General features: G+C 48.7%; 2 protein-coding genes and 1 long non-coding RNA gene across 9 annotated transcripts; 1 reads left to right on the forward strand and 2 right to left on the reverse strand.

Annotated features, from left to right (window-relative positions):
- Nucleotides 1-15,113: 15,113 nt before the first annotated feature.
- FAM107A (family with sequence similarity 107 member A) lies at nt 15,114-65,301 on the reverse strand. Of its 3 annotated transcripts, XM_032290311.1 has the most exons (5): nt 64,587-65,301; nt 34,569-34,632; nt 18,116-18,290; nt 15,980-16,136; nt 15,114-15,456 (listed from the first exon to the last, which is right to left on the reverse strand). In XM_032290311.1, exons 1-5 carry the CDS (start codon nt 64,608-64,610, stop codon nt 15,349-15,351), a joined length of 528 nt encoding a protein of 175 aa, XP_032146202.1. In that variant the 5' UTR covers nt 64,611-65,301; the 3' UTR covers nt 15,114-15,348. The 3 variants fall into 3 exon arrangements, with proteins under 3 accessions (XP_032146202.1, XP_032146200.1, XP_032146203.1); XM_032290309.1 differs by lacking the exons at nt 34,569-34,632; nt 64,587-65,301 and adding an exon at nt 32,401-32,620; XM_032290312.1 differs by lacking the exons at nt 34,569-34,632; nt 64,587-65,301 and adding an exon at nt 25,714-26,164.
- Nucleotides 65,302-71,796: 6,495 nt separating this feature from the next.
- On the reverse strand, nt 71,797-104,076 carry FAM3D (FAM3 metabolism regulating signaling molecule D). 5 transcript variants are annotated; one of them, XM_032290314.1, is made up of 10 exons: nt 103,739-104,073; nt 93,480-93,530; nt 91,608-91,715; nt 87,979-87,999; nt 84,169-84,286; nt 82,335-82,393; nt 78,820-78,870; nt 74,949-75,033; nt 74,110-74,236; nt 71,797-72,218 (listed from the first exon to the last, which is right to left on the reverse strand). In XM_032290314.1, exons 2-10 carry the CDS (start codon nt 93,490-93,492, stop codon nt 72,129-72,131), a joined length of 672 nt encoding a protein of 223 aa, XP_032146205.1. In that variant the 5' UTR covers nt 93,493-93,530; nt 103,739-104,073; the 3' UTR covers nt 71,797-72,128. The 5 variants fall into 5 exon arrangements, with proteins under 5 accessions (XP_032146205.1, XP_032146204.1, XP_032146206.1 ...); XM_032290313.1 differs by having other exon boundaries at nt 103,777-104,072; XM_032290315.1 differs by lacking the exon at nt 103,739-104,073 and adding an exon at nt 94,915-95,168.
- Nucleotides 79,498-84,144, forward strand: LOC116559459. Its single transcript, XR_004272462.1, has 2 exons — nt 79,498-79,695; nt 82,383-84,144. It is a non-coding gene; the product is annotated as an uncharacterized LOC116559459 (long non-coding RNA).
- Nucleotides 104,077-142,058: the final 37,982 nt, after the last annotated feature.

Here is a 142,058-nt window from a genome sequence, read left to right on the forward strand (position 1 = left end):
CACTTTGTTAATTCTTTGCTAGCAGAATTTCACAAAGTCCTTGACTCCAGGACCGCGTGCAGCCCCCTGGAAGAACGCCCTGAAGATGATAAGCAGCACCAGTTCTCAGATCTCGGAATCACTGCATTTTTAGAAAAATAAGATCAGTGATTGCGGGCCTTGCCTTTTCCTGTACATATGATAATGTCTGATGGAATTAATAATTATGCTTCTGTAATCTATAACCAGATACACCCTCACACTTAAACTTTGATGAGACTTTGCTCTGATGTTCTGAGCATGTTTGCTGTACTTTCTGAGCACATGCAAAATCTCCACCGCTTGGCTGCTTTGGAGCAGTCTAGCAGAAACTCTCTGAAAGACTCTCCCCGGTTGTAATCCCCAGTAAGACTCTGAAAAAAACAAGCTTTAACTCTTTTTTTTTTTTTTTTTTGAGACGGAGTTTCGCTCTTGTTACCCAGGCTGGAGTGCAATGGCGCAATCTCGGCTCACCGCAACCTCCGCCTCCTGGGTTCAGGCAATTCTCCTGCCTCAGCCTCCTGAGTAGCTGGGATTACAGGCACGCGCCACCATGCCCAGCTGAATTTTTGTATTTGTAGTAGAGACGGGGTTTCACCATGTTGACCAGGATGGTCTCGATCTCTTGATCTCGTGATCCACTTGCCTCGGCCTCCCAAAGTGCTGGGATTACAGGCTTGAGCCACCGCGCCCGGCCGCTTTAACTCTTAAATAAATAGATGATTCTCTTTGTCAAGTTTCTCTGATGAATTTCTTAATTGCTCTTCTGTATCATCTTGAACTTTGTTCTGTCTCCTTAGAATTGTTATTTTGAATTCTTGATTAAGAACGTACACACTGTGGTCTTGTTAGGTCAGTCACTGGCTTCTTGCTTTGTCCATTGTGGAGGTTATGTTTCTGTTTTTCCTGTTGTTTCTTGTAATCATGTATCTGTGGTTTCACATTGAAGGAGTAGTCATTTATTCCGGTCTTCTCTGTCTGGCTTATTTTGGTCTTTCTAGAATATATTTGCTTAAAGGTTCTTTGCAGTTACCATGAGTCCCCTTAATCCTAGATCATTGCTTTTTTTTTTTTTTTTTTTGCAGTAGACGGTGCCTCAAGCTAAGGTTTGTCCTGACTCTTGCAAATGTTCACAGCACTACCCATCCTAAATGGGGGCTTCTCAAAAGCAATATCTCAGCTGCTGGGGAAGGCTGGCTAGGGGTTCATGCCCAGAAGACCTATTGTGTGTACCCCCTACAGCATGGTGCTGATGAACAGCCACTCTGACTCACTGTCTCCTTTGGCTGAGATGAAGAGCAGTTTCATGGACTAGAATTTTTAGTCTTACATCTCCTTTTTGTTACTAGCTTCCTTTAGGGGTTTTTCTTCTTATAGGCACTTGGGATGCTGCTTGAAGCAGGAATGATTTTTCTCCAAGGGAACCCAAGATGGTGGGGAAGCTGGCTGTCTGCCTCAATCTTACTTTTTCCATTGTAGAAACTGTGAGTCAGGGAGAAAGTGTCATGGATAAAGAAGTTTGTTTCTCTCACTGTCTCCTCAGAGTTTTTCACTTTTCTGTGGCCCCAGGGGTTGTCTCAGCCTCTGATTTGAGTTCTGGGGTGGTGTTGATGACATTTTTGTTGGAAATCTGTTTTGGTTTTCAGTGGAGGAGGGTGAAATGCGTCTACTTTACCATTTTGGTGAAGTTGCTCCATTTTATGTTTTTGATGTCATTATTTGCATCTTTTAATATTATGTATCTCTGTATTAGTCCATTTTCACACTGCTATAGAGAACTACCTGAGACTGGGTAATTCATTAAGAAAAGAGGTTTAACTGACTCACAGTTCTGCATGGCTGGGGAGGCAACTTACAATCATGGTGGAAGGCAAAGGAGACGCAAGGCACATCTTACATGGTGGCAGGAGAGAGAGAGAGAGAGAGAGAGAGAGAGAGATAGAGAGAGATGAGGGAGAGAGGGGAGGGAGAGAGTGAAGGGGAAGTGCCATACTTTTAAACCATTACATCTGGTGAGAACTCACTCACTGTCATGAGAACAGCATGAGGGAATTCGCTTCCATGATCCAATTACTTCCCACCAGGTCCCTCCCCTGACACATGGGGATTACAATTTGACATGAGATTTGGGTGGGGACACAGAGTCAAACCATATCATTCCACCCCTTGCCCCTCCCAAATCTCTTGTCCTTCTCACATTTCAAAACTAGTCATGCTTTCCCAACAATTCCCCAAAGTCTTAAGTCATTCCAGCATTAATTCAAAATTTCAAGTCCAAAGTCTCATCTGAGACAAGTCAAGTCCCTTCTGCCTATGATACTGTAAAATCAAAAACAAGTTAGTTCCTTCCAAGATACAATGTTAGTACAGGCATTGGGTAAATGCTCCCATTCCAAATGGGAGAAATTGGCTAAAACAAAGGGGCTACAGGCCTTATGCAAATCCAAAACCCAGCAGGGCAGTCATTAAATCTTAAAGCTTCAAAATGATCTCCTTTGACTCCTTGTCTCACATCCAGGCCACACTGATGCAAAGGGTGGGCCTCCAAGGCCTTGGGCAGTTCTGCCCCTGTGGCTTTGCGGGGTATAGTTCCTGAGGGTGTTTTCGTGGGCTGGCATTGAGTGTCTGTGGCTTTTCCTGGTGGATGGTGCAAGCTGTTGGTGGATCTACCATTCTGGGGCATGGAGTATGGTGGCTCTCCTTTCACAGCTTCACTAGGCGATGATCCAGTGGGGACCCTGTGTGGGGGCTCCAGCCCCACATTTTCTCTCAGTACTGCCCTAGCAGAGATTCCATGAGAGCTCTGCTCCTGCAGCAGACTTCTGTGTGGACATCCATTTATTTCCATACATTCTCTGAAATCTAGGTGGATGTTCCCAAAGCTCAATTCTCACCTTCTGCACACCCACAGGCCTAACATCATGTGGAAGGTGCCAAGGCTTGGGGCTTGCATCCTCTGAAGTCATGGCCCAAGCTGTACCTTCGTCCCTTTTAGCTGTGGCTGGAGTTGGAGCAGCTGGGACATTATATCCTGAGGCTGTACAGGCAGCAGGGATCTGGCCATGATCCATGAAACCAATTTTCCCTCCTAGGCTTCTGGGCCTGTGATGGGAGGGGTTGCCATGATGGTCTCTGACGTGCCCAGAAGACAGTTTCTTCATTGTCTTGGCTATTAACATTCAGCTTCTCTCTTATTTATTTATTTAGAGATGAAGTCTTGCTCTCTTGCCCAGGCTGGAGTGCAGTGGAATGATTTTGATTGACTGCAACCTCAGTCCCCTGGGTTCAAGCAATTCTCCCGCCTCCCAAGTAGCAGAGGTTACAGGTGCCCACCACTACACCCAGCTAATTTTTGAATTTTTAATAGAGATGGGGTTTCACCATGTTGACCAGGCTGGTCTCGAACTCCTGACCTCAGGCAATTCACCTACTTTGGCCTCCCAAAGTTCTGGGATTACAGGTGTGAGCCACTGTGCCTGGTCTTAGCTTCTCTTTACTTATGCAAGTTTCTGCATCTGGCTTTAATTTCTCCCCAGAAAATGGGTTTTTCTTTTCTACCACATGGTCAGTCTGCAACTTTTTCAAACTTTGATGCTCTGCTTCCTTTTTAAACATAATTTTCAATTTCAGACCATCTCTTTGTGAACACATATGACTTTATGCTGTTAGAAACAGCCAGGTTAAATCTTAAATGCTTTGCTACTTAGATTTTTTTTTTCCACCAGATACCCTAAATCATCTCTCTCGAGTTCAAAGTTTCATAGATTTCTAAGGCAGGGGCAAAATGCTGCCAGTCTCTTTGCTAAAGCATAGCAAAAGAGTGACCTTTACTCCACTTCCCAATAAGTCCCTCATCTCCACCTGAGACCACCTCAGCCTGTACTTCATTGTCCATATCATTATCAGGATTTTTGCCAAAACCATTCAACAAGTCTCTAGGAGGTTCCAAATTTTCCCACATCCTCCTGTCTTCTTCTGAGCCCTCTAAACTGTTATGACCTCTGCCCATAATCCAGTTCCAAAGTCACTTCCACATTTTCAGGTGTCTTTGTAGCAATGCCCCACTCTCCTGGTACAAATTTTCTGAGTGGGAAAGCTGGCTATATGACTCAATCTTATTTTTTCTAGTGTAGAAACTGTGAATCAGGGAGAAATTTCTGTGCACAGTGCTTGGCAGATTGGGGGAAGGGTGTCATGGTCAGAGAAATTTGTTTCTCTTACTATCAGTTCAGAGTTTCTAACTTCTCTTGGCCCCAGGGATTATCTCAGCCTCAGATTTGAGTTCTGAAATGTTGATGACACTGGTGTTGGATATTTATTTTCTGAACACCCACCCCCAAATTGCTCCTAGGGCAATTTGGGACAGACAGTTGTGCTTGCTCAGTTGGAGGATGGGTTAGGCACTACCAGTGTTACTTCAATAGGCAGAATGAGCTAGACTGTGCTGCACCCATACTGCACTCCCAGATCGGAGTGGCTAAGCACAAGTTTATTCCTCCCTCATGCCAAGCCCACTGCTGGCATAAGCATCAGGACAGCTATCCTCTGTGTGGTGAGCTAGCGAGCCAGGCTGCGGGACTCTGTGCGCCTCCATCTTAAGGCTAAGCCTCTGCACTTGCCACCCAGGGGAAGAGGGAGACTTGAGGATGCCCTGGGGCTTCTCACTGCCTCAGCCCAGAAATGACCCTCATCACACTCCTGCTCCTATTTCATGGACTAGAACGAGTCACAGGACACAGGGCTTAGAGGCAGAGTCTTCTCTAGAGAGGAGAACCAGATAGAGGAAGCCATGCCATATCCATGCCCTTGGCTTTTTTGGGTTTGAGGTTAGCAGATTCAAGCAGAAGAGAAATTCTCAGAAGTTGTTTTAAAATAGCAGTGAAAGGATTAGATAATATGGGGGCACTCGGAGCTGGTGTCAGAAGGTGTGGGGTGATAACTCCCCCCAAAAAATAATGACTGGGAGAAGGGCAGGGGGTCTTAAGGTGGGCCAGCCATTGGGGAGGGATGGATGCCAGACAAGTTTAGGGACTGAGAAGAATAAGTAAGTGGATGTAGGACCTGGAAGGGTCTGGTCAGCACGAGACATGAAGGAGTGAAACTACCAGGGACAGGAAGGTGATGATAATGAACTTTTCCTGAGTGCTGGCCCTGTGCCTGGTGCTTGCCAAGTATTTTATGCTTTTAACTAAGTCCTCTAACAATCTTTGAGGCTGATACTCTTGGAAATCCCATGTGACAGACGAGGAACTCAGAGATGTTAAGTCACTTGTCCAGTGGCACTAGCTGGGGGAGTGGCAGCCTGGATCCCCTACCTTTCCCAAGAATCTAAAGTTTGTGTGAATTTGTAGCCTGAGCTGTTAATAATTGTGCTGTGCCACTTTGTCAAGATATCCTTAAAAGAGAGAGAGAGAGGTAGGGGAAGGAAGTGCCATCCCTTGAAATGTGTCTGGCTCTGCACTAGGCACTTGGTGTTTATGTCCCGGAAACTACTGGACATGTAACAATCCTCAATACATGTCTCTCTCCTTCCCCAGCCTCCTGCGCTAAGGGCAGAAATGTGGACCCTGCATCCCATTTGGCCACTGTCTTGTCTTTTCTTTTTCTTTCTTTCTTTACTTTTCTTTTCTTTTCTTTTCTATTCTTTTCTTTTCTTCTCTTTTCTTTTCTTTTCTTTTCTTTTCTTTTCTTTTCTTTTCTTTTTCAGATAGAGTCTCACTCTGTTGCCCAGGCTGGAGTGCAGTGGCGCAATCTCAGCTCACCGCAACCTCCGCCTCCTGGGTTCAGGTGATTCTCCTGCCTTAGCCTCCTGAGTAACTAGGATTACGGGCACCTGCCACCACGCCCAGCTAATTTTTGTATTTTCAGTAGAGACGGGGTTTCACCATGTTGGGCAGGCTGATCTCAGGTGATCCACCTGCCTTGGCCTCCCAAGTGCTGGGATTATAGGTGTGAGCCACCACACCTGGCCAGCCACTGTCTTTTCTAAAAGTCATGAGTGAGACAGGGCTGGGTTCTTCTCCTAGAGGCCTATTCTGCCAGATTGGTAAAGGCGGGCGGCCTGCTGGCAGGGAAGGAGGAAGGGGGAAGGCTGTTTGGCCTCAGCATGCTTGCAGAATATTTCTGGTGACAGATGGGAATGCTTGAGTGTGGGTGCTTTGCAAAACATCCTCCTGCAGCCTCCACCAGCAAGTGCTGCCAGGATAACAAAGCCAGGCAGATGTGGCTTCAGATAAAATGGGGGTAATGACAGTCTTGGGGGATTAAATGAGAGAATTCATATGAAGTGCAGAGCGCAGTTCCTGGTACAGGCACTTGATGTTCAATGATTGCAGCTCTCATTACCCTTGTCACAGATGTTTAAAATGGAAAATGAGGTTCAGCAAGTTGCCCAGGCTTGTGACAAATAAGTGGCAGAGCTGGGGCTTGAATCCAGGTCTGGGGCATAGAATTAGCTCTTTTCCCTCCACCCCGCTACCCCAGCAGGACCAGAGCTGAGCCGCTTACCTGGGATGTCAGCAATATAGAATCCCATGAAGAATGTTCCTGCCTTTCCCATAAAAATGCTGTTTTGAAAACAGAACATTATGTAATTTATGTTCTTTCTCGGGCAGATTTGAGCTCTGATTCCTCTTGGCATTTTATGTTAAAAAGAAGTTTTTCTTTTTTGGCAAGCCTGCATGATTGCTAATAACAGTGTAGCAAAATAATTTTTGCTACAATGAGGAAAAGAATTTGTCCTCAATCATCATGAGTTCTTAGTTGGGATGGACCCCTGTAACAAAAGATGGATTGACGAGAAAAATTTAGCAAGTGTGCGATGCATATCACATGGGAGCAACTTCAATGAAAAGTAATTCAGAGCAGTGGCTTAGAACTCTGGCTTATGTAACAACCTCAGCAAAGAACAATACATTTGTGGAGAAATGACAGGACAAAGGTAAGCAGTTTTAGGTACCCAAAGGCTGGAAACTCGGGAAGGTGACTATATGGGAGGCAACCGCTGGAGTGAGGTTTCCTTACAGAATCCTCTGGTGCCATCTCTGAGCTGGTAAGAGTCTGGAGTTGTTGGCCGGTTGTGGTGGCTCATGCCTGTAATCCCAGCACTTTGAGACGCTGAGGCGGGTGGATCACAAGGTCAGGAGTTCCAGACCAGCTTGGCCAACATATTGAAACCTTATCTACTAAAAATACAAAAATAATTTGCCGGGCATGGTGGCAGGTAGCTGTAATCTCAGCTACTCGGGAGGCTGAGGCAGGAGAATGGCTTGAACCCAGGAGGTGGAGGTTGCAGTGAGCCGAGATCGCGCCACTGCACTCTAGGCTGGGTGACAGAGTGAGACTCCATCTCAATTAAAAAAAAAAAGAGTCTAGAGTTGTCTCCAGTAAAGGTGAATTTATATCCTGTCTTTAGGCAGATAAGGGGGAGGGTGGAGAGAGCTTTTCCTGTGTTTGCTGCTTCTTAATTGCCTTCAACTGAAAAATAATTCGATGTCCAAGAGGATGCTTTGGGGGAACATATCTTTGACAGCCACTGTAGGTTGAGTTCTTACTATATTCCAGGCCGAGTGCTCATTGCTTTACAAACAAAGTCTCATTTAATTCGGAAAGCCCTGTAGAGTAAGTGCTTTGACACCTATTTTACAGTTTAGGAAACCGAAGGACGGTTTTTCCTAAAATTATAGCTAGTAGGTGGTGGAGATGGGATTTGAAGCCAGGTTTTGGAATTTTTCCGGGTTTTGTATTTTTTGGCCATGGGATCTGTGTTTAAATGGAAATACGTTTATCTAAAAACAGATAAACGTCGAGCTGCTCTAATTAAAGTTGAGAAAGTGGTGATGAGGGCAAGGAGATTATAAATGGCTTGGTGTCACCCCTCACTTCCCCCATGAAGCAAATTTGAAAATCACTGAATTGTTCTGCTTTCTATGACTCTTTCTATGTTTCTAGATAAAGATTGGATTTCCTTTTCTGCCTTGCCTTCTGGGAAGCTCAGGCCTTCTTTGTTATACTCAGTCATACTAACTCTCTTCAAATTGGGGTTGTGGGCGAGGCGAGGTGGCTTTCACCTGTGACCCCAGCACTTTGGGAGGCCAAGGTGGGCGGATCACTTAAGGTCACGACTTCAAGACCAGCCTGGCCAAAAGGTGAAACCCTGTCTGTTCTAAAAATACAAAAATTAGCTGGGCATGGTGGCACATGCCTGTAATCCCAGCTACTCAGCAGGCTGAGGCATGAGAATTGCTTGACCTTGGGAGGTGGAGGTTGCAGCTGCATTCCAGACTGGGCAACAGAGTGAGACTCTGTCTCAAAAAAAAACAAAAAAAACACCAAATTGGTGTCCTGGAATAATTTTCTCTTTCCCATCTCCCCATTACAGAGCCCATCTTTCACTCTGTGGTCACCCTTCAGTCAGGAACACCGGGCTGGCACAGTGGCTCATGCCTGTAATCCTAGCACTTTGGGAGGCTGAGGTGGGAGGATCGCTTGAGCCTAGGAGTTCGAGACCAGCCTGGGCAACATCACATGTCTCTCCTGTCTCCACAAAAAAAAAAAAAAAAAAAAAAAAAGAAAAAAAATTAGCTGGGGGTGGTGGTGTGCACCTGTAGTTCCAGCTACTTGGGAGGCTGAGGCAGTGGATTGCTTGAGCCCAGGAGTTGGAGGTTACAGTAAGCCATGATCATTCCACTGCTCTCCAGCCTGGGCAACAAAGTGAGAACTTGTTTAAAAAAAAAAAAGTCAAGAACCCTGAACCAACACTCATAATTTACAGTTGCCCCAGGCTGTGGTTTAGTGATTGAGACTAACACAAGCAACTCACTTGGAGGCAGAGGGCTGGCAGGTGTTTGTGGCGGGGGGAGTCCTTTCAGCGTCCCTGGATATGCCAGGCCTGTGCCCCCACAGCTATCTCCCTCTACGGGGCATGCCTGAGGCTGGCTTTGCAGGAGAGGAGTGAGCATTTTCGGTTGGACAATAAGGTTGAGCTTAGGTGCCCTGATCCCATGGAAGCCCTTCCTTCGAGGAGGGAGCCCTGGCTCACGTAGCTGTTGCCAGGCAACCTGGGAACACTACTGGGGTTCCTCATTGGGTAGTCCTGCCCATCTCTCTATAAGGTCCTTTCTAGGAAGTAGATGAGTACATTTAATGAAAGGGTTAGCTTTGGAAAACAAGCCCAGCCCCATGGCCTCCTCTCTGGATGAGTGCCAGCCAAAAAATCAACTCAAAAAGTCCCTTTGCTGTGGACTGAAGATTTGTTTCCCCTAATTCATATGTTGAACCCTCATCCCCAATGGCATGGTATTTGGAGATGGGGCCTTTGGAGGTAATCAGGGTCAGATGAGGTCATGAGGATGGGGTCTTTATGATGGGATTAGTGTCCTTATAAGACAGACACAAGAGAGCTTGCTGTCTCTTCTGCCTCTCCCCCAGTGTGAGGACGCAGTGAGAAGGTGACCATCTGCAAGCCAGAAAGACAGCTGTCATCAGAAGCCAACCATGAGGGCACCTTGATCTTAGACTTCTAAGCCTCCAGAACTGTGAGAAAATACATTTCTAGCCGGGCGCGGTGGCTCACGCCTGTAATCCTAGCACCTGGGGAGGCCCAAGCAGGTGGATCACCTGAGGTCAGGAGTTTGACACCAACCTGGGCAACATGGAGAAGCCCTGTCTCTACTCAAAATACAAAAATGAGCTGGGCATGGTGACGGGCGCCTGTAATCCTAGCTACTTGGGAGACTGAGGGAGGAGAATGACTTGAACCTGGGAAGCGGAGGTTGTGGTGAGCTGAGATCTTGCTACTGCACTCCAGCCTGGGCAATAGAGCGAGACTTCAAAAAAGAAAAAAGAAAATAGGTTTCTGTTGTTTAAGCCACCTAGTGTATGGGATTCTGTTAAGGCAGCCTGAGCTGACCAGGACATACAGACAGGAGGAGATTAAGGCAATTAGTTCTGTTCTTGTGAGTCCAGCAGGAGGGGGCACTGTAAGGCAAGAATCTAGCAGGGGTGAGGTGGTTGCTTGTTGGTGGGTCTTTGGGGCACTGAAAAATCGCATCGTTAAGTTACTTCTCAGTGATAGGTCCAGGCCTGCAAGGAATGCAAGGAATCCCACCACAGTGGTAGGGCCTGACCTCTTCCTTTTTTGAGGAATCTCACTCTGTCACAGGCTGGAATGCAGTAATGTGCTTTCTGCAAACTCTACCTCCCAGGGTCAAGTAATTGTCCTGTCTCAGCCACCGAGTAGCTGGGACTACAGGTATGTGCCACCACGCCCAACTAATTTTTGTGATTTTAGTAAAGACAGGGTTTCTCCATGTTGGCCGGGCTGGTCTTGAACTCCTGGCCTCAATGATCCGCCCACCTCGGCCTCCCAAAATACTGGGATTACAGGTGTGAGCCACCACGTCTGGCCAATCCTGACCTATTCATTGGCCCCAGAGACTGGCTGAATGTGTGGGTGGAGGCATCTGGGGCATCTGGAGATGTGGTCATAGAAGCAAGTGGACATTCCTCACCCCAGAATGCGGGTAGGTCTGCATTGACCTGAGTCTGTTTTTATAGGCAGAAGCTAAATATTTCAAGCTCAGACAGACAAATGGAAGATAAAGCAGGTCTCTGGATCCCATGGTGCGTGGTCAGGCTGGTGTAGGGTCCTCCCAGGAGCACTTTCCAGGAGCAAGGCCTGGCTGCAGTGGAAAGAATGAAGACTCTGCAGGCAGGTCGCTCTCGGTGCAAATCGCATCTCTCCTGGGGCATTGCCTAATGTCTTCCAGCAAGGCCCTTCACTTACCTGAGCCCAGGTGTCTTCATCTGCAGAGTCGGAGGAAGACACCTGGTTGTCCTGGGTGCTGACATTGCTGGCCCTCTATAAATGCCGTGATCATTACTCACATCCATTCACAGCTTTCTGGGACACCTAACTATTTTCGGGGCACTGGAAAAAGGTGAGCAGAATCAGAGTCCCTCCCTCATAGGATTTGGAGTCAGTGTAACCTCAGGTGTGGTAAGGCTGCCTGCCAAAGCTTCTGCACTCTGAGGACTCCGGTGACACACAGGCTACAGGATCAGGGATGGAGTGTCCCTTCACGGCCTAAGGTCAGCCCTCTATCCTGGGTTTTGTGTTTAGTGCTGGTTTGCCATTGACAGGGGCATTCTGCAAACCCAAACCAGGACCCGTGGTCTGGTGTGTGTGAGAGAGCATGGCGCTGGCAAGAACAGGGGCTGTTGTCCTGGCTCTCTGTTCAGGGGAGGGTCTGTGGTCAAAGCTACTGCAGCAGCCTTTTGCTTCTCCACGGTCTCCAGGCTTGGGTGACGGCTTCATCATCAGCCTTCGGGGAAGAGCTGACTGTCTAGACACCCCTGTGGTGTACAGGAGCCACGCAGCTCTGATGTGGGTCCTCCTGGCACCATGCCAGTGAGGCCAGGCCCAGGTGTATTGATGAACGCCCAAGAGGGTAGAGGAGGGTTTCCAACCAAATAAACACCTGTAGGTCAGGGTGGAGACTGTGGAGGAAGGAGGCAGGTGGGGCCTTTTCTGGTTGTTATGGGCTGGGCCTGGGAAGAGGCTAGGTATATTGCAGAGGGAGAAGGGGCTTCTCATTCATTCATTCAACAAATACTTTGTGAGCACGTTCTCTGGGCCCTGTGCACTAGGGATTCAGCAGTAAACGAGAGAAACAAGAATCTCCGCCCTCATGGAGCTGACATTATCATTAGGAGGGACACATGAGACAAATTAGTAAAATATAGGTTATGTTCAATGGTGATAAATGCTAAGGAGGAAAAAGAAGGCAAGACAGACAGAGGAAGGCTGGAGAAGTTGAGATTTTAGATGGGGTGGCTAAAAGGGACCTCATTTAGAAGGAGCATGATGAAAGTCCTGAAGAAAGTGAGAGGGTGGGCCGGGCGGTTCTTGGAGGGAAGGATACTCCCGGCTGGGGAAGAGCAGGTGGGAAGGCATGGAGATGGGGCGTGCCTGGAGAGGGCAGGAGGCCAGGCTGACTGGGGCTGTGTGAGCGAGGGGGAGAGCGCAGGAAGGAGGTCAGAGGCTAAGAGGGAACTGGACTCGCAGGCCCACCTGGAAGGCAGGAGACTCCACTGGGAGCCAGGGAGGGCTCCATGCAGAGTCAAGTTCTGCCTTAGTCTGGAACAGGATGATTTTGGCTCCTCTGTTGAGATCAGGCTGTAGGGACAAGGCCAGTAGGGGAGACCAGCTGGGAGAGGCCACTGCAGTCATCAGGATGAGGGGTAGGCCCTGCATCTTTGTTCTCCACTGTGCCCCAGCCCGTGGCATTCTTCCTGGCACAGAGCAGGCACTCGACAAATATTTGTTGAATGATGTGTGCATTAGTGATGTTCGAGTACCAGTTTTCAGACTCAGGCCAGGCAGGCTCTATGGGGAAGGTGGAGAAAAACAGATCCCATGCACTGCAATTGGGGATCCTGATCCAATAGGCTTCTGATAGGAAAGTTGAATCTGGAGTTTTAGCCCAGCCTGCAGGTAATTTTGGACAGGCAGGGACTGGCCTTCTGTGTCAGTTAGGGATAATTTTGGTTGCAAGTAACAGAGACTGACCGACAATGGTTTAAACAAAGAGGGATTTATTTTATTTACAAGATGAGAAGGATGGCTGCTGGCATTGGCTTGGTAAAATAGTGATAGGGTCAATGACTGTGATTCTCTTGGCGTTTTTCTCATGGTAGCAAGGTGGCTGCTGTGGCTCCAGGCATTACACCCTCAATCAAGGCAGGAAGAAGAGGGCCAGGGAGGTATTAGCCATGCCTATGTCTTTTATTAGAAAAGCATAAGCTTTCCCAGAAGACCCTTCCTCTTCCATTTCATTGACCATAGCTGATCACAGTCATCCTAAGCTGCAATGGAGACTGGAACAGTGAGAATCTGGATTTACAGCCTCCACAGCTGGAGCGGCTGGAGAGATGGAGTTGGGAATCGAGGGTGTCTGCACGGCTGCCCTGGAGGGCGTGTCGCTTGAGGTCCCATCTACTTCTGGGGCTTCATGGAATGATTTGTTGCCTCCAAGGAGCACTTCTGGAGACCACTGGGTGAAGCCCCAGGCATTCCCTTGGAGAGCCCTCGTCCATCTGGGAACCTCTGTCTTGCTTCTTTTCACATGTCTGAACAACACATGGACCCGGAAGCTGCTTCTTTGGGGAAGTGGTGATCTTCATTTTAGGGATTGTGCATTTTCAGCGTAACCCTCACCTGGCAGGCGTTAAACAGCGTAACCACATTCTCAGCACGCCAGTCACGTTCAGGAGCCTCTCGGAGCTTGACTGGTACACACATACAGGCGGAATCTCTGCGTGTACAGCCCTGTGCTGGCAGCACACACGGGAAAAGCCTGACTTTGGTCCCCTTCAAATCGCCCAGCTATGGGTAAGACCAGGACAATCCCTTTCCTCCTGACAGTCCCACGTTTGCCTCCAGGAATCGAAGCGCATGCCTGTGGCTGCTCTTTGTGGCAGTTTTTGGGGAGTGAAAGGAGATGCTCTCCCAGCACTGCTCTGTCACCTCAGATGAGGGGTTTACGAAGCCAGAGGCAGGGATTTCAGGGGAAAAGAAACAGGCCTGGCTCATTCCCTAAATCTTCAAAAATGGGATAACAGCAAAAGGTTAAAATATGTGGGTATCCACAGGAAAGGCCTTCTGAAGAAGAAAAATGGATGATTCCATTGGAGTTGGCTCAGGTAGGGGTTGGGAGACTCAAAGGGGCCAGCCCATAAAGGTAGCAGTGCGGTCTTTAAACCACTGTTTCTATTCCAGAAGCCTATTGGAAATTATTGTATATTTGCTTTCCATAAGACTGTAGGAAAATGTTTTAAAAAAATCTTTTTCTTTTTTTTTTTTTTTTTTTTTGGCTAGAATTGCATCATAACAGTGTGGTCACACTGGTAAGAAATGCAGATTGGCAATCACGTACATCTCTGATTAAAACAACACTTGCATAACCAACACAATTTGCTAGGCCAAAGTCTTCATGGGGAATCCCTGGGGTGGGAGTCTGGGTGGGGTGGATAATGAAGAATCCCTGGGTTACAGAGGTGAGGTGGGGCCAGGTGTGTTTGAGAGGTGGGAATTCCTGGGGCATCAGTCCACGGGAGGTGTGGGGCAGCGATGGCTTCAGGGGTGATGTTTATTTATTTGTATTTTTTATGATTTTGAGACAGAGTCTCCCTCTGTCGTTCAGGCTGGAGTGCAGTGGCACACTCTCGGCTCACGGCAACCTCCATCTCCCAGGTTCAAGCGATTCTCCTGCGTCAGCCTCCAGAGTAGCTGGGATTACAGGCGCCCACCACCACACCCAGCTAATTTCTGCATTTTTATTAGAGATGAGGTTTCACCATCTTGGCCAGGCTGGTCTCAAACTCCTGACCTCAGGTGATCTGCCCACCTCGGCCTCCCAAAGTGCTGGGATTACAGGCATGAGCCACCATGCCTGGCCGATATTTCTAATATACACCAGCCCTGGGCACTCTGGCCTTGCTGCTCACAGCAGGGTCCTCACACCAGCAGCCTCCACCTCACCTGGGAGCTTGTTAGAAATGCAGGATCTCAGCCCTCACCCCAGATCTACTGAATTAGAAGCTGTATTTTAAGAAGACCCCCAGTGATTTTGTGCACTATCAAATTTGTGAAGCAGACCTCTAGGTGCAGGAAGGCGGCCACCCTGGCTGGGTGTGGTTAGAAGGGCTGGACTGGGCACTGTGCGGAGGGGATGATGAATGTATGGGTGAGGGAAGACCCTAAACAGCCGTCTGTGTTCGCCCCCTCCCACGTGGCCGGGATGCCTGCAACAAGGCCACCTGCCGTCTGCCCTGCCCTTCCTCCCCTCAGTGGCTTTGGGGTGCCTTGAAGCTAAGCTCTGCTGGCTGCAGGTAAAACTACAGGTGGGGGAGTTCTCTGAGACCTAGGAGCTGGGGTGCACGGAGAAGCGGGGCCCCAGGGAGCCTCAGAGATTCCCGGTGGGAAGGCCTGGGCAGAAGAGAAGTCTTGCCAAGCCAGAGGGCTGCCTCTTCCTCCTCAATTCTGCCAGAAAAGCCTCCCGTGTAGGGCTCCGAATCCCCTGCAGGGAGGGGCGCAGGTTTCCCTCTTGGAGCAGGAGGGCTTGGGTGCTTGGAAGGAAAAGCCTGGGAGCTTAGGGCCCCCGGCCTCCCAGGGAAAGCCAGGTCCTCTGGGGCGACACATTTCTACAGAAGCAGGTGGAAACATCACAGACGTCCCAAGGCCTGGGGCCCAGGGCTGCCAGGTGCAGAAGGGCTGGAGGAGGGTGTCCAGGCTGGGGTGCGTGGTGGCCCGAGCCCTAGCAGCCGGCCCTACAGCGCCCTCTCTTCGCTGGTCAGCGTGGCGATTCTCCGCAGGTTCTCCCTGACTTTAATAAACTCCGGGGCGTGATCTTCTTCCTTCTCCGGTGGTTTTTCCAGCTGAAGGAGGGAGAAGCAGAGGAGTGAGGTGGGTGGGGCTACGGGGATTCCTACTCTGAAAACCCACGGAGTTGGGACCGAGGGCCCACACAGTGGGGGAACAGAACCAGCCTGGGGATGGGCTTTGCTGCCAGCCTGGTAGCTGGGGCACAGAGCATCAGACTGCGTTCTCCTTGTGAAGTCGGGTTCTATCACTCACCTCCTCTGGGCCTCAGGTTCCCCATCTCTAAAGTGGGAATGACACCTGGCTCACCAGACAGTTATGAGAATGAAATCAGAATCAGCATGCAGGACACTGGGCCACTGAGGAAGCTGAGGTTCAGAGAGGGGAAGCCACTTGCCCTAAGGGCCGAGCAAAGCAAATGGCAGAGGGAGGACTCAGGCCGGGGGTGGACTCATAGTCCAGTGCTCTGTCTGCTGACCCTCTTCCCTCTCACTGGCTGTGGCCACAGCAGAGCTCCTCCCTGGGCCAGGGGATCGCCCTGGAGGATGCGTGGTCCGCTGCTGGGTGCCCGTCACCCACCTGGTTCAGCCTCTGCTGCCGTCTCAGCAACTCCTGCTCAAGGGGACACTGCAGTCGCTTGGCCTCCAGCTCCTCCTTCTTCTTCTTGAGGAGCTGGTTCCGCCGTCGGTGCTCCAGGACGCGCTGCAGCTCTGGCTTGCTGTCCACGCCGAGGCCCCTGGAGTGGGGAGGGAGGAGCCGTCAGGAGACCATCACCTTCCTGCCTCCCCCAGCCTCAGGGCTTCATCCTGCCGTGACACCACCCTCCACTATTACCTTGTGCAATCCTCCCTGTAGCCTTGGAGGTGGACCCATTACTGTCCCATTTTACAGAGACGAAAACTGAGACCTCTAGAGCTGAAGATACCAGTCCAAGTCACAGCTACAGATGGGCCAAATGAGGATTTGAACCCTGGCCTGTCTGACTGCAGGGACCAGGTTTTATGTTATTTCTGGTTATTTTTCTCAGGATATGTTTCTAAAGGTAGAATTGCTGGGCCAGGCTCCTTTAAAAGATTTTAGGTACACAGATCTCCCTGTGCCTGAGAAACGTTATCCAGTGTATCCTCCTGTGAACGGTGGACGGGAGCATCTGTTTCTCCCCACCGTCACCAGCCAATCTTTTTATATTCGAGAATCTGGTAGGCATGGAATAATACCTGGTTTTCATTTGTTTCTTTATTAGTCACATGGGACAACATTTGATATGTTTACCAGCCATTTGCATTTCTTCTTTTGTGAATAAACTGTATTATTATTATTATTTTTACAGACAAGCACTCGCTCTGTTGCCCAGACTGGAGTGCAGTGGCACAATCATAGCTCACTGCAGCCTTGAACTCCTGGGATCAAGTGATCCTCCTGCCTCGGCCTCCCAAAGTGTGGGGATCACAGGTGTGAGCCACCACGTCTCACTGTACCGTATTACTTTTGATTCGTCTTTCTTTGTGGGTTTTAAGAGATCTGAATATATTCATTTTTTTTTCTGTATATGCAAATACTTTCTCTGGTTTATCTTTAAACTTTTATTTTTGATTGTGGTGATGTTTTTTGATATTAAAGGGATGAGCCTAAAAGCTATTCAGAGAGAATGCTTATATTATAATACTAATTGAAAACAAAAACAAAAGCCCCTCAGTGTACAAAGTAACTGCGAGGATGTCGGTCGCAGCTGAAAACAGGAATGGCAATCACAACCGGCTCTAATACCAGAGACAGCCAGCAGAGGGAGCTCTGAAAGCACTGCTGGGTTCAGGCTGTTACTGGTGAGCCGGAGTATTTCCCGGTCCTCCGGAGGTGAGGGGCTCAGCCTTCCTCTCCTCCAAGTCACGTCCCATCAATTGCCCCATCCCAGCCCTGCCACCTCCCAGATGCCCCTCTGGCCTGTCTCTGTCAATGCTCACCACAGACTGCCCCGGAAGAGCCAGCCACCATCCTGGGCCTCGGCAATATTCCTGCCCGCTTCGGTACTGTGAGCTCCCCCATCCCTACACCTCACCAGGAGGGCCCTTCTGAAGCGCGATCAGACCTGTGCCCCCGCTGTAGACCCTTCCTCAGTCCATCCTCTGCCCTGGCCGGTACCGCACAATCAATGCCCGAGGCACAGTGAGCAGTTCCTGTTTCCTGCTCATTTGCATATGCAGTTCCCTCTGCCACACAACACCTACCTCTTGGCCTGGCTGACTCCAATCCCCCTTCAGGTCATAGCTGAAGCAGCACCGCTCCTGTGAAGTCATTTTAGACCCCTCTCGGGTTCCTCCTCTGGGGTCTCAGGCCAATGTACCCATCCTAATGCCTGGCTGTGCACCTGTCCCCGTCTGTTAGGACAGGAACTGGGTCCCATTCATTCTTGCACCCCCAGGTCTAGACTCAGCGCCCAACACATAGTATGTACTCAGTAAATGTATCTGGAGTGTGGGCGTGAAACGGGTGGCTGGGCAAGAGAACAGGGCTTTTTGGGTCCCTCTGGTTCCCAAGGGCCCGCTGGGGATGGGGCCGTTGCAGGTTTTGCTGGTGATCATGTAGGGCACACCCAGCTCTCCTCAGTCTCCAGAAGCCCCAGGATGAGAGCCAGCCCTACTTTCCTCCAGGGGCATCTCCCTAAGTCCCACAGGACCAGGTGCTTGCCTCTCCGGGGCCATAGGGCCTCATCCCCACCTTCTGTGATTCATGAGCAGCTCCCGGTGCAGCTCCTGGTGGCTCCGAGAGGCCTTCACGGGGTTCAGCAGCTTCTTGGGCTTGATGAGCTCTGGGTTCCACTCTCTGTATTCCGGCCGGGCCATCAGTCCCCCGATGTCTGCCCGCTCCCTCTGGATCTCCGAGTACATGGAGGCTGTAGAGATGGACAGAGGAGTTGCTCGGAGCTGAGCCTCTCATCCCACCCTGCCCTGTGGGGCACAGTTGAAGGGCAAGGTTTTCATGTCAGATGGATCTTCGCCACCTGCTACTGCGCACACCTGGGCAAGCTACCTGACCTTCTGAGCCTTAGTTTCTTCACTTATAAAAATGGAAACCATGACTGAATGCAATGCCCAGCGCTGTCAGAGTTGGAGTGCTTGATGTGTCTGGAGTATGGAAGTCAAGTGATAATGGGCCTCAAGGTACGGGCTGACACACGCAAACTTTTGGCCTGACTTTGCAAACCACAGTTTTTACCCACTATACATGGAATTATGTTTGAGTTTCTGTTTTTCAATGAACTTTAACAGAAAAGGAGAAATATATTTAAAAAGACTCATGTATTTGTAAAAACAATTTGGATGAATTCAGTGATAAAAAGAAAGCATTACCCTTTATTGTCTGACTCTCTAGCACAGTTCCAAATTCTCTTGCGGAACTGTTCAGCTTTTCATTCTTCACATCAAAGAGGAGAGGATGAAATTCAGAGAATGCTGTTCCTAATAGCAAAGGCATAGTTGTCAAACGTCTGGCCACTCAATGGCCCCACTTCCACCACAGCAGTTTCAAATCTGTCAGTTTACTTAAAATTCAGACACAACGGCTCCCTCTTCTGCAAACTGGCTCCTTATCCTTGAAATGCCCAAGACCAGGTAGAGAGAGAGAGAGAGAGAGAGAGAGACACAGACACACACACACACACACACACACACACACACACACACACACACACACAGAGAGAAAGAGACTGATTTAAAAAAAAAAAAAAGGCCTCAAAGGTATAGACACTGCCTGGCCATGAGCTGCTTATAGTGATTTTAGTGAAAATGTGGACATTAGCTCTGCCCTCTTCATGAGTCTGGCTTTGCAGAGGTTGAGCCCCTATCATATGCCAGTTCCTGACAGCTGGCAGTGTCTGGTCTGGAATGCAGTAGGTGATCAATACACATTTGTTGGTAACTTTCTTCACACAACTTTCACACAATTTTCTTCAATACAACTTTCGAAGTGTTCTTTGGTCTTGGGAAACCAGTGCCCTGCGGCATGTGGTTTTCATGTGACCACTGGGAATGTGTGTCCCCACTTGGAACACCAGGCATCGGCCCCCTCTCGAGGGCCACCATGTTACCTGTGGACAGACATTTCCGCCCCCACACTAGGAAGGGGGTGAGAACCATTCCCTACCCGAATGCAGTTTTGAGGATGAACGGGGATGTGTGAAAACCTGGAAGCAGCAAACAGCTTGTTGGGGTCGGGAAATACAAAGGAGGGGTTTGGTGGGGTGCACATTGCAAGGTGACAGGTTGGGAATGTAGGCGTCAAATGGGAGATTGTACTTTGCAATGGTGGCCACCAGATCCATGTTTGGCTTTTCTATGATGACCCCTGGCAGGCTGCTGTTAGGAGGAGCAAGTAAGACCACATATGTAAAGGTGCTGTGTAACCTGGAGAAAGAGGTGGTTATTATAAGGTATTTTGGATGTAGCCAGATGAAGTGTCAGAGCACAGACATGTCAATTCACATTCTCAGGACCGTTTCTAAAATGAGAATTCTAATTAACTTTTTTCTCATCTTTTTCATGTGGCTGTTTGCTTTCAGGTTATATCCTTCCTAATTTTTTGGTCCTTAAAAGGTGATCAGTATTTATAGTTACTTTAAAATGAGCACTTGATATTTTCTTGTCCGTGGGATCAAGCTCTCTGGGTGCCAGTGTATTAGGACGCCTGGATTCAGATTGGAGCTTTGGGATCTTCCCTCTTTTGCTGCCTACTCCTGTTGTCAAGTGTCGCCCATCCTTTGACTGAGTAATTCTCAGCTGTGCTCCTTCCTTCCCGTGACCTCGGCTCTCCTATTCAGCTCACGCCGCACTTTGATAACTACCTTGGCTCCCTGGCTGTTCACCTGCTCTTAGTCCCTCTGTGCCCCCTAAATCTTCCAGAGCTGCTCGCTTTTCATCAGCCACTCATTCTTAAAAGAACTCACTGTCTGTCGCCAAAGCGATAAGGCAGGAAATAGAATAAGTTGGATAACTTTAGAAAAGGAGAAGGCAGCCTTAATATTTGCATGGATATAGCGATATACCCAGAATTCCCAAAAGGATGAACAGAAAAGCATTTGGAATTGAGCACGCTCGACGATTGTGGCCAGATACAAATTAAGTACACAACATCAAGAGCTCCTGCGTAATGGGAATGACCACTGAGAAAGTGCATAATTTAATAAAAATAGTCATGCATTCCACAAGTGTTCATGTTCCTGTGATTTTCCTGGCACTGTGGTAGACACTGGACACATAGAGGAGAACTGAACAAGTGAGGTCCCGGCGCTCACAGAACCCACACTCTGCTAGGGAGGCCCACAGTCAGCGCACACACAAGCCAATGAAAACAGAAGACCACAAACGGCTCCAGGCTCCCGTGGGGACTAAGGAGGGGCCCGCTGTCAGCCAGGTGCGGGGAGGGCCTCTCTGAGGAGGTGACTTGACGATCTGACAGTTAAGATGAGGAGGGAGGCCGTTTGGGGCCTAGGGAACAGCATGTGTGACTCATGTACCTTGAACAAGCTGGGTCTGTTTGGGGAACAAAAAGACACAGTGTGCTGGAGTGGTGTGAGCTGAGTGACGGGGAGGCGTCTGGAGTGAGGGTGGACGAGTGGGTTCAAGTCGGGGAAAGGTGTGCCTGATTCACTTTTAAAAAGGTCATTCTGGCTGCCTGTGTGGGGAAACTGTCAGAGGCCTTGGGATGTTTTATGACTTTGGTTTCCTTCACTTCCAGTGGGTGGTCTCTCTCTCCTGTTAAATTCCAGGGAAAAAATCTCTGATTGGCCTGGCTGAGCCCTTCACCCCATACCTCAGTTGCCAGCCAGCCAGTGGGTTGGCTGCCCCAGGGCCACGCAGTGGGGCTCTGTCACATAGGGTCGTCCTTGAAAGAGGGGCCCTGTTTGGTTTGACCTGTTGTCACTGTCTTGAAATTCCAAATGCAATCTGAACAAGTGACCCTCCTTTTTTATCTTGCACTGGGCCCTGTCAATTATGAAGCCAGCTCTGGCTCAATGGTTTGCTCCAGGCCTTTTTTTTAAAAAAAAATTAATTAAATTAGCAGTGAGCTGTGGATGACAGTGTTTCCCTGAGGCCAGGCTGGTGTGGTGGGTGAGGCGTGAACCCTGAAGGATGTGGCTGGTGCCTTAGCTCAGAGCTGCAGGAGAAAAACCATTGCCTTTGCCACTCAGGGTGCTGAGCCCCAGCAAACAACCCCTGTGAGATCCATGTATGCACCTACGAGGGGTGGGGTGGGGAGGGCTTCTGGGGCCCCCCAGGACTTAGAAAGCTGAGCCAGCCTTCCTGTTAGTTTATTCAACCGAGGCCTCTGGGAGAAGAACCTCACACAGGTCTTGTTATAAAAGAGAGCACTCAACAAAGCACAGGTGTGAGGCCAAGAAAATCCAGGCTGTCTTGGGCGGTCAGCTGGGCCTCCTAAGGCAGAGGTCTGGGGTTGTTCCCAAGGCTGCTGGGCATCCCAAGAGATCCAAGACTCTGGGCTCCATCAGGGGAGTGGCCATGGAGGGCCAAGAGGGGAAGTGGGCATGAGACAGGTCCTCTCTGGAAAGAAAAAGGTGAACACCCAGGAAAAGAGCTGGCAGGGAGAGGGAGGAGCAGGCCAATCAGGAAGGAGAAAGGTAAGTGGCTCGTTCGTATTCTTCATGGCTGTTAAAGAAATGCAGGAGGAGGCAGATGGATAAGGAGGCTGGAGCCATTCAGACCTGGATTTGAATGTCAGCTCTGTCCCTGCCTCCCTACCCTCTGGAGCTGGAGCCTGGAAACTACAGCCTTTAGACCAAATCCCACAGCCCTGAGACACACCATGCCCACTTATTCTCTATCGGGGTTTCCCAGTGAACAGCAGAGTTGAGATGGGACAGCTGCTTTTGAGCTGGTGTTTCCTCCTCTGCAAAATGGGCATTACTGTAGAATCCTCCTCTATGAAGTTGTGGCATCATAAATGAGGTGATACTTGCAAGGTACTTGGCCAATGCCTAGGGCAGAGCTGAGCGCTTGGTGCTGGCTACTGGGGCTGCCACATACAGCAGGCCGGTTGTGCACATCACAACACCAAGTCCTCAGCTCCCACAGATTAAACTGGGAATGGTGCCCCTGGCATGGCAGTGTGACCACCCTGTCAGCTGCTATTAACAATCACTATTAACAAATCCCATTCCTAGTCCTAGAGGGAGCCTTTTCATCCTCAGAAACCGCACTGCTTAAATCAGTGGATCTCAGCTTGGCTGCCTATTAGCATCACCACAGGAAGTTTCAAAAATTCCAAGGCCTGAGTCCCACCACAGGGATTCTGATTTAACTGGCTTGGGGACACTGCTTGGCCTTGGGGATTTTTTAAAGCTCCCTAGGTGATTCCTAGAGTCAGCCAACTTTGTAAACCATGGAGTTAAAAAAAACAAACCCAAAACACAAACTTCTTTGCCTCAGCCTTGAGTGATCTCAGCTGACTGTAGCTGGCCTGGTTATTATGAGCAGATCTGATTAAGGTCATAGTTCTTAGCGGCTTTGTGACCTTGGGCAGGCCTTTAACCTCTGGGATGCTCCTCTGTGGAACTGTGATGCTGTGAAGATTGGATGAGCTCAAGTGCTGGGCATGGGGTGGAGGCCACCAGGAGGTGAGACCTAGATTGAGTGTCTTGCATGACTATAGGAGGGGCAAATAATTCTCACTTAATATGCAGACTATGAGCCTGACGTTGTTTTTCCTGGGGTGGGGATAATAGGAAGTCCGAGGAGAAATTGGGAGGCCCTTGCTTGGTTCCTCCCTGGTTTCTCTGTGACCCAAGAGGCCCCACAGCTCCTTGCCAGCAGCTCCACAGGATGTTGGCCCCATACCCAGCAAGGCTCAGCTGGGATCGCTGCTGCTCCCAGGGTGAGCTCTCCAGGCCACTGGGGCATGCATGGCTAATGCAGGGTGGCAGCTTCGAAACCGAACACTGGCGCCCCCATCCACAGGAGAGAGTAAGGGGAGACAGAATGGGAGCTGCACTGATGGAGTCTTGGGGCCCTGTTTATCTTAACAACAGCCGTGGGACCCCAGGCTGTCTAAGGCCTTAATGTCCCTTCCACTTGCCTCTCCCCTGTCCTGGTAGTTCTGTTTCTGTCTTTGATGGCATCAGTTGTAACAAATGACACAGGAACCAGTAAAGCAATGGTTAAAGCAGATGGTTTAGTGGAGACAGACTGCGTTTGATTCATGATGGCAATCTTTCCCAGCTGTGTTACCTTGGCCAAGTAGCTTAACCCCTCTGAGCCTCTATACAGCAAGGATAACAGCCTATTCATGGGCAGTTTGGAAGATCAAGTGATATAATGTGCACGATGGCTTAGCCCAGCGCCTGGCAGTGATGCCCACTGAAGACAAACCATGGTACTTCTGTCCTGAAGAAACCTTGTGGCCACCAGTCCAGATTTGATGTGGATCTCAAAATCACCCTCAGAGGCAGCCAGTGGTACCCCGTTTTGTAGATGAGAAAACCAAGGCTCAGAGAGGCCAAGTTACTTGTCTCAAGGCACACAGAGAGTAAGCAGCAAAGCCAGGACCTTTGGATTCCAAATTCAGTGCTCTTTCTGCCGCTCTACTGTCTTCAAGGTGCAAAATGTCTTTTAGTTGACAAAGCAGGGTTATGTCCTTTTCTCTCTCTGGATAGGGGAGAGAGAAACCCCAATGAAGAGGCTGTGTGAGCCCATTTTATAGATGAGAACATGGAGGCCTTCTAACTTGAGGACTCCTAGCCTATGCGAAATACAAACTCTCACTGGGGAACCCCAGCCTGGCCCTAGCAGCTTTGGGCTTAAGCTAGAATCCACAGGCCTATCTGGCCTCAGGCTGCTCTCTGTTTAGGAGAGGACCAGCTGGTGGCCTTCCGTCTTCTGCCCCCACTTCCTGCTTCCTCATTACTGTTCAAGCTGCTGGATTCAGAACACATTCAGAACCCTCTTGGTTCAGCATATAATGGGATGGCGGGGCAAAAAAGAAGAGAGGCTTTCAAAATAACGACTGGCAAAGAAAAAAGAGGCATTCAGTAAAAGTGACAAGCATGGTCACTGGATTTCCTGATCCTTCTGGCTTTTTTCCTCTCCATGGGGAAAGTGCCTATTTGTATCTCACTGGCCTGCAGTCAAACAACAGCATATCTGGGAGCCACCTCCAGATCCCCCAGCAGCCTCTGGTCGATGCCCAGAAGCCCCCAGCAAAGCTGCTTGTCCATTTGGAGGCAATGACTCAAGGCTGACTTCCTGAACATGCCTTGGGTCTGCTGTAATTTCCTACCTCGGGAGGAGAATGTTGGGTGGGCATTTAGGATTTTGAACCAATTAAATAGCAGAGTCCAGGGCTAGACCTGGAGGGTCCTTAGCAAGGTTAGCAGACAGCGTTGTTCAGTTGATCTGGAACAAGCCCCCGCAGACCTGGAATCCCTGCTGGCTCATTAGTGGCGTGATGCCAGCCACTTCACCTGGCAGATGCCTCTGCAGAGAAAATTCCAGCGGGTACTTACCACCAACAGAGCTAAGAAGACCACTCAGGATCTAAGCCACCCAGAGACACAGGCGTGGGGGCTGCCTCAAAGCCTGAAGCCACCCGGGTTTGGTAGCAGTTTCACAAAGTGGCATACCCAATCCTATAGCTCTTGATTTCTGGCCCAATCTCAGACTTGCCTTGTATTACAAAGCGCTAAAGCCAAATCCACCAGAAAGGCAGGCCCTTCACACGTTAACCTACACACACTGTGTGCCGTGCACGGTGCTAAGCACCTAGCAGCCAGATCTCATGAAATATGAAATTCAGACGACAGACTGAGAAGGTGGGTACTGTCATTACCCTCTTTTTACAGTTGAGGAAACTGAGGTTCCAGGAAGTCATCTGATTTCCCCAAATCACACAACCAGTGAATGAAAGAGCTTGAATCTGAGCCAAGCTCTGATGCTGAAACCTGTGTTCTGTTGGTTGTGCGGAGAATTAATCCCCCATACTGTGTGATAATTGACTTAGGTGAGGCTATATCATGCATTAATTCAGATTCATCTAAGTTTTCAGCAGAAAAAGATCAACAAGAATGCGGGGCTGTGTCTGAGGGCTCTCTTCTTTGTCTCCTACCCTTTTCCAAAACCCAGGGTGCCAGGAGGTATCTCCCGTATCATTTTACGGATGCAGGGACATAGCCCAGGTACCTAAACTCAAAGCACTCAGCTCCTCTGACAGCCCACTTCAGTGCACGGGGTCTGCCCTCCTTCCCTTCCACCTCCTCCCAAACAGCACCCCTCTCGACAGCAGGTGAAACAGAACAGAGATGGTCTTACTTCTCAGGCCGAGTCCTTGGGAAGGGAAGTCAGGAGCGTGTTGCTGGGCTCTTCACTCCACCGGGAAGTCCCGGACTAGCAAGGAGGGCTGCCTCTAGAGGGCGGTTCTTAAACTCCTGGGAACGGGAGGCAGCTGAAATGTGCCAACAAGTGAAACAGCCTTTGCATTCCTGTTTATTCTGGTATCAATAAAAGGAACTGTTACTATAGTAACGGATATTTCACTTGGTGCACGGCCACTTCCACGATGCGGAACATCATGTCCAAGCCACACGCTTGAGAGGCACAAATAAATACCTATTTTGTCAGATTGATGAGGAATAAGAAACATGCCAAGTTTTGTTCTGAGCAAGGCGGCTCACGTCAAGGAATTTCCCTTGTTTCTTATGGGAGGGTCGGGCAAGAGTGGATTCCAGCACTTCTCCATGGGCGGGGAAGCCAAGCTTCCTGCTGCAGTGATGTGGATTCTTTAGGCGAAAATGGCTCTGGTGGGGGAAAGGGTGGGGTGTAAAGGGAGGACAAATTGCTTAGCATTGTGTCGGTTCTTGATTATCCATGAATGGGTCAGAAACTCCATATACAGCGTTTTCCGGATACCCTGAACGTCATTGGAACTTCACAGAGGAGCCAACAGAACAGCGTGGGAGAGTGGAGGCATCGTGTCTGGGTCTCATCAGGCTCATGTGTCAGCCCTGGCTCCAGCACCAGCCCCTTCGGCAGCCACTCAGTGTCTCTGCATCTTGGTTTCTGTGTTTGTCAAATGTGGAGCATACCAGGGTGGTTGAGAGATGACACGGCTGAGGTGACATTAGTGAAGCACACAGTCAAAGCTCAACATATAGGACTTTTCTGCAAGAGAGACCTGGACTCTGTGTCTCTCTTGGCACATTTTGAGAGCCCAGCATGGCACATTTTGCCTGGCAGAATATGTGTTCCAGAAGTAGTGGCTTAATGAATGAACGTGTGAATGTAAAATATAAAAGTAGGCTGGCAGGCATGTCCAGGGAGCCTTGGCCAAGCTGGCCATTCTGGAACCACTTAAACTTACAGGGCCTCAAATTCTCAGGAATAAAACAATTTTCTGGAAACAACGCGTGGTCCGTTTTGTTTCTTCTTCCCCAATTCTGCATTTCTTGAGTTATTTTCAATGGTAGCCGCCTAAGCCTCCCATCCTGCTCTGCCTTAACTTTCCCAAACTCTGATGGTAGAAGAGGACAGCTAGACTCCTGTCAAGCCACTCTCTGCTGACCCTGCTTCTTTACACACATTGTCCTCCTCTGCAAAGAAGTATTTTGAGTATTTCCTAGGATCTATGGTGGCTCAGCTGAACCAATTCCAGTGCCTTCTTCTTCTACTTTTGTTTTTTTTTAAGAAAGACTTTTTTTTAAGTCTTGCTCTCTCATCCAGGCTGGAGTGCAGTGGTGCAATCTTGGCTCACTGCAACCTCCACTAGGATTACAGGCGCCCACCACTACACCTGGCTAATTTTTGTACTTTTAGTAGAGACAGGGTTTCAGCATGTTGGTCAGGCTGTTCTCAAACTCTTGACCTCAGGTGATTAGCCCACCTTGGCCTCTGAAAAGTGCTGGGATTATAGGTGTGAGCCACTGTACCCGGCCCCCAGTGCTTTCTAACAGCTGGGGAGTAAGAAGGATCTTGGAACGGAGGAGCTTCTGACAGTTCCTGCTCATCCCTGGAGAAGACAGAAGCCCGTCACCCAGTACACTCCAGAGGAACACGCGCCTGACAGCCAGCGAGAACTGGGCAGGCATCCCCGGATATTGGGCATCATTTTCCCTGGGGAAGTGGGGAGTCACTGTACTTCTCCCACAAAAACTCTTCTCACGCCCAACTTGTATACAAACCCATCAGACTGCGAGCCCCAGGGCAGAGACCTACCTATCTTCTCGTCCCAGTGCTGAAAGGCTTGATAACTATTGTTAACCTGAAGACGCCAAAAACCCTGATAGCGCTGAGCTTGTTACAGGACCGTCTTGCTGTGTGCCCACATGCAGGTGCAACTATACATGAGATCAGAAGTCAACAACCGCCCTTTCCCAGGCCACACTCCATCAGTAAGAGATGATGCCACACCCCAGGATGAGATGCAGCCAATAAACACGTCTATGGATCGACCTGAAAAAGGTCTCCTACATACTTAATGAGAAATCATATGTAGTAGAATCTCTTTTGTTTCTCAAGACAAAAAAGTTGGTATATACAAAAAGAACCAGTGTGGAGGCAAATACACTAATGTGTTAGCAGAGGTCAGTGCTAGATCAATGTACCTCAAATATTATTACTAGACATCATTTGAAATGAGTGCTAAAAATGGAATTACTGGGACATGCTCTTGCATAGCTCCTTAGAACCTGTGAGGGAGGAACCTAAAAATCTGGATTTTTTTGTTGTTGTTGTTATGGTTGTTTTTTTGAGACAGGGTGTTACCCTGTCACCTAGGCTAAGTGCAGTGGTGCCATCTCAGCTCACTGCAGCCTTGACCTCCTGGGATCAAGCAAGCCTCCTACCTCCATCTTCCAAGTAGCTGAGACTACAGGCATGTGCCACCATGCCCAGCTAATTTTTTATTTTCTGTAGAAATGAGACCTCACTACATTTCCCATGCTGGTCTTGAACTCCTGGCCTCAAGTGTTCTTCCTGCTTCAGCCTCCCAAAATGCTAGGATCACAGGCAGGAGCTGCCGTGGAATTTGGATTTTAACATACTCCTCTGCAGGTTCATTTATATTAAAGAGTTTGAGGATCATTCTTCTATAGCATACAGGCCGTTGTTACTATATTTCTGTAATGTTTGTAGCTTAAAAAAAAAAGGCCCAAGTATCTATTGCTTTTGTTATCAGAAAAAGACTCTAAGAATTAAAAATGTGAGAAAGAGCAACCTTTCCCAACCAACTGTAGTTAGGAATCACATCTGGCTCGGTTGCATCCGTTTGAGTATGGGAAAACAGAGGCCTTCTCAACAAATCAGCCTTTGAGGCGTTTACTCCAGGTAACTGCAGAATTCAAGCCCCAGTCGCTGCCTCCTACCTCCTTGTGTGTGGCTTTCCCTGGAGGTCTTCCAATTCTTCTAAAAGGAAGGACTCTGGGAGGCCAGGGGCCTGGGGATCTGCATACTTGCTCAGCCCCCTGGTGAGTTGGGGCATTGAAGGGGAAGCACAGAGGCCGGGCACACCCCTCCCTGTCTTCCCTCTGTCCCTTTTTAACTCTGATTTCTTGGGAAACAGAGGAACGCAAAGGAAGGGGACAGGGAAGACCAGGGGAGGCAGTCCTGACAGGGAGCTGGAGAGTTCTCCTGCATCTGTAGTGGGCTGGGCTGCAGGGTGCAGAAATAACCTCCCCAAACAGCTTTCCATTCATTTTTGCCCCCTTTCTCCAAGATGGGCACCTCGAACAGCTTATCTGGCCTGAAAACATGAAACAAGAAGTTTCCATGGCAACTCAAAACTTCCTCCTCAGCCCTGTATTCAGTCTAAATCACCAAGGCCCCTTTTCAAGGCCTCAGTGGGGTTTCTGAGCAGCCACCCACAAAACAGCCCTAGGATCAAACTGTGCCCCCCTGCCCCTCAAACATGCTTGGCTGAAAGGACTCGAAGGGAGAAGAAGCTGTACTGGCAGAAAGAATCTGTCATGAGATCTGTGGAGAGATTATAAAAGGAATGAGAGTCGCCTTTACAAGTTTGAACCGGGAAGAATTTACCCAGTCGAGGGATTTCAAGCATGAAAACAGGAAAGTGTGAGGGGGTGGGGAAGAACTTAGAGTCTTCTTTCAAAAGCTGGCTCTCCACCCAGCTGCAATTAGGCATGGTTAATTTGGTCTCTTAGCTGCAGAAGGACCCTGGGGTGCCCCCACCCCCAGTATGTTTTAATTCCCTTGTAGTCAGACAAGAAGCACAGTGAACCTACAGATGGGGAGAGGATGTGAGAGAGAGCGTGTGTGCTTCTGTGCCTGTGTGTGTTTGTGTGTGCGCGTGTGCACAGGAGAACCTGCGCAGACCATAGCTATCGAATCAAGCACATTCATGATTCCCTGAAGCATAGTTGCTAGATGTACGAAATACAAATGCTACACATCTAAGTTACATTTTCATTTCTAATGAGTGCCAAGTAACTTTTTAGTACATTTCATGAAATATTTGGAACATGCTTACACTAAAATGTGGTTTGTTGTTTCTCTGAGATTCAGATGGAACTGAGTGCCCTGTATTTTATCTGGCGGCCCTACCTGGCAGAGGCAGGGATGGAGGCTGCATCTTCCCCTCTGGCTGCAGAGGAGTATAGTTGCTGATGCCCACAGGTACCTGGGGAGGTGTCCTTTTGTCCACAGGGCAGAGAGAGATGCTTTCCTCCCTTCCAGGAACATGACCTGAGCTCCAGCTAGGATGCAGGTAATGGCCCTCAGGTGGACTTGAACTACAGGACTGTATTGCCTTCCAGGCATGGCCCAACAGGAGTTATTTCACAGGGGTGACCCTTCCAGCGCTGGGATTAAGAGCATGGACTCTGGCGCCAAACCAGACCCCAATTCTGGCTCCATTACTGGACAATTAGGTGACCTTCAACTCTCTGTATCCTCTTCCCTAAAATGGGACAGGTGAGTTTTTGAGGAACAAAGAAGATACCATATGGAAAGCCCTTCACGTAGTGCACATAGTGCCTGCTGCTGTAAGTGGTAGCCATTATGTTGATAACTCGTTTTAAGAGCATTCAAGATTTTTTTTGTTTTTTCTGAGACGGAGTCTTACTCTGTCGCCAGGCTGGAGGGCAGTGGCGTGATTTCGGCTCACTGCAACCTCCGCCTACTGGGTTCAAGTGACTCTCCTGCCTTGGCCTCCCAAGTAGCTGGAACTATAGGTACGTGCCACCTCATTAAATTATTATTATTATTTGGAGACAGAGTCTTGCTCTGTTGTCCAGGTTGGAGTGCAGTGACACAATCTCGGCTCACTGCAACCTCCGCCTCCCTGCTTCAAGTGATTCTCCCACCTCAGCCTTCTGAGTAGCTGAGATTATAGGCGCCGGCCATCATGCCCAGCTAATTTTTGTATTTTTAGTAGAGACAGGGTTTCACCATGTTGGCCAGGCTGGTAACCAATGCCTGACCTCAAGTGATCTGCCCGCCTTGGCCTCCCAAAGAGCTTCTCCCTCTCTGCCTGCCCCGCCTCAGCCAGATTTGAGACCCTCCTTTAGGAAGGCACCGCCAGTCCTGAAGTTTGGGCCAGCTCTTGTTTTGGGACTTGGAGAACTGTGGTTCCCGTAACTAGGCGGAGGGGTCTCCCGGAGGGAGGCGGGGCCTAAGTGAGAGAGGCGAGCAGTTCCAGAGCTGGCCGGGCGGGAGCGGGGACAGGCACCGGGACAGGCACCGCTGCTGCAGACGCGGAGCTGGTTTGCCTCACGCTTTCGGCTCCAGGGGTCTGCGGGCAGGCCCACGGGTGGGGCGAGCTCCTCGTCCAAGGCAGAGGATAACTGGCCTGTGAGCCCAAGTCCCTTGACGCTTTGTAATCACGGACCCCCACTGAGCAGGGACCCCAGCACGAGATCGAGTTTCACCTTCTTCCAAACGTCTGTCTCCAAGGAGAGTCCGGAAGGAAATACCCCAAAAGCTTACGGAGGCTTTGTTTCTCTCTTTCTCCCCGGATTCCTGTATTCTCCAAATTATTTGGACACTGGTCATATATTATATTAACTTCATTTTTCTAAATAAAAAGGCCTCCTATTGTTTTGAGTAGGAAAGCAACACCCGCTTACCGCAAACAAGCAAACAAAAAGATGGAAGAGAAAAAGCTCCGGCCACCCACCCCCTCAACCGTAGCAAATAAAACCACCCGTTTTCCTTCCAAATCGCTGCATGGCCACGTACAGAAAGCGGTTGCTGTCGTAGCTCTGCCATTCCTTCCCTCCCCACCCTGTGTCGCGCCCCACTGGATAGCGGACCTCCCTCAGCCACTCCTGCTTCTTTACGCCCCATTGCCTGCTGCTCGGGTCGTGCCCCCTTTCCTCTCTCCTGGCCCAAACCTCCCGCGCCTGCAGCCACCTTTGCACACTTGTGTGTCTCTGTTTAAGAGATCAGCCAGGAGATGGAACCCCGCAGGACTTCTGTAGTGAGAAACTGTGTGCGCGTGTTCTCACACATAGGTAGACAGCAATGTGTGTCAAAGATCCCCAAAAGGATGAATTCAGGAAGAGGGAAGGAGAAAAGGAAGGGAAGAAAGGCAGAAAGGAGAAAGGAAGAAAGAAAAAAAAAGTAATTAAAAAGAATGATGGGAGGATCGCTTGAGCCCAGGAGTTAGAGATCAGCGTGGACAATACTAGGGAAACCTTTTCTCTACCAAAAAAAAAAAAAAAAAAAAAAAATTAGCCGGGTGTGGTGGTGCCCACCTGTGGTCCCAGCTACTCGGGAGGCTGAGGCAGGAGGACTGCTTGAGCCCAGGAGTTGGAGGCTGCAGCGAGCTATGATTTCACCACTGCACTCCAGCCTGGGAGAAAGAATGGGACCTTGTCTCAAACAAACAGACAAACAAACAAGCAAACAGAATGACAGAGGTTAGGAAAGAAGCAGAGCAACGAAGCAGAGGCGCCCAGCGGCGGACCTGCCAGGGACTGAGGACCGTGCACCCGCAAACTCTCCTCGCGCTCTTCCTACGGCGAAGGTGGCGTTGCTCCCACTTACCCGACCTGAGGAGCACGGCTCTGTAGAGCCCGGTGGCATCAGAGGGCCCCCGGGCCCACTCGCCTAGCCTCTGCGCCATGCCCCTGCGCGTCCTACTGCGGAGCCAGCACTGCGGGTCCGCAGCGCACGGCAGGAGCATAGTCCCGAGCCCAAGCGCCTCCGCGACAGTGACGCGGCCCCAAGGCCCAAACCCCGCCGAGGGTCAGGTTACCGCGGCGGCGTGGGCGGGGGGAGGGCTGCGGGGGGGGGCAGGGGGAGGGAGAGACACCGCCGCCGGGGGAAGAAGGGGGACAGGAACCAGGGCAGGTGCCCGCGCCCAGGTAGCAGGCAGGGTGCGGGTGAGCGTCTGCAGTGAGGACTCCTAGACCTGGGGTTCCACAGCCAAGGCGAGAACACAGTGTCCTGATTTCTGCCTCGGTCGGTCTCCCACCTACTCTTCCCCTTTCTTTGGCCGCTGGCCTCGTTGATGGTACCAGCAGGCGTGGGGTTCTGAAGTGCCATACCTGGGATTAGGTCCCACTGCCACCATTTAACAGCTGTGTGACCCCACGATTTAGTTACCTAACCTCGCAGAAACTCAGTTTCCTCATCTGTAAAATGGTGATAACCACAGCACTTTCTTCATAGGGTTGTGAGGTTAATCAGCTGACAGAAAAAGAGAGACAGACAAGAGAGCGAGAGCGAGCGAGCGAGAGAGGGAGCGTGTAGCTCATAACAGAGGCTGGTGGAAGTGTATGCTGGTACTTTAATACATGTCCCAAGTAGCATGGGGTGGGTGGCACTGAGAGGCAGGGTCTTCGCTGGGGGCTAGGGCGGAGGCCTGTGGAACTCCACAAGTTGGCTTTCTCTGGCTTTGTGGAGTATCTGTAACAATCAGAAGTGAGTGGGCCAATCAGGCCTAAAGGTGGGAGGTGCCAAGCTCACCCAGGGGTTTTGGGAGATACAAGAAGCTGGCAATTTTGAGGATCTATTCTGTGTCTGGTGATGATAAGTTTCTTCTAAAACAAAAACTAATGTTATTTGTGTGCTTCATGTTCTGTTTCATTTAATCTTCAGAATCATATGAAGCCGGGTCTATTAACATTGCAGATGAGAGAAAACTGAGGCTCAGAAAGGGTGAAGCTATTTCTCTGAAGTCACACAGTGTGGGGCTGGGATATATGAATGCAGGTGGTCTGACTTCAGAACTTGGCCATCTGTTTCTCTGCCTCTCTGTTATCTCATTCACTCATCGCAACAGCCCTGAAAGGTGGGTATTCCCTCCAGTTTACAGGTGAGGGCGTTGAGACTCAGGGAGGTGAGGTGGCTTGCCCATGTGTGCACAACCAAGACCCAACCCAGTTCTCAGCCCACAAAACTTGTGCCCCTGAAATCCAGAGACTCCTGGAGCTGTCCAGGGTACTGGATGGCCTCTGTTCGAGGCCACGTCTAAAGGGGCCAGGGAATCTTGAAGTGGGGGTTGGGGTCTCAACCACGCAGTACCACCTCCATTTTGCCACCTGTTTCCAGCGTTGATACCAGCCTTGGTACCTCCAAGGTCAACTGTTGGCCAAGCTCTCTTTGGTTGGCCCATGGCCACTGCCCAGACCCAGCCTCTGCTCTGACTCAGAGGTCCTGTACCTCTCTGCTCCCCAGACAAGATCCAGTGTCCCGAAGACCCACCTGCCACACCTCAGACACCAGTCAGGGGCCCAAGGTAACACTTGATCTTTGGGGGCCTCACTGATTGGCCACACTGATCGTGTCTGTCGTCAACAACCAGCATTCAGGAGTGCCAGGCACGATGCCAGCCATTTGGCATTTACTATCTTATATCCTTTCCTCAGAAGATGAAATTATATCCAATTTACAGTTCATCTCATTTAATCCACTCGATAGGTCATTGATCAAGCTATGGTTATGCCCCTTTTACAGCCTTATTTTAAGGAAATAAGGCTCTTATAAGAGGCTTAAGATCACATAATGCTCTAGATCACATAGTAAGTTAGTAGTAGAGCGAGAATTTCAACCCAGATAGTGTCAGAACTTTTGCTGCAAGGGGGAAACAAAACCAACTGTCGAGCAAAGTGGGATTCAGGGAAATTGTGGCTATGGGATGTGCTTTTGTGGAGCATGCTGAAGGGATGGACTCTGGCCACACCTAGGAATTCTAGGTGAGTCTGACTTACCTGAGCCATTTAGTCTCTGCTTCTCATTTTCACTATGAAATCTGGCCTGAGGAGAGTATGTTTTCTGTAAACAGAAAGAAAGTAGGTGGAGGTGAGGACCCTTGGTTCTTTGGCAGGGGGAGGGGTGATGAGATATTCACAATGTCTCTAAGTCTTTTGGGCACCGAAGGGACTGGCCAGGGTCAAAGTCCTCTCCAGAGAAAAAAAATTACTATAGTCTTTGGAATGCATGTATGTGTGTGTGCCCATGTGCACATTTATGAGACTCTTGCTCTTTTTTTTTTTAAATAAACTTTATTATTTTTATGAACAGTTTTAGATTTCGGGAAAAGTTAGGAAGATAGTACAGAGAGTTCTCTTATACCCCACACACAGTTTTCCTGTTATTAACACCTTATATGTATGCAGCTGTACATGTTAGTTGTATGGTGCATTTATTACAATTAATAGACCATATTGATGCATTATTGCTAACTGAAGTCCATATTTTATTCAGATTTCCTGAGTTTTTACCTAATATCCCTTTTCTGTTCCAAGATACCTCCAGAATACGGTATGACATTCAGTCTTCATGCCCCTCTGGCTGCCTTGGGTGTGACAGTTTCTTGGGCTTTCTTTGTTTTGGATGACTTGCAGTTTCAAAGAGCCCTGAGACCCATGTTCTTTTAGGTGGAGCTCATGCCCAGGCTGTTCCTTCAGCCTGGACTGCCTTCTCCCTACCTTCCTGGCAAAGTCCTCATTCTTCAAGGGCCAGATCAGAAGGCTTCAGGGCTTGGTCCTCAGGGACAGTTCTTGGACATCTTCTCTTCTCTCTCTACATTCTCGGGGCTTTAAAGAGAACTCTAAGCCAACATTCCCCTAATGTATTATATATTTTCAATCTAGACTGTGTTTCTGAGCTTTGACCTTGTCCAATCAGCTACTTGACATTTCACTTGAAAGTCTAATAGGCACCTGAAACTCACCACAGCCCATAGAGAACTCTTGACACCCCAAGCCTCCAACCTGCGCCTCTCCTGTCTCCCCCACCTCAGCACATGGCTCTGTTCTGACCCTGTTGCTCAGGCCAGGAGCCTGGGAGCCTTCCTTGCCCTGTCTTCCTGCAGCTCCACAGTCGTCTGATCCCCCAGGCCTGGTGAGTCCACCTCTAGTGAATTTCTGGAGTCTATCCACTTCTCCCAGGCCTCCATGCTCGCACCCCAGCCTGGGAACCTCTGAATGCCTTGGCACTGACAGTAACTTGCTCTCTGTATTAAGTCGGTTTTCACACTACTATAAAGATACTACCTGACACTAGGTAACTTAAAAAGAAAAGAGGTTTAATTGACTCACAGTTCCACATGGCTGGAGAGGCTCCAGGAAACTTACAATAAGGCAAAAGGTGAAGGGGAAGCAAGGCACATTTTGCACGGCACAGGAGAGAGAGAGCGTGTGCTCAAGGAAGTGCCACACTTTAAAGCCATCAGCTCTTGTGAGAACTCACTCATTTTCGTGAGAACTCACCCACTGTTCATGAGAACTCACTCACTGTCGTGAGAACAGCAGGGGGGAAACTGCCCGCATGATCCAATCACCTCCCACGAGGTTCCTCCCTCAACATGTGGGGATTACAGTTTGAGATGAGATTTGAATGGGGACACAGAGCCAAACCGTATGGCTCCCCTTCAAGTCGTTTTCCACAGACTCCAGAGTGAGCTTTTAAAGCATAACTCAGACCCGGATTCTGCCTTCCTTGGAACTCTTCAGTGTCTTCCCTTTGCAGTGGGACTCAAACCCACATGCTTCCCCCAGGCCTACAAGGCCTCTGCAGCCTGGCCCCTCCCTGCCAACTTTTCAAATTCCATCTGTTTGTTCCTTCAACTGTCCAAGGGCTTGGATGCCTTGGTGAACACAACAAAGGTCCCTGTCCTTGTGGCGTTTCTGTTCACATTCTAGCGTGGGAGGTAGACAATAAGCATAATGAATAAGTAAGGTAGACAGTGAGATAGGAGACCGGAGAGACTAGGGGAAAAAGGAAGCATAGAGGACGGCAAGGGGGACCACAGGTGGTCATCAATAGATGCTCAGATGGGTCTTCATAGGAAGATGAGATATGTACACAGACTTGAAGGAAGCCGGGAGTTAGCCAAGAAGACATCCTGGGGCAGTGTCAGCGGTTAGTGCAAAGGTCTGAGCTGGGGTGTACCCAGTGTATTCAGTAGCAGCAAGGAGGTCAGGTTGCCGAAGTGGAGGGAACACAGGGGCAGTCCCATGAGGGAAATTTCAGGACATAGAACATCTTTTGTGTTTTTAGTAGAGACAGGGTTTCACCATGTTGGTCAGGCTGTCTCGAACTCCTGACCTCATGATCCGCCTGCCTTGGCCTCCCAAAGTGCTGGGATTACAGGCATGAGCCACTGTGCCTGGCTGGGTCTGGCTTCTTTTACTCAGCTGTGTGTTTAAGATTCATCAGTGTGGCTGCTTATGTCAAGAGTTCATTCCTCTTGATTTCTGAATTAAATATTCCATTTGGAGGCTCTGTCGTAGTTTGGCGGTACATTCTCCTGTGAATGGACATTTGGGGGGTTTCCAGTTTTTGGCTATCACTCATAAAGCTGCTATGAACATCTTTCCATGAATTTTTGGGTCAGAGTGAGTACTCATTTCTATTGGGCAGATATCCGGCAGTGGACTTGCGGGGGCATAGGTAGGTGAGTGTTTAGCTAAAGTGGATACTGCCAACAATTTGTGTCACTTTGCATTGTACTTTTGACATCTTTACGACATAGATTTTTGGGGACACATTGAGGTCATTTCCATATACAATACTTTGGATCGGCAGGGAGGAGGGAGGTGTTAGCAAAATTGCATCGTAGATAAACACTGATGGGGTCAAATTCTGAACTTGGAAGAGATGAGTGTTGGACCTCAGGGTATTTGTCTTTGAAATCTGGAGTGAATCAGTTGGAGGTATGTCTCTAGGTGCCTTTATTTACACCTCCTTTAGACTGTAAACACAATGAGCATAGGAATTATAATTTACTCAGGGATGTGCTGCGATGCCTAGCACAGTTCTTGGCATATAGGTGCTTCGTAAATAAAAATTAATAAATTATTACTTAATAATTGTAACAAACAGCTATCGATCAGATTCTAGTGCTAGGCACTGTGACATGACTGTACTGACACGATCTCATTTAAACCTCATGATAGTCCTCTGAGATTAGGGAAGAGTGAGGTTCTTATTTTACCTGATGAGGAAGGAGGCTGAGGCTGGATTGAGATACACAGCTGGATGGAAATAAAAAACAAAAAAGACACATAGCTGGCAAGTAGCAGCTTTGTAAGTAGACTTGAGGCGGTCTGACTCAGGAGCCTTCGTGTGTGTGTGTGTGAGGTGGCAAGAGCCTGCACCCATTTTACAGAGGAGAAAACTGAGGCTCAGCGAGGTTAAGGAACGCTTCTCCCTGGAGTCAGCTGGGGCAGCCTCCCCACCTGGCTCATTCTTAAAGGTTGAATATTTGTGATGCAGAGCCCTGGCTGCTGCCCTCCCCTACAGCCCCCGCTCTCTGGAGCCCACAGCCGCTGGATGTCTCAACGCTCACCCTGAGCCTCCGCCTCAGTGCTTCACTCTCACAAAGCCACCCTGTTGTGAGGTGACACCTGCCACCTCTTTTTTCCATCCCCAGGGATGGAGAGAATCAGACCCAGCAATCCTTCCTTTAAAGTGCTGGGCACGTTTGGAGCCGGCGCCCAGCTCTGGGACATGTTCCTTTGCAGGGGTCCACTTACATCACATGGGTGTTGAGTTCTCAGCCCAGGTGCTGTAATGAGGGCACTGTTTTCCATCAAAGGAGGCCTCCACAATTCTGGTCTTCTCACGCCTTCATTCATTCAGCCCCTTAGGTCTCAGAGGCCCAGAAAACTGCTCTCCTGGAACCCAAACTGAGGGCCTGAGTGGGAGCCACTCACCCCAGCCAGCAGGCAGAGGGCAGCCTTTTTCTCCACACCAGGACTTGGTGGGTGGCTTGTTTCATTCCCCTTAAAATCTTGCAAAATAGTTCACACAAGTAATATGGAAATCTACTGCTACTGTAAACATTCAGAACAACTCAGTTGCATACAGATTTTAAAAAGTAACATTTCTTCTTACTGTCCCAGCCATGCCCTAATCTCACTCCCTTCCCTGAGTCATCACTGTTTTTGATGTTGCATGTGTGGGTCTGGTCATTTTTCTGCAGCTTTGTTTTTAAACTCTGTGGTATGTCTTGGAGATATTTCTATGTCGGTATATAAAGATCCACCTCACTCTTCTGATTTACTACTGTGTAAACCACAGTGTGATGCCCCATAGTTGTTTTTTTAAACCATTCCGCTTCAGTTGGACATTTAGGTTGCTTCCAATTTTTCTTTTTTCTTTTTCTTTTCTTTCTTTTCTTTTTTGAGAGCTGTGGTCTTGACGCCCAGGCTGGAGTGCAATGCTGTGATCTCAGCTCACTGTGACCTCCGCCTACCGGGTTCAGGCAATTCTTCTGCCTCAGCCTCCTGTGTCGCTGGGATTACAGGCACACACCACCATGCCCAGCTAATTTTTGTATTTTTAATAGAGACGGGGTTTCACCATGTTGGCCAGGCTGGTCTCGAATTCCTGTCCTCAAATGATCTGCTTGCCTCAGCCTCCCAAAGTGCTGGGATTACAGGAGTGAGCCACATGCCTGGCCTCCATTTTTCACTATTACAGATAATTCTGCTTCAAACACCCTTGTGCTTGCTGCCTTTCTGCCCACATAGGTGAATGTTTCTCTGGGGCAGACGCTAGGAAGTAGAAATGCTAGACCCAGAAGTACATATATCTTAAGTTTTAGCAGATGCTGCCAAATTATCTTCCAAAATGGCTGTACCATTTCCCATGCCTGCCATCTGTGCCTGAGATTATGGGATTGTCCACATCTTCAGTAAACCTGGATGTATGAATCTAGGTTTGTCTGCTGAAAACTAATCTCTAGTGTTAGAAGTCGATATAGTGGCTGCCCTTGTGGAGGGCAATAGTGGATGGGAAAGGGCAGGAGGGACTTCCAGGGTGCTGTTGATATTCTGTTGCTTGATCTGACTGGTGGTTACACAGGTATTTTCAGTTTCTACAAATGTGTTAAGTAGTATACTTAAAACAGGGGCACTGCTTTTTTTCCAAATGGAGTTCTGCTCTGTCACCTAGGCTGCAATGCTGTGGTATGGTCTCAGCTCACTGCAACCTTTGCCTCTGGGTTCAAGCAATGCTCCTGCCTCATCCTCCTAAGTAACTGGGATTATAGGCACGCATCACCACACCTGGCTAATTTTTGTATTTTTTGTAGAGATGGTGTTTCACCATGTTGGCCAGGCTGACCTCGAACTCTTGACCTCAGGTGATCTTCCTGTCTTGGCCTCCCAAAGTGCTGGGATTACAGACATGAGCCATCACACTCGGCCCAGGTGCACTATTTAATATGTATGTTGTTCTTCAATAAAAAGTTCAATTTACCCCCCACCCCTGCAATTTAATGAGTGTTAGGACAACATCCTATGATTATTTCATTTTGGAGATTGAACCTTCTTTTGATATTTGGCCTTCCGGATTCCTTCTTCTGGGTCTTGTGAGAGTGCTTTGCTTGACAGTGGAAACCCTTTTTTGGAAAGAGGAAAAAGGGCTTGACTGTTTTCTGAGCATCTACTGTATAGACACTCTTTTATCCTCACAACAGCCTTTCAGGGTAGGTACCATTTACCCCATTTTACAGACAAGGAAGTGAGGCCTCAGAGCAGATCTGCCCGAGGACATAAAATATCTGACTGCAGAGTCCTACCCTCCTCTCTATCCTTAAGTGATAGCTGCTTGTGTGACAAGCTTTGGGCTACCCGTGTGGCAGGCATGATCTGAACTAATCCCTGCAACAGCCCAGTGTGGTAGCTGTATCATCATCCCATTTTACAGATGAGAACAGTGAGGCTCAAAAAAGTTGAGTGACTTTTGCTCAGCTCCTCCAGTGATAGAGTAGGTTTGAGCCCAGGTCTGCCTGGCTCCAAAGCTGGGACAGGGAATAGAATGTTCTGCCAACGTGGATAAATTCTCTGTCTTTCTGTTAACATGGTAGCTACTAGTCACATGCGGCTGTTTAGCACTTGAGATGTGGCTAGTGCAACTGAGGAGCTGAAGTTTTAGTCTTATTTAATCGTAGTTAATTAAAGTGGACTGCTTTGGTTGGTGCAGCTCTAAGGTGACAGGTCAGGAGGAGAAAGGAAGCAGGGTGCAGGCAAAGAGGACAGAGCTGCCACCAGGTGGGAAGCCTCCAGCCTGCCATGAGGGACCCCTACAGGTCCCGACAAAGCCCTCACAGGTCTCCCTTCAGACACCAGAACCATACCCTGTGGAAAGAGCCAGGGTTTTGTAATCAGATGCAGCCTTACCAAGCCTCTTAACCTAAGACTCAGGCTCCTCGTGTATAAAATAAGTATCAAAATAGGGCAGGTTTTAATATTGAATGAGAGAATACAGTACCTGGCACATAACTGGTACTCAATAGGCTATTTAATAATCACATTGTTATTATCACAATTACTGTTATTGCTCATAGGCCATAGGCTCACTTTTAAACTTTTAAATAAGCTTTTTCATTATATAATGAAAGCCATTTAGATTGTTATTCATGGTTATTAAACAATGCGGATGGGTGTAAAGTATAACCCCCAAATCTCCAAATACTTCAACCCCTCATCCCCTTCCAGAAAAAAACCGATGTAAATAATTTCTTACGCATCTCTCCAGGAACGGTCTCTGCTTCTATAAACATCTAGAATGACTCCAATCTATCCTTTAGAAAGTACAGATGGGATCACACTAAATGTGACACCTTGCTTTGTCACTTTACGGCACTTCAGGGACGTGTTTCCACACTTGCACATTCAGACTCACCACATTATCTACCGTTTGCACAATGTGTCATAGCAGAGGTCATTGATAACTTATTTTAGGGCCCTAACTGATGGATATTTAAGTGGTTGTCATGTATTTTGCTGTTATGAACAAGGTTTCAATGAATACCCCACATGTGCCTTTCTGCACATGGGCAAGTGCACCCATCCAGGGTGTAAATTCTTACCTTTGGGATTTCTGGGTCAATGATTGGGGTATTTTCCACTGTGCTGGATCTTGATATATGTACAATTGCATATTAAATCTCTTAAGAGTACTGGATTTTTTTTTTTTTTTTTTTTTTGGATGGAGTCTCACTCTTGTTGCCTTGGCTGGAGTGCAGTGGTGCCATCTTGGCTCACCGCAACCTCTGCTTCCCAGGCTCAAGCGATTCTCCTTCCTGAGCCTCCCAAGTAGCTGGAATTACAGGCATGCACCACCACGCCTGGCTAATTTTTTGTATTTTTAGTAGAGATGGGGTTTCTCCATATTGGTCAGGCTGGTCTTGAACTCCTGACTTCAGATGATCCACCCGCCTCGGCCTCCCAAATACTGGGATTACAGGCACGAGCCACCGTGCCCGGCCTGAGAACTGGATTTTAAAGGAATATTCTGTCAAGTTCTTCTGAAAAGATTCTTCAAGTCATGCTAATAATCACCACTGGAATGTATTTGCTGGGTGTGTTTGGAATTTTGGCAAAAACTGATATTTTCTTTAAGCAGATCTGGTTTTCAAAGTCTTCATGGTGTAAATGTGGATGGGGCCGGGAGAGGGGACTTGGCAAAGGGACTCCTGGAGGCCGGGGAACTGGATCCCCACTAATCCCATCTCAGGCAGGCTGGAGCAGAGGGAGAAAACTCTGCCTTCCTGGGTGGCCAATTCTGTATGAGGTAGAGATTTGCGAACTTGTGAAATAACACACCAGGAAGCTACTGAGTCTGTGGCTCAAGACAGGGAAGGGGGAAGAGAGAAGACACCCAGCAGGCTTTGCCAATGACTGGACAAGGGCACTTCTCAGCAGGTGAAATCCAAACGGTCCACACACGTAAGAAAGATGCTCAGTCTCCCCAGAAATCAAAGAAAATGCACAGTCAAGCAACAATGGGGTATTATCTTTCACTTATCAGATTGGCAAAAATGAAAACATAATGATGCCCAGTTTTGGAGAGGGCGTGAGGAAACAGACGCTCTAGTGTACACCTGGAGGGAGAGCTGATAGTACAGGGGTCCTTCAGGGAAGCCTGCGTTGAAAGCCCTACACACCAGGCAGATATCTGTGCTGTTCCGTTTCTAAGAATTTAAGAAAATAATTGAACATATTTCACAGATATATAGTCAAGAATGTGCATTATCAAGCGCTGTTCAAAATAATAAAAGGATTGGTAATGTGGTAAGTGTTTAGCAATCGGGGATTGATTAAATTGTACTATTTCTACACAATGTGACGATCTGTGGCTAAGATGGATGTTGTAGACCTATGTTCACTAACACGGAAGGTATCCATAAAAATTAAGTGAAAAAAATTACAGGATTGGTTTTTAGTCTGTTGCACATGTAGAGTTACTTTATGTATTGAGTCTTACATATCTATATTTAATCTATATATGGTATTACTTATATCAACTAAAGTCATGGTAAAACTGCAATGACTTTTGCACCAACCTAATATATACGTTTATTTGTGTAGATAGGCATATATGTACGTGTGTCCATACATAGGTAAGTTATGTGAATTTACGTGGATAATGTTTGGAAGAATATGAACCAAAATGTCCTCCGTGATTATACTAAAGTGGTGGGGAATTTTATTCATCCATTAATTCATTTACATAGTTCTCTGCATTTCTCGAGGTTCATTTTTTCAATGAACCTGTGTTACTTTTATAATTAGAGAAATGCTTTGTTATATTGGTTTAGGAAATAAAGGAAGTTGATAACTCCACCTCAACTGTATGTATTAAGCAGTCTAAATGCAATTATTTCCCCATACCAAGACTGACCCCAGCTCTTGTGCACACTGGAAGCCCCCTCTTAGCCCAGGCCTGTCTTTAGTTATGATGAGAATAATGAGAAGGAGGACAATGATGCTCGTTTATTGAGCACCTACTATGTGTCCGGCACTGGCTGAGTACTCCATGTGCATTCTATCTTTGGATGCTCACTGTGGCCACAGAGGTAGGTACTATCATGCCTTTAGCTTTTCTAGAAGTAAAGCTCGAAATGGGGACGTGGTGCAAGTGACTTCTCGAGGGAGAGTTCTCATGGGAAACCCTTAAATGTGTAAGGGAAGAAAGCAGGATGGAGCAGGGGAAGAAGTTAAGCCAAGGTGTGGGCTCAGCTGAAGTCCGGCCTTGGCGGGATGTGCTGGGGAGTCTGGAGTGTAAATGGGACCACAGCATCATCCCCCAATAGGCAAGGGGGCTGATATTTTATACCCCCATATCTGTTGGTCATTGGCTATAGGACAATGGGCAAAGGTTTATCTGCAAGATGGGCTCAACCCCCACAGTATCTCTGGGTGAGGTGCTTCCCATCATCCATGGGCAATTGTCTGAGAAGGGCAGAGCTGCGAGGAGCGAGCCTCACAGTAACTGGTGGGTGGGTGTGCTGGCTCAGTAAAAGGGATCTAGGTGGAGCACCAACCTCCTGCATACAAGTGTCTCCATTTCACAGATGGGGCTCACAGAGTTTAAGAAACTTCCTCAAGGTTCCCCAACTAGTAACTGGGTTTTGAGCTCCTGCTGGAAGCCCATGCTCAGAGCCCTGAAGCTGGACTACTTCTATTTTCACCAAGAGGAAAGAGGTTGAGACTGTGGGTAGAAGCACTCCCAATAGCCCCTGCCCCACCACATGCCCCTCCACCTGCTCGCTGAGCTTCATATTAGCATGTCAGCCGATGAGCAGTTTCCACCTGGGCTTTTGAAGGAGGGAGCCACAAAAAGCCTTTGTGTTTCAGCAAAGGTCTCTGAAGGTTGTACTCTCAGTGGAGCTGGTTGCTAGGAGACATTTCTCAAGAAAGATTCCTTTGGAAAATGAGCTCAGGATCTGCCCACAACTTAACATTATTATACTTGGGAGAGTGACATCCCAACTCGTGCTCCCTCCAAAGCATTAAAAGGAGATCCAATTCCTTCACCAACCGGTTCTTCTAGGCTCCAGCTCAGAGCATGTCCTGGGCTGATAACAGTTCCTTCGCCAGACAGACTCAGAATCCTGGAGAGAAAGGGCCCTTTGAGATGGTCTACTTGAACCCTCCATTGTGTAAATGGAGAAACTGAGGCACAGAGCATTGAGGGACTTGCACAGCGAGTTAGTGGCAGGGTCATAACTCATTTCTCTCATTACTGCACGTGACAGCCTCCCCCACTCCCTGGGCCCCATAAGGTCAGGCAGCAGGACCTCAGGATGTGTGGACCGAGTGCATTTTCCTTTATTCATCCTTGTATTTCAAAGGTTTGGGGAATAAATTATTACTTTGCTCAAATGGAGATGAGCAGCTGGCCTTTGTTGGGCATCTACTCTGTGCCAAACACTGGACTAGGTGCTTCAGGGTCTTCGTCTGCTAATTCAGACCTCCAGACTGATAACATCTTGGAGTTAGTTTCTATTGGCTGCTTTTTTCTTGATTAAGTGTCACATTTTCCTGTTTCTTTGTATGTCTAAACAATTTTGATTGTATACTGGGTGGTGTGTTTGTGTGTGTGTGTGTGTGTGTGTGTGTGTGTGATGTGTTGTAGAGACTCTGGATTTTGTTATCTTTTTCTGAAGAGTGTTAGGTTTTTTTTAGCAGGTGGTACAATGATTAGGTGAGCCCTCTGAATCTCCATGGCTTGTTTTTGCACTCAAGCAAAGTCCGGGTTCTTTCCCAAGTTTCTCTAACTTGGTAGGACTCACCTCCAAACTTTCCCCCCTGCGGGTCTTGGAGGATTTAGGTTTAGGCTTTGGAGGATTTAGGTCTAGGAGGATTTAGGATTAGGTTTAGGCAGGTCTGGAGTACCCTTACACCAGAGCATAGTCCTCACACCTATGGCACAGCCTTTTGGTGTCTCAGCTTGATGTCTGGGATGAAGCTCTCTCCAATGTCTCCAGCCCCAGCTGACCTATAGTATCTCAGTTCACTCTCAACCCTATAGCAGCTGCTCTCTGGTAAGTCTCAGTTAGTCTGACCCTGTGCCTGCAAACCCCAGTCCTTGAGCAAGAACGTGTGGGTCATGGGGGACCCCCACAAATATTTTGGGGCTCCCAGTCTATGCAGCTCCCTCCTCTCCAGTGCCCTGTCTTGCAGATTCCTTTTGCTTTAGTTGCTCTAAACCCTGAGCTCAGAGGAGGGACTGTCATAATCTGTTTGGGCTCCCTTGTCCTGTGCCATAGTCAGGAAATTGTCCCAGGAAGAGAGTCCAGGTGATGAGGGGCTCACCTTGTAAGTTTCCCTTCCTTCAGAGATCACAGTACCTATTGTCCACTGCCTGAGAACAGTTGTCTCTTATTTTGTCAAGTGTAAACTTGTTTTTAGTGTTAGTGCTAGTCTGGTACCAGGTCCTCTATCATGGCTGGAAATGGAAGTCCAATGTGTAGTGAGGCACCCTTACTCTCTCTCTATGATCTTGGAATGCTCACAAGGACCCTGAAAGAAAAGGCTTAAATCCTCATTGAACAAAGGAGGCAAAGTTTGGAGAGGTGCAGTGACTTGCCCAAAATGCATAGTAGTAGACCCAAGAATCAGGTTTGCTGAACTTCACAGTTCATGCTTTCTCTTTGTGTGGCCCCTGCTTTCAGTAGAAAAGCTAAAATCAAAACTAAATTTCACTGTCACCATCACCAAGGCAGCAGCATTTTCTGAGTTAATCTATGTATTTTCCTACATCCCATCTCCACTGTATACTTTAATTCCTATTTCTGCCACTGATCCTTTGGTCTGGGAGGTCATCGCTCTTCACATGGATGATTATGAAGTCGTCTCTCTCTCTCTCTCTTCTTTGAGATGGCATCTCACTCCATTGCCCAGGCGGGAGTGCAGTGGTGTGACCTTGGCTCACTGCCACCTCTGTCTCCTGGGCTTAAGCGATTCTCCTGCCTCAGCACCCCAAGTAGCTGGATTACAGGTGCACACCATCACGTCCAGCTAATTTTTATATTTTTAGTAGAGACAGGGTTTCACCATGCTGGTCAGGCTGGTCTTGAACTCCTGACCTCTAGTCATCCTCTCTCCTCAGCCTCCCAAATTGTTGGGATTACAGGTGTGAGCCACTGTGCCCAGCCTATGCAGTCACCTCTTACAGAGTGTCCATTGTATTCTTCCCAGAACACTTTTGCTGTGTTACTCTCTTGCTCTGCGGACTTCAGTGGCTCCCTATAATCCACAGTGGCATTTGGCAAGGCGTAGAATTGAGAGCTGCACCTTAGGGAATGCTATAGTCTGTAGCTCTCTTTTTGGAGAATCACATCTGGATGTGTGAACACAAGAGGCTCTGCAGGAGAGAAACTTGTTTAAGTGGGCTTAATCCAGTCCGTTGGACCTGAAACTCTTGGCTCACCTGACACTTACTAAAGTCTTATGGAACACACAAAATGTTGGACCACAGAGTACAGGCTGAACTTTTCTATCTGAATTCCAGCCTTTCTACATTTCAATCTACTCTCAATTTCCTTGCTCGTGATTTTTTGTCAACAAGCCAAGCCCCACCCCCAATACCTATTTCTCCCTCCAGCCTTCACACTCTTCTAGTTTAAGAATGAGGTAACCTTGCAACTGCTGGGAGTTTCCATGAAGGGGGACTGACCCAGGAATGAGGTCAACCAGAGAAAAGTGGAGCCATGAGAGAGGGACTATAGTTCCTGAGGACTTCATTTCAGGCCCAGGATCCATCCTTGCTTGGTGCCATTACTCCTAAACTTTCACCTACAAGAGGCAAAAAATTGTCTTTTCTAAAAAGCACTTGACTGAGGCATCTGTCCGGCCTCCTGGTAAGTTTTCTGAGATTGGGCACTATGTCCTGCCTTTCTACTCCCTCTCTGGTTTTTACACAGCATAGTACCAAGAGTTGGGGGTCAAATGTCTCAAGCCACTGTCCCATGAGGGCCCCTTTCCTTGGTCCACGATATGCCACGATGTTTGTAACATGGAGCTAACTTTGCAGCTGCTGGCCTAGAGTGGAGTTGTCTCCTGGAGGGTGAGGGTGAGGATGTTGGTGGGGAAAGGGGAGCTGGCTGTGGTGGGAAGAGTGTGGGTGTGGGTGACAGACCCCTAGGTGGCCTCCATGACTCTCACCCCCTGTGCTGACACTTTGGTGTGGTCCTCCACCTCTCCAGAGTGGAGTGTGGATGGCAGCTATTTTAACAATAGAGTATGGCAAAGGTGATGGTGTATCCCTCCCATGATCATGCCAGATGGATTTTTATATGTGTATGTATGCATGTATATGTGTGCATGTACATGTGACTCTGTCCTGCTAGCGTGCACTAACAAGAGAGTCTCCCTGCTGGCTCAATGAAGTTAGCAGCTAGGTAAGGTGCCCCCCTGGCAAGGAGCTGTGGGCAGCCTCAAGAAACTGGGTGACCTCTAAGGACCTGAGGGCAGCCTCCAACAAGCAAGCAGAAAACCTCTGGGGCCTTCTGTTCTACAACTGCAGGGAAATAAATTCTGCCAACAACCTGAATGAGCATGGAAGTGAATGCTTCCTCAGTCGAGCCTCTGGATGAGAACACAGTTCAACTTATGTCTTGACTGCAGCCCTGTGAGAGTCTGAGAAGAGGACCCAGGTAAGCAGTGCCCAGACTCCTGCCTTAGGGAAACTCTGATACATGTGTGTGGTTTTCAGCCATCGATTTTGTGGTCACTTGTTATGCAGCAATATAAAACCAAACCACAGACTTTGAAGGATGAAAGACTTGGGTTTGATTTCTGCCATTTGCCAGTTGTGTGATCTTGCACGAGTCACATCACCTCTCTGAGCTCCAGTTTTCTCATCTACAAATGGGTGCAGACTTGGGAGAATTAGAGGTAATGAATGTAAAGCACCTAATGTAACCCCTGGCACACAGTAGGTACTCAATAGCAGTTAAGAGTTACCCTGATTTTTAATTTTCTTCATTCATTTTTCAAAATTTTCAATAATGATCATGAATTACCTTGATAAAAGAAAAGAACAATTTTGCTTAAAATAAGAAGGAAATGAACTTGTCTAAGGTCACGTAGTTAGTCAGCAGTAGAGCCAGAGACCGCCTAAGCCTCCTAGACCAGATCTTTTCCCAGAACAACTCCTTCCTTATCCACGGAATAACAATAACAGCAACAGCAATAATTACCCTAAGAGCCAGGCACCGCCCCTGGACCAAACCTGCAAGGTGGTGTAGCTATCCCCAATTTACGGATGGAGAAGCTGGGGCTCAGAGAGGCTGAGCCACTTGCCCAAAGTCCCACAGCTGGCAAGTGGCAGAGCTGGGATTTGCCTTCTGGAACTGGAAGGAATCACCTGGTCCACAGCATCCAAACCTGGCCTGGATTCTCCCTCCCCAGACCCCCTGGGAGGGGGTATGGGGGACACCCAGGCTTTCTGGAACAAGGCAAAGGCAAGAAAATCAGCAGTGAGACCTGGCCCAGATCCCATTACACCAGGTCAGATCGCATTTCCCCCGTTCTGGCGCCATAAGCAGGGCAGAGGAGCGGGCAGGCAGCCACTTTCCTGGTTATTCAAGTAGAAAATTACAGGTGCCCAAAATAGCCTGGGCATTCTTTTATTAATGAATAAGCAGTGAGTCGGCAGACCTGGAATGGGGCTTTGCATGCATCTCTTTCCTCTGGTCACTTTTCTGAGATCTGCAGGGACCCATGGCTCTCAGAGGGGACTCTCTCAGGAGTTGGGGGAGGTGGCAGGACTGGGGTGGGAGCATTTTCAGGGCCTGGTCGTAGGAAAAGGGACAATGAGGCTTCATGGTTCAGGAGCTGGAAATGGCCCCAATACTAAGGGACAGGGTTCTCAGCAGGTGCAGGTGAAGAGACTGCAGGCATAGGTCCATCCCAGCCACCCTCTTCCGGCTGTGTGGTCTTGGGCAAATGGCATAACCTGTCTGGGCCTTCATTTCTTTTTCTGTAAAATAAGGCAAGTCGTAAACTTAACAGAAAGGTTTGTTTTCTCCTGACCATAAAATTGATACTTGCTTTTTGTAGACAATGTAGAAAGTGGAAAAAAATACAAAAGTGACCATGGTATCTCCCCTCCTCACCGCATTGCCCCTTCCTCAATTAAGATAATTAGTGTTAGCGTTTGATATTTATTTTTCCAGTCTTCTTCTTATACCTATATGAAAAGATGGCTGGTACAGCCTAGTGCTGAGCTGATGTGCTCTGAAAATGGAGCCATCACTTACAGTCAGCAACGTTTAGTCAGTCAACACACACGGTGAGTGCTGCCCTAAGACCTTGGGCAGCATGGAGTCAGGTTTCCCCAACATCTCCCAAAGCCTCTTTCTGTTTTTCAAGCCCTCTGGCAATGACTTCATCAAGCCCTCAAAGCCATCTAGGGGTTTGAGAAGGAGGGCAAGTCATTTTTTGGGTTCCTGACATGAATATGCGACCAAAGTTGGGGCCCAAAATCCCCCCACGAGGCCATCTGTGACCTCTTCCTACAGCAGGTCTTGTACACATGGGTTGGCCGGGTCATGGCTTCTTGACTCCTCTCTCCTCCCTAGAGGGTCGGGGCAGGAGGCAGCTGTTCTCTCCTGGGGTTATTTCTTGGCTGGTTAATATGTAAAGTGCTTAGAATGGCACTTGGCATACAGTCTGCAGGAGATGCCCGTTACTGACAAGGTGGCCAGCACATCACAATCACTGCTAGTCGTGGATAGGCTGCGTGAGGATGTTCCCTTCTGGAGACTGATTTGTAATGAACCTGAGGAGACAGCTGCTGAATCACGTGCAGGATAGAAATGACAACAGCACCAATGACAACCACTTCCGCCTCCCAGATACAGCACCACAGGCCAGGCATTGCGCTGAGTCATCTCGTTACTCGCGTACAACCACCAGACTAAATGGGGGTGGCTAGTCCCCTTTCATAGATGAGGAAACTGAGGCTCAGAGATGGTAAGTAACTCTCCCAAGGCAAGTGGCATCCCAGGTTTGTCTCATGCAGGACCCCTTACACCCATCCATGAGGCTCAGCCGGCAGGGATGAGGAAGGCCCTGCAGGGATGAAGGCCCTGCCCCTGGGGAGCTCGCTGCTGGTGGTAGAGTGCAAATTTGGAACTTAACCCTGAGTACCCTGGATTTGCTGAGGGGTAGAGAGAGAAGGCTGTGGGCTTGGGGTTCAGCTGCTTCGGGTAGATCTCCACTCCAACACTTCCTAGCTCTGTCACCCCCTTAACTTCTCCATGCCTTAGTTTCCCATCTGAGAAATGGGGATCACAAAAGTGTTGCTGAGAAAATGAAATAACTTAAGCTGCTTGCACAGGTGATACATAGTAAGTGCTCAATAAATCAATCCGTTCAAAGCTTTATCACTGATCTTCCCAGAGGAATTCTCAAGTTTCCAAGGGTCACCCTTTGCCACCTGAGTCGCTGGGTGGAGCAGTGGCTGGTTAACTTCAAGGCAACTCTGGCTGCTCTTCTGGCATTTGGAGTTGGCTGCTTCAGGCCAGGTAATGCTGCGTTTGGTCTGGGCTGCTGCAGACATAAGCCCTGAAGTGATTTGGCTGTGTCCCCACCCAAATCTCATCTTGAATTGCATTTCCCATAATTCACATGGGAGGAGACCCCATGGGAGGTGATTGGATCATGGGGGCAGGTACTCCTATGCTGTTTTCATGATAGTGAGTGAGTTCGCATGAGATCTGATGGTTTTATAAGGGACTTTTCTCCCTTTGATTGGCACTTCTCCTTCCTGTCGCCCTGTGAAGAAAGTGCCTTTCTTTCTCTTCTCCTTCTGCCATGACTGTAAGTTTTCTGAGGCTTCCCTCGCCTTGTGGAACTGTGATTCAATTAAACTTTTTTTCTTTATAAATTGCCCAGCCTTGGGTATTTCTTCATAGCAACATGAGAATGAACTAACACAAGCCCGAATGTGCAGGGAGGTCCTGCCTAGGGGCCCCCAACATCAACTCCATCCCCTTCACTCCCCACTCCCAGTCTAAGATCAGCAGAATCTTGAAAACTGGTCCTGTATTCCCAGAGAGAGTGTCATTATGAGCAAGTGAGGGTGTCGCTGGTGTGGCCTCAGCAGGACCAGCCCAGCCAGTATGATGCTTGTCCAACCTGGATGGCTCTTCCAATCAGGCAGTTACTGTTGATTTTCTGCAGCATCTGTATATGGGCAGATCCCTGCTGGGAACTCAGCCCAGAAAGCCTTGACAAGTTGACTGAGAGAAGCTGGGGAAATGGTGCTTCAGGGATTGCTTCCTGGGTTCTGGGAACCCCGTCCACTGCACTGGGCAGTGATGCCTGGTCAGATGGGTGGCTCAGAGAGTGAGCTCTGAAACAGCTGCATGAGTCTGATTCCTGGGTTCCCCACTCACCTGCTGTGTGGCCTTCACAAAGTACCTGACTTCTCTGAGCCATGTCTCTTCTGTAAAATGGGGATAACCATAGTGCCGATTTCATGGGGTTTTTGTAGAATGGTGCACGTAAAGTATTTGGATAGAGCTCTGCACATAGTAATTACTAACTAAATGCGAAAATATTATTTTTTGAAATGAAACTGTTTGTTGCCGAACTGCTCTGTGTGAGAATGAAGACAGGGAGGAGACGAGTCACACACTGCAGGTTTTTGTTTTTTTTTGTTTTTGTTTTTGTTTTTTGCAGCAGGTTTTTAACTCTGGAAAACCAGCTTCCTTAAGGATTTGACAAAGCCATGTTCTCTCTCTCTTTGGAAAGTCTACACATCCTGACATACACACAGCATTTTGCATCCAACTTCGTAGAAACTCACCCATGAACCTAAAATTAAAAATCTATCCCAAAGAAAGAATAAAGGATTTGCACCAAATATAGCTACTAAGATGTGAAGGAATGAAAACAACTTAAATATCCAAAAATCAGGGATTGGCCAAAAAAACTGTGGCATGTTCATATCAGTGGAATGCTATGCAACCAGGAAAATGTCTTGGGCGGGGCACAGCAACCCAGACCTGTAATCCCAGCACATTGGGAGGCTGAGGGGGTCAGATCACTTGAGCCCAGGAGTTGGAGACAAGCCTGGGCAACATCGTGAGAACTCATCTCTACAGAAGATACAAAAGTAGCCGGGCCTGGTGGCATACTCCTATAGTCCCAGCTACTTGGGAGGCTGAGGTGGGAGGATTGCTTGAGCCAGGGAGGTTGAGGCTGAAGTGAGCTGTGATCACTCCACTGCACTCCAGCCCTGGTGACAGAGACAGACCCTGTCTCAAAAAAAAAAAAAAAAAAAAAAAGAAAGGAAGGACCCAGGTAACCAGGTAGAAGGGTGAAAATCTGCACAGATTCACGCCAGTGTCGCAGTGGTTATATTACTCATCTTTCTACAATAAGAATGTATTATTTGTGAAATGAAGAAATAAGAAAAGTTTGAAAAATGACAGAAGCCATGTTCACTTTTTAATATAAAAAAAATAAAGTGTTGTGGAAAGTATTGGAAAATAAAGAGGAAAAAATCAAATCACCTATCGTCGCCCGCTCCTGCCTGTTGTCCGTCTTCTTTATGACAGTTCGGAGTCACATTTATTTTTATTGCACCAGCAGCTATGTGGGTCTCTTCCCTCCTAGAAAGCAACTCTAGTTGACTCTGCACTCCTGCGATGTGGGAATTGAGGGTGTGCAGGGAACGGTTTTGACTGCTGTCTTCCCCAGTACCTCCTCCACTGGGGCTTCAGTTACTGCCTCTCTGGAAGGACGCGTCCTGCTGATGGTCGGCAGTTCCATATCGCCAGCCATGACTTTGCCCTGAAGTCCAGTCCAAGGGAGTCAGCTGCCTGTTTTGTTGGATAACACCAACAAAAAAAGCAGCCATTTGTCGAGCTCACACTATGTGTCAAGGACTGTGCTCAGGAGATTCTATTACTGACCCATTTTACAGATGAGAAAACTGAGGCTAAGGGAGGTCAAGGAGGTGGACAAGGTTACAGAGCTAGTGAGAAGGGGAGTAAGAGTCAAACTGTGGGTTGTCTGACTTCACCGCCCAGGCTTCTCACACTGTGCTAGAGGTGACCTCAGCCCTCCCATGCCTAGCTCCTTGGCCTGGTTCCCCAGACTCCATCAACCTCTGGCCCCTGTGTCCTCTCTCTTATAGCACTCACCCCTTGTCCTGGACTGCCCAGCTCCTGCCTGCTGCTCTGGCCTTACCAAGTTGCTCTCAGTGCCCTGAGTGCCAGCAGGGCCTCTCTCCTCTGGCCTTTGTACAAGCAGATCTTTCTGCCTGCAACACTGTTGCTCTCCTCTTTGCCTGGCTCCTTCCTTTGGGACTCTGCATAGATGGCACCTCCTCCAGGAAGCCTTCCCTGATATTCCCCTCCCTAGGATTGGATACTCTAGGGCTATATCTCCCTGCGAGAGGTGAGTCTTGGGGAGGCTCAACCTTCTCAAGTGCTCAGCTGCCCACAGCTGCCGAGTCCTTGCCTTGGGATGGTGGAGACTGCTGGGCGGGAGGCAGAAGGCGGGAAGTCCAGCCCTTATGGCCTGCCCATGGTCTATATGTTACACCTGCCTCAGACAGCCTTCTGTCCCTGACTCCTGCAGGTGCCACAACTCCCTGGAGCCTGCTGTGCCCGGGAAGTGCCAGTGGGCTGGACCGGATCAGCATCACTCGCTAGAGGAAGTCAATCTCTCTCTAGTGTTCCCCTGGCTGAGCCTGAATGGGAGATCCCTGGAAAATCTGCCACTGAAACTTTCCGTTGACTCTGGCCTGGCTCTGGCTCCCAAGGAAAGAGAGCACGTGGCCATTTCAGGGCTGAAAGGAGGCGTCAGTGGGATGTGGCTAAAAAGAATTTCTGTGCTGCCAGGTTCTGGCTGTGGGATTTTGGAGTCCTGCTTAGGGTGTTTTTTTGTTTTAAATCTATGTCATGAGTGAATTGGTCTGTAATTTACTTTTCTTTCATTGTCCTTGTTTAATTTTGATATCAGTTATTTTATTATTACAAAATAAAGTGGAAAGTGTTCCCTCACTTTCTATTATGTAGAAGGCTTTGTCTAAAACTAAACTGATGAATTGCTCTAAAGTTTAATAGAACTCACCAATGATTCAATTTCTCTCTCTCTCTCTTTTTTTGAGATGGAGTTTTGCTCTTGTTGCTCAGGCTGGAGTGTAGTGGTGTGATCTTGGTTCACTGCAACCTCTGCCTCCTGGGCTCAAGTGATACTCCTGCCTCAGCCTCCTGAGTAGCTGGGATTACAGGTGCTTGCCACCGTGCCCAGCTCATTTTTATATTTTTAGTAGAGATGGGGTTTTGCCATGTTGGTCAGGCTGGTCTTGAACTCCTGGCCTCAAATGATCCACCTACCTCAGCCTCCCAAAGTGCTGAGATTACAGGTATGAGACACTGCCCCCTGCCAATTCAATCTGTTCCCCAGGCTGGTGGAGTGCAGTGGTGCTATCTTGGCTCACTGCAACCTCCACCTCCTGGGTTCAAGTGATGCTCCCACCTCAGTCTCCTGAGTAGTGGGGATTACAGGCACACACTACCACATCTGGCTAATTTTTGTATTTTTAGTAGAGATGGGGTGTCACTATGTTGGCTAGGCTAGTTTTGAACTCCTGACCTCAAGTGATCCGCCCACCTTGCCCTTCCAAAGTGCTGGGATTATAGGCGTGAGGTACCATGTCTGGCCCAAGCCAATTTTATTCAACCATATTTTCTAGATGCTTCTGAAAGCCAGCTACATCATACTCTATTATCTTTTTAAAGGAACAAGCCTTTGGCCATCCTCAATGTCATGTATTTTTCTTCTTTGATTTTGGTGCTTATTTTAATTTATCATTACTTTTACATTCTTTAGCTTGGTTCTGTTATTCTGTTACCAACTTTGTAACTTTGACATTTAGCTCAGTAATTCTCAATCTTGTTTTTGATGTGCATTTAAAACTATAACCTTCTCCTTAAGTACCATTTTAGCTGCTTCCTCCAAGTTTCAATATATGGTATTTTCATTGTCATTTGAATCTAAAGATTTTCTTGTGCCCTTACAGAGCCAACTTGCTGATGGGGGAAAGCTAGATTTGAACCAGTTAATGAAATAACCAAAAAAAGGTAATTTCAGATGGTGGCAAGCTCTGGGAAGCAACTGCGGGACTTGGGACAACATGGGGGGATTTTAGCTGGAGGGAAGACAGAGGAGGCCATGGACAGTGGCTCACACCTGTAATCCCAGCACTTTGGGAGGCTGAGGTATATGGATTACTTGAGCTCAGAAGTTCGAGACCAGCATGTGCAGCATGGTGAGAGACTGTGTCTACAAAAAATACAAAAATTAGTTGGGCATGGTAATATGTGCCTGTAATGCCAGCTACTCAGGAGGCTGAGGTAGGAGGATCACTTGAGGCCTGAAGGCAGAGGTTGCAATAAGCCAGGATCACACCACTGCACTCCAGCCTGGGTGACAGAGTCAGAAAAGACCTGCCTCTGAGCTGAAGCCAGAAGAAGTCAGTTGTAAGGAGACCTGGGTGAAGGTGCACAGGTGGAGGGAACAGTGGAGACGAAGGCTCTGAGCTGGGGAAGAGATGGGCCTGTCAGAGACACCTGTGGAGCCCAGGGTGTCTCGAGTAGGGAGCCCAGAGCACGACCAGCTGGGCCTGTGGATTTCCTTGTTACTGCTCTTGAAGGCTTTTGCCCGGGAGAAGAGAGGATCAGATTCAGAATTAAAGTAGCTCATTCTGGCTCTGCCATATGGGAACCCACTGCAGCTGGACAGGAGCTACATTGGACTTGAGGCCCCAGGAGAGCAGCTGGCAGAGGATGGATGGGTCTCAGCCAAAGGAATGTAGAGCTTCAGGTGCCTGAGAAGAGTGTTCACCAAGTCCACAGGTCCAGGGAGCCAGGCGTCATTGTTATGGCTGAATTGTGTACCCCACAAGGAATGTTGAAATCCTAGCCCCTACCTGTGAATGTGACTTTATTTCCAAATGTAGATTTGGAAAGCAGACGTAATCAAGTGAAGATGAGGTCTTTAGGGTAGGCCTACCCTAAAGACCTCATCTTCACTTGATTACATCTGCTTGTAGTCCTAAAGACCTCATCTTAACTTGATTGAATCTGACTGGTGTCCTTATAACAAGAGAACGTACACACACACACACACACCACACACCACGTGATGACGAGGCAGAACACCGTGGATTGCAGGCAACACCAAAGGCTAAGAGAAGGGCATGGAACAGATGCCCTGAGTGCCTTCCGAGGAGCACGCCCCACTGACACCCTGATCTCAGCTGCTAACCTCCAGAACTGTGCGGGAGTAAACTGTTGTTTTCCGCTACCCAGTTTCTGGACATTTGTTCTGGCCACCCCGGGAAACACGTGTCACTTCACAGGGCCTGCTCGTGATTGCAGAGTCATCATGGGACCTTCACAGACGCTGGCCGGTTCAGGGCCTTCGGGTCTCTATGGCAGCCTCTTCCTCAACATGAGCCACAACATACACCCCAGAATGACCCCAAGCTGTTCCCAGAGCTCAGGTGGGTAGAGACAAATCTCAGGGTGGTCCCTCAAAAGGGCAGACACCACCTCGTTTCTGGCTGACTTCTGAGTTCCTGTGTTCTGGACGTGACATTATCCCTATGGGACACCTCAGGCCCCGTCCTGAGTTTCCTGAGAAGCGGGATGTCACCTAGACCAAGTCAGGCTCTTCCAGCTTCCCCAGGGCAGCCTCTGCCATCTTAGATTTTAGATGAAAAAGAAAGTTCCAGCTCCTCGCCCTTTCTCTCCACCCCAGGCCCTGAGATCTGATCTCTCACTTACACAAAGCCCCTTGTTCATGTCGGTTTGGGAGACACAGTGTTCTGAAAGCTGATCCCTGGGGCCCAGGGAGGGAGCTGCGTTTTTGGGTTTCTGCCTGCAAGAAAGCCGGCTTTTGATTTGGCTCCTCCTGCCCCACCTCCAAAGCCTTTCAAGTTAGAAATTAAATTCTCCTGAACTTTAGGCCTCTCTTTGCTGCTACTCCCGGGGGACTGAAGCCACTGCCTGCTATTAACTCTGCCTTGCAAAAGGTGAAGATTTATTCTGGCTTGAGATGAATAGCTTCAATTCTGATGCTTGAAAAACAAGTCGATGAGAACATGGGCTGTGGAGTCAGAAGTATTGGGGTTCAAGTCCCAGCTCTGACACTTGTTGGCTCTGTGAACTTGAGCCATGAACTCAACCTCTTTGAGTCGGGTGTCTGCTTTGGTGACACAGGGACACCGATACCTTTGTGGCTGGGTTTGTGGTAGGGATTCCATGGAAGTTCAATTATTAGAAGGCATTCTTATGTTTTTGATCAGGAAGTGCCCATTTTACAGCTGGGAAGGACCGAGTGAGGCTGAAGGGCGTAGGCCCAGGTTGGCTGTGCTGTGTGAGGTTTCTGCACGGCCTTGGCTGTTGGTACACCTGGAGGAATCTGAGCACCAGCCTGCTTTTGCACAGTGCGATCTTGTCTGAGCCCTTCGAGGCTGTGAAATGGGGAATGCTACCCATGCCAGGCTGCTCAGAGAAGCCAGCGATGCTGCTCACATGAGGCCCTGGCTCTACACCTGGGGTCGAGTTGGCCCTCCGAAGAATGACTGTTGCTGCCCTCTCTTCTCCCCTGCCTCACTTTTCTCCTAAACCAGTGAGCAACACAGCTACCTTCCCTGCTTTGACGTGGAGCCCAGAGAGGGAGGCCATCTTGCCCAGGGTCCCTCATTCAGGGCGTCTGAGGCGAATATTTTATTTCTTATTCGTGAATGAGGAAGATTGGACTAGGAGGAGGTGGACTAATAGTGCATTTAAAAAGAATTAAAATGATTTCCTTCTCTCTACTGTCTGGGAAATGAGATTTGGCCCTGAGGCCCGGAGGATGGGGAAAAGCGGCCATCTTGGCCCCCTGTGACCTCTTCCTCTTTTGAGGTCTTAGAACATCTGGGAGTGATGAAGGGCCCCGGTGGGCGCCTGGAGGGTGTCGGGGCAGGGGGCAAACTCAGGGGGACAGGTTTGGAGTTTCTTCAATTCTGTTTTTGGCGGACTTTCTCTTTGTGCCTTGGCTCTTGTGTCGGTCTCTGTGTCTCTGTCTTTCTCTTTCTCTCTCTTTCAACTCTATTTTGAATAATGAGCAAAAGAAAGAAGAGAGAAAAAAAGAATGTTCTCCTTGGTCAAAGAGTCTGAGGCAGAAACGTAGTTGTGATTTTTTTTTTTTTTGAGACAAGATCTTATTCTGTCGCCCAGGATGGAGTGCGGTGGTGCTGTCACAGCTCACTGTAGCCTCCACCTCCTGGGCTCAAGCAATCCTCCTGCTTCAGCCTCCTGAGTGGCTGGGACTACAGGTGTGCCACCACACCCGGCTAATTAATTTTTCTTTTTTTGTAGAGATGGGGTCTCACTATGTTTCCGAGGCTGGTCTTAAACTTCTGGGCTCAGCTCATCTCTTCAGCTAAAAGGTCCAGAATAGCACCTACCCCTCCTCAAAAGAAAATTGGAGTTTGTCATTTTTACCATGGTTGGGGAGGGCACTGGGAATCATTTAATCCAAACCTCTCCGTTCCCAGATGGGGACACTGAGACCCAAGGGGGAGAATGCGTCCAGGCACGTCAAGAACTTGATCATTTAGTTCTCACACTGATGATACTAAAGTGGGTACTGTTTTTATCCCCATTTTACAGAGCAGGAAAGCAGAGCTTAAACATCACCCAGAGAGTGCCAGAGCCTCCACTTGGCCCCAGGCCTCTTCTCCCTGAGTCTGGATTCTTTCCAAACAACCTTGACTCTGAAGCTTGTGTCTCAGTTTCTCCATCTGCATAATGGGGTTTGCAGGGTGGTGGGGGGAACTGGAGCTCAGGATGCAATGCGCCTGGCCTGCCCAAGAGAGTGCTGCTTGGCTAGGCATAGCTCAGTGCAACTACTAGCCCTGCCACTTCCTTACTTGTGACCTCTGAGCCTCAGTGTCTTGACCTGTAAAATGGGCATGAGAGTGTTAGCCCTTTCATGGGGCATTTGTGAGGATTATTTGCCTAGCTCAGTGTCAGGTGGGGCAAAGGTCTTGGGAATTGCACTGAGGCCCAGGCAAGCAATGACTGGACTTGGCATGAAGGGCAGAGCAGTTCTGAGTGGTGCCCATCCATGAAGTGGGTACAGCAGCCTCTACTTTGCTGGGCTGTGGACATGCTGGAGGGACAGCATGAAAAAGCGTTTAGGGCTGGGCACAGGGAAACACACCTGTAATCCCAGCACTTTGAGAGGCCGAGGTGAATAGATCACTTGAAGGCAGGAGTTCGAGACCAGCCTGGCCAATGTGACGAAACCTCATCTCTACTAAAAATACAAAAAATTAGCCGGGTGTAGTGATGTGCATCTGTAATCCCAGCTACTCATGAGGCTGAAGCAGGAGAATCGCTTGAATCCAGGAGGCGGAGGTGTAGTGGACTGAGATTGTGCCACTGCACTCTAGCTTGGGTGACAGAGCAAGACTCTGTACCCCTCCTCCCAAAAAAAGCATTTAGCATAGTGGCTGCTGGTGGGGTCGGAGCTTGATAATTGACATCCCTCCTCTTCTTTTTCGTCATCTTCCCTCACACCTTGGGATGGAATATGTGTCAGTGCAATTGGAATTCAATCCACACTGTGGTCAGAGACTCACAAGAGCAGGTGGGGCAAGTCCTGAGGCTGGAACGCAGCGGGAACACAGGGAAGTGCTAGCAGTGGATAGAAGCTGGGAGGGGTTCCAGGCAGGCAGATGGAGTGAGCGAAGGTGGAGAGGCCGGAATGATCCTGGAGACCAGGGCCCAGTGGGGAGGCTGCTGGGCAGGAAGAGGGCTCTGCCTTTGTTTGAGGGGTACATTTTTCTCACCCTCATGAGCTGACGCATTTCTCCTCTTGTCCTCCAGCCTCCCACTGTGGGTCCAGGAGTCCTTTGGGAACCCAGTTGTGGAGTCCCCACAGCCCCCAGAAGTGAGATGAGAGGCTTCATTGCCCTCAGAGAAGCCATCTGAGGCGGTGGGCAGAGTGGGGGTGATGGGCTGGCACAGGCTGCGAGAGCCTCCTGATGAGGTCCTCATGCATCACTGAGCTGGGCCCATCGAGCTGGAATCCTCTGCTGGGCTGGGTGGCCCCGCGCACCAGGAGGACCATCCATCATTGGAGGGGAAAATTGCTCAGGGAGTCAGCAGGACACAGCCAGATGTGTGCCTCCGGGCTCCGTCAGAATGAACACGCCCTTTCAGGCCATTCATCAAATTTAGCCATAGCTCTTCCATTTTTTCCCCCTTTTGTTTCAGTCAAGGCAACTATCTTTTAATGAAGACAAATGCAAAGCGACGAGTGTCTTGGTAAACAACAGGCTCACAGGACAGGACTCTTCCAGGGCCACGAAAAACCTGGATGGTGCTGGGTTTGGAGAAACGTTTTAGAGAACAAAAGCCAAGTGTCAAAGCCTCCAGGGGGCTGTGCCGCCGCCTGCCCTGCAGAAGCTCCACCTGCAGCCTCTAGAGCAGCAGCAACAGGACAAGGTGCTGTTCCCTGCACATGCACTGGGCACCAGGAACCTTGCCCCAGCCTACTGCGGAAGGCAAATCGTCATGCCGTTTGACAGCTGAGGAAACTGAGGCTCATAGGGGTTAAGTGAGATGCCCCGACAGCAGCTCCAGGTGGGATGTGGGCAGAGCTGTGTTTCCACCTTCAGAAGCGCTGGCAGTGGGGTTTGCTGTTTGAGAGGCCAGCCTCTTAGGGTGGCCTGGGTCCAATGTTATCTCCACCCTTACTAGGTGGGTGACCTTGAGCCTCTTGCTTAACCTCTCCATGCCTCTGGATTTCTGGGTAATGAAACTCTCCACGTCCAAGAGATGTTTGAAGATTGAATGAATGAATTGGTGCAGAAGCAGCAGTGCATGCGAGTTGTGCTCGGGAACATTTTTTTTAAGTAGCCCCTTTAAGGGTGGCATTACGATCGCAGCCTGGGGTGCTGGACTTGTGCATGGGCAGCCTCTGGAAGCTTGTGGTTGTGTCCTGTCTCCTGGGGAGGGCACTGGCCGCTGCTGATTGGCATGGAGGATGGCGTGCCCACACTCTGTTGGTCTCTGTGAACTGGCTGGTGTCTGAGGGTGATTTTCTTGAACCCATTGTTGCCCCAGGACCTGTGGCCTTGCTGGGTAATGCTGGCTTAAAATGTGGCTCTCATCCAGACATCTGGCTTGCACTCATCTCTCCAGTATCAATGCATGCCCAACCGGTCAATTGTTGAAGCTTCTGGAATGTTCCAAACAGTGTTAGAGGCATTGCTTCCATGTGTTAAAATACGTTCTTGCAAAAACCCTGACAGTGGCCAGGGTACCCCCCTTGGTACCCTTGATAGTGGCAGATTTAAAAAAATGCCAAGTCCAAGGAAAGGTCAGGCCCTGCCTAAGAAGAACAGAAGCAAAGGTGTCTGTGTTTTGACTCCTGGCCCAGTGGTCCATCTGTCACACCCTCGACCCTTTCAGTGTTCTTCCATTCTCTCTGCCCACCCCACAGCTGGAGAGAACACCGTCTCTCCTCCATGGGGGCCATTACAATGAAATGTCCAGCACCCACCCTCCTTTCCATTGAGCAGCAGCCATGCCATTAGGGGACGGATCTCTGACTCTAAGGGTGGGCTCTGGTTGGCCTCAACCAACCACGTGATCCCTTCCATCCTCTGCCAGTGTGGGCTTAGAATTCTAGGCAAAACCCATGCTTCTGACACTCCTCAGGGAACAAAGGTGACTTCACCTAAAAGCAAAGACCAGACCTTGCCTAAGAGGAATAGACACAACAATGTTGTGTTTTGACTCTTGGCCCAGGGGTCATGTGCCCAGTCCCCTCCGCTTCAACTGTCACACACACTCCTATTGTTTGCTTGCCTGTCAGTCTCTGCGATTGACAGGGACAGACGGGCTCAAGGGCAGCGACTGTCCTCATCCTTGGCTCCAGCTCCACACAGACCCTGGCACAGGGCAGCAGGTGCCCGATCAACAGCCTCCTGTGGGAGGTTGAAGTGGGGGTCGATGAAGATGCGGCGGACAGGGCTATGGACCAGGAAGGGTGGGATGGGCTGGCTTGTTTGGCATCAAGCAGAGTGGGGCCAAAATTCTTCCCAATAAAAGTGAGAAATAAAAATAAAACTTAAACCCCCACAAGTGACTGAACGGACCCCCTCTTGACCAAGCGGACCCCAGAGAAATCTTGAAAACTGAGTTTCTGGCCATGGCAGGATGGGAGGTCGCACGCGCTTCCTTGATAAGCTCCATTAGACTTTCTTCCCTAAGAGCTAAACAGAAGCCGGCTTTTTCAAAAGACTCCACGCTGATTTCAACCAACTGCCCCTCCCTTTTACGGTTTTGACACAAAAACCCAGCAGCATTCTTTCTTGATAAGAGACCACCAATCACCGAGCAGTTCTAGCCTGTCTGCAGAGGATGCACAGTGAGGGTTTTCATGCCCCCTGCTTCATCTTTGACATCAGAGGGCTGAAAACTCCACCCTCCGATCACACTAAGGCCAGCACTTTTTTGTACACAGGGCCCATAAGAGGCATGAAACTCAACTGTGCATGCACACGTTTCTCCTTTCATAAATATGCATGACTCCCCCCCACAGCTTATTGAATACGTATATTTGGCCACGGTGCTCAGCATACATTTCAATTCCCTTTGCCTCTTCCTCAAAGTATCAGTTTCTGGCTTCTGGCCAGAGGCCATGTTTCCTGGCCTGTCGGAATGGCCACCCTGCAGGCTGCAACGCTTTGTGAGACATAAAGCTCCCCTTTCCAAAGTAACACCACCACCACCCTGCTCTTTCCCCCACTAGCTGCATGTCCCTGGCTAGGAAATGACTTCGCTGAGCGTCTCAGCCTTGATGGACTAGGTCATCCCTGGTTGTCTGAAGATCAGAGTCCCCTGTTTATCGGGGACCCTCTGAGCGTCGGGTAGCGCACTGCACTAAGCATTCACAGGCATCATCTTACTGAACCTCCCACAAAGCAGGTACCAGCCCCATTTTACAGACAAGAAGCTGAGGTCCAGCGGGGTTCAGGTCCTCGCCACAGTAGGTGGGTGGTGGAGCTGGGACGCCGCAGCCTGACCACGCCCCGGGTGGCAGTACTGGGGTGTGGGTGGAGAGCGGTGAGCTCCCGTGCCGCAATCCCACAATCCCCAGAGCTGGTGAGTACACGCAGGCCCCTCCCCTCTTTGCCTCCACTGATCCAGGAGGTCTGATGGGCCCCAAGAAAGCGACTGTTTCCAAGCTCCCTCCTCCTCCCCACCCCATGGTGCTGATGCAGGGGGCCAAGGAGCGCATTTCCAGAAACACTGCTCAGGCAGTGCTGTTTACAAACCCCCAGCTGGGAGCTCAGGCTTAGAAGGTGAGGGATAATAACATGAATAGAATTCTACTAACAAAGGAGCAGAGCCTCTACACAGTGCCAGGCAGTGTTCTAAACGCTTTCATTCATATAATTTTCACAACGATTTTCCAAGGTAGTGATTATTATTGGCCCTATTTTACAGGTGAGGAAATGAGGTACAGAAAGCTTAAATAACTTGCCCATTGCCCTACAACTGGTAACAGCTGAGTAGCCAACTTATAATAATCATCATAATAATTTTAAGATCTTTCCCCTGTATCCACCTGCGTCAGACACTCTCCTGGGGTGTGGGGAAGGGGTACCCTGGGAGCTTTTACTCAGGGAAGTAGAGATGTGTGTGGCTAGTACCAGGGAGTCAGAGAGATTCGGCTGTCCCCAAGTCTGTCCTAGAGATGGAGGGATAGGATGCTGATTTTGCCCTGAGCCCCCGCCAGCTTTCTAGCTGCACGTCTTGGCTGTGAGTGCCAGGAGGAGGGTTGGTGGGCAGTGCCAGCTCCAGGGTAGGTGGGTCGGGGCTCCCACTTGCCAGGTCCAGTTTCCCTTCCCAGGTCCAGGGCCCCAACAGGACGCTTGGGGGCTCCTACCTTCTTCCCCTGGGCTGCTCCCATGGCAGGAGGTGGGCACCAGGCCTGGGTGGGCTGCAGGGACCAGGCTGGGGTCCTTCCTGCTGGCGTGGATCTCAGGAGCCAGGACCTGAGGGGCTCCCGGGGCCAGGGCCCCCTGTCCTCTTGTGGCTCATTCTCCCCAGCACAAAGGCGGCTTTCACAGCTGCTCCTAAGCCCAGAGCGCCTCAGACAGGCTTAGGGCGATTGATCCTGACAGAGGGGCCAGTGTCCCCAGGCGGCTCCCATGACTTTCTTGGGTCCCTGCAGCTCCTCACCTCCCAGAACGCTGCCTCTCTCAGGAAGGGAAACTGAGGCAGCTGGGCAAGGGAGGAAGATGCGGGGCAGTCCTCTCATCACGCACCGGTAGCTCAGGTGCGGCGGGTGGCCCAGCGGGCAGGACTTGGCCTTCTTGCCTTGCTAGGCACTGCTCAGCAGACAGGGCCAGACAGTGGAGGCCGGGAGCTGGCTGCGGTGCAGAGCTCTGGGAGGGCTGCGTGGGGATGTCAGCCTTGGCTGGACAGCCCCATTAATAATAGACCTTTGAGGACTCTTGGGGTCTGGGGCTCTCCCACAACAGGAACTCTGAGAGCAGACGCCTGGGCAGCAGGCTGCCTGGGAGGGCTGGAGGCCAGCTGGTCTGGGCTCAGGCCAAGAAAATATCTGGAGGCCGGATTCCAGACCTGGGGCCAAGTTCTCAAAGCGCCCCCGGTAGTCACCCTCCTCCTCATTTGCCAGTCCCTTCCTTCTCTGTGATGCCAGCTTGTAGCAGAGGTTAAGACTGAAGAAACCTTGGGCTTGAACTGTGGCTCTGCCCCTAACAGCTGTGTGGCCTTGGGGGCACAGTGTGTGTGTGTGTGTGTGTGTGTGTGTGTTCAATAAGCACTCCCACTGCACAGGGCTAAATGAAGTAAGGTGTGTGTGTGCAGCTGAAGCCATCGTTTTGTGAAAGCATAAATCAGAGCATGTCACTCCCTGCTTGTTTGTTTGTTTTTGAGATGGAGTCTCACCCTGTTGCCCAGGCTGGAGTGCAGTGGCACAATCTCGGCTCGCTGCAACCTCTGCCTCCCAGGTTTAAGTGATTCTCCTGCCTCAGCATCCTGAGTAGCTGGGAATACAGGTGTACGCCACCAAGCCCAGCTGATTTTTGTATTTTTAGCAGAAACGGGGTTTCACTATATTGGCCAGGCTGGTCTTGAACTCCTGACCTCGTGATCTGCCCACCTTGGCCTCCCAAGGTGCTAGGATTACAAGTGTGAGCCGCTGTGTCTGGCCATCACTCCTGTTTTATAATGTCTCTTCACCAAAGGTGGGGTAACAGTTGCCCCCACTGCCTGGGGCTGTGAGGGTGAGCAGAGCATCTAGCGAACAATTCCTCAGAGAAGTTAGGTGCTGCTGTTAAGAACACAAATGATAAGTCCATTGCCCACTGGAAAGTCCCAGATAACCAGTTCACTAAGCACAACATCCTTTCCCCAGAGGTGGGCGGGTCGGGGAAACTTGCCACACTTTCCTTTCCTCTAGCGCGGTGCCTGGCACACACACAGATGCCTCATGGAACTGCAGCTGGTGGAGGGTCAAGAATTAGGCATTCTGTCCAGCCTTGCCAACAGAACAAAATCCCCCAGGTCCACAAGGTCTGACAAATGGCCTTGCTAGGACCTCAGTTCCCTCTCCTCCCTCTCCCTGGCAGTTTCTGGGTCACAGCAACTTTTCCCTTCCCAGGGCCTTTGCACTTGCTGCTCTCTGCGTGGGATGTTCCCTCCCCAACTTCCCCTCTGCTCCTCATATTTCATATTTCGATATTTGCATGATTCTCTCCTTTTTAATCTTTCAGGCTCCTCAGAGAAGCTCTCTCCGACACCTTCTGCAAAGCATTTCCCAGGCTCTCTGTTTACAACGAAATGATATGACTTCTCTGTTGACTGTCTGTCTCCTCTGCCTGGAATGGCAGTTCTACAAAGGCCAGGGCCTGGTCTGTCCTGCTCCTCAGTTTACCCCCTGGGTCTAGAGCAATATTAGTGGAAGAATACATGATGGAGGATTAAATGAAGTAGTCTAAGCTGATCGAGTGCTTAGCACAGTCCCGGCTCATCACAAGTGCTCCCTGCACGGCACTTCTTAATACTGTTCTTATTGAAGTTACTGTATTTCCTCCAATACCCATGACCCTTCCAGCCAAGCGAACACGTGGCTTCTTCCTCCTGCCCCTTCCCTTGGGTTCAGCCCCTGCCTCCCTCGGCTGCTCTGCACTCCTTTTCTCCCTGTTCCAATTGTGGCCTGATTACAGTTTCGGATTTCCTGCAGAAAAGAGAGAGTCCACAAAATTGTAAAGGGAAATGACTCAATTGGCTGTCAGATGGAGCAGTAAAAATGCTCTAAGTCAATGCGGAAGATCAAACTCCTTTGGCAGCCACCCCATAATTATCCACCAGCTTGACTCTTGGTGGGGTAGGAGGAGAGAGAATGAATTTTACACATTTATTAATTTTTTTCCATCTGCTTGGAGTCCTGCTGAAATACGGCTTAGTGCTGCGGTGAAAGGCTGGCTCATTGGCTGATGGAGCCTGTGACTGGGCTCTGAAGCCTGGCCCCTGGCAGGATCATGGCCCGAAATGCAACCTTCAGGCCTCATGGCATGGGCAGGAGGGATGGGTTGGAGGCCCAGGGCCCAGCACCATGCCTGGCACAGAGGCAGTACTTGGAATATGTGAACAGATGATTTATGGAGTGACAGCTGGTGGTGAAGGACCAAGAAGCAGGTGTTCTAGACCCAGCTTTGTCCCATCTCACTGTGGGCTGGGGACATCCTCAGCCTCTCTTTCTCCATCTGCACAATGAGAGCAAACATCTGTTCCTTCTTGACCCACAGGCTAATGGAAGGAAGTAAGGCTTACAAAGTGTGAGGGGGGCTTTGGGCTTTAAAAAGAGGAGTTCTAAATCCCTCGAACCTGGTTCCCCTGCACCTCTTCCAAAGCAAGGAGGGCAAGTGTTGGGAATGCTAACTCCGAGGTTCTGTGCAATCTTCAAAAGGCTTCAGAGGCATTTAGGAGCAGGTGAAGGAGGGGAGGAGGGGAGGAGGGGAGGAGGGGGGGAGGGGGGGGGGGGGGGGGGGGGGAGGGGAGGAGGAGGACAGGAGAAACACTGTTTACCTGAGAGGTTTAGGGCAAACATATCTGTTTCATGTAATGTTGGAGACAGACTGGAATTCCAGCCCTTATTCTGAGACTCCTTATCTATGTGACTTTGGACAAGTCACTTGACCTCTCTGAGCCTCATCTTCCTCCTGTGTAAAAGAAGATAACAATGGTTCCCATCCCGTGAATGTGGGGGCTATGAGGATGAAATGAGGTAATTCATGTAAACCTCTGAGCAGAACGTCTGGAAAACTGCCGTGCTCTGTAGAAGCGAGGTGCTGCATTTGCTACACTATGGGCAAGGCTGAAGATAAGTCCACCATCCATTGGGAAGGCCCGGATAATGAGTTCATTAGGCACAACAGCCTTTCCCAAGAGGTGGGTGGGCGGGGAGACCTTGCCACCTTTCCCTTTCTAGCTTGTGCCGCCACCTACTGGCGAGAACCAGAATTACAGCTTCTGGGAAGCTCTCCCTGTGGCCCCACCCCTCACAGCCCTATCCTCACTCCTGGGTGGGTGGGAGGCACACTGGCAGGGAGTGGGGAGGCAAATCCAAGCCTCCAGTTCTGAGGCCATGATTAGCTTGCAGAGATTCCTGAAGGCTTGACGACCTCAGTGAGAAAATGAGTCCCAAGTCTTATCCATTTCACTTTCTGATGATTCCTGGGAGAGGCCCCTGGTCCGGACCACCACCCTCTCTCTCCCCCTGGATGATACAGCAGCCTTCTCACTGGCCTCCCTTCCTCCATGCCTTCACACAGCAGCAAGGAATTTTCAAAATACGTAGATCTTGCCACCTTGCTCCCAGTGTGTCTCCTGCCCTGGGACAAAGTCCAAGCCCTCTACCCAGCTCACAAGGCCCCTCGGGCTCTCACCTCCCAGTCAGCCCTGTCGCCCTTCCAAAACTTGTTTGTGCTGTTCCCTGGCCTGACATGCTCTTCCCTTCCTTCTTTGCCTAGCAAGCTCCTTCATGCTCCCAAGGGCTCAGCATGGGTGGTGCTGCCTCCAGGATGCCTTCCTGGATCCCCCAAGGCTGGGGCAAGGGTCCGGCGGTCTTTCCCCTTGCCAAGCCATGTCTCCTCTGGATTTATATCTCCTGCTAAACAGCAGGAATGGTGCTGGGTTTTCTTCACTGCAGTATCCCCAAGCCTATTGGGTTCCTGATACATAGCAGGTGAGTCATAACTGCTTCTGAGTGATAAAAGTGACTTCCTGCTGATAAAGACCCAACTCTTTACAGCTTGAGCTGACCCGGGGTTCCCTATAGTGGCCACAATGTCCTGAAAATGATATTGAGAGTCTAACAGGTGTTTGCCACTTTTGTAACACCCACCCCTGGGGGCGCCTGGTGTGGCTGGCTCAAGAATGCAGTCAGTCTCCTTAGTGGGCTGTAAGCTTCTCTTCTGGCTGATTCTGGGCATCTGGGGCCTACACCTTGTCAAGGAGGGGGAGGCAGGAGGGGGGCATGATTGCTAATCTCCGCCTTGTGTTCCCTGCTGTGGAACAGCACGTGGCCTCTTCCCTGGGCTCCACATGGCAGTGGCAAGTGCAGCTCCCCCACTTGGAGCTCTTTCTCCTTGAGAACGGACCCCTTTTACGACAACAATTCCTGTGGATCTGGAGGTCTTATCTTCCAGCCCAGTCCCATCCAGCTGGCTGTGCCCACCACCTCTCTTAGGATGGGTCCCCTAGGATCCCACTTTGGGATAGGGATTGTCACCCAGGTGATTTGTTAAGGACTGGCCCCTGGGCACACTGGTAAGGAAGTGGAGGTGCAGGATGGGGAAGGGGAAGGAGGCAAGCAAAAAGGGACACTTTCAGGCCACGTCCCAGCTCCCGCCTGATCCCTCTGGGAATGCTGGAGTGTAAACTGCACCTCATGGTCATCATGCCCCAAGACAAGGAGCTGGCCTTTCACATTCCCGCAGCCGTCAGTCATCGGCTAAGGGGCATCCTGCGGTGGGTACACGTTCAGAGCCTCCGTCTGTCTTCTTTGCACTTGTGCTTAAAGAAGGTATGAGTAGCCTAAGGGCAGTGCTCCAAAGAAGACTTCAGACTGACCATTAGCAGCAAAATCTGGGAAAGGGACCTGGGACTCGTCCCTGCATTCTCTGATTGAGCCAGTTGACATGTTCTCAGTCTTCTTTGAAGTGTTGTGCAGTGCAGTTTCTGGAAAAGTCCATGTGTCTTCTCTTCAACCAGGCAGCCACCTCATGTCTTCTTAAAATAGTGGCCGCTGCCAAGAGCCCTCTTGGCTTCCTGAAGGCTTGACAACCTCAGTGACAAGCCCTGTCCCTGGTGATGAGCTCTCTTTAGAAGACTTTATCTGTTCTTTAAAAATTTTATAAGATACTCTTGCTTGTTGTAAGGTGAAATTTTCAAGATCTCAAAGGTGTTTATGGTCACAATGAAAATTTCCTGCCACCTTCATTCCCAGAGCAGGTTTCCGGCCATGTTTCCCTAGGTAGTCTACTGATGCGGTTGGAAGTGGTTATTCAGGGCTGGCTGCAGGCTCCTCCTTTCGTCTCTGAGGGTGAGCTGGGAGTGGGGTGGGGCCGGGAGTGATGGAATTGACTGGATGTCTGGGTGGGCCCCTTCTGACTTCCTCAGCCAACCTTGAGCATGGCTCTCACCAGGCTTCGGGCCTTGAATTTTTTTTTTTTTTTTTAAATAGAGTCTTGCACTGTCGCCCCTGCTGGAGTGCAGTGATGTATCTCAGCTCGCCACAACATCTGCCTCCCAGTTTCAAGAGATTCTCTTGCCTCAGCCTCCCCAGTAGCTGGGATTACAGATGAGTGCCCAGCTAATTTTTGTATGTTGGCCAGGCTGGTCTTGAACTCCTAGCCTCAGGTGATCTGCCTGCCTTGGCCTTCCAAACTGCTGGGATTACAGGTGTGAGCCACCGCACCTGGCTTGGACCTTGATTTTGATATCACTGCAACCGTAGCCCATGTCCCAGCTGCGTGGCCCCCGGTAGAAGATTCCCACACACTATCCTCTCTACCCCGGGCTATCTTGGCACATTTGAAGCTCTCCCAGGACTTGGGAGCTGCATGTCCCAGGCCATTGGTGGGCATCTGTGCTTGGGAAGAGAGCTCCTTCTCCAGAGGTGCAGTGTCCCCAGCACATGCTCTGGGAGGCTGAGCAGCAATATCTTTTGCCCCCATGACTCCCTTTCAAGACTTAGCCTAGAGCCTGGGAACTGGGCCCTTCTCAGAGACCTCAGGCAGGTCTTGGCACCATATCTCTTGGCCTTCCCATTTCAATGTGCTTCTGCAGCCTGCCAGCAGCTGGCATTGCCCTCTCTTGGCTGGGGGCTTGCTGTGAAGCCACAGAGGGCCATTCTTCCCTAGGCAGGGCAGACAAGAAGCGCCTAGGAATTCACATCATCCCCGGCATCAGAAGCCCTCAACAAACCAGTGGTGGGAGTTGGTGTGTAAATACCCCAGCTCCCTCACTCTGGGATGGAGTATCTCCAAGGTGCCGGGCTCTACTCTGATTCCTAGAGCTTCGGGTGGGAGTCAGCTCCAGTTCCCACTGGGATGGCTGATGAAACCATACCCTTCACTGGCTGCCTTCCCCTCCTTCCCTTCCCATCTCTCTTCCCTACTTCCCTATTGGTGTTTCCCACAATCACCTCCCAAATACACTGGCTGCCCTTGAGTCCTTGCCTCAGGGTTCACTCCTGGGGAGTAGACACCCGGCTGCCTTCCCTGAAGCCCGCAGCGCAGCCCGGCTGCTCCTTCCAGCCGGGTTCGGACCCGCCCCCTCTCCCTCTCCTGCTCTGACTTGCTCCAGCTCTCCTTCAGACAGCGGGTGATGGCAGTACTCCTGGCGTCCTGTCCCCGGGCTCCCTCTGTTCCCGTCCATCTCACATGTCCTGCAGGAACCGAGGATTCTCTCAGGCCCACGGGAAATCCCAGAAACACAGCTCCCACCCAGCTGCCTAAGGGGGAGCCTGAAGTTGTCACCAACCTGTCCAAACCCGTGGCCCACGCTGAGTCTGGAGCAGTTCAGTCCCAGGGAGAAACATGGCCACTTGAGTGATCAGAAAGTTCACTGAAAACCAGCAAAAATAAAATTTAATTGGGCGCATTTGTGGGCAGTCAGTCCTAGGCCGTCAGCGGTCCCTGATGAAAGCACCCTGTTCTCACCACAGACAGCTGGTTCCAGAATGGCCCTCTGAGGCTGGTCTCCTAGGTGGGATGTGCTGTGGGAGGGTTCTGCTTCCGAGGAGGGAAAGTGCGACACAGCGCACAAGGACCGACAGACAGCGCCTTCCACGCGGCACCCTCTGCTCCTCCTCCTTGGCGCCTGCTGGGCTCTGACTCCTAAGTCAGGCAGGAGCTTCTTCAGGTCCCCAAGCACAAGAAGAGCCATAGTCACCCTAAAATAGCCTTGCGGGCACGCAGCCCTCCATCTCCAGCAGCTCTGGCCATCCCTCGTATTTGTTGGTTTTTGGGTTGTTCTTTAAGAACTGGAGAGAGAAGACACAGAAATATAGACAGTGGGTAAGGCCCTTTAGAACCCATACCTGCATGGGCACTGCACTCTAAACCTAAATGGGGTGCAGGATGTTATTAACCCACTTCACAGATGGGGAAACTGAGGCTCAGAGCAGGGATGCAACTTGCTCAAGGTCTCAGAGATGGGATCAGAGCCCAGTTACTGCTATCATGCCATGAAGGGTAACCAGTTGTTGGAATGATCTAGCCCTTCCTCCTAAATTCTCTGTGTCCCTCTAGGATACCTCAAATAACAATAATAATAGCAACAATAGAAAGAAAACTCCTAGCATGTCTTGAGTGCTTGCTGCATGCACTGCTGTTCTGCAGTGCCTTACGTATTTAATCTGCACAGTGGCCCTAGGGAGTGTGCACTGACTGTTTACATCCCATTCTCCAGATGGAGAAACTGAGGCACAGAGGGTCACTGTTTGTAGTCACTGGCTGGTAAGTGGCAGAATCACAATGTAATATCAATTAATACTACTAATAAAGGGCGGGGTGCAGTGGCTCACACCTATCATCCCAGCACTTTGGGAGGCTAAGGAAGGAGGGTCACTTGAGGCCAGGATTTCAAGACCAGCCTGGGTAACATAGAGAGACTCTGTCTCTACAAACACAAAAAAATTAGCTGAGTCTGGTGGTGCATGCCTGTGATCCCTGCTACTCAGGAGGCTGAGGCAGGAGGATCTCTTGAGCCCAGCAGATCGAGGCTGCAGTGAGCCGAGATTGCACCATGTACTCCAGCCTGGGTGACAGAGCGAGACCCTGTCTCAAAAAAAACCCATACTAGTAATAAGTATATAAGAGAATAAAATCACTTAGGATTGTGTCTCAAATGCTCAGGATTAGTTTATGAAGAAAAAAATGTAAATGGCAAAATTTGCTGTTAGGGTCATCGTGGCTGACTCTCAGGAATTAAAAAAGAGATTCTAGACACTGCCTGTCTAAAGCCCAGTTTCCCAAGTGTGGGGACAGAGAACAGATTGGCTTAGTCTCATCAGGGTGCTTGGTTCATTTTGGGGTGCTGGGTCCCAGCCAGCTGGTGGCTGACGGGTGCAGGTGATGCTGGGCTCCCTGCACTCCTGCACCTCCTCTGTCTGGCAGGTTCCCCTGGGTCTGAAGTCCACACTTTGGGACAGAACACCACCTCCTGCCTATGCAGCCTCAGGCCTCTTCCTAGGGCCCTGCCCCAGCACCGCCATAGGACATTTGGGACCCCCCCCACCCCGCCCCGGCCTCCTGTGTTCTTCGCTGCGTTCAGGTAATTTCTAGTTACCTGAATAATTCTCTTAGAAACACGCGCATACAGACCAAGACCAAATTTTCCAGCTTAGAAATCCCCATCGCGGTGCCTTCCCTGGAGCTCAGCACACAGGTCCCCGCACCTGCCCGTTCCCGCACCTGTTGTCTGATGATGGCATTGGCCCCCTCCCCACCTCTGAGTTCCCTCCTGGTGTTCTCCATGCCCAGCCAGGGAGGCAGAAGGGACAGGGACAGGTATCCTGCCCCTTTCCCCAGCTCCCCTTCCCCATCTCACAGCTTCCATGTCTCCACTTCCTTCTCGTTCCTCCATGCCTCACTTACCCATCATCCCTCTGTTCTCCTTTTCCCTTTTTGTTTTCTAGTACTTACCCATATACCTGGCTATTTTTATATGACCCACCTTTTACGAAATGGCTCAGACAGCTTCCTGCCAGGGGCTGGCCAATCAGATCACCCTGACTTTCAGAGTGAATGACAACCAGGGGCCTCTCCCCAGACACTCCCACTTTTAATGCCCTTGGTGGGTGACTGTCCTTCCTACCACCACACAGCTCCTTGTCCATCCTTCACAGGGCCAGGTTGTGGCCCAGAACCCACCTGCTCAAAGGGGCTTTTATCTCTGAGGTTTTTGGCTCCTACGAAGACCCAGCTGTCCCGGAAGCCCAGCTGTTTTGCATAGGAACTCCCCAGGTTGGCGAAGAGTTTCCTGGCTTCATCATTCATTCTGCAGAGGACCAGAGAGGATGATCAGGATGCAGGGATGGATTGAGGGGGCATTAAGTGGTGGGATTCCCATGGGGCAAGGTTCCCACTCTTCTTCCCATTCAGTGTCTTCCCTGGAGGTGCCCAGAGAATGTGGCTGTACTCAAGAAGGACAGGTTAGAGGGGTTCAAGACTTCCTTCCTAAAAGGGCCTCAGATGGGGCTGGCGATGTGTTAAAACAGTACCCCCTGTTTACAAATACAATACATGTTCATCTGGAAGACATGGAGCCTCACAAAGAAGTAACTAAGAAAGCCCGTCTCACCCCTCCTTCCCTTGACCTGATCAGTGTATCTATTTTGATGTAGTGTTTTCCCCTCACTAGCACCAGAGGGTGAGCGCGTTTTCCACATCTTCAACTACTTTCTGCCCATCGTTTTTGATGAGTCTATCTTTATCTCTGTATACATCTTGTCCTGTGTTACCATATGTCATAGTTTCTGTAGCCAGTCAGCCATTATTACTGGACAGGGGGAGTGTTTCCAGTTTTTCACGGTGGTAATAGAGGCTGTGATGAACCTCCTAGAACATTCCTTTGCATCATTGTTTGATAATTTCCTCAAGATAAGTTGCCAGAAAATGGCGCTGGCAAGAGAGCAGAAGAGGACATGCAGGGTTTGGAGGTGTTCAGCTCACATCGCCGCACGGACTGGCAGGTAGAGTTTTCCACTTACTTGGTCCCCGGGTCGTCGTAGGAGGCCACCAGCACCAGTGCACCCTCTGGAATTTCTTTAAGGAATTTCACCAGGTGCTTAATATCTGGGGGAGGAAGGAAAAGGCGGTGCTGGTGATTTAGGGGAAATGAGCCCTGGTCATTCTCATGTTTGTCTATTGCCCTGTGACTCAGGAGCCAGCTGGGTCCTGCAGACACTGGGCTGTGCTCAGGAGCCAGGAGGAGGAACATCCCGGGTGGAGCCCCCTGTAGCCCTTGTCCTAGGGGAGGGCAGAGTGAGCAGAGTGAGGGGGGACTCACCCAGGTGATCTGGGGTGGCTTCTGGACACTGGAACTTAAAAGTTCCCCAGGTGACTGTGACGTGCAGTGGAGGGTGAGCACCACTGGTAGAAGGGCCCTTGTGTGCCTACCCCTCAGGGGACCAAGTACCATCATCTCTCAGGTGCTCTGGGCCCTTTGCATACTCCAGACCCCATTCTACACTGGACAGTGCCCAGATGATCAGTGCTGACTTTAGATGGTGTAGCACGTGGCCTGAAACAACTGAGATCCCTGGGAGAGAACTCGAGTCTACTATTAATACAGCTCTCCTGCTGTGTCAAGGAGCAAGGCTCTGCGTGTGTCTTTAACACCTCCCTAACTTGCCAAGTTCTTCATTTAACAGACAGCAGCTCTAGGCTTAGCACCTGTGGAAGGCGTCAGCATCCAGCTCCCTGTGAAGAGGCTAAATTGTTTCCATTGTGATTATTTTTATGGTCACCTTTCCTGCATAATGAGTGATAATGGCTTTCTATTTAAGGCAGTGATATAGTTTCAAGATCTATTTACTTAGGTAAGAAAAAAAGTGACACAATTTAAAGGAAAATATGAATAATGCAGATGTTATTCTAGATATGGTACAACCTGAGGGGGCTGAAGTTTGGGAAAAAAACAGCCTAGTGGTTAAAGCAGAGACTATATCTGTCAAATGAGGCTGAGTAATAGCCCTGCTCATAGGATCTTCATAAAGTGCAAATGTGACAATAACCTTGGGGATACAGTAAGTACACTCTAGTGGAACCAAAAATTATTAGCAGGATTGGCTGCATAATTTGCAGGGCCCAGTGCGGAATGAAAATCAGGGCCTTTCAATAAAAAATTATTAAGTATTTTTCAAGAACACGATGGCAGAACATCAAGTCAAGTGTGAGATTCTTCCAAGCACGGGCCCTGTGTGACTGCCCTGTCTCCAGGTCACAGCTGGCCTTGATTATTAGTATTCCAGTTTGGACCCCTAGGACCTTGGGGAAGAAACCACTGCCCCAACTAAGGCCAGCTGCCAACCAGGTCAGTAACAGTGGTTTCCAGTCAACCACCACAGTCTCCTCTAAAGAAATGGCCCTTGAGCTTCTTTGAGGGAGGGAGCCCTTAAAACACCGTTAATTTGTGTTGTTAGCAGATATTATGGTCTGGCGCTTGCCTGGATGGATGGTGGGTATTTGAAAAAATAAAGCATGCCTTCTGCTAATGATCACCTCGCTTTAAAAAGCCACCATCTCCTTTTGTTTCCTGAAGGAAAGGGCTGCTTGCTCACAAAACTTCTGTTTCTGGATCCCCATCTGCCATGGCTACATTCAAGTTTATAACAAGGCATTTTAAAGCTTAGTTTCGTCTTAAAACTTGTTTTCCTTTTCACTCTGACAGATGATCTCCTTGCTTCTGAGTCATCTGGACGGAATGAGGGAAGGGGGAAGGGAAGGGGAAGAGGAGGGAAGGGAGAGGACTAAACGAGCTTGCCTGGCCCCGCCCCCCCAGGCAGGCTGGACACCCTTCCAGCAGTCATTCCAGATTATCATCTAATCCTCGCATCAGTCGTATGGAGTGAAGACTATGGCTGTCTCTATGTTACAGACGAAGAAACCGAGGCTCAAGAGGCGTCACTTGCCTCAGGTCATGCTGCCAGAAGCCTCTGACTCTGGAGACTGGACCTTTTTAATAAAGCTGGCCCCAGGCCATGCTGAACATCAGCAGGACCCCGGGTAGGATGTCTGGTCCTCAGCCCATGGCCTGTCCCCATCTCCTGCTACCCTGTCCTCAGCTCTATCCTGTACCAGGAGGGACCCTGCACACTGCACGTGGAAATGCCAGTGTGCCTGTCCAAGCTCCGTCCACACCACCCTCCTGTCAAGCAACGGCCAGCCCCTGGTCACCCCTCCGTCCTGGGGAGTGTCTGAAGCCTGGAGGCAGGGCACGCCTGGGAAGAGGCCTGCGTGGGCCCTGATACAGGCTCCAGGTCAGCACATCCCTGGCTCTGTGGACTCCTCACCCATGAGCTGGCCAGATCTGGAGGAGGGCTGGGTGGGGCCTTATGAAGCCCTGGGTCCAGGACAGGGTCCCAGCTGCCCATCTCTGAGAATGGCCCTGCAGATCATGTCCCCAGTGTTCCCCACCTCCCACCTTTCAGCCTCTTCCTTTGTTTGCGAAGCTGAGAGGGCTTCCTGCCTTCGGCTGCCTGGTAACTCTCACCCCTCCTGGACTCATGAGTGTAGGTGGGTGTAGGCAGGGTGGGCTTTCCCTAGAGGTTGAGACAAGGGCAGGGGAATTCAGGAGAGAGAAAACCCAGCTGTTTGGCAGCAGCTTGGCCCCTTCTGCTCTGTGAGGGGCTCTCTGGGGTCTGTGGTCACACACGCTGTACATCCCAGGATGGCCGAGCACAGAGACGCCCTGTGGTCTCAAGGATACAGAAGGAAAATTGCATCCACCTGGGCTCTGACACCCCCTCTGATGGAAACCAGTCCCTGCAGGGCCCAGGTCTATGCTGCCTGCTGCTTTGTCACTCCTTGTTGAGCCTCCTGTGTTGGAGGGAGACGGGGTAAGCAGCTGGGCAGCATGGGTGGCAGACGGCCTGAAATTGATCCTGCAACGTTTTGAAAGCTGTTGGGAATGTTGGGTCAGGGTTCCACCCCCGCCCATAAGCGGCTGGTTGGTGAGGAGGCTGCTGGTGGGAACTTAGATGTCTGGGATTTCAGCACAGCTAGGTCAGTGGCCTGTCTTGCCCAGCCATGCTAAAGGCAAGGAAGGCAGTGACTTGCTAAGGGGCAGCTGTGTGCACAGAGAAACCTGCAAAGCATGTAGGTGCAGAGAGAAGACAGGCATCTGCCAAAAGACATGGAGAGCTTGGAGTGTAAGGTCCAGAGAAGACAGGCATCTGCCAAAAGACGTGGAGAGCTTGGAGTGTAAGGTCCAGAAAGGAGCCCCGTCCTGTCCTTGGGTTCACAAGAGATCAATGTGACCTTGAAATAAAGTACCTTTACCTAGCAGAGCTTGAGTGTGTATGGCTGATGGGCCACACACCCTCATCCATAGCACTGCAGTGACATCAACAATGGCATTGCTTTGCCTCAAGGTCTTCTCCAGCCTCCAGAGTTCACTTTGCTCCGAGCGCAGGCCAGAAGTGCATGCCAAGGAATTAGAGGCATGGGCACCCCAGTCCCCTCACTTCTCTGGGAAATCTCTGGGGCATGTATTCCACACTGGCTCCAGGGTTCCAAGTTTGATTAAATGGCTCAGTAACATATTCTGCATTGGCTTCCTGTCTGTCCCTGTCTGCTCCCCACTCCCCTACCGACATTTCCTGAGTTCACTTCTTAAATAAGCCTTGCTCTTGAATCCCTGTCTTAGGATCTGAGTCTGGGAGATCCCACCTGAGACGGCCAGGAGTTATGAAAGCAGCAGGAGACCCTCAATCCCCCACTGCACCTCCTTCTGGGTGCCTCCCGTGGAATTGAGTACCAGGTACCTTGAGCCACCAGCTCCCTTGCCACATGAAGAGGCTCAGCCCTCTGCACTGCACCCCCCACCACTGTGATGTCAGTGTCAGCAGAGGCGCCTACCTCCAGAGTACATGTCAAATGCGTTCTGACTCAGCACCGCTCCCGTGGTTCCTAGGGGTTAAGAGGAGAACGATTATCCCTGTAACGCGTGTCCTTCTGCTGAAAATGGCTAATTCGTAGTCTAAGATCCAAAAACAGAATAAGAATCTAATGAAATCAGGTCCTACAGAGAGCATGCAGGACTCAAGTAGGTGCCCAGGGATGGCTGGGCTCATTTGAGAGGTTCAAGAACATAATGGCTGAGGGTGTCTCTGGAATCGAATTGAGTCTACCCAGTCTGAGTCTGTGTTCTGTCCTGCCACTTCCTAACGCAGGACTTAGCATTTCGACCTCAATTTTTGCATCTGTACAATGGGTTGTGGGAACAAAATGAGATACATTTAAACTATTAATAGTAGTCATACAAGATGAATTTTAGCTGCAAAATCAAAATCAAATTAACAATCGTCATCATCATTCCCACCTAAATTGAAAATCTACAACTGGAGTCCTCTAACTCTTGAAGGCAAAGGGATTTGTGTTGGGCTAAACAGTACTCAGCTTCCCAGGGTCCAGTAACCTGGATTGCGTTGGTGAGTTTTGGGGGAGGAGGCGGCTGAAGGCCAAGCCCTCCAGGAAGCCCTGTCTTCTGGAGGAACGTTGCAGTTCGCGCTCTCCGTCACTAGATGGCGGTGTTGCAGAGGGGATGGCAGCTCCGAGGCTTCCGGAGGAGGGTGGGGACCAGGCCTGGGGAGTGGCGCTGTCCAGGCTGGCAGGCTCGCCTAGCAGCCCCTCCAGGATTCTAGCGAGCCACGGAGCGTCCACGGAACGCTACACCTGGGGCCCGTGGAAGGAGTCTATGAACCCATGAAGCTGTTTTTATGATCGCGTGCGCTTGTGTTTCTGCAATTGGAGCGTGGTGGGGGTGGGGGTAGCAGCCAGCATAGCTTGAAGATCCTGAGGAATCTCTGCCCACTAAAGGTTCAAGACTACTGGACCCTTAGCAATCCTTGTGTTGCTCTGGGTCATGCAGATGAGGACCCTGAGCCCCTGACGTGATTCGTTGGGCGTCCCCACAGCTGGCATACGCAGCACATATGTATACAGTAGGTGCTGTATACATGGTTGAGACGTTTCTAGTCTAGGGAGGTAGTTCAGCTGAATGACTAAGACCTGGAGTTAACTCAATCCAGGTTCAAATGTAGGTGGTTTTCTAGGCTGTGAGACCTTGCTTAACCTCTTTTTTTTTCTTGAGACAGGGTCTCTCTGCTGCCCAGGCTGGAGTGCAGTGGTGTAAGCTTGGCTCACTACAGCCTCGACCTCTCAGGCTCAAGCAGTCCTCCCGCTTCTGCCTCCTGAGTAGCTGGGACTACAGGCGTGTGCCACCACACCCAGATAAATTTTAAATGTTTTTGTAGAGAAGGAGGCGGGTTGGGGGGGTTCACCTTTACTCAGGCTGGTTTTGAACTCCTGAGCTCAAGCAGTCCGCCCACCTCTGCCTCTCAAAGTGCTGGGATTACCGGCATGAGCCACTGCACCCAGCCTGCTTAACCTCTTTGGGCCTTGGTTTCTTACCTGGGAAATGGGGATATTGAGCATAGCTCCATCCTGGCACAGTGAAGGGGTTAAGTGAAAAAGCACAGTAAGTGCCCAATAAATGCTGGTGCTTATTGCCATTGATGGCTATTTTCATCCTTTTGGCTTTGCGAGAGAGGCAGGGAAAGAGGTCTAGTCTGGGGCCATCTCACTGGAGAAGATTCGAAAAGCTTATCTCAGGTGGGGCCCATTTAGGGGAGAAACCCAGCAGGTTTCATCCAGGTCAGCTGTAGCCTGAGCCATTTCCTGCCCACTTCCACTGCGGGGTGAGGGCAGATGGGTTGATGTGAGTGTTGATGTAAGCTGAGGCTCCTACAGTCTTCTGGGGTCTGGCACAAACTCAAAAGACCAGCTTGGGCATGCCCTCCCTGCAGGAGGGAGCCGCCAGCCTGTAGCCACTTTGCTGAGGCTGGAGTGGAACAGGCCTGGGCCCTCCTCAAAACTCCAGAGGAACGGCTCCACTCAGCCCTCCTGCCTCTCCCTGCCCCGGCCCTTCCCGGGCTCCTAGGAAGCTGGCCAGGGCGGTCCGCTGACTCCCGTCTGTCCAGGGACAGCCCCATCACTGCTCCAGGCCTCAGCTGCTCCCCAACCCAGCAGGATTTCTTGACAGAGCAGGAAAAGGCTTCCTCTGAAGCAAAGTGCAGGGGCTTGGGGCTGGCAAGGCGGGGGCTCCTGTCCTACTCTGTCCCTTCCTCAGTGTGCTTATGTGGTCCTGCCACACACAAGCTCGACAGGTTCCTTCCTGAGCATCCCTTACACCTTTTCCCTGAGCTGCCCTGACCTGGGTCCCAGAAGTGGTCCTTACAGTCAGGGAATGGCCCTTGTTTTCTAAGAACAGAGGCCGAGAGGAGGCCTTGGCTGGGGCCAGACCACCTAGTCCTTACCTGACCCTGTAAGTCCACTCCCTCCTGAAACATGTCCCTCCTTCAGGCTTGGCAGCCCTCTGGCCTCCAGTGTAAGTGTGTGTCCTGCAGGAGATGCTTGCTGGGTTATCAAGGCCTTGGATTCCCTTGTGGTCGCCCTGCCTCCAGCCTGCTGCTCCAAGCTGGAGGGAGGATTCTGGAATGCAGGGCTGGCCCCTCATGCCCTGCTCAAAGCTGTTCCATGGCTCCCTACTGCTCTTGGCTTCCAGTCACACTTCTTAGCAGGGTTGCTAGCTCCTTATCCTCTGGCCTTCTGCTCTCCCCAGCCTCGCCTCTCCATGTTGCCCTGAAAACCTCTCTCCCTCCCTCTCCCTTCCTCCTCCCTGCACTGTGCTGCCTCTGCCTGGGAGGAGGCTTCCCTGCTTTTCTCCTGGCCGCACCTACAATCTTTCAGGCCTCAGCTGGCCATCACTTACCACTGGAAGCCTCCTCTGAGCTACCCTGGGTCTGTCCCTTGCTCTGCGTTCCCATAGCTATGCTTCCTGCTCCTATCAGAGAGGCTCACCACATTGAGATTGTTTGTGAGCTTCACAGATACCTACAGTGGCTGAGCCAGGGCCTGTCTTTCTAGTTCACGGCTGACTCCAGTGTCCTGTACAGGGCCTGGCCCACAGTCGCTGCTGCCTGCATTCGTTGAATGAATGAATGAATGAATGAAAAAAGTGTATACTCAGCACGTGATCTTGCATTGTCATTGATTGTCCCCACGTCCTCATGTGTGTTGGTTTCAGTGGGGTGGCTTTGAGGAGGGAGTCATGTTTCATTCATGTTCCATAGCAGAACGGTGTCCTTCTGAGCTAGGAGCATGTGGCAGGGGCCTGGCTAGCACTGCGGTTCTACAGTGTTGCAGATCTTTGAGACCTTCTGTTCCCCCAGGTCAGCCACGCCCCCACCGTCCTGAGCTCTACCTGCCACGAAGTAGGAGCTGAGCCACTGTTGGTTGAATGGACATGCCGCTACCCCCTACCCTCCCCAGCGCTGGGTGGGAACTGTTGGGGGGATGGATCTGCAACTCACCGTTCACCAGGGCGATGTTCAGGCCTCTGCCCACGTTGTTTTTCACAGGACTCATGATTCTGAAGACAATGAAGAAGAAATATGACACTCATTCCTGAGCGTGGAATGAACAGTCTGCTGTCCCGACTGGGGAACTCAGAGAGGGCCCACATAAGCAAGGCGGAAGCATCGGGAAACACATAGAATAACTGGGGCCATCTGTTTTCTCTTGAAAACTAGTGGTGGGCTGGAGTCTCTGAAGAGTTTCTCAAGGCATGTTTGACCAGAACAGCCTTCTCAGAGAAAAGGCGAGGTTCCTGCCTGGGTCTCTGAGGTGCTGGAGGTGGGGCCAGCCTATCCCTAGACTGTGAGACCTGGCTGCTGGGAAGAGGCTGAACCCCGAAGGTTGCTGTCCCCTTGGGGTGTCAGTCCCCCTGTGGCTCAGCTGTGTTCCTGCTGGCCCAGCATCCACACCCCTGTCTACAGGTGTGCCACAGGAGAACTGTCTTTCTCTACACACAGGCCAGGTGGTTCCTGGGATTGAGCTCTCTCTCCCAGGCTTGGACAAGCAGAGCATCCTATGTCCCCAGCTACAATGACTGGCTGATATGGTTTGGCTGTGTCCCCACCCAAATCTCATCTTGAATTCCCACATGTTGTGTGAGGGACCTGGTGGGAGGTAATTGAATCATGGGGGCAGGTCTTTCCCATGCTGTTCTTGTAATGGTAAGTCTCATGAGATTTGATGGTTTTATAAAGAGGCATTCCCCTGCACAAGCTCTCTCTTGCCTGCTACCATCCATGTAAGATGTGACTTGCTCCTCCTTTGCCTTCCACCATGATTATGAGGCTTCCCCAGCCATGTGGAACAGTGAGTCCACTAAACTCTCTTTCGTGTTTAAATTATCCAGTCTCGGGTCTTTACCAGCAGCGTGAAATCAGACTAATACATTGGGCTAGGCATGGTCATGTGAACTGGGCCGGTCAATGAAACACAGGCTTGGGGCTTTTGCAGGGATAATTTAGACAGGAAGGCTCTTTTCCCATTAGGGCGCTAGGCTGGGCTAATATGTCAAACCAGCTGGTGGTCTCTCTCCTTAACTACATGGATCAATCCCTTGCAAGTAGAAAAGAAAGCAAAGCTATTATACCATGGATGGTAGAGCTGAAGATGGGGTGAGAGACAGCCCTGATGACATGGTTTGAATCCCTGGATCCAGCTGGTCCTGAAGCCTGCCTACCACTTCTGGTCTTTTAGGTCTGTGAACCCATCAGTTCCTTGTTTTCCCTAAACAAACGGTGGTTACGTTCAGAATCCTGGCTTAAACACCCATCTCTGAGTTTTTTCATAGTATGTACTTGGTGTCTGGGGCCTTTACTATCTAAGTTGGATGATGGGTACACAGCCTTTCTCCCATACTGGGGTGGAAGCCCCGGTGCCTGCTACGTCTGGGCTTTGACGCCTGGGTCAGGACCTTGAACCTTCTTTGCAGGCATCTCCTTTCATGGGAAGCCCAGCAACTTGGCTGTTAGACCTGAGGTCAAGTCCTGGCCCTGCCACTGGACAGGTGACCCTGTCTGCACCCCACTGCCCTCATCTTTACAATAGAGGTAACAGCCCCACCTCCCAGGATGTTGGGGGAGTGAATGAGAAATACTGTGAAGCACTTGGCAAGGTGCTGGCAGATGCGGGAGCTGTTTGAATTATTGTTATTTGTGGCTCACACACCCAGAATAAAAGGGAAGCTGTGGGCTGGTCTCACAGGCCAGCTCCTGCAGCCTCGGAATTTTTTTAATGAATAAATAAAAGAATAAAGTAAAATAAAATAAACATAGTTTCCCCTCAGGTACTTACATGTGATTTTCAAAGCACATAGTAGGGCCCACGACGTTGGCAGCCCCGCTGCCGATTTTAAACGCAAAGTAGTTGGCTGAGCAGGGTTTGATGAGGCCACATTTGTGCTTCATGACCTCTGGGGAGGAAACAGAACAGCCTTGGTGGGCAGCAGCTCAGGAGGGGCTTGCGGGAGGAAGAGGGGAGGGCCAGGGCTAGGGCCAGGGAGCAGCTGGGAGCGAAGCTCAGAGCCTCTTTCTCAGGGATTCTTTGCTGACTGCAGAGTCTGAGAGATGTGCCCTTCTATGCTCCACGGTGCCCCCAACAGCCCCCACCAGAGCACACAGGACCAGCCCAGAATTAATTTTTGGGCTTCTCATCATAGCTCCAGCCCCAGCAGAGCACCCTGGGTAAACGTAACCAGAGTAAACCGGAGTCACCATGACGAAGGGACTCTCCTGAAAACTCATTTGGGCCACGGCAGCCTTCTGAGTCCCCAGAGCCCCCGTTGAGAACTCCCAGGGGCCCTGGTGGGGTGGGTTGGAGCATATTTCTCTAGCCACGTTCCCTTGGACAAGTCCTCAACGTCCTTGCACCTCATCTTATCTGCAAAATGGAACATCTGTGGTGCCTCCCCCACTGGGTTCTTGTGAGGAATACATGAGTGTGGTTGAATGCTCAGTACACGCTGGCTATTCTTCTTCTCATCATTCATTCATTTATCACTCATTTCCTGAGCATCTACTATATGCCTAATGCTGGGATACAACAGAGAACAGGCAGGTGGTTCTGGTTCTCCCACTGGGAGCTTAGCATGGTGTTGGGAGCCCACTGGACACTCAGTAAATGGCACCTCTGGTGATGTTGTCTGTTTCTAAGACCTGTATCTTCTCCATGCAGCCTTCACAGGGCAAACGGGGGAGCTCTGTGACTGGGGGAGATGCTAGTGGGACCTCAAGATGTGGCTGGGCAGCTGAGCCCTCAACGTGCTCTTTGAGAGAGGGGACGACATCCGCACTTGCAGCCTGGCACGTTCTAATTCATCCTAATGTGTGCTTTTTAGCACCAGCTGACAGTTTGGAAGGCAGCATTTGGGAGGATTGGGTAAACATGGATTTGGAGAATGCTTACCTGCAAAGGGAGAGCAGGGGTTGGGCAGCCTTTCCCTCCCCAGCCCCTGTGCCAGGTGTCTGGCCAAGGTCTGCCAGTGTGTGCTTTGGAGCAAAGCTGCAGGCTCCTTAAGGAAGCTCGCACACGCCAAGGCCTTGCTGCATGCAGGGCACTGGGGCCAGGATGTTATGTTTATTATCTTGTTGACTCATCCTGATAACTCCTGTACCTGGCACATAGGAGGCACTGGATAGTCTTCACACATAACATGTACAGCATTTGGGCCAGGATGCACCTGAGGCTGGAAGGGACCATGTGGTTTCCAGGGCCCTCCCTGGTCTACTGGAGGGGCACAACCCACTGGTGCCAGGCTTGGCGAGCACCTTTGAGTAGGTAAATATGCCCTTTCTAGAAGCAAATGCAGCCCGCACCAGGGAACCCTGCTGGCTTGGGTTCCCTCTGCTGAACAGGCAACCCCAAGGATCTGAGAGGAAATGCCTGTCCGGGGCTCCCTCTTCCTCGTTTCAGCACATACACCTTATGGGTGGGACTGACCTCAAACCACAACATTGTCATTCAGAGAGCGGGCAGGGGCTGAGGCATCTGAGGTGAGGGGCTGTTCAGGAGAGAGTGGGCATCTAAGCCTGTGGCTTAGGGGAGAGAGGGCTGGGCTGGGAGTGGACCAGCTCCCCTTCTCCTCCTTCTGGGCAGGATCCCTGTGAAGGGGCTCACCCCCACCTATGGGACTGGCTGAGGCGCAATGCTGGGAGGGAAGCGAGGACATGGCTCCTGATCTCCTACAGCCTTGGGGCCACACCTCCAGCCACATGTGCCTTTCACCCAGATGGTCTCACCTATGCAGGGAGATCATTCCCAGCCCTGGGGACCACTTCCGGAGTTTGCCCACAGCCTAGTCAATTGCAGCTAAGTCTGATAAACCCGATGTCAACAGGCTGGCTTAAGCAGGCTTTTCCGGAATTGATTTTCTGACCATCCAGCCTTCATAGTCACGCTGCTAGATGAAGGGAGATGAGGCCAAGGGGGCCTCAGCCTCTGGGAGGCAGGAGGTTGCTCTCTGGGTTCTGGCTTAGAAGGCTGCTCCCATCAGCTGCCTCAGTCCCTGAGGCCTGATCCCCCTGGGAACTCTTGTGCTGTTGCTCAGGGCATGGAGCTGGTGTGCTACCAAGAACACTGGGGCAGCGGTGCATTCAGGAAATAGGCTGCTCTTTCATTTATCTGCTTTGTGGCTTGGCAGAAATTGCTCCCTCTATCTTTGCCAACTGTGAAATCAGGGAGTTGGTTTAGATCAGGGTTGTCAAACAGCTTTCCTCTTAAATGTCAATGTGGACCTCCTGTTAAAGACTTAATGATAAAGCTCTCAAGGCTGCCTATGGGGTTGGAGGGAAAGAATGCTGGGATCGATTGGTGATGTCTGCCATGGGAGCAGGCAGGGTGGAAGGCAGCATGTGTGCTTGAATTTGCCATCCCCCCAGCAGGTGATGTCTAAGTGTTTGATAGCAACAAGATGCTGTGACACTCTGTGTCCACTTCCGAATAGGACTAAGGAGGCTTCAGGGAGCGAGGGTTAAGGGTGTGGGGTGAATGATTTGTGTTACTTCATATTGTCTTTGCTTTCTGTAGTCTTGCAGTGTACTGGGGCACCCATGCCCTTCTTAGTCAGGTAAAGTCCTATTTTGGGAGCCACAGCTCTCTTCAGAGTCACTGCCATGTTGAGAAGGAAATGGAGAGGGCCTGGAGGTATTGCCTCTTGCAAACAGGGGTTGAGGGGGTGGGCTCTGGAATAGATGGTGGAGGGGATTTGACTCCTGCCTTACGGCTTACAGCTGTGTGATCTTGGCCAAGAGATTTTGCTGCTTGGTGCCTTAGTTTCCTTACCTATAAAAGGGACTAATTATAGCACCAACATAGGGTTGTATGTAGGATTGCATGGGATGCTTGTGACATTCTGAATCCAGTGCCTGGCAAACAACAGGCACTCAATCATCATTACTATTGCCATCATCACAGCTCTCCCTCTGCTTCCCTGTCCCTGACTCTCTAGTCAAGGCTTTCACTGGAGCGTTCTTGCCTCTAGGCCTTTGCAGAGAGGTCACCGCCTTCCCTGATCTGCCCATTGGAAGGGGGTGCTCCTCCTGGAACCCAGAGCCCTTTCTCCACTTCTCTTGGCAAGTCTGACATTTCTACCCCAACAGACAATCAGCATCCACTTCTGTTTGTCTCTGGAGTCCCTGTAGTGCCTGACATGGTCTCTTGCACTTTGTTGCAGGAATCCTGAGCCAAGCCTGGGTTCATTGCAATATGTTGCAGGAATCCTGAGCCAAGCCTGGGGTCATTGCAATAGGGTTAGGGAGCACTGACCTGGCCCTTGGGCTCCCAGCTGTGTGGGGTTGTTAGAGAGGGGAGGCAGGGGCAGGGTGCGGTCCAGACTGCAGCAGGGGGACTGGACAAGGGGCAGAGTTGAACTGTGTCCCTACAGTCCAAATGGCTGAGAGAGGGCCAACCCTGCCACAGGGCTTAGGGGCTTCAGAAGGCACCACTGGGCCATGGGAGGAGAGGATCGGGAAGAATCTGGAAGCCCAGGTTTCTCTGGGACCTGCAGGGCTCAGAGCAGGGGCCCTGGGCCTTCTTGCCCTAGAACAAATGGGAGCAGGAGGTGAGCAGATGAGGTCGGGGGAGGTGTGGAGCTGCACAGATACTCACGGGTCTCCTTGGTGGACGAGCCTGCTGGAGAGAAGACAGAATCTGGTTAGAGGAAAAACACTTCAGACACCCCTGCAGGATGGAGGTTGGGGGCTGGGGGCTGGGGAGTGGGAAAACGGGGCCTTAAATTGGCACTATTGGAATGAACTAAAAGTCCTTTGCCACTGTCACCCCTTCACACACATGTACATACACACAGCACACATATACACAGATACACATGTGTACATGCACACACACACATACACATGCACACACATGCAGGCAGATATATGTGACACTCATGCATGCATATAGACACACATATGTGCACACACAGACATGAGTATGCTCACACATCCGGACATGTAGACATGCATACACGTGTGTGCATATATACACATACACATGTATAAGACACACACACGACTCACCCTTGGTTAAAAAGCTGGGCTGTTTGAGACCCATCGGAGTTTATGCCCTAGCTCCTCATATATGGCCTCATGAGAAGTTTAACCTCCCTGGGCCTCAGTTTCCTTGACGGCACATGGAGACCATCACAGCCACCCTCACGGGGCTATGGAGGGGGCCCAGTGGGATCACTCTGTGAGGGCCAAGCCCAGTGCCTGGCTCCTGGGCCCCAGGAGGGTAGAGTTGTGCTGCTCTGGGTGTTTGGCTGTATTGGGGCGTCTCTTTCCGACTGCCTGCAGTGCGCACTGTCTGCACTGGCTCCAGGGCCCCTGGCCACTTCCTGACATCTTATTCCATGCCCTACTTGTTTCTGTGGTTCTACGTCCTATCTGTCACCATGCCAGCAGTGACGCCTGGAGGACAGGGCCTCCAGAGGACGCAGAAATGCTAGGGAAGAAGCTCTCCTTTTTTGGGGAACCCCCAACACTTACACACTTTCCATTTGGTCCTCAGGGGCTGCCCATTAAGGAATGTTCCCAGCCCTTGCCTCCAAGGCCCCAGGAGTGGCATGAGACCCAAACTAGGCCAGTCACAGTATTACATTCCTCAGAGACGACCCCTCCCCACTTCCCTATGTTGATATATAGCTGTGGGTGGAGAGAGGAAGAAGGAGAAAGAGGCAATGGAGAAGATAAGCATCAGGGAGGAGCCATCGTGCCTGCCTTAGAGCTGCCCATGGAACGAGGCGCTAACCCGCTGGGGTCAAGTAGCAACAGCAGAGGGATAGAGAGACAGGAGGCTGGCTCTGGGGCCGGTCTCCTTCATGGGAGACTCCTGGATTCAGCCACACCTGAAGCCACGAGATGCCCGTAGTGGACCATCAAGATATCATGTTTTGCTGAAACCCGTTAGAGTTGAGTTGGTCACTCTCACCTGAAAGAACCCTGCCTCACTTTCCAGGCACAGGGTTCTTAATCTGGTTTCTGTGCCACAGATCCTTTCGGTGGTTTGGAAAAGCCCATGAACTCCCCTCAGAATAAAATTATTCTCACTTCCCTTGAGACACTTATCACTTTATACTCCAACAGACTGTGTTATTAGATGCATAAAGAAAAACAGATTGGAAACCAATTCTATATCAATACAGTAGTAAAATCCAAAACCGAATTTGTGCTGTAGTAATATATGTGCTTCTGTATCAGTGCATTAAATAATAAAATGAGGGTATGCGCCCAGGTTAGGAACCTCCGAAGTAAATGAAAATTACCCCTCAGTGCTGAGACACAAGGAGCTTTCACTGGCCATCTTTCCCACGGGTTACATTTCTTGCCACTGTAAACATTTCCTGAGACTCTGCCTCATGTTAATGCACTTTCAGCCTTCTACATGCTGTAATCAAGTCTGTTTGTTTCTCTGAGTCAGGCCATCAGCAGGGCCATGTGTTCCTCATTTCAGGGTCCCCGGAGCCCAACACAGGGTTCAAAACCCAGTAGTCACTTGATGATGGTTGGTTGGAAGTGTTGACTTGTCAAACCCCAGGTGGTTGAGTACTGAGAGATAAATGATTACTGGAGTCTCTTTTCAATAACTGCCCCTCTTCCACCTCGGGCTGGGGCTCTCTTCTCTAGAGGACACCCCTGAGCCTCCCCTGGGTCCCTCACCTCTGAAGCCACTAGTGCAGCCACGTCACTGTCTAGTTTGTAAAAGCAATGACCTGGGTATGGGGACATGGTGGCCACCAAGCATCTATATAAACTTATAAATCATTCCAACATGAGCTGTGGAACATGCATGACAAGAAGTGAACAAGGTAAGGGATCACAGACTCTCCACTGTGGGGCCATGTTCAAGATGGAGCGACTGGTTTACTTGCTGCCTTAGGAAGCTGTGAGAGGCCTGGGTCACTATAGATACTGATGCTTGTTATGATGTCAGCGGAGGTGGTTCTTGGTCTTCAAGGCAGTGAATCCAGAGGTATAAATCCCTTTCCTTCACTTCTTCCTTAGATCAGAAAGGATTTGAATCTGGGAGACCTGAGTTCCCATTCTTGTTCTAATATCTTCAAGAGGAACTTGGCTGTGTTTTTAAATCTCCCTGAGCTTCTGTTTTCTCAGCCCACACGTGAAACCACATCAAGGATTGTGCTTGAGTCCATTCCACAACCACACCATAGATCACGTTGTGGGATATTTGTGCAGGTTAAATGAGACTATGCATGTAAAGCAGCTAGCATCCAGCATCCTTCCACCTGTCCATCCATCCATTCATTCATCTGTCCACCCATCCATCATCCATACACCCACCTACCATCTACCCATCTAGCCATCCACCCATCCATCTACCCACTCATCCCTTCTCCACCCACCCACCCATCTGCTCATCCCTCCATCTACCCATCCAACCATCTATTTGTCTATCCATCCACCCACCCAGCCATTCTTCACTCATCCATCCATTTATCCATCTCTCCATCTACCCATCCATCCATCTACTCATTCCTCCATCCACCCATGCATCCATCCACCCACCCATTTATCCATCCATTCATCTGTTTTTTTCCCCACTCATCAAATGTTTACTAGAGACACATCTGCTCTGTGCCAGGTGCTAGAGAGGTGGATGCACACAAAATAAAATCCTTGTCTTCAGGAAGCTCACATTCTAGGGGGTGGGGACAGGCAACAGCCAACAAAACATAAAAACGATAATGACAGATAATGAGAGTGTTCTGAAGGAGAAAGGCTGACATGAGAGAAGCTAAGCTAGCAGGGAGGGGTGCAACCTTAGCTAGGCAACCTTAGCTGAGCCTCAAAGGCTGAGAAGGAGCCAGGTGGGAGGGCGGGGGGTTCTGCATGAAGAGGTCCAGGGAGAGGGAGCAGCAGGGGCAGGTGAAGACACTCAACACATTATTTTCTTTCTTCCTTTCCTCCCACCTCCCTTCCTTCTGTTCTTCCTCCCTCTGTCCTTCCTCCTTTCTTTCCTTCCTTCTTGCAGTCACCTCTCCAAAGTGGTCCTTGATGTGGGCACATGTGTTGCCCAGGGCCTTGCAATGCATCTCTGCTCCCCATGGACTCCACCCTTCCTGGAAGCCTGGGGATCCCCCCTCTCCCTGCAATGGCTGGGTTCCCAAAGGCAGGTGCACAGCTTGTCCTGGGTCACCTAGGGATGGAGGGAAGAATATGTCTTCGGCCCCCAGGTCTTGTCTGCAGTTCCTACCCCCAGCAGTGAGCCCCACTCACCCAGCCAGCGCGGCAGACGGATGGTTTTTATGCTGAAGCCCATGTGGTTTCGAATAATGATCCACGTGGTGACCGTGGCAAAGATGAGGGCCAGGACGCGAAACACACCTGCCAAGCAAGGGGATGCTGCCAGCAGACCACAGAGCCAGAACACATTGCAAGACCATATGTAAGTCCTTCCCGGATCCCCATGCCGTGGGCTCAGACCACATCCATGCTGGGGACCAGACCATGGGGCCATGTGGTAAGACCACGTGTTAATCTGTGTAGTGGTTAGATGGTGAGATTGTGCTGCCCGGTCATGTGGTAACATTCCCCCAAGTGGGTTTCTTGAGAGACAAAGTTAAAAATGTACCTGCCTGGGCTCCACTTAGCCCTCCAGAGAGAGAGAATGTCTAGGAATGAGGCCAGCACTCTGGACCTTTCTCTAGCTCCTTAAGGGGAGGCCTGAGAACTGCAGTGGGAGAGCAGGACTCTGGGAGGGGTCCCTGGAACAGGAGTCAGGAAGGCTGTGGCCAGCACTCAGGGCAGCTGGCAGTGCTGTGTGACTCTGAGCAGGAGCTCAGCCTCTCTGAGTTGGAGTCCCTCAGGCACAGAGCAGACATGGTAACGCCCTTGCCCCTGAGCTTCTCGGCAGGGATGCTGCAGTTGTCAAAAGTAGGCAGCCTCCAGGGTGGCTCGGGGGTGGGGCTGCCCCCCCCCGCCCCAGTTTCCATCAGTTCTCCCTCAAGGCCTCCACAAATAACCGCAACCTAGACTTGCTGTGCAGCTTCCAGTTAAGCCATAGCTCCCTGGCCCCTGCCCCACGGCCAGAATGCTTTCCGATTCCCTCATGTGATTACAGCCCCACTCATGGGGATGAGCCATCTGGGGTTCCCTTTCCTTACAGGGACCAGAAAGTGAGCACCATATCACATCCCTGCTGCTTTCTGAATCACATCCATCCATCCTGCTCTGACCCTCGAGGCACAGGCCCAGCTGTGGCACCCCTCCCTGTGACCTTCCTGTCAGCATCTCCCCTGCTCCTCAGCCCGAATTCAGCTCTAGAACCTTGAACTAGTCTCTGACTATTCAGGTCAGGGAGAAGGGCCGCGGGGTCCTGTGGGGTGGTATGCAGCTCTGTGGGTATCCCTGGTCTTCAACAGCATAGCATGGCTCTGGGCACCCAGAATTCCTCTCGGGTACCAGCTCATGTTCACACAGCACTCAATTTTGTGCCAGGCACTGTGTGAGCAACTTTTGAATACATTATCTTGGTTCATTCTCCGAGTAACCCTATGTGCTGGATACTATTGATTTTTCCCATTTTACAGATGAGGAAACTGAGAGGCAGTCACTTCCCCACTGTCACTTGGCTAGTAAGTGTCAAAAATGGAGTTTGAACCCAGAGAAGTAAGCTGACTTTAAAACCCTGTGCCCCTGACTCCTTACAGCGGTTCTGGAATGTAAATGAGGCAGGTGCATTTCCTGTTTGCTGCCTCAGTTTCCCTATCTATACAAAGGGGGTACGGTATAAGGGTGTGGACTAGAAGGCCTTTGCCTTTCTTTTGCCCAGCACTATGCTATAAAAGTTCTAGAATAGCCCTCCTTGAGGTAAATATTTTGTCTTTAATTTCCAACCAGGCCAAGTGTTTCCAAGATGGGCACTCTCAATGCTCCCAGCCAGGTGGGGCCGCTGTGCAAAAGTTCCTCTTGCCCTTCAGCCTAGAGACAGGAAGTCACCTCTTCTGCTCTTCCAGGCCCCCCGGATTGCTTTCCTCCCGGAATTCTGGCCTAGCCATTTGAGAACAGATACAGCCAAATCACTGTGAGCCCAGGATGGGTGGATATGGCTGACAGAAAAATGACTCCAAAAGCAATTTCAGAGCCTACCTGACACTCTCATCTTGTCCAGGTGAAGGGTGGAGTGGGGTCAGCTTTCACCTAAGGAGAGAAGAAAATCCAATTGGAAACTGGCATCAGATCTGCAAGTGACCAAGCTTGAAGATGAGGGACAGGCACCTGTAACTGTGGAGAATACAATTCTTTCAGTTGGGTCCCTCACAACCTGCCATATGGACAGGAGGGCAATTTTCCTCCTTTTCTGTCTGCCTCCACCTCTCCTTCACTCTTGCCCCTGGAATTTTATATTCAATTCGCCATGTTTTTTGAAGTGCAGAGATAAGAAAGTAGAGGAAGGGGTAGTTTATAAGCCACTGTCTTTTGGAAGATTTGATTTATTCATTTATCCATCTATCCATTTGTTCATCCATCTGTTTACCCATCCATCCATCAATCTGTCAGTTGATTTATCCATCCATCCATCCATCCATCCATCCATCCACCCAGCCATTCATCCATCCTCTATCCATTCATTTTGCCACCCATCTATCTATCCTCTATCTACCTGTCCATCTATCCTTCCATCCATCTATTTGGCCCTCCTTCCCTTCCTTCCTTCCTATCAGCCAGCCAAAAGATGTCGAGCTACCTAGCCGCAGTGAAACCATCAGGGAGCAGAAGCCCAAGTGATCTTTGCTTATTGTGTGGAAATAAACAGTAATCAGAACTCACATATTACAGGTGTGCCAGGTGCCATCCACGCATTATCTCTTTAATCCTCACAACCTCCATGCTCGGGATGAGTAAGCAAGACCCACCATGGCTAAGCACAGGGTTATTCAGCTTGCAGGGGTAAGAGAATTTGGATGCAGGTTTCCAGCTGCTAACACTCCCTGACACCCCTCTTCCCTAGACCCATTGAGGTCTCAATGCCAAGAATTTTTATCTCAGAGGAGGGTTGAAATCAAAGTTTCCTCTCTTATTCAGTTCTGGGCAGGGCAGGGTCATCCTTCTCTCCATCTCTCCCCTGTGTCACCTCCCAGTTGCTGGGCAGTTACCAGGGACAGGGTCAGACAGATGGGGTTGGATGGCCAGACAGAGATGAATATTCACAGAGGCTGTGCACAGAGCCATTCCAATCTGGGACAGAGATGAATGGGGAGAAGGAGAGAGAGACAGGGAGAAGAAGAGGGAGAGGGAGACAGAGAGAAGAAGAGGGAGACAGAACAAGTACTCTTGATATGTGTACACACAGATTCAGAGAGAAACACTCAGCGACAGAGATAGGGACAGAGACAGAGGATATGGGACACACACCTGGGCAAGGGGCTAGCTTCTCGCTGTCCTGTCTGTGCTGAGCAGGAAATCTGGCTTCAGGGCAGTGGGGCGGAGAGGGGCAGGGGCCAGTGGCCAGTCCCAGATGGGCTGTGAGGGCTCCCCAGGCTGCTCTTCCTCTGGACTGAGTCCCTGGCTGCCCACCCAGTACCTGCAGGGCTTCTTGGTGTCCTGAGTGTCCAATCTGCTTGTCCTGGCAGCCTGTGGGTGCCCTGGAGCTGGGGTCCAGGACTGGCCTGCTGGGGTGGGGAGTGGGAAAGACACCCGGGACAGGTACACAGGGTGGAGCAAGAATCCCTCCGTTGCCACTCAAACCCAAAACAGTGTGTTTTCTCCTTCTTCCTGTTGGAGATTGTCCCAACCTGTTATTCAGGTTACAAAGTTGTCCAGCAAAGGAATGAGGAGAAAAGTTCTATTGCCCTGGATGCTTACCTAGCCAGTGTGGGTAAATCGGCTTCAGGGTGGTGTGGCAGTGGAAGGGGAGGGGGCAGGACTGGGGAAAAGGTGGGGTTGGTGAAGGCATGAATCACTGCAAGCCACCCCATTCCTCCCATTGTCTGTCCTCGCTGTCCTTGGACCTCTCCCTCTGCCCTGCCTTTCCCTATAGCTCCCTTCTCATTTCTGGCTGTAGGTCAGCCGTGTGCGTGAGCCCCAAGTCTCTCTTTTCAATGGGAGGCCTAAAATGCAGGGCGTTGAGGAAGTGCTCGATGAACATTTGGAAGCTGAATGAACAGAATTCTTGCATCATCCTGGAAGGTTAGAATGATTAAACCACCAGATAGAGAAGGAAGCTGAAGTTCAGGAAGGGCAAGTAACTTGTCTAAGGCCACACAGCCAGTTGTGGAGTTCATTTCTGAAGCATTCTCTGAGCATCCCTGGGAAGATCGAGGGAGACATGGCTGTAAACAAGACAAGCTCTGGAGCAGCCCAGGCCTCTGCACTTGCGAGTCCCTCTGTCTCAACACGGTTCTCCTACTTCTTTGTCTGGAGTACTCCTACTCATCCTTCAGGTCTCAGTGAATTAATGACTTCTGGGAAGGCTTCCCTGACCCTTTGAGTCAATGTTCAACACCTACCTGTGGCCCTAGATGGGAGCACATCCATCATGGCAGCCCACCCTGTCATAAAGGGCTGGCCAATCAGGGCTTTGCAAGTTCCCTGTGATTGGTTCAGGAGTGAGCATGTGGCCCCAGCAAGGCCAACCAGACTTTTCCCTGGAATTGTTGTAAGGGAAACTGGGGAGAGAGAGGCACTCTTCTCCCTGGAGGTGCTAAGATAGATGCGCTAAGTCTGGGGCTACTGGAGTCCCATCCTCAACCCCTACGGTGCATTCCTCCTGTGGTAGACATGTCCTGCCAGCAGATGCAAACACAGGGGCTGAGCAGCTGGGGCAGTGCATGTGATCTTGGTCTTAAAATAATCAGGCAGTGAAAGGCTGTGGTATTGGGAAAAGAGGACGAATTTTTGGATCAGACAGACCTGGGTTGGCTACTTGCTAGTTGTGTATTTTTTCGCACTTCTTTCCAGCTTCGATTTCCTCCTTTGTGAAAGGAAGGTGATGCTATCTACCTGTCCTGGAAGGGGTGCTGGGCAGTGAGGCCCCTTGTCTGGAAGGGGTTAGCCTGCCTGGCAAGGTCCACCAGTCTCTTCTCTGTTGACAGGCCCCATTCACTCTACTGCTTCTCGCTAGCGCACCTCCAGGGCAGGATTCCTATACGGATGTTTGTTCTTTCTGCAGACCCAAAGTGCCTTCACAGTCTGCTGGTCTGTGACATTTCTTAAAGGCCCTGCAGGAGCAGGGATGTCAGCTCTTCCTGTTGCCTGCGGCCCTCTGTACACAGCACCTTTCATCTCAACCACGACCTGTCTGAAAGCCAAGGTGAACAGAGAAAGGGAGGCTGTCTCTCCAAGCTGGGAGGGTGGAGGAGTGCACCCTGGTGGAGAAATAAGTGGCTTTTTTTCCTGCATAAATCCTGGCTCCTGGCCCTTCCCTGGCATTCTGTGAATCTCTCTATGAAGGCATCTTGTTAGCCTTCACAGTCAGTCCTGATGTTGAGGCCAGCTTCCCCTCCAGGCAGTGGCTTTGGAAGGCCTTCTTCATCCGCGGCCAGATGCTACCACCAAGGCACATAGTAGGTGTGCAGTAAATGTTGTTGGAAGGAAGGAAGTGGATTTCCATTTGGGAAAGAAAACTGGGAGATAAAAAGCTAGATGCTTTTCCCTCTATCTAAATGACTTTTTCTTTTTTTTTCATCTCATTCTTAACATTTTTCTCCAAAGTAGAAGTCCGCCCAGAAGACATGCTCAGACTTTAGAACCTAACCAGCCTCTTCTGGAAATTCAGGTCTGGCTATTTTCCTCATTATCTGGGGAAATTCTGCAGACAGAGTGTGGTCTCCACGGGAAGAGGGGCTCTATCTGTTCTTCCATGGGCTTCTTTCTGTTTCACTCATCTCTACCAGCAATGCTGCTTGAGCAAGGATTCATTGCAGAGCGAATTCTGTGCACACGAGCGTGGAAGATGGAAACTCCACAGACATAGTGACAGGGTCTGAGGGATACAGACCCCAAAAGAACAAGACAAGACTGAGGTAGAGAGACAAACAGAATGAAAAAGAAACAGAGACACTCAGAGACTGGAAGTGAGTGGCATATTAACAGACACACAGGCACACATGTAGGCATGCATGCACGTGAGCCAGGGCACCGCCATGCATCCTGCCCTGAACCAGGGGGTGTGCGACTCTGCCCAGACCCAGTTGCCCCTTGCTGTGAGTCACCCATCACCCCCAAAAGCCATCCTGAACATCCGCGATTGTGGCCTAGGCCTGTGTGAAGTAATCAGACTAACCAGATGTTCCCTTTCATCCTCTAAATGGTCCTTCTTGTAAACGCCCAGAATTTATGGGCAATTATTGATCATGTCACCAATACAGAGGGGGAGATAAACAGCTAATAAATCCATAAACAACAAGACTGGTAGTTTGAACAGTTTGTTCCAGTGACATTTATTTTGGAAGGAAATAAGCCCGTTATTCCCATTATGCCCTGTGTTAGTCTTATTTATTGGTGTTAATGGTTTTCTCCAGCTCTGGCCAATGGTAGAATTATTGGGCCAGTCAGAGCTGCATGGCAGGAAATGCAAGAAGATACGAAAAGGTGCAGGATGCTGAGGGGTTTTACTCCCCAAGTTCCTGGGGTGCTTCCCAGAATAACACAACAAACGCCACATGCCAGATACTGCCCTGAGACTCTGACTTATTTTAACTCATTTAATCTTACAACAGCGCAGTGAAGAAATAGGGGAAACTGAGGCACAGGGTCACGTCTCATAGCTGGTGAAAGTCAAAGATAGAAAAGATTCCAGAAATAAACCCAGGCGATGTGTGTCAGGAGACCACATTCTTAACCACTTTGCACAACACAAGCACAACTTGCAAAGGATCAGATGGTAAGTATTTTGGGCTTGGCAGGCCATATGTTCTGTTACAACTACTCAACTCTGCCTTTGTAGGAGGAAAGCAGCCACAGACAATATATAAATGAATAAACGTGACTGTGTTCCAATAAAACTTTATTTATAAAAACATGTGGTTGGCTGCATTTGACCTGTGGGCTGTTGTTTGCCCACCTCTGCCCTAGGTGTGGCCTCTTTTAGCTCCAGGTGGACCCGAGCCTCAGGTGTTCCCTTTGCTGAGCTTCAGCCTGCCTGGCCTTGGCTCAGTGAAGGTGATGGAGAGGAGAGGCTCCCATGAGATAAGAGTGAGTTTCTAAGAGTCTGTTCCTCCACCCCCAAGCCTCTCACCCGCCAGTACCCTCCTCAGCGGGGTGGCTCCATGAGCTCTGCTCACTCGGCAGGGGTCAGCCACCTCTCCCTTGTCCTCAGATAGGTTTCAGGGAGACTTTCCTCCCGTTCACCTGACAGATCATCCCCCAAAGGTGCCATGCTCAGTACCTGGCACCTAGGTCACCCTTATTAAATGGCCACTGCAGTCACATTTGCACCCTTAGACCTTGCAGAGGCCTCGTGTGGCCTGGAAATTGGGAGTCTGGATAACATAGTCCTAAGAGTGAGGGCTTTGGTGCCTATCTAGGTCCTGCCATGGGATTGTGGACACAGACCTTTCTCAGCCTCAGCTTCCTTTCACATGGCCGTCACCATCTCTAATTTAGTGAAGATTAAAGGCCAGAATGCACCCAAAACCCAGCGCCTGGTGCAGAGGAAGTGTGCCGTAAGCAGTTGCTAATCAAGCCGGCTTTTTTGCGATCTCCTTTGGAGACGCCCCTCACACCCTCCATTGTCCTTCTCAAAGAGGCAGAGTAGGCTGAAGAAGGGGGTGTGCTCCACTTGGAAAATGGGTTCCTCCAGGTCCCAGCAGAGCAACTGGAAAGAGAGGGAGCCGTCTGGACAGGCACACAGCCCTTTCCCTTCCCTTCAGTGTCTGAAGGGATGGGAGAAATCTCAGGATACTGAACATCTTCAGGTCCATTAGCCCCAGAGGCCAGCTTGTGCCCCCCCCGCCCCCTGAATTTCTCTTCACTGAGATCCTGGGCGTGCGTCTCCAGAGAGGGCTAACTGGATCAGGGTGGGGCTGCGTGGAGTATCTGGGTTCACCCTCTGGGCCTGCAGGCCTGCTGCTGGCCTGTCGGAATCAAGCATGAAGCATGAAGACATTCACCTCCCGCCCAGTGGGTAATTTATTTATTTCCGTCTGAGACAGCTGGGTCTTGACCTCTTTAATTAAGCAACGTGGTGGCCTCCACAACCGAGTCAGCAGTGGCTTGGGAAGCCATTAGGGGATAAGTCTTGCCTAGGGAGGGATGGGATCAGGAGATCTCACTGAAGAAGTGATAATCTTAATAATAATCACAATAATAATTCTAATAAGTATTATTAGTATTATGCCAGCATTAAGCCCTGTGTCTTTTCATTTAATTTTTCCAACAATCTTATTGGCAGATTCTTTTTCTTAACTCCATTTACCAGTGAGGAAGAGCTTTAGAGAAGTAAGTGGCTTGTCTAGTGTCACATAAGTAGAATGACTTATGTGGTACTGCCATGTGTGACTTTGCTAGCTATAGTTTAATGAAGTAGGGACGGTTGGAGTCAGGGGGTGGTGGACATCTGTTCCCTCTTCTTTTGCTGACCACCCCAATTTTCCTTTGGAAATCAACCCCTCCCTCCTATGTAGTTGGTGGGGGTGACCCCCTTCTCTGGCTCTAGGAGTGACCCTGTGGTCCTGGCCTAGCAGATGAGTGTGCTCTATCTCTGGGTTGCAGAGATGTGGTCAGACATGGGCAGGTGGCCCAAGCCAAGAAGATCAGAGCCTTCGTAGCACTTTTTGTTTGTTTGTTTTTGAGATGGAATCTTGCCCTGTTTCCCAGGCTAGAGTGCAGTGGCCATCTCAGCTCACTGCAACCTCCGCCTCCCAGGTTCAAGCGATTCTCCTGTCTTAGTGTACCAAGTAGCTGGGACTACAGGCACCTGCTACCATGCCCAGCTAATTATTGTAGTTTTAGTAGGGACAGGGTTTCACCATGTTGACCAGGCTGGTTTCAAACTCCTGAGCTCAAGCGATCTGCCTGCCTCGGCTTTCTGAAGTGCTGAGATTACAGGTGTGAGCCACTATGTCCAGTCTCTTCCCAGCACTTTTGAAGGACTTCCCAGGAGAGAGGAGCTGCCTTTCGGCTGGAGTGGTTAAGCTGAGATGACTCCGAACTGGAGATGTTATGTATATCTTTGGGACCACGTGAGGACAGGCTGTCTGAGCATAGAACGGCATGGAAAAAAGGCTACCAGTGACAGACACACAGAGCTAGGGGTGTCATTTGAGCCCCTACATCTGCCTTCTTGAAGTCAGAATTACCTCTGGACTTTTCTGCTGTGTATGTAAATACACGTCCTTTATTTGTTGGGCTGGTTTGAGTTGGTTTCTGTCATTTGCATACAGAAGAGTCCTACCTGATACATGATTTTCCCATTTCAAACTACAGTTACATCTGCAAAAAAGATTTAGATTACACTCCCACCCTCCTGAGGTTTGGACACTTCAGTCCTCATGGGGCCTAAAGAATCAGGGCAACTCTTGGCTTTTTCTCTGTCTTCAGCAACAGCCTTCCTGATGGCTTCCATACCAGAAGCCACATTGCTCCTGACGTTTCACCAGAATATTCCTCCAACACAGAGCCATGTGCACCTGCAGAATGATCCAAGGCCTTGGCCTTGTGCCTGGCTCCCAGCCTCTCCCTGGCCCTGCTGGGTGACTTCCAGCTCCCAGCTCCCTGTCTCATCTCATGGGGCTTTGTCCACCAGGGCTGCCTTCACCTCTCCTCGCCAGAGGAATCCCATACTTTGTGGAATGTGGCCTCTTTATGAAGTCCCCCTTCTGCGGCCTGTGCAGGCCTGGATCACTGTCTCTGCAATGTGTGTGCATGTGGGAGGGGCAGCAGAGTGTGGTGGCCAGCAGCATGGATCCTGGAGCTGGGCATAAAGCTTCTCTCTACCACTTACAGCCTTGCCACCCTAGGCAGGTTACCTCACCTCCTTAGGCCTCAGTAGTTCATCTGCAAAATGGTGATGAGAAGATCTCCCATGCAAAGTTATTGTATTTAAACCAGCTAATCCATGGACAGTGCTCAGCACCATTTTATAGACACAGTCAACCCTCCATATGCATTGCCCGTTATTGGGACTGCTGTTTGTACTGATCAATAGAACTTGTTCACCTCTCTTGTAAAGCGCCATCCCTGACTCCCTTTACTCTCGATAATTGATGTGACTAATTTATCCACTAGGCTTTGAACTTCCTGAGATAGTGTCTAATCATTTCTGAATGCCCAGTTCCATGCAGACCACCTGGCGAGTAGGAGGTGCACAGCTTGGACAATAGCACTGTCTGATACTGTGCACCTACTACGTGGCAAGCATCATGGTGGGTGCTTTGCACACATTGTCTTTTTCAAAATTCACAGTATCAAATCCCAAGGAATTTGTTTAAGTCTGCATTCTTTTGAGATAAGGGAGGCTCAGATAAGCCCATAAGATAGGCAGCTTCCCTAAGATCACACAGCTGGGAAAGCGCAGAACTGGATTCAAATGCCAAGCGGGGTTGCTCTCCCCACAAACTCTACATCTTTGTCTCCCCAGGCCATGTGCTTGGGGGAGCAAACCTCTGAGCTTCCAGAAGCAGGGAATTGGCACCAACTGTAGGAAGTGTCTGCCCCTCTCCAGGGCACCTGGCCTCTGGGACTGCAGACTGGGCGGGGGCTGCCAGTCCCCCAGGTAGGCTGTTGGCTGCCCACCTGAAGTCATACCAGGCCTGCCAATGTTAGATAGGTGGGCCTTCTCCAAGGAGGAACAGCTGCCCCAGCACCAGAAAATGTTGGCAAATGATGACTTCAAGCATCCCCCACCCCAGGGAAGTGCCAGTGAGGAAGTTAGGGCTCTGGGCTCTGGAGGCTTCACCATTCCTATGGGAATGGAGTTCCTATGGGAAGCAGCAGGGTCTGTGTGCAGACATGGAGTTGAACTCAGGAAGAGCTGTGCACAAGATGGCCATAAGAAAGAAACCCCTAAACCTCCAGGCGCACGAGGGCAGACAGGCATATGTGCAGACTTGGGCAGATGCTGAGCAATGGTAGATTCCTCCCCAGCCTGCGCGGACCTGGGCACGACCACCTCACTGACCTCACCTCCCACTGCCAGCTACTATCCCTCACCTGCCTGAGCCGTCCTGCCCTCCTCTTTCTTTCCTCCCATTCCCCCTTCTCAGAGATTCTCCACTGACCCAAACTTTCCCTCCCCTGCCCTTCACTCGTGAAGGACCCAGCATTCCTTAGCAAACTTAATCTCCTGGGAGAAGTCTGCCCTGATTCCCAGGCTATCTCCATGGCGTATGTCAAAACTGTTTTGAAAATGACTATCTGTGCAAATCTTTTCTTTCTGGTTAGAACCATATATGATACCTCATCTTGTTAATCATTGTGTCTTGTTTACCTGACACGCGGAACTGCTCAATTAATGCTCATGGGATGAATCATCTGGAAGGACACTCCTGTACCCAGGCCACCCACTTCCAGCCATGGACTTAGAATCTACTGCAGGGTAGAGTCAGTGTGGCATAGTGGGCAGAAGCACACGCTTTGCCGCCAGATTGCACAGGCAAGTTATTAAATCTCTCAATGCCTTTGTTCCCCATCTGCAGCATGGGACTAATCATGCTCTCCTTGTAGGGGTGATAGGAAGATTACATGCGTTATTACATGGGGAGCACTTAGAACATCATACATGTTATTTTATGTACTTCAGTGATTATTATCATAGTTGCCTAGACAATGAGGACTACAGGGATTGATAGGGGATATTCAGACTCTCTCTCCCATTTTACAGATGAAGAAACTGAGTCTTAGTGACAGGGATCAGCTCATCATTACATAGCTAGAAAATCTCTCGGGTCCATGCACCTTCTTTTCAAAACATTACCTTATGAGAAAAGTGAGATTTGGGGATAAAGAACAACATTCCTTTCTTCTTTATTTATTTTTCAAATATTTGTGTGGCTCATTGTTGATCATCAGAATGTGTTTTTGTGAATGAATTGATGAGTGAATGAAAGAATAAATGTCAAGAGACCCCTGTGGTTAAGGAAAAACCCTGCAGTGTGGATTATCAAACCCCTGGCTGGCGTGCCCCACAACTCCTTCTTGTATCTGTGGTAGACACAGCTAATCAATCATAGCAGGCTTTTGCCCTGAGCCCAAACCCAGCCCCAGAATCCTTCTTATCACAGGCTGATTTCAGTTGATTAGCCTTGGCGCCTCAGATGAAATCTATTTGCTTTCCTGAGTCTGATCTCAGGAATCGCTTGGATTATGTGGTTTCCTTCTTTCTTTCCTTTCATCCTTCTGTCTCAGGCTCTTTCACTCCTTATTTCCCACCCTCCCTACCTCCATTTTCCCCTCTCTCAATGGTGTACCTGGAGGCATAGCCCTTTCCGTTCTGGGGGAGACGTACCCGAAGGCTCGAGGCTCCCACTTTGCTGCTTCGGTGGAGAAGGTGAGGTGGTCCAGCAGGTGCCGTGAGTCCCTGACCCAGCCGACCGCCACCCTGGGCCAGCTGCTAAGAGTCCTACCTCCCAGTTGCTGGAGGGGTAGATGCAGCAGGCCCAGAGGGTGAGATGGGGTGTTGTGCGCTCCCAGCGGGCTAGCTGCTCCCGCCCGGCTCAGGCTCTGTCCTCATTCGAGGAAGTTTGCCATCAACTCTCCCTGCCCTGTTAAACAATCTCACAAGGAAGGAGGAAGTTTGATCTAAGTGCTTATGGGGGAGGAAATGAGTCTAAAGTCTGGCGTGCCTGAGGAGTGACCCAGAGCCTGTCTGGGGCCTGGGGAGAAGGGCCATGCCTGTTCCCTTCCTGCAGAGCTATCCCGGCCTTGGCAAGGGAGATTTGGGTGGGGATTCAAGCAACTTAATCAGGAGTAAGCTACCATAATCTGCCTTTGAAAACAGCCAAAGAGCCTTACAAAAAACCCAACCCTGTGCCGACAACCTCCCCAGGCCCTGGGAGGTGCAGGGCTGGTAGAGGAGTAATTGCAGTGCCTGATCACCTGCTCTGAGGCTCTGCACTGGAGTTGGGGGTGCTGGAGGAGCTGACTGGGAAGAGGGGAACCCAGGCAAGAAACTAGGTGACAGGAAAGAATGAGGAGGTCAAAGGCCACTGCAAGATATTGAGCTTGGATGACGGAAAAGGGGGCCCCCTTGGTCAAGAGTGAGGAAGATGGGGAAGAGAAAGTGGTTTGGGAAAGTTTCTGGATTTGGGTTGGGGCACACTGAATTAGAGGTTAAAGCTGGAGGGGTGGGGTGCGGAGAAAGGGAAAGAGGGAGAAAGGAAAGAAGGGCTGGTCAGTGCAGACTTTCAGTGAAATGGTGAATGCAGCTTTTGTCTCCCTTCTCTCTCCTTAGGACCCAAGTGCACTGAGAGGGCTCAGCTTCCCCGTCTCTCAATCCAGCACCCCCAGGCTTTGTCACAAATCATGGTCTCCTTCCCACAGTCCTTCCTCTTAGGAGGAGTTGTTGCCTCGGTCCCCAGCACACAGGATCCTGGCGACTTCCCCCTTGTTTGTTGACTCTGAATGCTTCTGTAGGCTGTGTGGCCCCCTTAGAAGTAATATTCAGGAGCATGGGGTCCAGCAGCTGGTCAGGAAATAAAGATGCGGACCCAGGGAGCTGGTGCCAGGGAAGAGCAGGGAGTGATCCCTGTGCAGTGAGGTGCCTGGGGTGGCCCCAGTCCTGCTGTTCTTCCTGCCCATCCCCAAGTAGGCACATGGGCCCCCTTTGGATATACCCCGGGGCCAGGCAGTGTTTTCCTGCAGCCTGACGGACTTTAACACTGGCCCTGTCCTCTATCCTATCTCCTCACCTCTTGCTGTCCCTTCCTCTGCCAGGACAGTTCTGCCCATGACTGGTGCCTGGGTCTTGTTCAGACCTGACCTGCTGCAGTGTCACCTCCTCAGTGGGGCCCTCCTGACCCTCACTTCCAATGTCAATAAGCACACAAATGTAGGGGAGTAAAAATGGCTTTTTCTACCCTTCTAACTTCCTTGGCTGGCCCGGAATTAAACCAACAGCGGGGAGAATAACCGGAGAAAAGGTACAGACAGTTATCATGCATGGGGGCAACCCAGGAGAGAAAAGGGAATTCCCCAGACCCAGTGAGATTTAGGACTTGTATACCCTCTTCACAGGGGAGAGAGGGGTGGGATGTCAGCACAGTAGGGGAGAGTAAATGATTTCTGGGAAAGAGGAGTGAGCCCTCAGAAGGGCAAGTGACAACAGCCTGTAATTATAGACTGGACGTAGAGTGTACCCTCAGACTCCTGTGAAACAAGCCAGTCCTCTTGGCTGATGAGATTCCCTGGGAGGAGATTCATGGGCGCTGTGTTCCCTCTTGGAGAATCTGTCTTTAGACAGAAAAGGAAAACTCGGAGAGCCCCTGCCTGCAGTGACCTGCAGTGCTGTTCCCCAAGTGACCTCAGTTCAAAGTCTCAAAGTGGCGTATTTTGGGATGTCACTTCCCGAACTGCTTCACAAGCAAATCGTTTAAAATTGAGACGTTCTATGAAGAACCCATGAAAGTCAGTCCAGGAGAACTTTCCTTGGCACGTGGTGGGGGAAAGCCTCTTTGAGGCGCTGCAGTAACAAACAAACCTAGACCAGCGGCTTAACAACACAGGTGTGTATCTAACAGCGCTGGAGGGCAGGAGCTTGGTACGGGTCTCACTGGGCTGGAATCAGGGTGTTGGCAGGCTTGCATTCGTTTCTGGAGACTCCAGAGGAAAATCCATTTTTTGTCTTTCTGGTGTCTAGAGACCACCTACATTCCTTGGCTCATGGCCCCTTCCTCCCTCTTCAAAGCCAGCAACATTGGGTCTCCATGACAATTCTTCCTTGCTTACATCTCCCTCTTTTTTCTGCTTCCCTCTTCTACTTTTAAAGACCCAGTGATGACACGGGGTCGACTTGGATAATCCAGATTACTCTCCCTATTTTAAGGTCAGCTGATAGGCAACTCTAATTTCATTTGAGACCTTAATTCCCCTTTGCTCATATATATTCACATGCTCCGGGGATCAGGATGTAGACCTAATTCCATTAGGGGGCCAAGAGTCCGCTAATCACAGGTGCAATTCTGGTTCATTTTCTTTATCAAACTTAACAGCCTGAAATGATATTTCCTGACTATTGTTTACTTGTCACCTGTCTTGCTCTACTGGAAAGCAGATCCCAAAAGGGCAGGGATCTTGCAGGTGCTGCTCGTTAGAACAGTACCTGGAACTCAGCAGGTGCTCAACGAAGACTTATTGAATGAACAGATGGGTAATGGAGCATAAGCTCATTTCTGCATCAGAGTCAACACGGACAGCACTGGTCTGAGAGCCAGGAGCTGGGATTCCCAGCACCCTGTGAAGTCGTGTGACCTGTAAGCCTTCCTTCCCCATCTCTGAGTCCCAGGCATCCTCACCCCAGCCCTGAGAGGAAGGGAAGGCACAGGGCAGCCGCCCTGAGGTCTTCAGGTCTTGGAGGAGTTAACTGCTGTCATGAAGTCATTGCTTATTTCCTTCCAATGGCAAAGGTCCCGCTGAAGCAGCAGCCTGAGCAGGTATCCGAGGGACACTCGCCCCCGTACGCTTGGACAGCAGTCAGCGGGGTCTGGCATTGGTGCTGGTTCCTGGGCATGCCACTCCCTGCCCCACCACCCCCTTCCCCACCACCTTCCACCACCACCTAGCCCATGACACAGGTGGAGAACATGGGCCCTGGGTCAGATAGGCCTGCTGTATGTCTTAACTCTGTTAGAGACCAGTGAAGTCACCTTGGTGAGTAATTTCCCCTTCCGAAGCTCCATTTTCTCTTCTATTAAGTAGGATAATCCCTGTATTACAGGATGGTCAAGTGAATAAAGTAAGAGAGTACGTTGGAAGGGCCTGGCTCATAGCAGATGCTCAGTAAATGCTGCCTGTCATCATCATTACTTCTTATTGGTGTAATATCACTGTGAATTAGAATTTCCTGGTGAAAGAGGGCAGAATGGCTTCTCTTCTGTCTCAGAGGGCAATATGGAGAGAGTGGGTATCAGTGTCAAGTCTAGATACAGGGCTTGGCAGGAGGTCTTGAAAATACAATAATCAATAGGTCTTGGTGATTTGTCCTTTCCCTGGGGTGTTGGTGCCAATGGCTGCTGTGGTGGCAGGGAGGAGGTGGGAAGCGCCAACAGCCCTCTCATTGCCGGTGAACTTGGACACCGCCTCTGCTGCCAGCCAATCTGTATATATGCTTAGGGAAGTTATTGTAACACAAAAGTGTTGCAGGGAACTGACAACTCTCTGGGCCGGTGGCGTGGGGTAAAATAATTTACCGAGACAGTTGCAGGTGGAGAAAGGCCGATTTATTGGAGACAGTAGGAAAATACGTTGCGAGGAGGCAGCGGGCAGCCCGCATGAGAGAAGCCAGCTGCAAAGAAACAGGCTGGCTGGAGATTTTCTAGGGTGGTGCTGACGCGGTGTGCTGAAGAGGGCTGGGGCAGCACCATGACACGAAGGTTGCAGTGAGCTCACCTGCAGGTGGCTGGTGACAGCTGGGTGCAGGAGATGGTGAGTTATTTATTTGTGCAGGAGGGCTGCGTCCTGGACCATGAAGGAAGGCAGACTTGTAGCTCATCTGCTTTCTCCTTTTGCTTTCCCTGGTCTCACCAGCCTGACTCCCTTTCCCTCATCAGGACTCCACAAAAAGCTTATTTCTCATTTCCCTCATTTAGTTATAAAAATAATATGGTCCCGTCATGAAAACTTTGGAAGAAAACAAAAGTGTAAAGGAAACAAATCAGGCAAGTACAGTTTCCCTTGGGGCTAGCTTGTAGTGTCCTGGGTTATTTCCTTTCCTTGGTTGTGTCGTGCGGCTCTTCCCATGCATTCAGCGTGGTATCCTCCTCTTTTCACCGTAGTTACAGCCGGGGCATCTCTCTGGGTCATTAAAAACTTGTAGATGTGATTTCTTAATGGCTGCACATGATCACATGTCACAAAGCACCATCTTCACCTCCCCTCCTCCACTCCTGGGCGCTAGGTTTCTGGGTGTGTGTGTATTTACAAACACACTACAATGACTCTTTACAGGCGTATATTGTGACCTTTGTGCATCTCTCTTTCCTTCTTTTTAGAAATGGCTCCTAAATCGTTAAACATTTTAAAATGGGACCAATAATTCCAGTCTTGCCACCTCAAAAGGTTTTATGAGGCTTAAATGAGGAAACAGATATCAAGGTGCTTTGAAAACCATGGAGAAAAGAGCCACCCAAATATAAGGTCAGATTTTGAGCACTACCTGATTAAGACAGGAGTGTGTGTGTGTGTGTGTGTGTGTGTGTGTGTGTGTGTGTGTGTGTTCCTTAACAGTTGGGAGATAGATGAGGGTGGAACTAGGAATAACAGCCACACCAGCATTCAACATTTATAGAGCACTTACTACCTGCTGGGCACTCTATTAAACTAGACACATTGATGATCTTAATTCATTCTAACAACCACATTGAGGGGGAGTACTATTATTACCTAGAGCTTACAAATGGGGAAACTGAGGAACAGAGCAGTTAAGCAATTTGCTTGCGGGAACCCAGTTTTCAAGTGGGACGTTGTGGAGGGACACACACACACACAAACACACACACACACACGCCCTTTCACACCCTTTCCCTGACAGCTGCAGGCATCAGTGATGAGGGCTCCAGAACTCTGCAGTAGTTCCCTGGAGCCCCAGAGCAGCCAAGATCCCCAGCGTTTCCTGAAATGATGTACTGCTCTTTACTGAGCATAGTATGGTGTTCCTGGCAGGCAGACAAACTAATCTGAAGATTATTTCCCTAGAGCTGGGTAGCTTCTGAATGAGAATGCTTTGTTCAAAGGGAAAAGCCCAGAGGAGAAAAGCCCACCCCTGGCAAGTCTGAGACAAAATGGCAGAACAGAGTCACTGTGTGTGTATGTGAGGCTGTGTGCCTGCGGGGTGTACTGAGTGTGGGTACCCTGAGATGTGTGTCTGGGTGTATGTATGCATGTGTGTATACACAGGAGTACACAGATGTGAGTGCCTTATAGGCTGCATATGCTGTATTTGACCTCCTGCGTGCCCAAAGACAGAAGCGTTGGCTCACCAATGGGATAAATGACCGTTGCATTGATTTTTCTACTTCTAATCTTTGAGAGAAACTAGACCAGGCCCCAGGCAGGGGTTTCTTTACATTCTCTTCAGCATCAAATCGGCAGCATTTTTCACAGCTGCTACAGGCCTTGATTAATAAAAGGAAGCCAGGTGTGCTCTGAAACTGAGGGAGAAAGCTACAAAGCATGACTACGCCAAGAGTGCCAGCAAGAAGCGACCAACAATTTACAGTTTCCCTCATCTTGGTAATTGACCAGATCCAAAGTGGCCACATGTGCCTTGTGGTCTGATCGGCTTTGTAATGAAATCAGGGCCTTGGTGTGAGAGATGAAGTTGAGTATAAAATACTAATTGAGTTACAAATTTCCCTTGTAAGCATTAATAATTTATTCTTCCATTCATTTCTTTGCTTTTTATTTGTTTACTTTTTATTATGCTTTAAGTTCTGGGATACATGTGCAGAATGTGCAGGTTTGTTACATAGATATACACGTGCCATGGTGGTTTGCTGCATCCATCAACCCATCATCTACATTAGGTATTTCTCCTAATGCTATTCCTCCCCTAGCCCCCCACCCTCTGACAGGCCCCAGTATGTGATGTTCCCCTCCCTGTATCCATGTGTTCTCATTGTTCAGTAGCCACTTGTGAGTGAGAACATGTGGTGTTTGGTTTTCTGTTCCTGTCTTAGTTTGCTGAGAATGATGGTTTCTGGCTTCATCCATGTGCCTGCAAAGGACATAGACTCATCCATCTTTATGACTGCATAGTATTCCATGGTGTATATGTGCCACATTTTCTTTATCCAGTCTATCTTTGATGGGCATTTGGGTTGGTTCCAAGTCTTTCCTATTGTGAATAGTGCTGCAATAAACATACATGTGCATGTGTCTTTATAGCAGAATAGTTTATAATCCCTTGGGTATATACCCTGTAATGGGATTGCTGGGTCGAATGGTATTTCTGGTTCTAGATGCTTAAGGAATCACCAGACTGTCTTCCACAATGGTTGAACTAATTTACACTCCCATCAATGGTGTAAAAGTGTTTTCTATTTCTCCACATCCTCTCCAGCATCTGTTGTTTCCTGACTTTTTAATGATTGCCATTCTAACTGGCGTGAGACGGTATCTCACTGTGGTTTTGATTTGCATTTATCTAATGACCAGTGATAATGAGCTTTTTTTCATATGTTTGCGGGCTGCATAAATGTTTTCTTTTGAGAAGAGTCTGTTCATGTCCTTCATCCACTTTTTGAGGTGGTGGTTGTTGTTTTTTTCTTGTATATTTGTTTAAGTTCTTTGTAGATTCTGGATATTAGCCCTTTGTCAGATGGATAGATTGCAAAAATGTTCTCCCATTCTGTAGGTTGCCTGTTCACTCTGATGACAGTTTCTTTTGCTGTGCAGAAGCTCTTTAGACACCATTTGTTAATTTTGGATTTTGTTCCCATTGTTTTTGGTGTTTTAGTCATGAAGTCTTTGCCCATGCCTATGTCCTTAATGGTATTGACCAGGTTTTCTTCTAGGGTTTTTATGATTTTAGGTCTTTTGCTTAAGTCTTTAATTCATCTTGAGTTAATTTTTGTATAAGGTGTAAGGAAGGGGTTTAGTTTCAGTTTTCTGCATATGGCTAGCCAGTTTTCCCAACACCACGTGTTAAATAGGGAATCCTTTCCCCATTGCTTATTTTTGTCAGGTTTGTCAAAGATCAGATTTCTGAGGCCTCTGTTCTGTTCCATTGGTCTATATATCAATTTTGGCAAACCAGTACCATGCTGTTTTGGTTACTTTAGCCTTATAGTATAAAGTCAGGTAGCATAATGCCTCCAGCTTTGTTCTCTTTGCTTAGGATTGTCTTGGCTATACAGGCTCTTTTTTGGTTTCCTGTGAAATTTAAAGTAGTTTTTTCTAATTCTGTGAAGAACGTCAATAGTGGCTTGATGGAGATAGCATTGAATCTATAAATTACTTTGGACCGTATGGCCATTTTCATGATACTGATTCTTCCTATCCAAGAGCATGGAATGTTTTTCCATTTGTTTGTGTCCTCTCTTATTTCCTTGAGCAGTGGTTTGTAGTTCTCCTTGAAGAGGTCCTTCACATCCCTTGTAAGTTGTATTCCTAGGAATTTTTTTCTCTTTGTAGCAATTGTGAATGGGAACTCACTCCCAGTTTGGCTCTTTGTCTATTGTTGTGTATAGGAATGCTTGTGATTTTTGCACATTCATTTTGTATCCTGAGTCTTTGCTGAAGTTTCATATCAGCTTAAGGAGATTTTGGGCTGAGACAATGGGGTTTTCTAAATATCCAATCATGTCCTCTGCAAACAGAGACAATTGATTTCTTCTTCTTATTTGAATACCCTTTATTTCTTTCTCTTGCCTGATTTCTCTGGCCAGAACTTCCAATACTATGTTGAAAAGGAGTGGTGAGAGAGGGCATCCTTGTCTTGTGCCAGTTTTCAAAGAGAATGCTTCCAGTTTTTGCCCATCAGTATGATATTGGCTGCGTGTTTGTCATAAATAGCTCTTATTATTTTGAGATATGTTCCATCAATACCTAGTTTATTGAGAGTTTTTAGCATGAAGTGATGTTGAATTTTATTAAAGGCCTTTTCTGCATCTATTGAGATAATCATGTGGTTTTTGTCATTGGTTCTGTTTATGTGATGGATTATGTTGATTGATTTGCATGTGTTGAACCAGGCTTGCATCTGAGGGATCATGGTGGATAAGCTTTTTGATGTGTGGCTCAATTCAGTTTGCCAGTATTTTATTGAGGATTTTCACATCGATGTTCAGCGGGGTATTGGCCTGAAATTCTCTTTTTCTGTTGTGTCTCTAACAGGTTTTGGTATCAGAATGATGCTGGCCTCATAAAATGAGTTAGGAAGGAGTCCTTTTTCTATTGTTTGGAATAGTTTCAGAAGGAATGGTACCAACTCCTCTTTGTACCTCTGGTAGAATTCAGCTGTGAATCCATCTGGTCCTGGGATTTTTTTGGTTGGTAGGCTATTAATTGCTGCAACAATTTTAGAACTTGTTATTATTCTATTCAGGGATTTGACTTCTTCCTGATTTAGTACTGAGAGGGTGTATGTGTCCAGGAATTTATCCATTCCTTATAGAATTTCTAGTTTATTTGTGTAGAGGTGTTTATAGTTTTCTCTGATGGTAATTTGTATTTCTGTAGGATCAGTGGTGATATCCCCTTTATCATTTTTATTGTGTCTATTTGATTCTTCTCTCTTTCTTCTTTATTAGCCTGGCTAGCAGTCTATCTATTTTTGTTCATCTTTTCAAACAACCAGCTCCTGGATTTTTTGAAGGGTCTTTCGTGTCTCTATCTCCTTCAGTTCTGCTCTGATCTTAGTTATTTCTTATCTTCTGCTAGCCTTTGAATTTGTTTGCTCCTGCTTCTCTAGTTTTTAAAATTGTGATGTTAGGGTGTCGATTTTAGATCTTTCCTGTTTTCTCCCATGGGCATTTAGTGCTATAAATTTCCCTCTGAACACTGCTTTGGCTGTGTGCCAGAGATTCTGGTAGGTTGTGTCTTTGTTTTCATTGGTTTCAAAGAACTTATTCATTTCTGCTTTAATTTCCTTATTTACCCAGTAGTCATTCAGGAGCAGATTGTTCAGTTTCCATGTAGTTGTGCAGTTTTGAGTGAGTTTCTTAATCCTGAGTTCTCATTTGATTGCACTGTGATCTGAGAGGCTGTTTGTTATGATTTCTGTTCTTTTGCATTTGCTGAGGAGTGCTTTACTCCCAATTATGTGGTTAATTTTAGAATAAGTGTAATGTGGTGCTGAGAAGAATGCATATTCCATTGATTTAGGGCAGGGAGTTCTGTAGGTGTCTATTAGGTCCACTTGGTCCAGAGCTGAGTTCAAGTCCTGAATATCCTTGTTAATTTTCTGTCTTGTAGATCTGTCTGACACTGGGGTGTTAAAGTCTCCCACTATTATTGTGTGGGAGTCTAAACCTCTTTGTAGGTCTCTAAGAACTTGCTTTATGAATCTGGGTGCTTCTATATTGGGTACATATATATTTAGGACAGTTAGCTCTTCTTGTTGCATTGATCCCTTTACCATTATGTAATGCCCTTCTTTGTCTTTTTTGATCTTTGTTGGTTTAAAGTCTGTTTTATCAGAGACTAGGATTGCAATCCCTGCTTTTTTTTTTGCTTTCCATTTGCTTGGCAGATATTCTTTCATCCCTTTATTTTGAGCCTATGTGTGTCTTTGCACATGAGATGGGTCTCCTGGGTCTCCTGAATACAGCACACCAATGGGTCTTGACTCTTTATTCAATTTGCCAGTCTGTGTCTTTTAATTGGGGCATTTAGCCCATTTACACTTAAGGTTAATATTGTTATGTGTGAATTTGATTCTGTCATTATGATGCTAGCTGGTTATTTTGCCCATTATTTGATGCAGTTTCTTCACAGTGTCAATGGTCTTTATAATTTGGTATGTTTTTGCAGTGGCTGGTACTGGTTCTCCCTTTCCATGTTCAGTGCTTCTTTCAGGAGCTCTTGTAAGGCAGGCCTGGTGGTGACAAAATCTCTCAGCATTTGCTTTTCTGTAAAGTACTTTATTTCTCCTTCACTTGTGAATCTTAGTTTGGCTGGATATGAAATTCTGGGTTGAAAATTCTTTTCTTTAAGAAAAGAACATTTGCCTCCACTCTCTTCTGGCTTATGGGATTTCTACTGAGAGATCTGCTGTTAGTCTAATGGGCTTCTCTTTGTGGGTAACCTGACCTTTCTCTCTGGCTGCCCTTAACATTTTTTCCTTTATTTCAACCTTGGAGAATCTGAGGATTATGTGTCTTGGGGTTGCCCTTCTTGAGGAGTATCTTCGTGGTGTTCTCTGTATTTCCTGAATTTGAATGTTGGCCTGTCTTGGCTGGGAATCTTCTCCTGGATAACATCCTGAAGTGTGTTTTCCAACTTGGTTTCTTTCTCTTCGTCACTTTCAGGTACACCAATCAGTCATAGGTTTGGTCTTTTCACTTAGTCCCATATTGCTTGGAGGTTTTGTTTGTTTCTTTCCTTTCTATTTTCCTCCAATCTTGTCTTCACAATTTATTTCATTAAATTGATCTTCAATGTCTGATATCCTTTCTTCCACTTGATTGATTCAGCCTTTGATACTTGTGTATGCTTCCTGAAGTTCTCGTGCTGTGTTTTTCAGCTCCATCAGGTCATTTATGTTCTTCTCTAAACTAGTTAGTTAGCAATTCCTCTAAGATTTTATCAAGGTTCTTAGCTTCTTTGCATTGTCTTAGAACATGTTCCTTTAGCTTGGAGGAGTTTGTTGTTATCCACCTTCTGAAACCTACTTCTGTCAATTCATCAAGCTCATTCTCTGTCCGGTTTTGTTCCCTTGCTGGTGAGGAGTTGTGTTCCTTTGGAGGAGAAGAGGTGTTCTCTTTTTTTGGAATTTTCAACTTCTTGGTGCTGATTTTTCCTCATCTTTGTGGATTTAGCTACCTTTTGTCTTTGATGTTGGTAAGTTTTGAATGGATTTTCTTGTGGATATCCTTTTGGTTGATGTTGATTCTATTCTTTTCTGTTCATTCATTCTCCTTCTAGCAGTCAGGCCTCTCTGCTGCAGGTATGCTGGAGTTTGCTAGAGGTCCACTCCAGACCCTGTTTGTCTGTATCACCAGTGAAGGCTGCAGAACAGTAAAGATTGCTGCCTGTTTCTTCCTCTGGAAGCTTTGTCCCAGAGGGGCACCTGCCAGATGCCAGCCAGAGCTCTCCTGTATGAGGTGTCTGTTGACCCCTGCTGGGAGGTGTCGCCCAATCAGGAGTCATGGACATCAGGGATCCACTTGAGGAGGCAGTCTGTCCCTTTGCAGAGTTCGAGCTCTGTGCTGGGATATCCGCTACTCTATTCAGATTCTGCAGGCAGGAATGTTTAAGTCTGCTGCAGCTGTGCCCACAGCTGCCTTTTCCCCAGGTGTTCTGTCCCAGGGAGATGGGAGTTCAATCTATAAGCCCCTGACTGGGTACCTCAGTTGGAAATGCTGCCTTTCTTTTAGAGATGTCCAGCAGAGAGAGGAGGAATCTAGAGAGAGAGGCAGTCTGGCTACAGCTGGTTTGCTAAGCTTCAGTGGGCTCTGCCCAGATCCAATTTCCCTGCAGCTTTGTTTACACTTTGAGAGGAAAACTGCCTACTCAAGCCTCAGTAATGGCAGATGCCCCTCCCTCCACCAAGCTCAAGCATCCCAGGTGGACTTCAGACTACTGTGCTGGCATTGAGAATTTCAAGCCAGTGGATGGATCTTAGCTTGCTGCACTCTGTTGGGGTGGGATCTGCTGAGCTAGACCACTTGGCTCCTTGGCTTCAGTCCTCTTTCCAGGAGAGTGAATGGTTCTGTTTTCCTTGAGCTCCAGGTACCGCTGGGGTATGAAAACAAAACTCCTGCAGCTAGCTCAGTGTCTGCCCAAATGAGCACCTGGTTTTGTGCTTGAAACCCAGGTCCCTGGTGGCATAGGCACTGGAGGGAAGCTCCTGGTCTGTGGGTTGTGAAGACTGTGGGAAAAGCTTAGTATCTGGGTTGGAGTGCACAGTTCCTCAAGGCACAGTCTCTCATTGCTTCCCTTGGTTAAGGGAGGAAGTTCCCTCACCCCTTGTGTTTCCTGGGTGAGGTGAGGCCCCACCCTGCTTTGGCTCACTCTCTGTGGGCTGCACCCACTGTCTAACCAGTCCCAATGAGATGAGCCAGGTACCTGAGTTGGAAATGCAGAAATCACCCGACTTCTGCATTGATCTCGTTGGGGGCTGCATGCAGACTGGAGCTGTTCCTATTCGGCCATCTTGCCCAGGTTTCCCCCATTCTCCCAATTTTAAGGTGAGCTGATTAGCAACTGTAATTCCATCTTTAATTTTAATCCTCCTTTGTCATGTAACCTATTCATAATATTTGGAGTGGGAACATTGTTTCAAATGTTTTAATAATTATGAAAGTAATACTTGTTCATGGTAAAATATTCAGAACAGTGCAGAGCTATGTGAAATATCTATTCAAATGCTCATCTTTACACACTCTTGAAGATGAACCACTGTTCATAATTTCTAAGTATTTTTCTAGAGTTTTCTATGCATTCACAGGCATATATACGTGCTTCTCTCTTGTTCTTTGTCCTTCCCTTTCTGTTTTTCTCTGTTCCTCTCTCCCTTTTTCCTTGCTAGCCAAGCAGCCATTCATCAATTGGCATGAATTTTACTCTCTGCCATGGGTATAAGAAATCTCATATTTCTTTATTTTTCTAAATCAAGTTAAATTTCACTCCAAACCTCCACTTGTCAGGGTGGTGAGAACTTCAGTATCTACCATAATTTAACTTCAGTGCCAACCATAAATTCTGGAGCTCCTCTCATCCTTCCTAAGGCTGCCAAAAAAAATGGGGGCGGGGGAGCGGCTTAGTGATGTTGGGGAAACAGGATCTGATGTCTCCTTTTCTTTCCACATAGTCACACATTTTAAAATAGTATCCCAGGAATGGTTCTGATGAAAACAATGTAAAGAAACAAACCCACATAGAGATGAAAGACTGCAGGAGATGCAGCAAACTGTCAACAATGGCTGTTTCCTGGAGGAGGTGTTATGGCTATTTTAGCTTTCTCCCTTTTCTGCAGTTAACAGATGTCATTTTGGAATCATCATAATAAAGTTCAGGATAAATAGTCTATGTGGCGTCTCCACATGCCTTTCCCTTCAGCTGCATGTTTGCTCAGCTTCCCAGGGGCAAGCCCCCCTCTGGCATGGGCACAGATTTAACAACACTGGGAAATCCTCGGGGTGTGAACCAGAGGTAGCTCCTGTGTCATCACTGCTTTCCTAGGTTTAAGAAAGTGTCTGGGTGGGGCAAGGATTTAGAGATCCTGGAAGAAAGCCTTTATGGACACCTAATAGCATTTTTTTATTGGGGTTCACAGCTGTTTTTCTTTTATTCTAACAGGGAATACTCACCCTCCCTGGCTTCCAGGCAGTTGGGCTGGCTGGAATATATCCTCTTTCCCTGGCTTCTCCAGTGACTTAGGGGAGGCAGAGGCCAACCAAGGTGGGTGACCTGGAATTTCCCTCCCAGGAGCCAGGCTCTGAGTAGGTGGGCCAGTCATGCATGTGGGCTGGTGTGTCTTCTCCCAGGGGCAGCCTGAGGCTAGGAGCAGCTCAGAGAACACAGACATTGAGCACATTTGGGGTCTGAAAAAGCCCCTGGGAGTTTCCTTACGCAGGTTGTGCCCAGGCACCTTTGGAATGGGGCAGGGAAGGCTGATACTCTGGTTTAACCAAGCCTTATGGCATTCCTCTGTCCAGCTGTTCATCAGCAAATACTTCATTAATACCTTTTCTGGGCCATAAATCAGGCTGGTTCTGTGGATACGATGAAAACCCAGAGTAGATCCACTTCCTGATACAGGCTGGGTGGACGTCATCAGAGGGACGCTGCCATTTGCTTCCTCTTGCCTGTGTTACCTTTTTTTTTTTTTTTTTTTGGGCTGTCTCCCATGCTTAGAATACAGTAGGAGCTCAATAAAATGTGTGAAAAGAATGAAGAATGTGTTTCCTGCTAGATGGAGGAATCAGTCCATCCCTAAAGAAATCTGAAAATCAAATGAAAGGAAGCATTGTATTTATGATTCTCACAGATCAAAAAAAAAAAAAAAAAAAAAAAAAATCATCTTCATTGTCATCATGGCTATGGATGAGGCTGTCATTTTCTCCATGTTTCCCTGTCACATTCACATTTAATCGTCACTTAGATGCCTGGGAGGAAGCCAGCATTACCCACCACTACAGCATGCAGGTGGTCTGGTTGCCTGTGTTCAAATCCCGGCTCCTGCACTGGGCAGCAGTGTGAGCTTGCTTGGGCAAGTCATTTCATTTCTCTGAGCTCCAGTGTCCTTTGTAGAATGAGGCTGTTAAGAGAGGTGCCCCATCGGGTTGACATGAGGATGAAATTAGAAGATGCATATCCAGTGTGCAGCAGGGGGCAGGGCTCGTGGGGCGGCGTCCGCCCTTTCAACTGCTGTCTTTCCCTGTGCTCCCATTCACTTTACTGCCCTCCTCCTTTGCAAGAGGTCCTGACATGTGTGGAGGGCTTGCTACCTCAGCAGTGGGCCCCCATCTCTAGGGCTGTGGAGGGTGCTGGAAACAGGACTCACACAGGGAGCAGCAAAGGGAACACCGTGACTGATGCTGTTCTCCTTCCTTATCCAGACCCAAGGAGGCCCAGCGTTGGGCTGGCTGGTGATCAGACCAGGGACAGGGTGACGTCCAGAATCAGTGTCTTACTACACCCTCCCAACCTCACTGAGAGCAAAACCCAGGTCAGAAATCACCCCTTCAGACCCTTTCAGTGTGAGAAATCACACCCCTCCACTCCCCCAGGACTTTGTGGGTACCCTGAGGCTTGCTCTTAACCTACTGATTGTCTTCTATCTGTCTCCATGAGTGGTGGTCTGATAGTTTGTCAATGAACTCTCTAGGAAAAAAATGTATGCATATCTGTACATACATAAGTGGGTTATGTTTTACTGGTACTGAGGGTGTGTAGCAAACACACATCTTCAAATTTAAATAATAATAAGATATGCAATACCCATTGTAAATTCCATACAGCCAGTTGGCCTACAGCATACTTTCACTCATTTTTGCCAGCTTCTTGAATTAGCCAACCTATAGTTGCAGTTTAACCGTGATTTCACAAAAGTAGACTGTGAATGCATAGTTGCTTAGTTTCCCATTTAGTGGAGAGGTCTCTCAGGTCATCAAATGAATGAGTGTACTTCTGTCATGAACATTGGTTGATGTTTCCATTTAAATTAATGAATAAGATGAAAGTGAAACCATGAAGACACAGTCAAAACTCCACTCAATCGCAGTGACATGAATGACTTCTTTGCTGAATCAGATAATGGTTTTTGAATACTGGAAGAATATTTCCTTGTTTTCCCATTCACAATGTAATGGCCACAGACATACCTTAATGTTTAATCTGCATTATTAACATTTTCTCCAACCCTTTCTTAAGTCTAGGGTTTAGACAACCACAAAGCAAGAAATCAAGCTCAAACTTACAGTGTCTGTCAATTTCCACGGTGTAAATGCACATGCTGTGACTAATGTCAAGCCACCCTTGTGAAATCACTAATGTGTAGCTGGGAAGACATGCACAGCAGCACACCACTATGTGATATTTCTTCCATACGGATATGCTATATGTAAATAACTTCAAGAGCACAAGTAATAGTAACAGTTGGAAAAATAATTGGGAACGGATGGGTTTTCAGTATTACTTTGTTTTTTTTGAGACCAGGTCTCACTCTGTCACCCAGGCTGCAGTGCAATGGTGTGATCACAGCCCACTGCAGCCTTGACTTCCCAGGCTCAAGTGATCCTCCCGCCTTAACCTCCCGAGTGACTGGAACCACAGGCATGCACCACCACACCCAGAAAAATTTTTAAATTTTTCATAGAGGTGGGGTCACCATATGTTGACCAGGCTGGTCTCGAAATCCTGGGTTCAAGCCATCCTCCCACCTTGGCCTCCCAAAGTGCTGGGATTTCAAGTATGAGCCACTGTGCCTGTTTTTAATATAATGTGTTTACTTGTAAGTTAAAATAATTTATGACTGTGTTTAGCAACTGGATCACAAGATTACCAAACATTTAACAATTGGCTCTTGCAAGCTGGTATGAACTGACTCAGCACACCACTGAGGCTCTCCCCAGTCTGATTGAAACCTCCAGCTGGGCAGGTCTTTATCCTTCTCTGGTCACATGTTTAGTGCAGTGTCTGACCACTCTGGTAGCCTTCCATAAATATGTGCTAATGAAGGAATGACTTATGTTACCTGTGTGCCATCTGTCCTCCTAGTCTTTAAGCTCCTTGAAAGAAGGACCAGGTTATAGTTATCTTTGAATTCTTAGGACACCCAGGGCCTGGCACATAGTAGATGTTCAATAAGTTGATGAATGACCGAGTTTACACCCTAGGGAGTGTCTGAAATGCTTTGTCTGGGAGCAGAAATGAATTGTGAGTGCCACAAGTAGGATGTTACAAAGGGTGGGACATGATGAATCAAAGGTTGGGCAAGTAATGCATCTCCGGTTGCTGTTTCTGTCCCATTCTTCCCTGGGATCAGCTCATGTCACTGCCTGCATTAGTTATCTATTGCTGTCTAACAAATCACCACCCTCCTAATGGTTTAAAACAACACAGGCGTATTATCTCACAGCTTCTGTGGGCCAGGAGTACAGGTGCACCTTAACTAGGCCCTCTGCTTGGTGCCTCACGCGGCTGCGCTCAGGCATTCACTTGGTAGCATTCTCATCTGGAGGCTTGATTGGGGAATAATTCACTCCCAAGTTCATTTGTGCTGTGGTGTGACTGAGGGTGTCACACATTCCTGTGGGTGTATGACTGAGGCCCTCAGATGTCTGCTTGCTGTTGGCTGGAGGTGGAGGCAGTGACCCTAGTTCCTTGCTGTGGAGACTTCTTCAGCACGGCTGCTTACTTCACCAGGCCAGCAAGGACAATCTCTCTCCCCTTGGGGAGGGCATAGTCTCTTCTAAGGCATTCACTGGATTAAGTCAGGCCTACTGAGGATAATCTCTCTTTTGATGAACTCACAAACTGATTTGGGCCATTCAGTCAGCAAAATCCCTTCATGTTTGCTATGTTCTATTGGCTAGAAGCAAGTCACAGTTTCTACCCACGCTCAGGGGAAGGAATTATACTGGATGTGAACACCAACTGATCCCTGGAGGTCACCTGAGGGTCTCCTGGCCACACTGCTTTGTATCCCTGTCCCCACCCTACCACACAGTATATGTAGCTTTAGCTCTTGAGTTGAGTCGGCCAGTGACCCTGGCGTTCTCTCACTTCAGGACATTTTCTCTTCCCCTTGTTGAGGTGGTTGATCTCTATAATTCTGGTATTTATCTCATGCTGATGTTGGATGTGGGAGGAGCCAAGCAGCTCTCTTGGTGCCAAGATGTTTGGTAAACCTAAATCCTTTTGTACCTATGGAGCAGGTGCTGAGTGCCCCATGACATCAAGAGACCTCAGAGAAAAATAAGAAATCGCCAAAACAAACACCCCAGTCTTAGGAGTTAAGGTCAGAGTGCCAGGTAGACCCCTCCCCTTGATTTTACGTGGAGTGCCATGGTGATGAGAGGGGGTTTCGGAATGACGCAATGCAATGGGAAAGTGGGTTCATTGACTTAAATGGATCTTTGAAGTGCACTCCAGTATCAGGAAGGCAGGGAATGTCCATCATCTTATTTCCATGGGGCCACTGGGCAGGCCTCCTGGTATCAGTGAAATTGTCCATAACGTGAATTCAATTTGTTTGAATTTTTACAATAGCAAAACGCTACAACTTTAAGGAAGTCCAAATCTGAAAAGCAGGGTCCTGGTATCACTCCCAACTACAAAACTGGGGAGTTTGCCTCTTCATCCATTTCCACAGTAAATACTTCTTGATCTCCAATTATGTGGGAGGTATCCGCAATAGAATAGAAAACAAACTGACCTCGGAGGGTTACCACTCCAGGAGGAAGCCAGCAAGGAATTATGCAACAAAAGTATTACCCAGTATGAAAGAGCTTTGTAGGAGACCAAGCAAAAAAAGAAGAAAATCATATGGGGGGGTGCTACTTTAGATGGCATAGTCTGGGGAAGTCTTTAAGAGGAGAGCCATTGAAGTTGAGACCTGAACGATGAGAAGGCACTGGCCGTTCTAGGAGGAGGGACTCCAGGGATATGGGAGTCAGAGCAGGAGAGTGGGTGGTGTGGTTGGGCTCCACGAGTGAGGGCGGCAGGACCGCACAATGTAGACATATTTAGAACATAGGATGGAGAGCATGCGATGGATTGGAAATGCAAGATGAGAGGAAAGTGAGTATCATGAATGGCTCTTCGATTTTTACTTGAGAACTGAGTGGAGCCAGGGACCGAGACCCTGCACATCCCCCCACAACCTTCCTGTGGTGTGAACGCTTGGTACACTGGTATCCCATAATTCACTGGTACACAGGCTCCCCACTTCTTCCACAAAAAAAGCCCCGGTTCACAGCGTTTGTTGATTCCATGCTGTAAATACTCTCACCACAGCCAACTTCAAACCGTAAGCCCGTTCTCAAGAACCCTGAAGAGGTAGCAATCGGATCCTGGGAGCCAGCAGCTGGCTGCCAGAGCGAAACAAACCAGCGCAGGGTTCCAGCACATCCTCTCCTGGGAACCACTCACCGGGCGGTGGCTTTGCCGTCCCAGGGAGCTCCTTCTCTTCCTTGTCACCTCTCTGCCTCTGTTTCTTCCTATTTTCCTGCAAGCACCGCAGGTGGCAGCTGCAATGAAAAACATACCGTCTCACTGCTGACTGCTCTCAGGGAGCTGTTCCCTAGGTTTAACGACAATTGTCTAATTACGTCTTAGGAGCTCATTCCAGAAAAAGCTGATAGATAAATTAGTGCAATTAACTGGTCTTTGTAAAGCATTTAGGAAAACTCAGCCTGTCACAGACGCCTTAATCTAGAGAGCATGTCTAGGGGAACCTGTTGTGAATGAAAAGAAATGGGGAGGAACTGCAGCCCAGGACTCAGCAGAGCCTGGACCAATGCTCTTTTAGAATACTCTTTTAGAATCCCAGCACTTTGGGAGGTTGAGGCGGGCAGATCACCTGAGGTCAGGAGTTCGAGACCAGCCTGACCAACAAGGAGAAACCCTGTCTCTACTAAAAATAGAAAATTAACTGGGCACGGTGGCACATGCCTGTAATCCCAGCTACTTGGGAGGCTGAGTCAGTAGAATAGCTTGAACCCAGAAGGCAGAGGTTGTGGTGAGCCGAGATCACGCCATCGCACTCCAGTCTGGGCAACAAGAGAGAAATCCATCTCAAAAAAAAAAAAAAAACAAACCTTCCCAATGTGTTCCATGGTAGACTCATCAGCACTTCCTTCGAAACAGCTTCTCTTAGGATTTTCCCATTCCCATGGAGGACACTGCCATTAATTCCAGGCTTTCAAGCTCACAACCTGGGAGGCAAATGTGACCCAGCTCTCTCTCTTGTCCCCTGCATTCAAATCAGTAGATTCTGATAGATTCCAAGTTGTGGCATTTCTCACACCTGCTTCTTTATAGTCATCCTCATCGTCATGCTCAGGTCTTGGAGTCTCCAGCATCTGTCACCTGGTCTATCTCCCTGTCTAACCCATTCTCTGAGGCAGAGCAGCCCAGACTCCCTTCCCGGCCTGCAGGGCCCTGGCAGGCACCCACCCTTCTGGCTTTATCTCATGCCACTGGCCCCTGGTGTTCTTGCTCCAGTCAGGAGAGGCATCCCCCTCCTCCAAGATGCCGTGTTCTCTTTTGCTTTTGTATTTTTGTTTTTTCCTGCAAGGAACATGCTTTCCTGTTGGATTAGTTAGAATCAGGTAGGTTATCTGGTAGTAACAAAATGCCCAAATCTCAGTGACTTAACACAGTATGGTTTGTGTCTCACTCTTGTGAGGTACAATGTGGATCCAGTGGGTCCTTCTCCAGGTGGCTACTTCTCCAGCCAAGGTCACTGCTGCAAAAGAAAAAAGGTTGGAGGAGGCACCTGGACCTTAACAGGATTAGTCTGGGAGTGGCACCTGTCTTTTTCTATCAGTCAGAATTGGTCATGTGGTCCTATTGTAACTGTAGGGGAGGCTGGGTAATGTGGAGGAGCATGTGGAATGCCGGGTGGGCACTGCTGCTCAGTGCCACATAGTTTCCCTCTTCCAACCCATCTTTCGGGTCTCTGTGAGAAGTCACTTCCTCCAGGAAGTCCTCACAGGCCCCAGCACTGGTTTCAAGTTTTCTCCTACATGCGTTCTGTGCATACCCTCACCCTGAACGATCTGGCTGGCTGCTGGTCCCCTGCTTGTCCTGGGGTTCTGTGAAAGCAGGGACCAGGTTTGTCTCCTGCTCGAGGCTGCCTCCCCTCAGTCCTCATCATGGTGCCTGCCATACCACAGGGCCCAGTGAAGCCTCCTTGAGTGGATGGCCATTCCCTACCCCGGCCTCAGGGCTCTCTAGCGTCTGGACAAACTCCACTGCTTCTCCTTGCTCCTTCGCACCCAGCACCTCTGGATTTTAGGCATTTTATGTATAGTACAATGGGAAGTTTTTGGACTTTTGGTGGGGCAGCTCCAAATCTGATCACCAGTTTCGGTGTTTACTTGTTACAGGGCCCTAGGCAAGTTACTTTGCTGCATTGTGCCTCAGTATCCTCATCTGTCAAATGGATTCCATTAGACCTATTTAATTGTGCAGATTCAATGAAAAAATGCTCTTAAAATGCACTATTGTAGAACATGGCAAATATCACACTTTGCTGATTCTCAAGTGCATTTTCTTTTTTTCAGCTTTTAACATATCTGAAATTGGGATGCATCTTACCCTAACTATTAAAAGGGCAGAGTGTTATTGTTCAGTTAATAGTTTTTATGTTTTCTCAGTGGGATATAATTGTGTGTCTTATATTCCATGGCATATGAATTAATTACTATAACTTTGCCCATATAAATGACTTCCACCTCTGATAAATTTTAATTTGCAGACACTTCTCCTGCCTTTCCAACCTTTTTGATTGAAATGAATCTGAAAATTCAAGACCAGGATGCCTTCCTTTTCACACCTCATAAGGGAACAGGTCTTGTAAGTTTTGCCTATGTCTCCTCATCCAAGAGGCCCCCGTGCTCCTGTCTCAGGCACATTTTCTCTCTTTCTTTTGAATTTCTCCCAGCGTGAGCACTGACCAGAGTCTACCTGGGATATTCGTAAAAAGTACTTTACTAAAATTAATCTCATCTAATTTTTGAGTGCTGATGATATGCTGGGCACTATGCTATGCCCTTACTTGTACATTTCATGCAATCCTTACCACCTATGAGAAAAGCATTGTTTCTAAGATTAGGAGACTGAGGCACAGAGAGGTTTGGTATCAGATGAAAAGACACACAGCCAGCAAATGGAGGACCTGGGATTAACTGGGCCCTTTCTGATGGGAGATCGCACTAAATGGCCTCTAGTATATGTTTTGCTTTGTCTTTGGGGTGTTTATAACACAGGGAACACCACACAGCAAGTGCTGAAAATATCCTTGCTAGTGAATGGAAGAGGCCACTTCGTTAGGCACTTGGGTACTGTTAGCTATGTAAGTCCTCAGTTCTTATTCTCCTGCTGAATGCTGTATTACGTTCCTCTGATCTTTGCCCTGAGAGAAAGATTCTATTGCTTTCTTTACAGCCCTTGCCTTTCCCAAAGCCGTCCTGCTCAAAGGTTCCCACTGTAATCTTTTGAATAAGTTCCCGCCCACCGCTTGTGTATGATCACATCATATCTCAGCCACTCCACTCTGTGCAACCCATCCAGCTGTCTCAGAAGCATCTCCATAATAGCAGCTGGTGTTATTGGGTGCTTGCCTAATAGCACAACAAAGGAAGAGTACGCTGTGAGTTTCTGAAAACACCGAAACACCGTTCACTGTCCCCCACCACAGCACGTGCCCGTTGCTGCCTCTGAAAGTCAGACTGATGCAGCCCCAGGACTGCTGAAAAGGTAGATTTTCTTATCTGTGATCTCTTGACATGCACATGTGAGCAAGCCATGAACAGGGAGAGGTTGCTTACAGAGCTGGGGAGATGGTGCCAGATTCTTTCTTTGGGTGGCAAGGGGACCATGTGGGGGTGTTGGTGCATTTATTAAAATGTGGCCTCCAATGCCAAGCCTAATGGGGGCCCAAATGAGGCCCACTCCCTTGCAAGTGGCTTTGGCTTAGTACATATGAGGTCTTGGGGAAGAAGGAAATAGAGGGGATAAACACTGAAAAATATCTTTGAGGTGAATGATGGGAGCAAGGTGGTGAAGCTACCGTAGGTGACAGTTCCAGGGCTTTAGGTCACACTGGGGCTGGAGCCCTGGATGATCTGTTGCCTAAACATGCCGTGGGATTCAGCCTGCGACTCCACTGGCCAAATCTCTGGGCCTGAGCAGAGGCAGCACTGAGCTCACCTTCTCTTCTGCTAGGCCTTGCTTTCCTCACTTGCTTCTTGGTCTTCCCTAGCCATTTCCACCGGCAGGTTCTGCAGGAGAAAGGTAGCTGTGGTAGGTCCCGGGCAGTTGGTGTGTTTAGCATTGACTGAGGCCTCCTGCTCTAGGCTGAGCCTCATGAGTTCATAATTTAGGGCTCAAAAGGGAATGTGCGTCCTACGCTCTAGGCGTTCCTGATTCCCAGAGGTGTTCCTGTGGAAGCTGGACAAACTCTGGAAGATACAGAGAGAGTTGCTGGAGCTGCTGGGGAATTGGGAGAGAATGCAGAGAATGAGATGGACTTTGGGTTCCTGCAAACTCTGACCTCCTATTTATCCATCTGTCAATCAGTCCACCCATGGATGGCCTTTCATCAATCTGCTGTGGAGATGAGTGTTCCCTGCCTCCCCTTCCTTGCTGGCTGTTGCCTGTGACTACTCTGATTTGCCTCCTATACATGTGATATCATCCCTTTCTCCTATCCAAGGTAGGTTCTGTGGTTACCATTCCAGTTCTCAGAGCTTTTGTCAGTGCAACGTGGCAAAGAGTTAGAGAGGTGGCTGGAGAAGAAAGGGAGAAGGACACAGCTGGAAAGGCTGAGTTGAAATCAGATCCAAAGGGCTGGAGGTGAGGATGGAGGCAGGAGAGAGGGAAAAATTCCTTGAGGTCAGTGGTGGAGAAGGTTGGGGCAGTGTGGTGCAGAGAAGCTGCTGCCGGGTGTGACAAAATTAAGGAGAACAGAGAGGACTCGAGGGATGTTAACTGGCTTCTTTTTCATGTTTCCTGAGAAACTCAAGTAAAAATTGAAATTCTTTTAAAGTTTTCTTTTAGAGATTGGACTACACTTATTTGAACATGGCTGCAGAGACTGGGCCAGGGAGTCCCCTGAATCTATCAGGATTATGAAGCATTCATTGCCTCAACCATGCCAGACTCTGTGCTAGGGACCGAGGGAACAAATCGGAGTAAGAGGTGATTTATGCCCTGGAGTTGCTCATGGAATGCAATGATTCTGTGAGGCTGTCATTCTAAGATCATAATATTTCAGAATTCCATTCTGCTGAAATTCTCAATTCCAACATGTGGGCTGAGAAGTATACTTCCAGCACTTGAGTTGGGGCGGTAGGGGGCAGAATATCTTGGAGAAGACAGTCTGTGTCTCTTCTTGATTCTCTTAGGCAGGGCCTTGTCTCTTGGTAGGTTCTAGGACCAAAGACCAGTTGCCTTTGGGAATGTCCCTATCTGCCAACTCAGAAGATACACTTTTCTGGAACAAAAAGCTTGGCGTGGTAGACTCATTGCCCTGGCTCCATTTCTGGTCTTTGTCCGGCTTTGTTCTTACTCTTGGCCCCTGCCCACCCCCGCCTTTCTAAGCAAACTTGGGCACTAGAGTAGTGCTTAAAATGCGTTGCCCAGGCCAACTGTGGCCTAAATCCCCGAAGAGAGCTATGTAGATTCATTGACTAGGCTCCATGTTCAAAGTCTCTGTTGAAGGATAATGGCTTGTCAGCTTAACTAAGCCCAAGACCTTGATAAGCAAAGTTGTTCAGTGGAAATACTGATTGAGGGAATACCCCAATCAGAAAGCTTATGCATATATAATTTACTTACATCCTCTTGAGTCTTTTTGTTTGTTTGTTTGAGATAGGGTCTCATTCTTTCACCTGGGCTGTGGTGGCTGGCGTGATCACAGCTCACTGCAGCCTCGGTCTTCTGGGCTCAGGTGATCCCTCCACCTCAGACTCCTGAGTAGCTAGGACTACAGGCACCCACTGCCATGATGGGTATTTTTTGTAGGGACAGGTAAGGCGGGAAAACTGGCTCCAGAGGCAGGGAACATAAGGCTGATTCACACTTCAGCTATAATAGGGTATAACAGGAAATATCCTCTCCATGGCAGATACACCGAGTAAATGACTTTGTAACTTTACTTCATCCTCTTCATTTACATAGGGCGTACCCCAAGCAGAGGGTATTTAAACTCACAGCAACTCTGTAACGGCCTCTCGAGCCCCTGTGCTCAGGCCTGCTCCCACACTGTGGAGTGTACTCTCATTTTCAAGAAATCCCTTCATTCCTTCTTTGCTTTGTGCATTTTGTCCAATTATTTGTTCAAGGTGCCAAGAACCTGGACATCCTCCACTGTTAACAAAGGGTTTTGCCATGTTGCCCAGGCTGGACTTGAACTCCTAGGCTTAAGTGATCCACCTGCCTTGGCCTTCCAAAGTGCTAGGATTACAGGAGTGAGCCACTGTGCAGACCTCTTGTGAGTCTTTATTTCTTAGGGATCAGGAAAATTGGGTGAGATCTCAGCAGATGGGTAAATAGGACCTAACTGAATAGATATACCAACTATCTCTTTTTGCCTAACATTAGCTTCTTTCATTATTCTTTAACTGTCACTCATCTGTCAGTATTTTGGTTTACCTTTTTTCCTTTAATGTAGACAGTATAGACATGTGTATCCAACACTGGTTTGCTTTGGACTGCCATTCATTAGCATTGATGACCTAGGAATTTATGTGTCTTAGCCATTAATAGAAACAATAATAAAATAGCCAGCCATAATATCTGATTAGCACTTTGTGGTTCATATACTGTCTTCATTTCCATCTCTGTGAGGCAGGAAGCACTGTAGCCTGGTGAGTAGGAGGATAAGTATTTGGGAGAGAGACCTGGAACCACATCTCAGCTTGACTCTTGGCCAGTCATGGGATTCATGGTATTATTTAACTTTCTTATCAGCATTTAGGGCTGGGGACTAAATAATCTATGTTTAGCCTATGCCTGGTGCATGGTTGATGGTCAATATACAGCAACTTATTAGGATCAGTATTCCCATTTTACAGATAAGGTATAGAAAAGAAGGACTTGCCCAAAGTTGTACACTTCCATTCCTGGGTTCTAGTCTTCATATGAGGCTGTCTGGCATTATTCCATAAGGACGGGCACCAGTGTATCCTGAAGCTTAAAGTATCTCCCCATAGAAGAAGTGAGCCCACACCATTGTCCGGGGGATTACCTTTTCATGTTCCCCAAAAGGGATGAAATACGATGTAGTGTGATGCGTAGAGTTTGCCTCTTCCATCCTCTGGGCAGTAGTTAGAGCATCACCCCCATCTCCTGCCTGGCTGACCAAGGACAGTGCTTGATGGGGATCCTATCCTTTATACCATCACTGGAAATGAGTTCTTTTGCCTCCTGTTCTGCTTTTGCCAATGTGAACCCCGAAAATTTGAGGCAGGTCTCAGTTAATTTAGAAAGTTTATTTTGCCAAGGTTGAAGATGAGCGCCCATGACACAGCCTCAGGAAGTCCTGAGGACATGTGCCCAAGGTGGTCAGGGTACGGCTTGGTTTAACACATTTTGGAGAGACATAAGACGTCAATCAATATATGTAAGAAGTATATTGGTCTGTCCAGAAAGGCAAGGACAACGTGAAGCAAGGAGGGGGCTTCCAAGTCACAGGTAGGTGAGAGACAAATGGTTGCATTCATTTGAGTTTCTGATAAGCCTTTTCAAAGGAGGCAATCAGAATACGTGTCCATCTCAGTGAGCAGAAGGATGACTTTAAATAGAATGGCAGGCAAGTTTGCCCTGAGCAGTTCTCAGCTTGACTTTTCCCTTTAGTTTAGGAATTTTAAGGCTCCAAGATTTTCCTTTCACACTTACCTCTGCCCACACCCACAAAACACCAGAAACAAATGTTTGCGAGGTTGCTTTTCATAGAGCCAGACGGTTTTCAGGTTATAGGGAATAATGATTGCCAAATACATTTCTGTCCTAGTTTCCATATGCCAAGCCTGAATTTTATTGCTGGGTGTACTTTCTTCACACAGTCCACCTTTATCAGGAGTAGGGTTATTTAGGTTTTCACAAGGACTTAGCTTTCCGCCCTGGGTGCCAATGTGCACCTTTGTTTATGGAGCTGAAGCAGAGCTAGGTAGGAGGGAATTAGAGATGCTTGGACAAGAGGTGGGTTTCATTGTGGCTGTTTTTTAGAAGGCTGAACACTTGCTGAGGGATGGGAGGCTTCAAAGGCCTGGCGTTCTGGCTAAAAACAGTAGGGAAACTTCGAGGCTTTTCTGTGGGCTGCTGAGAAAATGCCAATGCACGAAGCTATTCCTGTCCCCTCTCTCCCTCCCTCCGCCCTTCACTATTGCAGGGATCCCACCCTAGGTCCAAGGCCTCTGATGCAAACTCATTTTATTGTATATTTGAGAATCTGACCACCACTGATTTCTCCTCTCTAGCTAGGACGATCCTAGACGGTGTCTTCTTCCTATAGAAGGCTGTTTCATCTACATTGAAAATCTGTTGTTTGGTGTACCCACCTTTGTCAGAGGCATGTGAACCAGAGCAACTCCATCTTAAACAGGAGCTGGGTAAAATGGGGCTGAGATCTACTGGCCTGCATTCCCAGATGGTTAAGGCATTCTAAATCACAGGAAGAAATGGGAGGTCAGCACAAAATACAGGTCATAAAGACCTTGCTGATAAAACAGGATGCAGTAAAGAAGCCAGCTGAAACCGACCCAAACCAAAATGGCCACGAGAGTGACCTCTGGTTGTCCTCACTGCTACACCCCTACCAGCGCCATGACAGTTTACAAATGCCACGGCAACATTAGGAAGTTATCCTATATGGTCCAGAAGGGGGAGGCATGAATAATCCACCCCTTGTTTAGCAGATCATCAAAAAAATTACCATAAAAATGGGCAACCAGCAGCCCTTGGGCTGCTCTGTCTATGGAGTAGCCATTTTTTTATTCCTCTAGTTTCTTAGTAAACTTGCTTTTACTTTGCACTGCGGACTCACCCTGATTTGGGGTCTGGATCAGGACCCCTTTCATATGACATATTTCTTTGTCCTGTAACGTCTTTTCAGTAATCTCGACTACATCCTGTAGACAACTTGGCGCAGCTTCTTCATCAGCACTTGTTCCTTCATTGTATTTTCATGTTATGGAGACAGCTTCTCTCCTTAAACCTCATGAATCAAACTTTGCTATATTCCAACATTTCTCCTGCAGTTTCCTCATCTGTCTCAGCCTTCATAGAATTGAAGAGATTTAGGGCCTTGCTCTGGATTAGGCTTTGGCTTAGGGAATGTTTTGCATCCTTTGATCTTCTATCCGGACCCCTCAAACTTTCTCCTTATCAGCAATAAAGTTGTGCTGGTATCTTATCATTTGTGTTCACTAGAGTAGCACTTTCAATTTCCTTCAAGAACTTTTACTTTGCATCTACCACTTGCCTGTTGCTTGGCCCAAGGGGCCTAGCTTTTGGCCTGCCTTGGCTTTTGATATGCCGTTTTCACTAAGTGTAATCATTCCTAGCTTTTGGGCAAAGGTGAGAAAAGCGCAACTCTTTCTTTCACTTTAACACTGAGAGTCCGTTGTAGGGTTCTGAATTGGCCTCGTTTCAATATTGCTGTGTCTCAGGGAATAGGGAGGCCTGAGGAGAGGGAGAGAGATGGGTCAATAACTGGTTGGTGACACAGTCAGAACACACATATTTATTAGGTTTGCTGTCTGATATATGCTCAGTTTGTGGTGTCCCAAACAATTGCAATAGAAGCATCAAAGATGACAGATCACAGATCACCATAACAGATATAAGGATAAGGAAAGAATTTTAAATATTGAGAGAATTACCAGAATGAGACACAGAGACACAGAGTGAATACACGCATTGGAACGATGGCGCTAAAGGACTTGCTCGCCACAGGCTTGCCACAAAACCTTGAATCTGTAAAAAACACAGTATCTGTGAAGTGTGATAACGTGGAGTGCAATAAAATGAGGTTTACCTGTGTGACTCGGCAATAAAAAGAAATAAACGGTGGCTGCATGCAACAACTTGGATGGGCCTCAAGAATATGACACTGAGGGAAACAAAAGCCATTCTCAAAGGCTATGCATACTTATAGCTGTGTAACACTCTACAAACGGTAGTAATATAGGACTGACTGCTTTGCGGGTTAGGAGTTGAGGAAGCTGGGACTGTAAAGGGAGAGGAGAAGGCAGTTTCTTTGTGGTGATGGAGCCCTTCTGTATCCTGATTATGGTGGTGATTGCACAAATCTGTGCATGTGATAACATTTCATAATTCTATACACAAAAAGCCATGTCAAAACTGATGGAACCCAAGTAAGAGTTCAGTAAGTAGTATACCATTGTGATTTTTTGTTTTTTTGAGATGGGGTCTTGCTCTGTTGCCCAGGCTGGAGTATAGTGGTGTGAACATGGCTCACTGTAGCCTCAACCTTCCAGGTTCAAGTGATCCTCACACCTCAGCCTTCTGAGTGTCTGGGACTACAGGCACACACCACCACATCTGGCTAATTTTTAATTTTTTGTAGAGACAGGGTCTCACTGTGTTGCTCAAGCTGGTCTCAAACTCCTGGACACAAGTGATCCTCCCACCTTGGCCTCCCAAAGTGCTGGGATTACAGGCCTGAGTTACTAGGCCTGGTCCACCATTGTGGATTTTTTGATAACGTACTGTGGTTATATTAAATGTCATTTTTAGAAGAAGATGTATGAAGGGTATATGGGAACTCTCTGTATTGTTTTTATAATTTCTTGTATTAAAATTTTTTTTCAAAATAAACAGTAAAAACAAACAAACAAATAGGCCAGGCATAGTGGCTCACATCTGTAATCCCAGCACTTTGGGAGGCCCAGGCGTACAAATCATGAGGTCAAGAGACTGAGACCATTCTGGCCAACATGGTGAAACCCCCGTCTCTACTAAAAATACAAAAATTAGCTGGGCATGGTGGCACACGCCTGTAGTCACAGCTACTTGGGAGGCTGAGGCAGGAGAATCCCTTGAACTGGGGAGGCAGAGGTTGCAGTGAGCTGAGATTGTGCCAATGAGCTCTAGCCTGGCAACAGAGTGACACTCCATCTTAAAGAACACCCCAAAAAGCAAATAAAACTCCAGAACAAAACAAAACATGCCCCGTCTTCTCACTCCTCAGCTCGAGCGCTGTCTCCTTTGTGTGATGCTCCTTATGTCATGCTGCAGTTTGCCGTCACAAAACCAGAGCTAAAAATAAGGAGAAACTAACATTTTGGCAAAAACAGTATTTTCTCAAAGGGTGTCTCTTAAACACCAATTCAGCAGGATTTGTTAGGGAAGAATAAATATTCGCGTCCAAGCACATTCAGGAAATCCTGGGTTAAACAGGTTTCCTTACTGAAAGACTTAGGATATGAATGTATGTTGTGGATATCTAAGAGGAGGCTAAAGAATACAGCAACTCCTTAGTTTTTTGTCCATAGGATCTTTTGTTTTCGCCTCTGGATATCTCAAGAGACTAGAGATCCAGGTGCTTGGAAAACACTGAGCTAAACACATTCATCAGAGAAGAGAAAAAGCAAGGAGCTGTGCCTCAGTTTCACTTTGGAGTTGGGTGGTGAACTTCAGGCTCTGGCTCTACCTAGCCTTTTGCAATGTATTTAGTGTAATAACTTACGGGAGACACACTGGAGAAAAAGAGTGTCAATCATCATGGTGTGAAAGGCCTGATTTTTATTTTTATGATTCTCCACTTTGAGCAGTGACTTTGGAGAGAGTTCTTCTTCCTTTTCTACTGTGTCTTTAGGGTTGGGGGCCCCATTCCCCATCTGACAGTGGGCCTGGATGGATGGAGAATAATTGACAATCCACCCTGGGAGGTGAGCTGGAGATGATGGGCCTCTGGGGACACAGGTGGAGGTTCTTGAGGAAGCAGGTCCAAGTGGAACATTCTCTGATGACTACAGGGTTGGCTGGCCATGCAGTGAAACCCAAGTTTCTAAGACATTTGCTCATGAGGAGTGAAACTCAGGGGTGGAGGAGACAATCTGAGTAGACTGAAGAAGCTATCCCAAATCTTATCTTTCTGTGGGCTTTTTATGGTTATAACATTTCCTGTGCATTAGTTACCTACTTTTGCATAGCAAATGACCTCTGAACGTAGTGGTTTTAAAAGAGCAATGCATTTTGTTTTCTCACACAGTTTCTGTTGGTCAGGAATTTGGGAGTGATTTAGCCGAGTGGTTTTTGGGTTCTGGTCTCTCATGAGACTGCAGTCTTCTGGAGATTTGTTTGGGGCTGGAGGATCTGATTCCAAGATGGTTCACCCACATGGATCACACATTCATGCTGACTGTTGGCCAAAAAACCCTCAGTTCCTCGCCATGTGAACCTCAGGTAAAACTGCTTGAGTGTTCTCACAACATGGCAGCTGGCCTCTTCCAGAGCAAGTGATCCAGGACAGAAAGAGCAGAGTGGAAGCGGCAGTGTGTTCTGTGGTGCAGTTTTAGAAATCACACTTTATCATTTCTGTGATATCCTATTGGTTACATAGATCAGTCCTGTTCATCCCTACTGCATGTGGGATGGGGGTTATATAACGGCATACATTCCAGAATGAAAGACTCATGGGAGCGATCCTGAAAGTCTGCTACTACAAATAACCTATAAAAGAAATTATTGAATGAACATCCTTAAGTGGGATGATATGCATTCTTAAGTGGCTAAAAGCATGACCATTTTTTGGAGACCCTATTAATCTTTTTGTTTTTTCCACAAGAAGGAGCATAATGCTAGGTCTCAGTTTGTTCATTTTTTCAGCAAATATTTGCTGAGCACCTGCGTTGTACCATCAGTTTGCTTAGGATCTTTGCACTGGGAGCCCTGCTAGAGAAACATACTGCAGGTACACAGTCAGGAACCAGGCAGGCAAGATAAGGAAGTACTGCCTTGCTTCATAATCGGATCTGAATATTTGTCATTCATCCTAATAATTCTTTTTAGTAGGGGCCTCAAGTAATTGTGCTGGCCTGAACAGCACTTCTACCCTTTGTTTGTTGGTTGGATAATGACTTCATTTCATGGGCCCTAGTAAACGGATTGACTGTCCTCTCCCGCCGCTTTCTCTGATCATAATTCTTTCTGTTCCCATTTCATTCAGAGACGGGTTCCCTCCAAACCACACTCCCCGCATTTATCAAAGCTAAATAGCTTCCCGATGCATTCCCCCATATTTCTAAAAGCAAGTTCCTCTTACCTTACACAGAGAGACTAAGTTGAACAGGAAACTTAATTAATACTCAATTTGTCTTTTCCTTCAGGTTATTTATTTCTCAGTCACAACTCTTGGTTGCCTGCAGGAAATGGAAGCTGGCTATGTTAAGCATAAGGGAATTTACTGGAAGGACACGGGAGTTCTCAGCATTGATAGGTGACTTGGAAACCGAGCTTAGGAAAGAGGTGAGAACCAAGGGCTTTTTCTAGCACCAGGCACCAGTGTGTCACTGGGGCCATTGTGATAAGGCACCTTCAATTGATCTTCTCGTCCTTGCTTCCTACCTATAATATTCAAAGTTTTGGGAAATAACGTCCAATTGTCTTGGCCAAGGCTCTGGGTTTCATAGGTGGGGAGGAAAGTAGCAAGACCTGACTCATTTTGTTAACAACAACAACAAGAAAAACAAGAACAAAGAAACAAAGAAAGAGAAAGAAAAAGAGCAAATGCTTTTACACATTTACTAAATGGCTCTTGCTGATTTGTTACCAAACCATTCAAACTGAACCTTTTCATTACCCAAGAAAGAGTCAATTACTTCATACTCCTCAGGATCCACACAAGGCTTGTACTTTCCATAAACAAGCCCTCCAAACTGGCAAACACTCAGAGGAAGTGCTTCAACCGGATATTCTGTTAATTTACCAATAATCATCTTTGAATGCTATTTATTACAGAAAATTAGACGAACTTAGCATGAACAGAAAAATATTGATTGCCGCCCTCTGAATTTTTAATATGAGTGTTTGATTTATAAATTAATCCTTCATTTTGTTAATTAGAGCAGAGAGGCAGTCTCCAAACCCAAGCTATGGTGCTGAACATTATTGTGATTTTCATCAGCAATTTTAGGTAATAATGTCTTGCTAAAGTGAATTTCTTCTCTGGTTCAGGTTTTGTGTCTTGCTCTAGGAAGCAGCCTCATGCTTGCCAGGTTTGTGGCTATGTTTTTATAATCCTTTCTTCAGTCCTTTATTCTCAACCTACCTGCCCACTTTGGCTGGGTTTATTCCAAGCATTTTTTCAGAGGGTTAACCTGGTTGACCTCTACTTTGTCCCAGGATCCTCTAGCATTGTTCAGAAAAGTGTTGGGTTTTAGATGACTCAAAGGGCCTCTCATTGTCTAAATTTATATCCCCAAGACCTAGACTCAGCTTGGTAAGCTTGGTAATTTTCTGTAAAAAATTTAACTTGCTGAAAAAAAGAAACTAAAGGAAGAAATAGTCCCCTTATCTACCCCATACATACTGTTTTTTTTTTTTTGATAGAAAAATGATTGCCAATGGTTGAAAGAGTGAGAAAGTGAACAGATTCTGTCTTAGTCTGTTTGGGCTTCTATAACAAAATACCATAACTGGGGAGCTTATAAGCAATAGAAAATTCTTCCTCACAGTTCTGGAGGCTGGGAAGTCCAAGGACAAGAGGCTGGCAGATTCAGTGTCTGGTGAGATCATATTCTGGTTCTTAGATGGCACCCTCTTGCTGTGTCCTCATATGGTGGAAGAAATCAGAATTCTTTCTTGGGCCTGTTTTGTAAGGGCGCTAATCCCATTCATGAGGGCTCTGCCCTAATGACCTAATTACTTCCCAAAGTACCCCCTCCCTCCGCCCCTGCTGCCACCCGCCTGGCCAATACAATCACCTTGGTGGTTAGAATTTCAGAAAAACACATTCAGACCATAGCAAATGCTTTCAGTTTTTCAAAGATCTTCCACCACAAGTATCCTGCTTCATTTTGTAAATCACCCTGAGAAATGGAGAAAATATAGTCTGGTTGATTCATATTCAGGTCCTGGAGTTAAACAGTATCCTATCTTTGCCATTAGCTAACTGTGTGAAGTGAGGCAAGTTAATTTTCCTCTCTGATCCTCTGTTTCTTTATCAATAAAATAGGAACAATAAGATTCCCTATTTCATGGAGCTTACTTAGTGGTTGCCCTGTGCAGAGGGCAGGGTCAACCTCCCCTAACCCCAAATTGGTTCAAATGTTGAAATGATGATGTCACAAGTGCACCAAAAGGGGAGGAAAATATTTTTTATTCAGTTCATGAGACTTTCTGGGAGGGGATGGGAGGCACCCAAGTTGGTTTGAAAATGGCTCAAAGTGGCAGTGCCTTTGGTTTTTATTATGGTTAGAAGATGTGGTTGGGGTTTGAGTTTCCACACTCACACAGGGGTTTGCACAGGTTGAATTTCCCCATTGGTGCCAAGGGAGGGAGTATTTGAGCTTTCTTACCAGCTTGCCCAGATGTGGGGCAAAGGAAATGGGAATGATGGAAGCGTGAAAGCTGTCAGCGGTCAAACATAAAAAAAAAAAATCCAACTCTTATAGGGTCATTATGAGAAACTATCTGCCTAAAGCACTTAGCTAAGTGTAGGGCTTTAGTAAGTTGTTAACAAATTTTTAATGTCATGATTGACTTAATCCTTTTAAGAAGCTTTTGCATCTATGACCTCGTTTCCTCTATATATTAACGCAAGAAATAGAGAGATCTGATCAGAAGTAGATTTGGTACATTGAAAGCACCCAATGAATGGTAGCTGCTGGCGTCACTATCATTTCCATCATTATCATCAACTTTGTCATTATTGTCATCATAATCACCACCACCACCCCCACCATCATCAGCAGCTTCATCAGCATCAGCATCTTGAGGAACGCATCACCACCACCATCACTTTTGCAACAATCATCTTGAGCATCACCAACACCATGACTGCCATCATTACCGCCAGTGTCTCATTGTTGTTATCATGATCATCATCATCATTGCCCTCATCACAACCTCCACCACCATCATCACCACTATCATAAGATTTCTCTTAGATTATCCACCTTTTTGGATTGAAGAACTATATGTTTTTTTTTTCATTGTGTGGGACCAAATAGAAAATTAGTTAAAAAGAGAAAAATAGGCTCATTTAACTTAAAAATAAGGAATATAGTAGCAAGAAGTCCCAGGAGGGTGGTTTTCAAAGGCTCAAGGACATCTTTAAAGCCTTAGGTTCTTCTCTCTTTTCTGCACTCATTGCATTACCTGGTTCTTGGCTGGTTCATGAGATAACACAGCAGCATCAACATCCACACACAGAAATGTGTGTTTTGGTAGAAAAATGTGTTTTAGTAGAAAAGAGGACTATTTTTCCCTTTAGTTTCTTTTCATCAGCAAGTAGAATTTTTTCTTTTTGTTTTTAGACAGAATCTTACTCTGTCACCTAGGCTGGAGTGCAGTGGCATGATCTCGGCTCACTGCAACCTCCACTTCCTGGGTTCAAGCAATTCTTCTGCCTCAGCCTCCTGAGTAGCTGGGACTACAGATGTGTGCCACCATGCCCAGCTAATTTTTGTATTTTTAGTAGAGACAGAGTTTCACCATATTGGCCAGGCTGGTCTTGAACTCCTGACCTCATGATCCACCCTCCTCGGCCTCCCAAAGTGCTGGGATTACAGGTATGAGCCACCACACCTGGTTGCAAGTAGAATTTTTTTACAGAAGTGTCTCCTCTTGCCTCCCACCTTAGCAGCTTCTCCGGGTGTCTTACTGCCCAGAATAGTGTCATGCGGTCATTCGTCAACTGATCACCAGCAAGAAGCATAATCCGATTTACCTGCTTGGATAAATTGGGCTATGGATTGGGTCTGATTCTGGTGAAGTTGAAAGGGTATGCGGGTGAGTGCATGTCAGTCCAGGAAGGAAGAAGGGGGGAATGATATTGTGTAGACAACCAATGGAATCTGCTGTGCAGGGCTCTTTGACTGAGCTCCTATGCCAGTGAGACAGAAACTGGCGGAATCCTTCTCGACAGTGATGGTAGATGGTGGTCTTTGTTCACCAAGCATCATATTTTCAGATAGAAAAACTCACTCCAGTGAGTCTCCAGGGAAAAGGAAACTTGTTGGTAGAATATTGGGATATGTCACAATCTCAGAGAGTGCAGGAACTAGGAGAGATATGAGGATGTCCTCCTCACGGTTTCCCATCAGTGTATCTCAGCTGTCAGACATCTGGACCCTGAGGAGATTCATCTTCTCAACTTCTCTCTGTCCATATGTTTCATTCTCCTCTCTCTGCCAGCTACTGTTCTCTACTGCAGCCTGCTCAAGCCACACTAGCCCTGGCTGTCCGTTCATTATCTCAACAAAGCTGATTGCAGACTCTGAGGAGAGAGAATTTCGGCCTATCTTGAACTGATGTGGGCCACTACTGTCCATTCCTGCAGCAATTAGCAGACACTGGAGTGTGGGTCATGTTCCCTTCAGGCCACCTTGCCCATTCATTGTGGACTGAAAGAAAAAAAAACTTCGTTTGAAACTGTTTGGGGAGTTTCCTTGGATGTGCTCTGGTAAAGAAGAAGTGACCATTAGAGGAAATGATGGGCCTTTCTACTGTTGTTAGTGGCTAAATAAATACATTGAAATTGGCTCACAGCTGCAGTAGCCACACCTCACCTGAGGAACCTGTTGGCCACAATGGAGGCTCTGTCATATGTGTAATGCCTAGACACCCACATGGATCTGTCTCAAAAAGGTGTTGCAATGAAAAAGAACACAGCCAACACCATCCAAAGTGCTTCTACAAATAGCTCCTTTATTTGCATTATTTTGAGCACTCTGATGATGACAGTCTTCACTGATATTTTGAAATCCTGTTTTATAAGCCTGTGACGTTCATTCTTTCATGTTAGAAATAGGTTTGTAACGTCAGGAAAAATCCACACTGTGACAACGGATCACTCAGCAAGGCTAGTTTACTTCCTGCAGAAAGGGTGCAACTCACTGGCAGTCTTGCCATGAGATCACACCTGAACAAGGAGACAGGGACATTTATAACTTTCACAACTTGATGCAATCACCCTACTACTGTGTCGTTTCCATTGGCTGGAACGGGACCTCACATTCTATGCTTGACCTGATTGGCTAGACCTGGAACCAACCCAAATGCCCATTGATGATAGACTGGACAGGGAAAATGTGGCACATATACACCATGGAATATTATGCAGCCATAAAAAATGATGAGTTTGTGTCCTTTGTAGGGACATGGATGAACCTGGAAACCATCATTCTCAGCAAACTGACAGAAGATCAGAAGATCAAACACCGCATGTTCTCACTTATAGGTGGGTGTTGAACAATGAGAACACATGGACACAGGGAGGGGAGCACTACACACTGGGGTCTGTTGGGGGGAAATAGGGGAGGGATGGTGGGGGGTGGGGAGTTGGGGAGAGATAGCAAGGGGAGAGATGCCAGGTGTAGGTGATGGGGAGGAAGGCAGCAAATCACACTGCCACGTGTGTACCTATGCAACAATCTTGCATGTTCTTCACATGTACCCCCAAACCGAAAATGCAATAAAATAAATTTTAAAAAAATTGGAAATTTCCTGAATAGATGAGGGGAAAGAAGACGAGGAAGAAGACAAGGAAAAAGAGGAAGCTAGTCGGGTTTCCAAAGAAGGAATGGCATGCATCAGGGTTTGGAGCTTTCCCAGTCCTGTTCAGACATGCCAGAGTGAGTCAAGATAGCTGATTTAAGAAGTAGCTGATTTAGAGAATATATATACATGGGTATATGTTTATGCTAATAGCAGATAATGGCCATAGAGCAAGAGATTGTAACTCTTTATAATGTAGTCTAAGATACAAACTTTGAAGAAAAACTTTCCCATCTCTCACATCTCGTGACCCGGTTCCCTACACCTACCTCTCTCCACATAGACAAAACCAAATCCTCCTTCAGCCTCCTCCCTGACTGCCTCCTGTTATCTTGCCTCCCTTTTCCTCTTCATTCTCCTATCACAAAAGCCAGAGAACCCATCTGGTTGGGCCAGGCCCTCCTCAGAGGGTGGAGTCAGGAAATGGGTTGTGATCTTTAATTTTGTGTCAACCTGGCTGCCCAGATAATTGTTCAAACATTATTCTGGATATTTCTGTGATGGTGTCTTTTTGGATTAGATTTACATTTAAATTGGTAGACCTTAAGTAAAACGGATTACCCTCTCCAATGTGGTTGGGCCTCATTTAGTTATTTGAAGGCTTTATGGAACAAAGACTGATTTTCCCTGATCAAAAAGGGTTCTGCCAGCAGGATGCCTTTGGGCTCACTGCAGCTCTTCCCTGGGCCTCCAGTCTGCCACCTACCCTGGAGATTTTAGGCTTACCAGGCCTCCACAACAACGTGAGCCAGTTTTTGAAATTAAATCTCTCCCTCTATACACACATCCTGCTGCTTCTGCTTCTCTGGAGAGCCCTGACTAATACACGGCCTAAGCCTGAATTCTCTTTTGTGGGCAGCGGGTGAGGAAAGTCTGGGAATACATCTACAGTTAATTTTAATGACATCACAGGTGGAAAGATTCTGGAAACTGATTTTTCTTTTTTTCCTCTGCAGCTGCAGATCTTATTTTCTGCTTTGAGCGGATTCC

Source organism: Sapajus apella, unplaced genomic scaffold, assembly GCF_009761245.1.
Source record: "Sapajus apella isolate SASKATOON/1434 unplaced genomic scaffold, GSC_monkey_1.0 scaffold23, whole genome shotgun sequence".
In the NCBI taxonomy this organism is placed as follows: domain Eukaryota; kingdom Metazoa; phylum Chordata; class Mammalia; order Primates; family Cebidae; genus Sapajus; species Sapajus apella.

Bases quoted from the DNA above. Each gene is read 5' to 3' on its own strand.
- FAM107A (XM_032290309.1), bottom strand. From the start codon at position 32,539: ATGCTCCTGCCGTGCGCTGCGGACCCGCAGTGCTGGCTCCGCAGTAGG. The intron at 18,291-32,400 runs GTAAGTGGGAGC...CCATCTCTACAG, and splicing joins AGCCGTGCTCCTCAGGTCGG to CCTCCATGTACTCGGAGATC. The intron at 15,457-15,979 runs GTGGGTGACGGG...TCCCTCCTTCAG, and splicing joins GGCAGCAGAGGCTGAACCAG to CTGGAAAAACCACCGGAGAA.
- FAM3D (XM_032290314.1), bottom strand. The intron at 78,871-82,334 runs GTGAGTTGCAGA...CTTAACCCCTAG, and splicing joins GAACATCGCCCTGGTGAACG to GAACCACGGGAGCGGTGCTG. The intron at 75,034-78,819 runs GTAGGCGCCTCT...TTCCTCCCCCAG, and splicing joins ATTTGACATGTACTCTGGAG to ATATTAAGCACCTGGTGAAA.